The sequence below is a fragment of the Pelobates fuscus genome, chromosome 5, assembly GCF_036172605.1.
Source record: "Pelobates fuscus isolate aPelFus1 chromosome 5, aPelFus1.pri, whole genome shotgun sequence".
NCBI classification, from domain to species: Eukaryota; Metazoa; Chordata; class Amphibia; order Anura; family Pelobatidae; genus Pelobates; species Pelobates fuscus.
The window spans coordinates 87,093,358-87,237,536 of NC_086321.1; the positions used below are offsets into that span (position 1 = coordinate 87,093,358).

At 42.7% G+C, this 144,179-nt stretch overlaps 1 protein-coding gene across 3 annotated transcripts; it reads left to right on the forward strand.

The window, feature by feature from the left end:
* Window positions 1-38,165: 38,165 nt before the first annotated feature.
* Window positions 38,166-94,329, forward strand: DDX4 (DEAD-box helicase 4). 3 transcript variants are annotated; one of them, XM_063456899.1, is made up of 25 exons: window positions 38,166-38,208; window positions 42,360-42,440; window positions 47,752-47,788; window positions 49,341-49,400; window positions 53,117-53,161; window positions 55,686-55,736; window positions 56,106-56,159; window positions 57,557-57,607; window positions 63,007-63,057; window positions 63,173-63,217; window positions 63,594-63,632; window positions 64,842-64,904; window positions 65,551-65,583; window positions 67,343-67,390; window positions 67,473-67,505; window positions 67,607-67,749; window positions 69,088-69,240; window positions 73,860-74,014; window positions 82,528-82,657; window positions 87,257-87,423; window positions 87,511-87,656; window positions 89,267-89,366; window positions 90,288-90,564; window positions 92,182-92,289; window positions 94,211-94,329. In XM_063456899.1, the coding sequence occupies exons 2-25, from the start codon at window positions 42,366-42,368 to the stop codon at window positions 94,274-94,276; spliced, it is 2,130 nt and encodes a 709-aa protein (XP_063312969.1). In that variant the 5' UTR covers window positions 38,166-38,208; window positions 42,360-42,365; the 3' UTR covers window positions 94,277-94,329. The 3 variants fall into 3 exon arrangements, with proteins under 3 accessions (XP_063312969.1, XP_063312971.1, XP_063312970.1); XM_063456900.1 differs by lacking the exon at window positions 38,166-38,208 and adding an exon at window positions 38,352-38,403; XM_063456901.1 differs by lacking the exon at window positions 57,557-57,607.
* The last annotated feature ends 49,850 nt before the right edge of the window (window positions 94,330-144,179 follow it).

The window sequence follows — 144,179 nt, forward strand, 5'->3', positions numbered from 1 at the left end:
ATAGATATATAATTTTTTTAAAATTTTTATTATTATTATTTTAAATTTTTTTAATTTAATTTAAATTACTTATTATTTGTAGTTTATAATAATATATATATATACAATATATATAGTTATTATATATATTATATATATATATATATATATATATATACACGTGTGTAATTTAATTATAAGTGTATTTTTATATTAATATATGTACATATTAATATAAAAATACACTTAGTATGACATTATATATATATGATATTTAGACGTATATTATATATATATATAATATACGTCTATATATCATATATATATATATATATACACATATATAATTATTATTTTCATTTATTAACTTTAAACTTTATTTTTTTTTTATGATTTTACACTAAGCAGGGAGACTGCCTGTCAGCACAGACAGTCCCCCTGCAGGCAGAGACTAGGACACCTATTGTGACCATGTGGTCGCCCTGTTGAGCGATCACATAGCCACAGGGGTCCTAATTCGCCATGGGGAGACTGTCTGGGCTGCAGGCAGTCTCCCCACAACGGGAGCACCGCCGATCGCCGCCGGGGGAATGACGGCGATCGGGTAAGTACATTGGACCGTTAGGACGGTTCAGGACCGTCCTCGGTCGGCAATGCAAAAATGCCGATGACGGTCCTGAACCGTCCTCGGTCCTTAAGGGGTTAATTAATTTATTTTTATTACTATGATACATTTTTTTTGTCCCCCCTCCCTGCTTGCTAGCGTGCCAGGGAGGGGGGCTCCTTCCCTGGTGGTCCAGTGGAATTGGTAGTTCAGTGGGGGGGAGAGGGGGGCTGGCAGAGAGTTTACTTACCTCTCCTGCAGCTCCTGTCTGCTCTCTCCTCCTCCGCGCCGTCAGTTCAGCTCTTCTGTCAGCTCATACTGTAAGTCTCGCGAGAGCCGCGGCTCTCGCGAGATTTACACTGGGAGCTGACCGAGGTGCTGAACGGACGGCGCGGAGGAGGAGAGAGCTGACAGGAGCTGCAGGAGAGGTAAGTAAGATCTCTGCAGCCCCCACAGCCCCAGTCTGTATTATGGCAATGCAAATTGCCATAATACAGACTATTGACTCGAGTATAAGCCGAGTTGGGGTTTTTCAGCACAAAAAATGTGCTGAAAAACTCGGCTTATACTCGAGTATATACGGTAAATAAATTGTTGGATACTACCCATATTTGGACCCCAGACAACTTGCTTCTACATTTAAACTTTCCGCAATTAACTAAAGACAAGAAAGATCTGTTGATTCAGGCTTTGATGGCCTTTAAGATGTCTATTGCAAAAAATTGGAAGAAGACAACAATTGACTCATGGCCCCAAATTAAGGCATCTATTATCATTCAGTGTAAAATGGAAAGGGGAATAGGGTTCAAAGTCCTTGCCTGGAAATTATAGACCTGTGAGCTTAACTTCTGTGACTGGAAAAATATTTGAAGGCCAATTAAGGGATAATATTCAGGAATTCATTGGGAAGAACTTTGTTACCCAGCTTTGGCACCCAGACAAACAGTTACGCCCAGGAGTATCTGGTACCCCACCAATAATGCCTATTACCACTACACTTAGTACAAACTAGCGAAAAAAAATGGTCCCCCGATAAGGGTGTCTTTTTTTCAGAAACAGTAGGCCTTTGTGGGGTTGTTTGAATTACCAACCTGCTAAAAATTCAAAAATTGGTTGTGTACATGCAAGACAAGCTTCTGAACCTGTGTACTTATCAGTGTTAATTTTGTCGACTAACACTTTTAGTCGACTAAAATTTTTGAGATTTAGTCGACTAAAATTTTTGAGATTTAGTCGACTAAAACTATTTAGATGATATAACTAAAACGGCTTTTTAGTCAAAAGACTGACTAAAACTAAATTGACATTTTCTGCCAAAATTAACACTGCACAGTGGGGCAGTGGAAGGGCAAAAGAGACAGACCAGGGCTTGGGAGAAAGACACCTAGAGAGGCTGGGAGGACACAAAGAGACGCAAAAGGGTCTGGGGAAGGGGCAAAAGAGACAGACATAGGCTTTAACTAAATCCATTAGATTTTAGTCGTGTCGACTACAATCTCCAGTAGATTTAGTCGACTAGAATCTACATGAGAATGAGTGTGAGTATGTGAGTGTGTGTCAGTAAATGAGTGTGTGTTAGTGTGTGTGAGTGAGTGTGTGTGTGTGTGTGTGTGTGTGTGTGTCAGTTAGTGAGTGGTCCCCTTCCAATCACATGGATAAGGGGTTTTTACTCACTTTTTCCTCCCCACGCAGTGCTGGTCTCACCGCAGCTGGCCCTGCATCCATGACTGCAATCATCAATCTTGACGCAGACATAAATACCAGAAAGTTGGAGTGCGCTAGCAACTGCACTGGAGTCAGGGTCTTCTCTGAGTACTCTGAAAAAATATATACAGTATATAGTGCAGACTATCTGGATATACAGGGTATGCAAGATTAAAAGTATATCTGGGGATCAACTCACATGGACCAAAACCCTATCACCCCTGGCTCTTGCATACCCTGTATATACAGATAGTCTGCACTATATACTGTATATATTTTTTCAGAGTACTCAGAGAAGACCCTGACTCCAGTGCAGTTGCTAGCGCACTCCAACTTTCTGGTATTTATTGCTAATTTGTGTCATTGTGTGTCACTTGGGGGTAGTGCAGCTGCACTGCAGATATTCTTAAGCGTTTTGACTCCATCTGGTTTTTCACTTGACGCAGACATAGCCTATTTCACACTAGATTTTAGAACAAAATAGCAAACCTGAAAGCATAGCTCAATTTTTCCAATTCAGCTATTTTGGCCTTAACCCCTTCCCGACTGCGGACGTATCAGGTACGTCTGGCAGAAAACAGTCCATAATGACCTTGGACGTACCTGGTACGTCTGCACCTATTTTGAGCTCTGGAAGCTCTGATAGTATAGCAGTGATGTACTGCATGTGATGAGTGCCTTGAGGGGTCCTGGCACTCCGTGCATATAAAATAATATATATAAAAAAAAAATATATAAAATAAATAAAATGCTCAATATTAACTCCCCCCCCCCCCTTTTTTTTTCTAAAGGCAGTGAATCATGGGGCTTCTGGGGGCGTCCCTAGCATGCCGCATCATAAGGGGCAGGCTGGAGTCATACAATCACAGCTTGCCCCATTAGCAATTTCATCCCAAGCCTCCCTCTCTTCACTTGTGTTTTAGTGTGAGAGAGAGAGAGAGAGATCTGTGGTTTAGCTAGAGAGATTTTGGTATTTATAGGTAGGGATTTGTAAAATCTTGAGACCCAAAGGCTCTTTTCAGAGCCATTAACCCCTGTCTTGCCAGTGATCAATATAATCACTGGCTCTTGCACAGCAGATCTTTTCTGCTGTTTGTGCCTTTTTTTTTTTAGGGGTTCATTTTTTTGTGATCTTTTTTGAGACCCAAAAGCTCTTTTCAGAACGATTAACCCCTGTCCTGCCAGTGATCACTATACAGATCACAGGCTCTTGCACAGCATCACTTATTTTGCTGTCTGTTCATTTTTTCAGGGGTTATTTTTTTATTTTTTATTTTTTTGTGACAGGTCACTAAGTAAAGCAATTGTGATCATGGCACACGGGTCACGGAAGACAACCCGTGCTGAGCAGTCATATGCCACCCTTGCGCTAGAGTCTGACGTGTCTATGTCAGACTCTGACCCTGATTTTGACCCTGCCAGGTGCTCAGATACATCATCACTCGATACAGTGTCTACTGCTAGTGATGTATCTGGTGATGTTGTATCTGTGCCTGCTAGTCCCCCTGCCAGAAGGAGACGTGCTGCTCCAGCTGCCAGAACTGCTGAGGAGTGGGTAGTGCCTCATAACCAGAGGCCAGACATCCCATCCTTTACTGCAAATCCTGGCATTAATTTGGATGTCACAGGATTTAGCCCTCAGCAGTTTATGGAGGTGTTTCTGGGCGATGATGTATTGGGGAACATTGTCGCCCAAACTAATTTATATGCCCATCAATTCCGAGCTACAAAACCGGACTCTTTTTTGGCAAAGCAGCAATGGGCCCCCATCGATGTGCCAGAATTTAAAAGATTCTGGGCATTGACTATGCTGATGGGCATCATAAAGAAGCCCTCCATCCGCTCCTACTGGAGCAGTAGCCCCATCTGCTCTACCCCCATTTACTCCCAATGTATGTCGAGGAAGAGGTATGAAATGATTCTGCATTTCATGCACTTCAGCGACAACAGCCTGTGTCCCCCTAGGGAGCATCCCCAGTTTGACAGGCTGTATAAAATCCGCCCCCTGATTACCCACTTTGCTGCCAGGTTTGCAGAGGCTTATACACCTGGAAGGAATATATGCGTGGATGAATCCCTGATGAAGTATCAGGGAAGGCTGGGATTCAAGCAGTATGTTCCTTCCAAGCGCTCTAGGTATGGTGTAAAGATGTATAAGCTCTGTGATAGCGAGACTGGGTATACTCAGGCCTTCCGGGTGTACGAGGGAAAGGATAGCCACCTTGACCCTCCAGGTTGCCCAGAACATATGGGAACCAGTGGCAAGATTGTCTGGGACCTGATATTCCCCCTGATGAACAAAGGGTACCACTTGTATACTGACAATTTTTATACAAGTGTCCCTTTGTTCAAGCTACTGTACTGTTTTGATACAGTAGCTTGCGGCACAATTAAAAAGAACAGCACAGGTTTCCCAGGACAACTTGCACGCACCCGGCTACGGAGGGGGGAGACCTCAGCTCTGCGCCAAGAGGAGCTGTTGGCAGTTAAGTACAGAGACAAGAAGGATGTGTACCTTCTTACCACCATCCACACTGAGGGAACTGTGGAGGTCCCTGTACGTGGCAGAGCTGAGAGAACGAGGAAGCCAGTGTGCATCAAGGCCTATAACCGTCATATGGGTGGGGTTGATCTGGCAGATCAGCTGCTGCAGCCCTACCTAGTTATACGAAAGACAAGGGCCTGGTACAAAAAGGTTGCAATCTACCTAATGCAGATTGCAACCCACAACGCTTTCTTGTTGTTCAAAAAAGCAAACCCCGGGACGCAACTGAGATTTTTACAGTTTCAGCTCCAGATCATTTCGGGGATTTTGTACCGTGATGCACCTGCTCCCCGGGCGGTGATGGGAGAGAGCAGAGTTGGGGCTACACATTTTATTTTTAAAATTCCCCCTACTGCGGCAAAACAGAATCCCCAAAAAAGATGCTGGGTCTGTTCTAAGAGCGGGCAGAGAAAAGACAGTGTATATTACTGTCCTGATTGCCCTGGGCAGCCTGGACTCTGCATTGGAGACTGTTTCAAACGATACCACACGCTGGCCCATTTTTTATTTATTTTTTGCCGTTCAGTTTTTTTTTGGTGTCTTTTTCTTTTGGGGGGGTTGTTACATTTACCCCGAGCATGGGGGGCATGTGTGTCCTTAGGAGGCCTCGCAGAAAACAACCCTGTCAGGGGTCCGCGGGCGGCTAGTAGGTGAGGCTGCTCGCAACTCGCAGCACTCACCCTCAGTCCATCGCCGCCCGCGGTCTCCCCTCCTCCTACCTGTCGGCGAGCGGCGTCTCCTCTCCGCCGCTCGCATCCGTCACGCCTCCCAGCGGCAGCATGTATAACGCTGCACGCTGGAAGGTCGTTGATTTATGCAAACGCCGGGGTCACGTGAGTGACCCGGCGTTAAAGCAACAGTACCACAATCACAGTGGGAGGCTTAGATATCTCCCACGTGTGATTGTTAATTCTGATTGGAAGTTATCCAATCAGAATTTAACCTAGGGTATTTATACTCACCTTTCCTGTTCCTCCCTGCCCTGTTGTGGTCTTTGCTGTATAGTATTGATTCTGAACTTGTGATTTCTGGTTACGTACTCTCTGGCTTGTTAAACTGACTTTGTGACTTTCTCCTACCCTTTGACCTCGGCTTGTTTCTCGTTATTCTGTTTTCTGGTTCCCCTGACTCGGCTTGTCTCCTGACTATTCTGTGTGTGCTTAGCCCGGCCACTCTACGGTCCGGTACGGCGCCTTTTCTGTGTGTGTGTGTTTGTCTGTTAGCGTGTTAGGTTCCCGGAATCGTGACAAACCTGGGGTGTGTTCCACAGTCAAAAAGCGGTGTGCGTGTCTACGTTTCAAGTATGTACCCTTTTGTGGCGATATATAAAACTGGGGTATGTGATAAGCCCCAAGCTAAAGATAGGCCTATCAGAAGACATACTCTCAATTTCAACTCAAATGGCAAGTCATACAATTGTAACCGTACCTTCCCCAAATCCTGGCAGACCTATGCATGGGGGGGGGGCATGGGTGTCCTTAGGAGGCCTCGCAGAAAACAACCCGGGGTGTGTTCTTGCAATAACCAACAGCAGGCTCTCCTAAATCACAGTCAAAAAGCGGTGTGCGTGTGTAAAATTGAGGATTGAACAGTTACCTCCACACATGTTCTTCAACTTGTTTTATCTTTTGTCTGGCTAAAAAAAAAGTTGCATCAAAGCACTCCACATACATGCAATACCTCGGGGTGTCTAAGTTTCAAGTATGTACCCTTTTGTGGCGATATATAAAACTGGGGTATGTGATAAGCCCCACGCTAAAGATAGGCCTATCAGAAGACATACTCTCAATTTCAACTCAAATGGCAAGTCATACAATTGTAACCGTACCTTCCCCAAATCCTGGCAGACCTATGCATGGGGGGGGCATGGGTGTCCTTAGGAGGCCTCGCAGAAAACAACCCGGGGTGTGTTCTTGCAATAACCAACAGCGGGCTCTCCTAAATCACAGTCAAAAAGCGGTGTGCGTGTGTAAAATTGAGGATTGAACAGTTACCTCCACACACGTTCTTCAACTTGTTTTATCTTTTGTCTGGCTAAAAAAAAAGTTGCGTCAAAGCACTCCACATACATGCAATACCTCGGGGTGTCTACGTTTCAAGTATGTACCCTTTTGTGGAGATATATAAAACTGGGGTATGTGATAAGCCCCAAGCTAAAGATAGGCCTATCAGAAGACATACTCTCAATTTCAACTCAAATGGCAAGTCATACAATTGTAACCGTACCTTCCCCAAATCCTGGCAGACCTATGCATGGGGGGGGGCATGGGTGTCCTTAGGAGGCCTCGCAGAAAACAACCCGGGGTGTATTCTTGCAATAACCAACAGCGGGCTCTCCTAAATCACAGTCAAAAAGCGGTGTGCGTGTGTAAAATTGAGGATTGAACAGTTACCTCCACACACGTTCTTCAACTACTGTGGGGTGTAAACTTTTCAAATATATGCACGCTCATGGCAAGAAAATACATTGGGATATCTGATAAGGCCCTCAAAAGCAAGATAGGCAAACAAGATATATAAAATTTGAAAAACGCATATCATACATTTCCCAGTGAACCCGACAAACGTATGCATGAGTGTTATCGCTGTACTCGGGAGATGATGCCAAGTACATATTGTGGTGTCCTTTGGCAGTAACACCTAACAGGAGCTTATAATCTATGCACAAAGTAGAATGTGTGAGTGAAAAATAACACCACAAAAACGTTTGACAGAGACTGGTGGTAGAATTAGTGCATGTAAAGTGTTCAAATGCCACCATGTGAAATGCCCTAGGGTGTGTACTTTTCAAAAACATACAGTTTGACGGAGGTGAATTACATTGGTCGGCTTCAGACATGTTCCATGTTTTTTTATTCTAGTAAATTATAGGATATGATGAAAATGATGGTATCTTTAGAATGAACATTTAATAGCGAGAAAAATGGTATATAATATGTATGGGTACAGTAAATGTGTAAGAGGCAAATTACATCTAAACACAACCACTGCAGAAATGTAAAAAGAGCCCTGGTCCTTAACGGTAATACAATTGGAAAATGGCCTGGTCACTAAGGGGTTAAAGGGACACTTTATAGGCACCAAAACAACTTTAGGGACCAAAACAATGTTTAAACTTCCTTTATTGCTTATTCTGTTCAAAGGAATACTTTAGCGTTAGTAATACAAAGATGTAATGGGATGGAGGAAAGAAAAAAAATAGAAAGGGCAGGTTTGTCAAATAACGTTGTTTTTTTTTTTGTTTTTTTAATTCTTTATTTTATATTGCATAAGCGTATAACAGTTGCTTGAGAGGTACCCCAAAGGCAATCCTCTAGCACATTACGAACAGTATAACAATGAGGTACAAGGTAGAACAAGCACATTTTTTTTATGTAAGGATATAAACAGTAGTGCTGTACTTTGTTTAGGTATTGGTATAACAGAGCATAGAATGACATCGCTTAACTTCCTAAACAAGAGATTATTTTTCTGCGTCAAGAGCTAATCAGGCTATAAGTAGCCTGCTGGGGTCTGACTCGAGCAAAAATGACTCCACCTGAAAGTCCCGGTGTGTGGCAACTTAAGCTTCGTGGGATATGCCAATGGGACCGTCATCTGGGTGTTTGGTGCGTGTGGTGGCTAGGTGTGTGTCAGGCTAAGGTAAGGCAAAGGATAGAGTCAGCATTAACCCCTTCAGACCTGTGCGAGTGTGAGTGCTGTATAGGCTGGTCAAATAGAGCTTCACCCATAGTGGTAAGGTATGGCTCTAGTGAGGCTATGCTGTGGATATGTCAGCCTATGCCCCTCATTGGGAAGTCCCGGTCATTGCCTTGGTGAGTCTCTCTTTCGGAGCCCCTGGACGTGGTGTCTCTATGACGGGTTTCAGCTCCGGTGGTACCTTGGGGGATGTGCAGCCGCACGTACCCTAGTGTTGTAGTGATGGCAGTCGGGAGCTGGTTCGTGTTGCGCTGGCCATCAATAGTCCAATCCGGTGAGTACCCTGTTTGAGTAGTTTGTGTGGTAGTCCCGGGGTTTGTGTATCAGTAAGTGGGAGCGTGCGTGCGAGAGACCTGGCGCTTTGTCCCTCTTTAAGGCTTGCTGGAACCTGTGTAGCCGGACAGCCGCTCTGGAGGCTCGAGGTACGCGCCTGTAGTGGCTGCGCCGTGCAGCCGGTCCAATCCAAGATGCTACTATTGTTTCTGCCTTGTGGTAGGTTATTACTCTGCTTTGTAGCACGTCCCAGAGCCTTGGGCAGAGCCAGTCAAGGTTTTCTCGTTGAGGAGTAGATGGCTTGGATTGGGCGCTCCGCTGATGGGGCCCGTGCTGGACGTCCATTTTGACAGGGCCTTGGTAGTCTGTTGCCCCTGCGTACCGTGGGGCTAGCTTGTCAGCTTTCCGCTTAGGTCGAGTCTTCCAGCTGGGACCGGGATATCCCCCACCGGTCTATGGGGGGGGGTAGGTTGCAGTAGTGTCGCTTGTGGGCTCCGTCGCCGAGGAGAGCGGCCGTCTCCCCCCGGCTCCAGCCCCAGTAGGCCGCGGCCGCATCTCTATGCTCCCGGCTCCGGCAGGCCCCGGGGTGGTGTCAATCGGTTTGACGGTGCACCCCGGCATGGGTGGTGCACCCTTGAGGGTCGTTGTGCCATATAGCTGATGCTTTTCCCCGTTTTTATGGCCCGTCCTGCAAGAGCTCGTGGCAGACGCGTCCGCACGGCTCGGCATCCAGGCTCTGCCCCGTCAAATAACTTTTTATACACACTCGGGGTCTACACATTATAAAAATTATACTGTAGTCACCAGTACCACTACAGCTAAATATAGCCTGCAACTACAAGGCCAGCAGTGTAAACGCTGCCTTTCCTTAGAGGAATAGCTACAGGAACACTAGCATCAGGAATACATATATGTATTCCTAATGCTACAGTCCGGATGTTCCTTATCATTTCTTCCCCATCTGCAAAAAAAAAAAAACTGGAAAAAAAAAATAGAAAAAGAATACCTCCTATTCTCCCTCGACGCTGCCGCAAACTCCTCACCGGAGACCTGCCAGGCTCCTCATAAAGGAGTATTGAGGAACACAGGCACATTCATGCTGCTTGCCGTGATGCGTCTATAATTCCTTTATAGACAATCATTGTATTTGATTATTCTCTATGGCTGACTGTGACGACACTGCGAATGTGGGCCTGACGTCACACTATGTTACAGTATAATAGTCGGGAAGTAAAATTCCTGGCTCTCATACCAAGAAGGCTTGAAGCGTGATCAGGGGCGTATTAGCCGCGAGGCAAACAAGGCATTTGCCTTGGGCGGCATTTTCCAGGGGGCGGCAAAAAAAGCCGCCCCCAAATGCCCAAGGCAAATGTCTTGTTAGCCTTGCGGCTAACAGACATGCCGGCGGGCTGCTGGGCGATCGGGCGGCGCTGCCTGGCGGGCGGCCGGCGAGGGAGCACTTCCCCTGAGCTGTCTGCTCAGCTCCCTCGCCAGCCGCAGAGTGAGGCTGGGAGCCGGAGCCGGAATATGACGTCATATTCCGGCTCCCAGCCTCACTCTGCGGCTGGCGAGGGAGCTGAGCAGACAGATCAGGGGAAGTGCTCCCTCGCCGGCCGGCCGCCCGCCCGCCAGGCAGTGCTGCCCGATCGCCCAGCAGCCACTGGACCACCAGGGAGGAAGAGACCACCCCTCCCCAGCATTCCCAAAGGAAAAAATTCCCAAAGGAAAAAATTTTGTTAAAAATAAATAAAAAAAATGTCTTAAAAATAAATGTAAAAAAAATGTCTTAAAAAAAATTTAAAAAAATGTCAAAAATAAATTTAAAAAAAATGTCTTAAAAATAAATTTAAAAAAAAATGTGTTAATGTGGGTGGGCGAGTGTGTGCGTGTGTCAGTGTGTGTGTCTGTTAGTGTTTCTGTCTGTGTCTGTTAGTGTGTGTGTCTGTGTCTGTTAGTGTGTGTGTCTATGTCTGTTAGTGTGTGTGTGTGTCTGCTAGTTTGTGTCTGCTAGTTTGTGTCTGTTAGTGTGTGTCTCTTAGTGAGTGTGTTTGTCTGTTACTGAGTGTGAGTGTGTCTGTTAGTGTGTGTGTTTCTGTTAGCGAGTGTGTATTTCTGTTAGCTAGTGTATGCGTATCTGTCAGTGCGTGTGTCTGTTAGTGTTTCTGTCTGTGTCTGTTAGTGTGTCTGTGTCTGTGTGTGTGTCTGTGTCTGTTAGTGTGTGTGTCTATGTCTGTTAGTGTGTGTCTGTTAGTGTGTGTGTCTGTTAGTGTGTGTGTCTGTGTCTGTTAGTGTGTGTGTCTGTGTCTGTTAGTGTGTGTGTGTGTGTGTGTGTGTTAGTGTGTGTTTGCCTGTGTGTGTGTATGTTAGTGAGTGTGTGTGTCTGCTAGTTTGTGTCTGTTAGTGTGTGTCTGTTAGTGAGTGTGTTTGTCTGTTACTGAGTGTGAGTGTGTCTGTTAGTGTGTGTGTGTTTCTGTTAGCGAGTGTGTATTTCTGTTACCTAGTGTATGCGTATCTGTCAGTGAATGTGTGTGTGTGTATTTAGAATGCGGGGCGGGGGGAAAGGTTGGGTGGGGGTGGCGCGGGGGGCCGCCTGAGTTTTGTCCTGCCTAGGGCAGCACAAAACCAGGATTCACCACTGCTTCTAATTAGTTTAATATTGGGCTTTTGGGGATAGGATGGGGGGTAGGCAGTACTGCAGCGACTATAACAACTTCAATAACATATAGTTGTTAAAGGGATACTGTAGTGCCAAGAATACAATGCTGTATTTCTGGCACTGTAGCTCCCTCTGCCTCCCCACTCCCTCCCAAGTAAATAAAGGGTTAAAAATACTTTATTTACTTACCTGATCCCAGTGCCATCAGGCAACGAGTGGGGTCTAATGCGCATGCGTGGCAAATGCCGCAAACACATTAGACCTCCCCATAAGAAAGCATTCAATGCTTTCCTATGAGTAAAAATCTTACGCTGGAGGTCCTCATGCAGAGCGTGAGGACATCCAGCGTCAGATACCGGACCAAAGGTACGTTTCAATACAGGAGGCCATCTAGTGGCTGTCTGGTAGACAGCCACTGTGGGCAGACTTAGTGCTGCAATGTAAACATTGCAGTTCTCAGGAACTGCAATTTTTTACGTTGCAGCACTAGGTGCAAAAGGGACATTGCACCCAGACCACTTCAATTAGCTGAATTGGTCTGGGTGCATACAGTGTACCTTTAACAGCAAACTGATTCCCCTTTGGGGAGTCTAAGAGTCCCCAAGTCCCTAGTTTCCCTGATTAAATTTCCCTTCCTACCCCCTCATTTTATATCAAGAATAGACACACCAACATCCAAACAGTGAGGTGAGTAGAACCCGGATCTTACAGTGGCCATGCTTTACGTAAGAAAAGTATAGGACATAGAATTATCAAATACAGCCCTAGGTCAGGATTAGAGAATGACGAATAAATGAGTAAAACAGAGCCAAGGGTCAGGGATACCAGAATACAGAATAAGCGATTATTGTACAAAGCCTAGTCAAATACCAGAAATGCAGGAACTAAAGGAATGCACTCTCGGCTACTAAAAACCACGACATGGCAAGGAAGAGACGTTACAAGAGCTACTTATAGGTCTCCAATGAATAGCTTGTGCAACATGTGACGGCAAAAAGAATGTGACCCTAGTGTGGGTAAAGAGTACTTGCAAGGTGCCCACACAGGACTTGGGCCACAATAGGAATAAAGGGGAACTATGGTGGAGCATTCCGCATCATTTCCAACTTAGAAACAACTTCCAAAGTCATTGCGGCTGGCGTGGAGAGCAGGAGAATGTTCCCAGAAGCTTCGGTGGATGCCAGGAACAAAGAGCAGGTATGACACCCTAATAGTGAGGAGGACCTTTAATCTATTATCTGCAGCTGTGGATGTGTCCTGCATGTGCTGAAGTCCAGAATATAACTATTTTGGAGGAGAAGGGTGATGAATGGTGCTCACAGGTAATGCACGAGGTCTGCTTAGGCATACCCTAATGCTGCTGGAATGCAGTCTCTTAGAGCTATTTCGTGGAAGACAGGAGGAAGTCTTTGGGGATACCATTGGAAGCTTCACCTTGTACAGGGAAGTTTCTTTCTGCTTGCATCTAATTAGGCACTAATTGCACTTTGGTTTGTGTACACATATACTGTTTTCTTTGCACTCCAAAGATCTCCATGACCTTCCTTGCACAACCTCACTTCTACAGGGAGCTCATGGCAGACTTGCCACTGTGGGGGGCTCGAGTGGTATAGTCAAATGTTTGTAGGTAAGCAGAGCACCAAAGGTTAGTGCCGTAGCTGCTGCTGTATGTTACTGTAAGCAGTGTGGCTGTTTGCTCTGCCTTCTGTGATGAGATGTACAATAATAAAGCACTGCAGTGACATGCTTTAGAGCAGGGGTGCCCAAAATAAAGTTCCCCAAATGTCGTAGTACTACAACTCCCATGATAATTTGCATGCCTTTAGTATGACAAAGCATTACAGGAATTGTAGTTTTAAAACATCTAGGGATCTACCTTTTTGGGCACCCCTGCTTTAGTGTTCCTCTTTTCATGTCTAAAGAACAGCTGCAGTTCAGAGGTTAATGCAGCAACAAAAAACTAATCCAAGGTTTTTGTAAATCTGCCCTGGGATGGGAGAATTAGGAAAAGAAAACAAGAGTTAGATGAGGAGATAGCAAGTAAAGGGGGGGGGGGGGGACTAATACACAAGCCTGCGTTAGGGCATGTTTGTAGTGTAAAAGGTATACACCGACTTTAAGAGAAGGAGCAAAGTACTCATATAAAGCTTATCTGGTGTGCCAAGAAGTCACAAACCATATTTAGTCCATTATCTTTAATGTACAAGAAAATTATCAACCTTGGGATCAAATACTTTTCTCTCCTTTGTATTTCTGAAGTTTCATTTAAAGGGAAACTCCAGTGCCTGATTCCGCCGGCCGGCCGGCCGGGGAGACCTAATGCGCATGCTTTCAATGCTTTCCTATGGGGAATTGAGCGACTCTGGAGGTCCTCACACAGCGTGAGGACATCCAGCGACGCTCTAGCACAGAAAAGCTGTGCTAGAGACACGGAAGTGCCCTCTAGTGGCGGTCTAGTAGACAGCCACTAGAGGTGGAGTTAACCCTGCAAGGTAATTATTGCAGTTTATAAAAAAAACTGCAATAATTACACTTGCAGGGTTAAGGGTATTGGGAGTTGGCACCCAGACCACTCCAATGAGCAGAAGTGGTCTGGGTGCCTGGAGTGTCCCTTTAAGTATTTTGATTTTAAGGTCCTGAATGGAATGGTCTGTGTGAATTGGTGTGCTATTGACGTACAATACATCACCTGCGACGTCACGCTAATGTAGGACCTAATGCACAGCAATTACATCAGAACGTCCCCACAGTAAAGCCTTGAAGCAAAGACACTAGACGTGAGGCAGTCTTAACCCTGCAATGTAAACATTGCAGTTTCTCTCTGACTCAGTTTTCTCTGAAACAGGGTTAAAGGGGCACTATAGTCACCAGAACAATTACAGCTTATTGTATTTGTTCTGGTGAGTATAGTCAGTCCCTGGAGGCTTTTTGTTGTAAACACTGTCTTTTCAGAGAAAAGGATGTCCCTCTAAAGCAGGGGTACATAAAGGTAGATTCCCAGATGTTTTAAAACCACAGTTTCCATGATGCTTTTTCATGTGAAAGGCATGCAAAGCATCATGGGAGTTGTACTTCTTCTACATCTCGGGATCTACCTTTTGGGTAACCCTGCTTTAGAGGTGGTGTTAGACAGTACAATAAACATCTTTTTATTTTTTAGCATGTCCGTACCATCAACACTTGAAATCCAAGAAGCATGACATATTAAAAAAACATTCAATTATATAGTACACGAGCATACACATGCACAGCATACTTAGGGTGTGCAACCAAGGTAATTATGCATTAAACATACTTTTATCGCCCTCTCCAAACCTTCCTCTTATGTCCATACTCCTATATCCCAATCTATCCTTCCTATACCCATTCTCGTTTCCAATTACCTCCATGCCCCTTCTTTTCTCTCCCCATCCCTCCCGTGTGTTTATTCTGTTTAGTTATTTATAGGGGGGTACCTGTTTTCAGCACTTATAATGTACCTTTTTTTAGCTTAGATAGGCTGATGGGGAAAGATAAGTACAAGGAGCCTTAGCCAGTGTCCTCTGTAGTCCAGTCAGCCTTAATATCCACTTAATATCAGACCTGCAGGTACAGTTAGAGAGGGTGTAAAATTCAGTGCTGTTGTCATGCCTTAACTATAATATCCCCTTACTTCCTGGTTCCACGGAGCTTAGCCACACCTCTTCATGACTCGGTCTCCCTATTTAATCTGACTGCACCAGCTGATCAGGGCTGGATTATTGAACTACGTTCCTTACTCACAACCCGGCTACAACTTCGTTGTGAAAGCCTCTGCTACCAGACCGGACTGAAAGACTCTGCAAAGTTCCCTTCACCTTTCCTCATCCACGGCTAAAGCTGAACTCTATCCATGCAGGATAATCTGCCTCTGAGGAATCTCGGGAACCAGTGTTCTATAAGCCGGAAGCTAAGTAAAACTTCTCTGATAAACGTTGCATCTAAAGCTGTTATTTCCTGTCTCCAAAGTCCTTCGTTAAAGCCAACCGTTACAGCTAACTTCAACACATACTTGTCTCAGTTAGCTGCATCTATCTTTCTTCAGTTAAAGTCTATGGAACAGCTATTGTAACTTCTTATCATCTAATTAACTAATACTACTAAAGGACTCTTGCTGCTTCAGTTCCGTTTACTCCTTAAAGCTACAGTGCATGTAACTGTGGACTTCATTTATCGTTTATTACTTAATGCTACAGTACCTGTAAAGTGGAATTAAAGTCTTTACCTTTTACTTTCTTTAATAAATATTCAAACTATACGAAATCTGCAGTTGTGTTCCTTCATAACAAATGTTTAAACGTGACAGCTGTCCCAGCTTCTCCAGTGTCTGAGTGTGGGGCTGGACAGGAAGTGGAAGAGGTCATTTCCCCATCTGCCCAGTAGTAACCTCTCACACAGGAAATGCATTGCAGGAGGAGCAGGGAAGCTCTAACACTAAGTGATGCACACATAGACATAGAATACATAGACGCCGCACGTCTATGGCATTCTGTGCTGAGCGGCGAGAAATGCGGCAGCCATCTTGGACCGGTTGCCGCTCTACTGAAGCTATTGAAGAACATTTGGAAAGCCCATCTCACTAAAGGTAAATGAAGGACTTGGGGCACTTATAGCCCTTAATGCCCCTACCCATTAATACCCCTACCCCATGTCATTAATGCCCCTACCACTAATCCTTAATACCCCTACACACAGTGTTAATACCCCTTTCCCTAGTCCTTAATACCCCTACCCCTACAGTGTTAATACCCATGTGCTGGGGTAGGGGTATTAAGGACTGTGTGCTGGGATAGGGGTATTAACACTGTAGGGGTAGGGGTATTAAGGACTAGGGATAGGGGTATTAACACTGTGTATGTACAGGTTTTATGGTGTTTTGGGAAGCTACAGGGTCAAATATAGCATGTTAAATTTTTCATTTTTTTCACATTGAAATTCGCCAGATTGGTTATTTTGTCTTTAAGACCGTACGGTAGCCCAGGAATGAGAATTACCCCCATGATGGCATACCATTTGCAAAAGAAGACAACCCAAGGTATTGCAAATGGGGTATGTCCAGTCTTTTTTAGTAATCACTTGGTCACAAACACTGGCCAAAGTTAGTGTTACTATTTGAAAATGCAAAAAACTAATTTGAACGCCAATTTTGGCCAGTGTTCGTGACTAATTGGCTACTAAAAAAGACTGAACATACCCAATTTGCAATACTTTGGGTTGTCTACTATTGCAAATGGTATGCCAACATGGGGTTAATTTCTATTCCTGGACTACCATACGGTCTCAAAGGCAACATAACCAACCTGGCGAATTACAATGTGAAAAAACTGAAACTCAAGCCTTATATTTGACTCTGTAACTTTTGAAAACACCATAAAACCTGTACATGAGGGGTACTGTAATACTCTGAAGACTTCGCTGAACACAAATATTAGTGTTTCAAAACAGTAAAAGGTATCACAACAATTATATAGTCAGTGTAAGTGCCATTTGTGTGTGAAAAATGCAAAAAATGTCACTTCCACTGACGATATCGTCATTGTAATACATTTTACTGTTTTGAAACACTAATACACGGCGATCTGTGTGCATATACTTCTGTTTACTGTGTCAACATTTGACACAGTAAACAGAAGTATATGCACACAGATCGCCGTTTTCCGCGACCTGTTTACTAGATCACCATGGTGATGGATAGTCAGCACTTTCACACCGGAAGGGGTAGAGCTATCTGACACGCATGCGCAATGGGGAGCAGACCACGCCGGCACACAGGTGAAGGAAGTTTGGTAAGTTAGCTTTTCTCTTATTTAAGCTGAATATTGTATCATGTATTTTATGTCCTGATGAAAGTCCACAGTGGTGGACTGAAACGTCAATCTCTGGAATAAAAGGTTTTTTTTACTTTTTTCAATATTTAAAGTCCCTGAGTGCTGGCTTTCTTTGAACTGTATATATATATATATATATATATATATATATATATATATATATATATATATATATATATATAATTTTTTTTTATTATTTGTATTTATATAGTGATATATACGTATATAGATATATATATTATTTTGTTCTACATGGATTTTGATATCAAAATATATATATATATATATATATTAATTTTAAAATACAGTTAGAACGAAATTACACATGTATATAATATTTTTTAATTTTTAATTGTTTTAATTTTATTTTATTACGTATTTACATATTTGTTTATTTTAAATTATACATATATATATCAATATCATTGTACGTGTACTTTGATATGAATATATATTTAAAATTATATATATTAATATTAAAATACACTTAGACATTGTATGTGTATTTATGTGTGTGTGTGTATATATATATATATATATATATATATATACTTAGATCACATATATATTTATTATATATATGATCTAAGTATATATTGTTTGATTTTACACTGTTTTAACATTACAGGCACTCCCCCTGCTTGCAATGCCTTGGACGGCTATGCCGCCCATGTGATCGTTTTATATGTGGAGTGTGTCCACTTTTTTTCCTTATTTTGGAAAAAGTGCAGATTTCAGTAGAAATTGACACTTTTTTTTATAAATTATACTGGTTACACCCACCCTGACTTTTCAAGCAAACAACAGGTCCTGTTATTCCCTACTTTGGTTATCTTATTTGTACTGAACTCAAGAGGCAGCAATTGCCCAGAGCACCTGTCTTGCAAAGACTTCCCATTGAGCTGCATTGGGAAGCCTGTGATTGAACAGTCACAGAAAGTCAGGGCACGGTTAGAAGAAAATGACTTGCAAAGGCAGCAGACATGAGATCTGCAGTTTTTGCAAGCTGTTTTTAGATATAACTCCAATGAAAAATGCATAATTAAATGCATGCAAGGTTTCATTTGGAGTATATACAGTATGCAACAGTAATTTTTATTTATTCTGTGTTTAGGCAGTGGAGTGTCCATTTAACTTACTTTAGAAGTTTTTTTTGTATCTGCTACTCTGTAAATTGATCTTTAATTACACACAGGAGCCTCCTTCAAGGTCTAGCAAACAGAGCAGGAGATACAAAATTCTAAATTAAACAGACTGTGCAATAAAGGAAGTATAAATATTAGATCTCACTTTACAGGAAGTGTTTAGGAAGGCTGTGCATGTTACATGGAGGGGAGGTGTGACTAGGCTGCATAAACAACTGATTTAACGCCTAAATGGCAGAGAACTGAGCAGTGAGAAAGCAGGGACATGATCTATTCTATACACAGAAAAAATGCTTTATTAAGCTAAAGTATATTTTGGTGAAACTACAAGCTGGGCTGAAATAAAACATTCATACAAATGCAGTTGTTAAATGTGAATATGATTTTTTTTAAATTCCCAGTTAATAAATTCATTATACATGCTTTTTCTGCCTTATTTTTGGGTTGGGGAACATGATGACCCTCAGAATTATGTGCTTAAAGGCACCTGACTTGTAAACCTTGCTCTGTTGGTCAGGGGAGACAATGTGGTGCACTTATGGCTAGCATGCCAACAGAGAGGCCTCTGCATGCCAGCCGTGACACTCATGCCATTGATACGCCATTGCAGGGTTAAAGGAAGACTCTAATTCACTAAAGTACTTTATGTTGCTGTAGTGCTTTAGGAGTTAACAGACTGTGCTCTCTACACACTTTATAAAAGTGCAGATTTAAAAGGAAATTAGCACTTTTATAAAGATGCTATGTTGCACTCTCCCAGCTGTCAGCCAGATAGCTTGGAGGGTGCTGATCCTGTTTAGATTCAATGCTTCTTTGTGAGATGCAATGTAGCAATTACTGTGTATGCGCCCCACCTCCCAATTCTTCTCTGTGGAAGCATTCTCTTGGCTGAGAGCTTAAAGGGACACTCCAGGCACCCAGACCACTTCTGCCCAATGGAGTGGTCTGGGTGCCAACTCCCACTACTCCTAACCCTGCAACTGTAATTATTGCAGTTTTTTAAAAACTGCAATAATTACCTTGCAGGGTTAGCTCCACCTCTAGTGGCTGTCTACTAGACAGCAACTAGAGGTCACTTCCTGATTTCTAGCAAGGATTTTCCTTGCTAGAGCGTCGCTGGACGTCCTCACGCTGTGTGAGGACCTCCAGCGTCGCTCATTTCCCCATAGGAAAGCATTGAAAATCTTTTTCAATGCTTTCCTATGGGGAGCGCTAATGCGCATGCGCGGCATTGCCGCGCATGCGCGGCATTGCCGCGCATGCGCATTAGGTCTCCTCGGCCGGTGGGCGGGATCAGTCTCGCCCACCAGCCGACGGAATCAGAAGGAGCAGCAGCGCGGAGGAGGAGACAGCGACGAGGGACATCGCAGCTGCCTCAGGTAAGTGACTGAAGGGGTCTTCACCCCTTCAGTAACCGGGGATTGGTGGGTGGGAGGGAGAGGGAACCTGCAGTGCCAGGAAAACAATACTGGAGTTTCCCTTTAACAGTAGTGATGATCTCCTGGTCGGCAGACAGGAGTGCACCAAGGGACCCTCTCACCGCTGTATTATAGGAATGTTAAAGGAACACTCCAAGCACCATTAGTTCTACAGTGTGCTACGTCGTCTTTGCACAGAAATGCTTTAGACTTGAGAAAGGAAGGTTCTCACAAAAGCTTGTCATTAAAAAATTATATTAGTCCAATAAAAAAGGAATTACAAGATATGAATTTTACATATATATATTACACAAGATCCAGCGCACTCACCTATTCACTAAACAGCAACTTCAATGTTGACAGATTTTTATTTTTTTTTATGATTATTTTTTTTAACACCTAATCTAGGCAAAAATAATGGGGGTTTAGTTACCTTATATGATCATACATGAAAAAAACTTTAAAAAAAAACTAATAAAATCTGTCAACATTGAAGTTGCTGTTTAGTGAATAGTTGAGTGTGCTGGCTCTTATGTATTGTATAATTTGGCCTCCAGCAGCATCCCATTTATGCATGTTTAGGTGAGTGCAGCCTACTGTGTGTGTGTGTGTGTGTGTGTGTGTGTGTGTGTGTGTGTGTGTGTGTGTGTGTGTGTGTGTGTGTATATATATATATACACGCTATATATAATATATCCTATATATTGTTTATACTATATATAGTATTGGAGTTGAAATCTTAGCTGTATTAGTCCAGTAATTCAGATGTAAAATAACAGATAACATTTGTATCTTGTAACTTATAATACATTTTTTCTGGACTAACAAAATTTTGGAAAGGCATGCTTTAGACTTGATAAACGGAGTATCTCATGAAAGCTTGTTGTTCCAAAATATGCTAGTACTACAGGAAAAGACTTAGTGCACTAGTGTTAACATCTGGAAGAAATTAAGCTCACTATCCTTGACTTCACCCTAGAACTGTGAAGTTACAATCTCCTTAAACAAACACCAATTAGTTTGTCACGTCTGATAAATCAGTACGGTGGGTAAGATCAAACAGTCATAGACATCACAACAAAAAAGGTGGAGGATTTAACATCTTACATTTGATTGTCTTTATCTCTTTATTTCAGGCTTTATCTTGTAAATACCACAGCAATAAAGAAGCATGCCTGTCTAATGTCTGCCCCATATAAAAACACTTTTACAATTTGTCTGACAACTTGATAAGATAAGAATAGCATTTGGGATATGGTATTTTAAAGCATACTAGCCCACTTTCAACTTTGAAATGCTTTGTTTTCTTTCTTTTTTTTAGTTGTGTACAACTTTTGCATTAAATAAATCCCATGAAAATTTGCCCATTCATCTAGAGATATTATTATTATTATTATTATTGTTTTTATAATGTTATTATTTATATAGTGCCAACAAATTCCATAGTGCTGTACAATGGGCTCTAAGACTCTGCATGTAGTTTATTATACAATTTAATTTGACAATTTTATACTTGACACTGGCAGGATATACATAATGTCATTAGTGGGTTAAGGGTGTACATCAAACACTATCAGACACCCCAACATGCAATAACTTATTTCAGGGAGGTGGCTTCACCAGAAACTGCACTCCCCACCCCCATGTGCGCACCCACCCCACATACACACAGTCATCAGACATGTATTAACAAGGACATGATATTTTATTATGACAGAACACAACGATTTAACATATTACAATTATTTACACACACTACTGATACATGGACACATGCACTACCTTGACACACTGACACAGAGATATACACACTGGCATATACGCAACTTGACACACAAATACACACACTGGCATATAAACACACCTTGACACACAGATACATGCATTGGCACATACATACACAGATACCCACAATGGCATGTACACACACCGATACATGCACTGGCACATACACAGATAAACACACTTGCACATACATACTCATACATACACACACACTCAGTTACACACACTGGCAAATAAATGCACAGATACATACACACACTCAGCTACACACACTGGCACATTTATACACACAGATACACACTGGCACATACAAACAGATACACACACTGGCACATATACAGACACACTCAGATACACACTGACACATACACACAGATACACACACTGGAACATACAGACAGATACATACACTGACATAGACTCAGATACACACACACACACACACAGCAATGCACACTGGTGCATACAAACACTAAGATACACACACTGGCACATATACAAAGATGCACTGGCACACACACAGATACACACACTGGCACATACACACACTTTCAGATACACACTTTAACATACACACTCAGATATACATACTGGCACATACACACACTTATATATACACAAACACACACACACTGGCACATACACACACTCAGATATAGAAACTGGCACATACACACAGATACACACACTGGCACATACACACACTTCCAGATACACACTTTCACATACACACTCAGATATACATACTGGCACATAAACACACTTAGATATACACAAACACACACAATCTGACATACACACCCATGTTATAATATACACACCCATAAAATAATATAATAATTTGATTTGCAGCCATCCTCCTGTTAGCTTACTTTTTGTGTCCTGGAGGGTGGCTTGCTTGTGGTCCTGGCTGAGGCTCATGGGAGTGAAAATGTAGGAGCTCACTCCAGCCTCTCATCTGCCTCCATGTTGCCTGTGGTGATGCTTCTAACAGCCTCATCCCTGGCGGCTGTCTTTTTAGCTGGGAAAAAGTGAAACTTCCTCCCAACCAGATACTACAAGGTCCCGATCAGGCTCTTAAAGGGGCGCGTTACACGACCGGGCCCCTGTTCCGGAACAATCCTCATCAGGTGGATAATCTGTAGGGGACATTTATTGAGGGCATTTATCACATGTAATATCCTGGAAATCACACACACAATCTGACATACGTTGTATGTCAGATTGTGTGTGTGATTTCACAGATAATATACGATTTGCAGGTGTCCGGGAGCCACATAAAAAATGCGGGAGTCTCCCGGAACTTTGGATGTCTGCAATATAAAACAGAAATATGGAAGTATTTTGTTTAACATTTAGTATGAATTTGAGAAAAAGCAATATTATCATTACAGTTTGTTTATAAAGTGCCTTCATATTCAGCAGCACTGTCCATGGGTACAACTGGTACAAGTAAAAAGACACAGTACACTATAACTAAGAAACAATACAAAATTTTACAAACAAATAAGGAGGAGATGAGAATATAAAAGGAACTAAGATAAAACATAGTTGTTATGGTGCTTGGACTGCCTTAGGTCAGTGATCTCAGAGCCAGTGTTTCCATAATTTGTTGAATGTAGGTATAGTGCATAGAACCTTAGCAGATAGTTTGTCCATAAGCTTGATAAATTAAATTATCGAGTTTATAAACGTAAGTGAAAGGACAGTATATAGTAGCCAATTAACTGCAATCGATCTACTTGTTGCCAAAGTGATATTAGCAAAGTGTTCATTTTCTAATTTTGTGGGAATATCCAAGGGGTAGAAAAGCAAGGAAAATCAAGGGTCAAATGGTATAGATTTGTGGAAATGATTTGATAATAAAGTAACACTTTAGGACCACGTTGGAAAATGTAGAGCATTGCAGACATCCAACATGTAAAAATGCATTTCAGGGAGATGGTTTCAGCAGCTACTACACCACCTTCTGCTTCCCCTCATCCCCCTACACACAGACGCACACGTGAACACCTTGACACACAGATACACTGGCACATACACACACACAGATGCACACACTGGCATATACACACACAAATACACACTGACATACAGATACAAACATTGAAACACACACTGACACACTCAGAAACACACACTGACACACAGATACACACACTCAGGTACACACACTGGCACATACACTCAGATACACAAACTGACACACAGATACACATACTGAAACACAGATACGCACACTGGCACATACACTCAGATATACACTGACATACACAAATAGACATGCACACAATCTCACACCAGACATGTCATACTTTATATATTTGCAGCCAGCCCCCTGTTAGCTAACCTTTGTGCCCGGAGGGTGGCTTGCTTGGGATTTGTAGCGGTACTTACCTTATCCGGGGGCCGGCAGAGGTCCTCTATTCCCGCGCGCGGTCCTGCACGAGCCGCGCGCTGCTCATTCAGTGTTCTGACGAAGGCTCGGGCGCGCTCTTAAAGGGACAGTGGGAGCCGGAATTGAAAACGGTCTCCCATTGGCCCCTGTCATCCCACATTCCCCATACACTCACCTTTTGGGGGCGTGGATATGACAGGGGCCAATCAAATTAAATACTAGGGTATTTATACTTACCTCTCCCTTAACTCCCTGCCCTATCGTGGTTTCTGTTTCAGTTCCCTTTAGCGCTTGTCGTGTTCAGTTGGGTATTTTCGTACTTGACCTTGGCTTTGTTTATCTCTTTATCCCTGTTTGTACTGTTTGCCGGCTTACTGATTACTGTGTACCAGACCTTGGCTCGTTCTTGTTTTCGCTGTCTCTTTGTACCCTTGACCTCGGATCGTTCCTGACTCTGTATTTCTCTCCTCTACGTCTAGTCCGGCCATTCTAAGGTCCGGTAAGACGTATCTCTGCTCTATCTTGTCAATTGTTGGATTAAATCTTGCGAGTTGGGGTAAACTACTGTGACAGGATTCTGATCCTGGCTGATGCTGATAGGATTGAGCATGCAGCAGCAGCTCACTTCAGCCTCTCTTCTGCCTCCATGCTGCGCTGTTCTCCTATGCTGCCTCTAACCTCCATGCTACCTCCTCCCTCCATTCCTCCCTGGCGACTCTGTGTGAAGCTGGGAGGAAGTGACATCCTCCCTGCTGGCTGTTAGCACAGTCAGCTCTTAAAAGGCCAGTATCCGACTGGGCCCCTGTTTAGCAAGTATTATGGGTGGGTTATGGGGCTTAAATTATATACAATGTAATGGAAATCATGTAATTTCCAGGATATTATTCATGATTTGTGGGTGTCAGGGAGCTGCATTCAAAATGCGGGAGTGGAGACTTGGGATTTCCTGCATTGTCACCATGGATGATAACGAAGGGCATCAAAAATATAGGAATAATATACCACCTAATAACAGCACTTCTGAAATAGAAGCTTTTCAAGGAAGCTTCCCACATTTCCTCACAGTCCACTCCCTTTCTTTAAAGTAACACTAAAGCATTAGGAATACAAACATACACCTAAAGTGAAGTCCTGTAGGCCTTCGAGACGCGCTTCGTCCGTTTCTTGGCTTTTTCAATTGAAAAGGCCTGGAAACTGGAGAAACGCTTCTTAAAGGCCAACAGAACTGCACTTTAATTTTAATTATACTTGCACTTTTGTTTTATTTTATTTTATTGGATTCTAACTTATTCTAAATAAATGTTTACTTAAACAACAATACTACTAATAATTCCTGGAATAACATTCTACACCTTGGGCTGGAATCAAAGGGGGCTTTGCCACTCAATATTTGGCAATCTACCTACAAACTTGCAGCCAGTCTTTTATGGGCTCCAGGTAAAGGTGAGCATATTAATGGGTACTACAGCTGTTTCATTATAATATTTATCACTTTTGTACACAAAGCGCCACTTTCTTCACAAAGATTGTTTTATTGGTTAAAACATTTAATACTACCAAAACATGTGTGACATATGAGAACAATGATGAAAAGGGCCCTAGCCAAAAGACCTTGTAAAAAAATATGTATTTTTTTTCCATTATAATTTTTATTTCACATTTTTTTACAAGTATAAATACAAAGTCAATGAGTTGGAGACAAGCTTATTGACTTAAACAATATCTTATCCTGCTATTGTATCAAGTTCCATTATGTTGAGCGTAAACTTTACTTTGAGCATTATAAATTAAGCGGATTCATAGCATTGGACATATCAGCAAATCCCTTCTAATATACCTGATATTGACTTGTCCAATCTTTACAAGTACTAATACAAACCACAAAACAACACAAAACAAAACTATAAAAAAAAGAAAAAATAGAAAAAAAGAATCTCTTTATCGAAGGGGTTTGAGAGGAGAGGGGGGATGTATTCTATATAGACTTCCCTTTAAATTATATATTGTTACCTTATACCATATTAATTAATCTTATTAATTCATCCCAAAAACCATTATACCTGAGTCTTTTATTGTTGGAGGTTAGAATATATTTTTCCATGTTTATTTGATTGCATAGTTGATTTTTGATCAGGCACCTGTCCGGTATAAACTGACTTTTCCAGTTCCTCGCTATACTTAACGTGACAGCTATCAACACATGGAATAACAAAATCAGATATTTATTTTTTTAATATTGGGTATGTTAATATGTAAAAGCATCAGGTCTGGTCTTAGGCATGTTGTACATTTCAAAATTGTATTTATTTTTCTTCCAACATCCTGCCATAGTTCTTTAACCCCTTAAGGACCAAACTTCTGGAATAAAAGGGAATCATGACATGTCACACATGTCATGTGTCCTTAAGGGGTTAATAGTCAAACATTCCCACCATATATGTAAAACCTTAAAGGATCACTATAGTGTCAGGAAAACAAACTTGTTTTCCTGACACTACATAACCCTTAGGTCGACCCCACCCTCAGAGCCCCCTTCCCGCTTGGCTGAAGGGGTTACAACCCCTTCAGCTACTTACTTTAATCCAGTGCTGGGCTCCCTCGGCGATGGTGACCTCTCCTCCCACTCTGACGTCAGCTTCTGAGTGGGGTGGAATGCGCATGCGCGGCCGTGCATAAAAACGCCCATAGGAAAGCATTTCTCAATGCTTTCCTATGGACGTTCGCATCCAGCGTTGCAGAAGCGCCTCTAGCCTCCTTATTCTCATACACCTATTGCAGGCCGGTTAACCCTCTTTTCCCAACAGTGGTCTCAACTTACCCGGGATCCTTGGGTCCTTCCAAAGGTGTCTGGTTTCCATCTGGACTTTACAGACAATCCGATTCAAACCTTTCCTCCTATCCCAATTAAATTGTCGCTGTCCGACGAGTCGATTTTACAGATCGAACTAGAAAAATTATTCACCAAGGCTGCTATCGAAATAGTTTTTGGCCCACATGTCTTCATAAGCAACATGTTTCTTCTAGTCAGGAAAAAGTCGGGAGACTTTAGACCTGTTATCAATCTGAGAGATCTGAACAGGTTCATCACGTACAGACATTTCAAAATGGAGGGAATCCATTTGTTACAAGACCTACTCTGCGAGGGAGATTGGTTTGTTGGTTTGGTTGGTTTCGATTTAAAGGGCGCATACCTCATGGTACCGGTAACACCAGCCCATCTTCAGTTTCGTTGGGAGGATGAACTATGGCAATTCACCTGCCTTCCCTTCTGCCATCACTCTGGCATGTACAGCATATCTGATCCTGCTTCTAGATTTGATTACCTGGGGGTGGCACTTTTGGGTTATGTAAGCACTATTTTTTGTATATATTGTTGTTATCTTGCATATACTGTAGGACATTAGCATTGAGAAAGGGCTGCTGCCGAAACGTTTGCTGCTTTAACTTTGTCCTCAAAGAAATTGTGGTAGCACCTGGGTGTGTACACCTATACTGGATGCGCAGGACTCGTGTTTGTTTTTCTGGTTGTATATACACTGTTGGGACTTCAGTGTGGAGTATATGCAGCACAGGTCTAATTTTTTTCTTTGTTTATATTTTGAGTTTTGTAGGCATTTGTTGCCTCTACCTCACCCTTTCTATAGTGAATATCTACCAGGCTCAGACAACCTCATTGCAGACTGGTTTTCCCGACACTGGAGAGATTCCAGCAATTGGCAACTGGACCCGCAAATCTTTCACCATCTGAAGATCTGGTGGGGACCATTCAGCCTGCATCTGTTTGCATCTCGCCTCAACCGTCAGGCGGACGCATATTTCAGCTGGCTGCCAGGTCCAGCGTACCTTGCAGTCGATGCCTTCTTACAGACGTGTCTGACGTCCGGAGCATATGCGTTCCCTCCATTCTCCATGATCCCATGCACACTACAATATCTCAAAACTCAAGGCGTGAAGATAACTCTAGTGACCCCCCTATGGCGAGCCCAACCATGGTACCTTCTGGAAATGTCAGTGGAATTTCCCCTGCTTCTACCCACCTTCTGCGATCTCCTCAGGGACCCGGCAGGCAACTCTCACACTTCAGGATCATCTCCGACTAGTGGCTTGGACCGTTTTAGGGGATCCTGGAATGTCTCAGGTCTTTCGGCTACTGTTCAAGACTCCTTTAGTACTCATGAGCCCCAGGAACTAGATGCTCCTACCTCTCTGCATGGCGTCGCTGGAGTTGCTGGTGTTTGGAAAGGGACATTGATCCCTTTTCAACAATTCTAACTAATATTTTACTTTTCCTGTTGTTTCTTTTCCATCAGGGCAAATCCTACCGGTCTATTAATGTGTTTCACTCCGCTATTTCTGCAGCTCACGTTTCTATTGACAATTCTTCAGTAGGCAAACATCCTTCTGTGTGTAGACTCTTGCGTGGCATCCGCATCGCAAGGCCTCCAGCTCCTTAATATGGTGAATTCTGAGATGTGGCTAGCATTCTTGGCCAGATAACGAGGCGCTCTCTCTACGCCCGCTGTCAGTCAAATTAGCGCTTCTTCTCTGTTTGGTCTCTTTCCAGAGAGTCTCCAACATCAGGGCTTTTGACTTTCATACCCTCGATTTCACTGCGGAAGGAGTCACTAGACGCACCAAGACCAATTCATCTACAGTGAGTTACCCTTATTTTCCAGAGAAACCCCTACTCTGTGTAGCCCGTTGAGTAAGACACTACATTTCTTGCACTACCGCTCTTAGGGCACCTACTGGGCCCCTCATTGTGTCTTATGTACAACCACACAAGCCAGTGTCCTGCCCTACTATTGCTTGGTGGATTAAATGGCTTCTAGCTCTAGCTGGCATTGATGCATCTTTTGGGGCTCACTCTATTAGAGGCGCTGCCGCTTCCTCTGTATTTATGGCTGGAGGCTCCCAGGCCGAGATTTTATCCTCAGCTGATTGGTTCAGAGAGTCTACTTTCTGTACTTTTTATTTTAGGCAATCTCCACATGTTTCTCTATCCATGCTATCTACGCGTTTAAACAGCAAATATGAAGCCATAAAATTCGGGATTATTCTAACATTTAGTGACCGAATAATCTAAATTTTATTAAAGACAGGAGGCAAATATTTTCCCACCCTGAAATACTTTTACCCATCCTTCTAGGTAAGTATCTCATAGTGCCTCCATTTCTAAATTGGTGGCTAGTGTTCTCTTGGCTTGTCCTTATTTAACCTATACTTGTCATTTGATTGGTAACTTCGTATTTCTTGCATTCAATTTGAACATTAGCTTCATTGCATTTTCAGTTTTGATTTCTCTTGCCCAAGAGACCATACATTTACAATGTTTCTCTCTTTCCTTCTAGTGTGAAGATCTTTCGTCATCCGTGTTTAAAGTTTCCTCCGCGGGCGGAGCCGAACTGGCTAAGAGACTAGTCGCACGTTGCACGAGCTCCCGCAACGAGGGCCAAAAAACACAGCCTAACGCGAATCTGGAGGCAGGTAGCTACCCACTGCCAGTCTCGTTGAAGGGAGAAAGCAATCGTGAATATGCTGATGCCACCCATGGCACCTAACTCGAAAGGGAACCGCGGCAGCAACTTGAGGCCTAGCGGTGGCACTGGGGACGGACGGCCGCCTTCCCGCCAGATGCCGACCGCAGCAAGCGAAGGAAACAAACTCACCCCCCCCCCTTTGGACCGATGGGGGACATCTCGGTCCCCGCCAGACGAAGCACTCCTAACCCTGCGACAAGCTTCAGGCCCGATGACCTCCCAACACAAAGCGGAGAAGGGAGCTGCCAAGATGGCGGATCAACTCGACACGAGAGTGCCGGACAAGCAACACACGCACCATACCATGATAGAAGCTGATGTCCGCTCCAAAGACTCCATTGCAATCATCTTCGACAGCTTCTGGGCCAAACTAGAGGCTCTCATGCTGCCTGATGCACCATGTCCAAGAATCCCCGCCGGGGTCAGAGACGGATGCAGACGGAGGTCAGGGGATACCCGCAACTCCAAGCCCCAAGCCCCGAAGTGTCAAGTCCAGAGCCCTCCCGGACAAAGAGCAAATGGGGGCATTCCCCAGAGGCGCCGGCCACACTGGTGGAGAGCAGCTCACAAATATCGCAAGCGACCGACTAAAGCCCCACACACCACCCCGAAAGGGGCGACCCAGGGCCGCTCAAGATCCCGGGCTCGAGGCCTACGAGCACCAACCCTCTCATGGCGCCGGGGCAAGGGAGGATTCCCATCCCCAAGACGGCGAAACTCTACCCAGCGGAAACAAACCCTAGGCGTGAGGCCCAAACCCAGCAAGAGCCCGACACTCAAAGGACGCCGAACACGCAACAGCGGCACGGGAGAAGTCTCTGCAGCATCCATGTTCCGCGATGCCAAGGCCCCATGGGACTTTTCAGTATGTGCCTTGCCAGAGACGACTGAAGGGGTAGGCTGACCTATACGAACTCTCAATGCAGCACGGTGGCCTGGGCCGTTGTCACGCCACTTAAGCTATGCAGTCATAGAGGACAATGTCCCGCAATATTTCCGAGCCTGACCTCCCTGAGACTGATTAATGATGTTTATGATATGCTAGGTTTTACTGTGCAAATTTGCTTAAATATTAATTGCATGCCATATACGTTCATGTTACACTGTCGTTCACCTAATGCGTCCTTAAATGCTTAAATATGATGCCTAGATTATCAAAAATTGCAGACCTAATCTCCAGTTACTTCATGTTACTCCATGTGTCGGTTTAACACCATACTTACGAGCAACCGCGATGATACTCTCAGCCAGTTAGGAAAAGTTAAAATGCCTCTAATTGCTAATGTATAGGCTGGAATCATAGCTTGTAATATGAATAAAGCACTATGACCCGCCTCAATAGACAGGATTAGCTAGCCAGCACACAGAATGTTTATAAACCTAAATGTGTTAATAGCCTGTGTTTTTCTATCCTTAAAAACAAAAAATTGTGCGGTTAAGTTATGCCATGACTTTGTATGCCAATGAAACGCCTGTAAACGCTGTCGTGGCGCTACAGGTATCTCTGTTGTAAAATCTAATGCACAAGAAAAAATAAAGAATTAAAAAAAAAAAAAAAAAAAAAAAAAAAAATAAAGTTTCCTCCGCCTGTTGTTGAGCACTGTTTTTTTCCAACTTGATCTTACATCATTATCTACTCATCGTTCTCCTGTTCTTTGTTTACATGGTTGACTGTAAGGCTGGTCGGCTACATCAAGAAAAAGGAGTTGGGAGGAGACTGATAGCAGTTTATTTTACTGTAATGCGTGCTGATTGATTAAACTTTTTTACACTGATTGTTAACTATTTCTTTGCTGTTGGGAGTTTCAGTATTAAACTTTTTTTTTTTTTTTTTTTTTTAGTCAATCTTTATTTTATTTGTGCATATAGAGGACAAACACGTTTGCACTGCCACAACAGCTGGTGCAGACAATTATGCAGTCATAGTTTACCATTGGTTGGCATTTAGAAACTTTGCACATTTTTTTTTTTTTTTGAGTATCAGAGTATGGAACACGTTAAATATTAAACAATAAGTATAACCAGGCTGAACAACGTCTCGCTCATAAGTGTTAAAGAGACTTGCCAGGTTAACATGCAACATATAAATCTAGACCTGCTGATCGAATATAGTAGGTGCTAAATAATAGGCTAGGTCAACATGCTGGATATAAACATATATGTGAAACACGAAATCTTATATACCGTGCATTTCCACTGGGATTATCCATTAGGCAAAATATCATACCCGCAATATGAATGGGTCAAAAACAAGTGTTTAAGGGATGCGGTACTGCAATGGAATACAATAAACAAGCATGTAATCTTAAGGCTGGAACTGTTTATGCGTAGATATTGCGCAGATAAAAGTCAGCGGGCGCTGTAACCACTGGGACCCAGTTATCAAGGCCCTTGTACATTCGAGCATTTTGGCACGAGGCTGCAGGTAATTAGTTAGTTCATACGAGGCTCTCACTATTGTGGAAGTCCAGTGTGCGTGCCCAGGAGGTCCTAGGTCATTATTTTGCAGATTTGGGCTCACGTGCGGGTACTGGTCATCGGCTGAAGTAGTTAGCGGTCGGCACCTATGAATCAGGCTGTCCCTTGTGTAGCGGCTCTTCACCCAATTCCCTGTCTGGGCTCTGCTCGGGACTGGTTGCGGGATCTAACTGGGGAAGCGCTGCTGCAATTCGAGTGTGCTGCATATCTCCACCTCCAGCCCCTTTCCGAGTCGGTGATAGCTGCAGTGAGGTAGTGCGCAGAGGTAGCGGCCCGTTGGGAGCGAGGCAACCATGCCCTCCAGCCCCGGGCCGGTGATGAGGCCGACATCTTCTTGCCACGGACCCGACAGTCCGGATGGGCCGGGTCCCTCCCGGGTGGGGAGTAGCGGTGGGTTCCGATGGTGCGTCGACGCCAATGGCGGTGAACCCTCCGTCTATGTGGGCGATGTCTCAGGGTCGAGCCCTTGGTGGCCCTCAGCCCAGGTAGGCCAGTGGCCGAAGCGACTAGGCCCAAGGGGGTCTCCTGCGCTCCCTGGTTTGCACCCCTCCGCGCCTTCGCACGTGGTTGGGGCTGCAGCTGTTCTACCCGGTGCCCCAGAGCTCTCCAGAAGTGCCTAAAGTGCTCATCAATTCGTTGTAGGAGTCGCTCTATGGGGCAACAAGGGAACAGTTCTGATTGCACGCTGGTATCGTTTTGAGGGTAAGTCGCCACCGCCATCTTAATTCAGGTTGCTTTGCTCCGAGTGTGTTAGCGGTGAGGCCTGTAGATCATTTCTGGGCCTCAGTGTGGATTATAAGGTAAGTGCAGTGGTGGCCCCTTGTAATAGTCCAGTGGGGACCGGGATAACCCCCGCCGGTCCAAGGGGGGGGGGGGGGTAGGAGCAGTTCCAAACGTTTGTGTTGCTTGTGAGCAGGGAGATCGGCCGCCTCTCCTCCGCTCCGTTATAGCAGGTTGCAGTAGTGGATCGCCGGTTCCCGGTGGGTATTAGGCTTTGCTTAGGCTTTAGGTCGCTTTGCTGGATCCCCCTCAGTATTGTGGTTCTCGTTATTGTGTTAAAGTCACTTGTTTACCGGGGTTAAAGACTTAAATTCAGCCCAATTTGCAGGAGCTCAGGACATACACGTCTGCTCTGCTTGATGGCTAGGCTCCGCCCCCTCAGTATTAAACTTTTTTACACTGATTGCTAACTATTTCTTTGCTGCTGGGAGTTTCAGTAAAGAAAGATAAGCAAATATTCGCCTCCTGTCTTTAATAAAATTTAGATTATTCGGTCACTAATTGTTAGAATAATCCCGAATTCTTAGTGAATATGACACATAGGACACGTTACCTTTGGATACATATGAACTAAGCAGAATATACCCAATCTCCTTGATTTATACTACATTATATTGGTTGTGGACTGGGACTCTTACATATAAGGTTTTATATATATTTTTTGTTACCCCTGATTATTGACTCAGGGGGAATATTCACTAAGCGCTGGCACTTTTTGTGTATACTAACATGTAGAAATGCATCCATCATCTTTTGCAGGAGACAGGTATTGGCTGATGAGTCTCGGACACTTTTTTGACTTCGGATGAGGCATGTTATTTGAATGTAACATAATTTCAAAGAGCAAATATGATCAAAATGATCAAAATATCCATGTATCAATCAAGCAGTGCAAGCTAGCATGTTCTTTAAAGCGCTATTACAGTGACATATGTACAATGAATATATATATATAGGCATGTATCAAATGTTTGAACAGTAATTTACAAGATGATATACCCATTTTTTGTTATAAAGCCATACAAGTAGATAGTCTATGTTAAAAAAGATGGAGGACTCTAAACATCAATGAGCCTTCAGATACAGAGTCTGTGCCCAGAGATAAGAGGCCCAATAGGAATCAGCCAGATACTAACTATCTGTAACCCTGGAGTAGTGGGGAAGTAGGTATAAATCACAATGCCTGCTGGTCTGGGTAATAGTGAGGAGCTTCAAGCATATAAACAGTGCCAGATTAACATAAGGGCTGGTGGAGCTGCAGCTCCAGGCCCATGCCCATGGAATAGGCCCATTAAAAAAAAAAAAAATTTTTAAAATTAAACTTTTTTTTTTTTTTTTTTTTTTTTTACACACTACTCTTAGGTTTGCCACCTGACTGGTATTTAACTGGCATAACCGGTATTTGAGGCTGCCTGGTCATGCCATTATTTCAGTAATACCGGCAAATGCAGGTATTTTTCTCAGTATAAACTGAGATTACTCTGCAATACCAGCACCGGCCAGTAGGCGTCACTGTGTGTGGAAAGAAGCAGGGATATCCCTGCCTCTCTCTACTACTCACTGATCCATGGGGGAGCAGCTACACGGCACAGAGTTCAGACAGCAGCTGTACAGCTCAGGTAAGTGAGGATGTGGGGAAAGGCAGCAGGGAGACATGGGGACACTGAGACACTAGGGGACAATGGGAGAACTGGGGACACTGAGACACTTGGGGACACTGAGACACTTGGGGATGCTGAGAAACATGGGGACGCTGTGAGACATTGGGAGACACAGAGATACTAGGGACACAGTCTCCCCATGTCTCACAGTGTCCACAAGTCCCCCAGCCAGTGTTCCTAGTGTCTCAGTGTCCCCATGGCTCCTAGTGTCCCCAGTGACTTAGTGTCCCCATGTCTCCCAGCCAGTGTCTCAGTGTCCCCATGTCTCCCAGTGTCCCCATGTGTCTGTGTCCTCATGTCTCCCAGGCAGTGTCTCGGTGTCCCCATGTCTCCCCTAGTCTCCCAGTGTCTTTGTTCACATGTCTCTGTGTCTCTAGTGTCTCAGTGTTCCCATTTCTCACAGTGTCGACATGTCTGTATCCACAAGTGTCCCCATGTCTCTCAGTGTCCCCATGTCTCACTGTGTCCCCTAATATCCTAGTGACATGGGGACACTGGGAGAAATGGGTACACTGGGAGACTAGGGGACTAAGTGACACAGGGACACTGACACTGGGTGACTTGGGAGACTGAGACACTGGGAGCAATCCATCTATACAGCATAATCAAACTGTGAGTTTGTTGGTGGCTTTACAGAATTTTCTATTATGTCACTCCTTGTGATTTACATGATGTGATGACACGCATAACCAATTAATTATATAAATAATTAAGACTGGTAAGGTTTGCAACCCTAATTACTCTTCACATACTCTTGCTTAAAGGAACACTATAGGGTCAGGAACACAATCATGTATTTCTGACCCTATCATGTTTAAACCACCATCTAGCCCCCCGGCCCCCTCTTGCCTACCTAAATATAGTAAAATCTTACTTGTATTTAAGTCTGCAGCTGCTGGCACTGCCCCTGCCTGCCTCTGAACTGACTCTGTCTGCTGACATCATGAGAAGAGGTGGTCTGAGCAAATTACAATTCTTTCTCATAGGATTGGCTGAGACTGTCAACTAGGCAGATCAGGGGCAGAGCCAGTACAAGTCAAACTTAGCCCTGGCCAATCAGCATCTCCTCATAAAGATAAATTGAATCAATGCATCTCTATTAGGAAAGTTCAGTGTCTGCATGCAGAGGGTGGAGACACTGAATGGCAGTGCTGCACACTAGGCAGTACTGCCCCAGGAAGCACCTCTAGCAGCCATCTAAGGAGTGGCCAGTGGAGTTATTTTCTCTGAAAAGACAGTGTTTACTGCAAAACGCCTGAAGGGAATGATTCTACTTACCAGAACAAATGCAATAAGTTGTAGTTGTTCTGTTGACTATAGTGTCTCTTTAAGTTTGGAAGCTTAAGAGGGATGTATGGGAACAAAACTTGTGTGAACTGGCTGACAATAAAATTAGTTAAGGTAATGCAGACTTTGGTCTCTCTAACACTGTGGCATGTCCCCTTTCTTCTAAACTCACTACATACACCTTTTCTCGGTCCCAGACCATATACCAGGAACTTTTGTCTGCTAGTAAGAAGGTAAGGAGACAAGTGGACATGTAAGTGCTGGGGGACAGTCCTTAGCGTGGAGTAAGCGCATTATTTGATGCATTTATGTCAAGCTCAGGGTGCTGCCTGCATAGTATGCCCTTAGTTGGACAGCCTGCATAAGTGGCAGGCAGCCTGACATGCATTCATGCCAGGCTGGCCTTCCAATTCTTTGGACAGACATGCCCCCTTTTTGGGCATTTTCTCCCCTTTTGGCAGGTCTGGTCACGTGATTCGCACCAGTGGCACACCCTTTTACTCTGCCCATTGACTTCCTTCTTTACTGGACACTGCTTTTAGGGGGTATGGATTTACTTGAAAGATGAAAGCATAAATTAGAGAGAGATTAGCATAGAGTATGTGTTTTCGTATAGCTGCATCCTTTGAGTTTCCCTCCAACACCATCTCCATCAGATACATGACGCTTAGGAGGTATGATTGTTTTAGTATTTTTGGTCGATAAGATTCTGTAATTAGGCCCCATCATAACTGTCAGCAGCAGGCCCACTGGGCTCTTAATCTGGCCCTGCATTTAGACCAGTCTGGCTGAGGGTGATAGGAAATAAGTTAGAGCAAACCTATCAGGAGAAACAAAAGCAAACAAGAAACAAAAACAATTAATGTAAGTGGGACCACGTTATTAGAGAGACAAACTCTCTGTGAGGCGAGTCAGGTGGAGTCCACTGTTGAAAGGTTTGCTGCGGTCAATTGAGGGACAAAAGGTTGTGCTGTCGCCGGATTCCACTTGTCTATTGCCCGGGTTCCCGTGGGTGCTAGAGAGTCTGGTGAGAGATTGAGTTGGCAGCAGCGCTTTCGCTTCTTCCATGTCGTGTATGAAAAACATGTCTTCACTCTTAAGGACCATGAGGGTGTGTGCCATGCACCAACGATATTGGAGGTCTGCAGGTACGCCAGGAGTGATTTACGCACCTCGGTGGTGACTGGTGCTTTGTCTGGGCCTTGCGGCACCGGGTATGGAGGCTTCAGTAGTGGTGGGGCATCCATATCTTCTTCAGGGGAAAAATATAGTCAGAGAACTCGGAGTAGGCCTCGGGGCACGCGGCCATTCTGAGACAGCCCTGATTTTAAGGTCCTGTCCCGCCTTACTCCCTGGTGTTCCACCTTTGGGGACACCAGGTAACTGTCCCCAACAATAATGGCAAAAGTGCATCATTAGACATACTTGCACTATATACAGGGCACTTGGACCCTGCAGAGAGCACTGAAAGAGTGCTCCCTGCAGGGTCTGCCCTCAATTGGCTCAATGATTGTTAGGCAGCCTGGTGTGTATTCCTTTCTGGACAGGTCCCCCCCTTTGGGTGGAGCCAGTGATGTAAACGCATCACTGGCCTGCTACCTTTACCCACTCCCACCGCCATTCTGATTCTGCGACTGCTGATGTTGGGAGGTAAGCTGTCCCCAACAAGAGCAACATATGTGCAACACCCACTAGATGCTGGATTAACCCTCAATGTAAACATAACAGTTTCTCTAAAACTGTTATGTTTACAGCTGCAGGGTTAAAATTAGAGGGACCTGACATCCAGACCACTTCATTGTGCTGAAGTGGTCTGGGTGCCTTTAGTGGTCCTTTAACCTGTAGTTGTTCTGGTCACTGTAGTGTCCCTTTAAATGTGAAATTAATTTTGCATTCTCACTTTAGTGAATAACCCTGCTAGAGTAACAGTGCCTATAGATAATTTCTCCCCCAATACCGCTGTACATTTGGCAATTCGGCTAATAGATCTAATTATTTAATAAAATGTGCTGTGTGTAAGTTATACAAGGACTGGATAATAACTGCCGTGATAACAACAGTAGGAGATTTTATTTCAGGACCCCCTGACAGGTTCACAGTTGCCATATGCTGATAACACTGTGATATCAGAGACTCTCAGCCTGTCCTTTGAAGTAGGTCTGCCAGCATGGTGACACTCTCCACATGACACCGCGCCTGAGCCATTCCCTGACACCACGTGCCGCCTGACAGCCTGGCGGGAAAGAACTCGCCTCTGATTGGCTGAGCGGCTGTGACGTCTTCACCGCGATCTATTTTACCAGGGCAGCTCGTGCGTCCCCCGCCCAGTGTGTTTGGGAGTTGTGTGTGAGCAGCTGATACCACACACCATCCAGAGCAAGACGGGGCACCCGATACCGAGCAGTGACAGGTCAGTGAGATATACCGATATATAAACAACACACCCGGCTCCCCTCGGGACTCGTGCTGTCTAACGGTCTCCGTCACCGGTGACTAACTAGCTCTCCCATTACAGGAACGCTTTATATCGGTCTGCTGTCATACAGAAATACAATAACCTGGGAATACCCGGCTTGGTCTGTAGCGGTGTCTCATACACTGGAAGGTAAGTAGCGGGTGGCTTGTGTCCGGCCGAGCAAAGCCCTCCCGCACCGAGCATGGAAATACCAACCGGTAATATACTGAGTTAGCAGGGCCCTCCCGCGCCGAGCATGGAAATACCAACCGGTAATATACGGAGTTAGCAGGGGTCTCCCGCACCGAGCATGGGAATACTAATCGGTAATATACGGAGTTAGCAGGGCCCTCCCGCACCGAGCATGGAAATACTAACCGGTAATATACGGAGTTAGCAGGGCCCTCCCGCACCGAGCATGGGAATACTAACCGGTAATATACGGAGTTAGCAGGGGTCTCCCGCGCCGAGCATGGGAATACTAACCGGTAATATACGGAGTTAGCAGGGGTCTCCCGCGCCGAGCATGGGAATACTAACCGGTAATATACGGAGTTAGCAGGGGTCTCCCGCGCCGAGCATGGGAATACTAACCGGTAATATACGGAGTTAGCAGGGGTCTCCCGCGCCGAGCATGGGAATACTAACCGGTAATATACGGAGTTAGCAGGGCCCTCCCGCGCCGAGCATGGGAATACTAACCGGTAATATACGGAGTTAGCAGGGCCCTCCCGCACCGAGCATGGGAATACTAACCGGTAATATACGGAGTTAGCAGGGCCCTCCCGCACCGAGCATGGGAATACTAACCGGTAATATACGGAGTTAGCAGGGCCCTCCCGCACCGAGCATGGGAATACTAACCGGTAATATACGGAGTTAGCAGGGGTCTCCCGCGCCGAGCATGGGAATACTAACCGGTAATATACGGAGTTAGCAGGGGTCTCCCGCGCCGAGCATGGGAATACTAACCGGTAATATACGGAGTTAGCAGGGGTCTCCCGCGCCGAGCATGGGAATACTAACCGGTAATATACGGAGTTAGCAGGGGTCTCCCGCGCCGAGCATGGGAATACTAACCGGTAATATACGGAGTTAGCAGGGGTCTCCCGCGCCGAGCATGGGAATACTAACCGGTAATATACGGAGTTAGCAGGGCCCTCCCGCACCGAGCATGGGAATACTAACCGGTAATATACGGAGTTAGCAGGGCCCTCCCGCACCGAGCATGGGAATACTAACCGGTAATATACGGAGTTAGCAGGGCCCTCCCGCACCGAGCATGGGAATACTAACCGGTTAGACCCGGAGTTAGCAGGGCCCTCCCGCACCGAGCATGGGAATACTAACCGGTTAGACCCGGAGTTAGCAGGGCCCTCCCGCACCGAGCATGGGAATACTAACCGGTTAGACCCGGAGTTAGCAGGGCCCTCCCGCACCGAGCATGGCAATACCAACCGGTTAGACCTGGAGTTAGCAGGGCCCTCCCGCCCCGCAGACCGTGTACTGCGCTGCGTAGTATGTGGGCGCTATTCACCTGGGATGCAGATATTCCTGTATATTTCGCTCTACACACATGGTATAGCTGCCTGTCTACATTCTAACGCGTGTAGTTTCCTACGTCTGTTTCGTTTTTACTACATTTCATTTCTAGAAATGTTTGGCGTATATATCTATTGCATATTACCTTGCGTACATAATGTAAGTGTTATTTCAATGTGTTTATGTATATGGTGGTATAATAGAGGCTGATTTTTATTATTGCACATGAACATGGAGTTGTATATCACTAGCCAGGTTTATTTCAATAGTACTGTAAACTTTTTTTTTTTTTTTAAGTCTTGCTTCCTATCCCTAAATTGTCCTCTAAAATCCTAAAAAAAAACCTCAGTCTCTACTATAATCTTTTGCCTTGTAATTTGATTCCCATTACACTTGACATGTAAGCCCTCATCACATTATGCTCCTGTCAGTCCTTCATGTCTTGTTTCAAGTACTTGTTTGTTAGCAGCACAGCTATTGTACAGTGCTGTGTAATTTGTTGGAGCTGTTTAAATATGGTGCTTTACTGAATGTTAGTTGTTGCCCAAGAGAAAATAAGGATTTAAATAATCTGACATAAAAAAGATTTCATTAAAGCAGGTACTGAGTTTAAAGGGACACTATAGACACCCAGACCACTTCAGCTCAAGCGAGAACACTATGGGACGGAGGGGGGGGAGGAGAACGCTATGGGGGGGGGGGGGAGAACGCTATGGGATGGAGGGGGGGGGAGAACGCTATGGGATGGAGGGGGGGAGGAGAACGCTATGGGATGGAGGTGGGGAGGAGAACGCTATGGGATGGAGGTGGGGAGGAGAACGCTATGGGATGGAGGGGGGGGAGGAGAAAGCTATGGGATGGAGGGGGGGGGAGGAGAAAGCTATGGGATGGAGGGGGGGAGGAGAACGCTATGGGATGGAGGGGGGAGGAGAACGCTATGGGATGGAGGGGGGGGAGGAGAACGCTATGGGATGGAGGGGGGGGAGGAGAACGCTATGGGATGGAGGGGGGGGAGGAGAACGCTATGGGATGGAGGGGGGGGGAGGAGAGAACGCTATGGGATGGAGGGGGAGAGGAGAACGCTATGGGATGGAGGGGGGGAAGAACGCTATGGGACGGAGGGGGGGAAGAACGCTATGGGACGGAGGGGGGGGAAGAACGCTATGGGACGGAGGGGGGGGAAGAACGCTATGGGACGGAGGGGGGGAAGAACGCTATGGGACGGAGGGGGGGGAGAACGCTATGGGACGGAGGGGGGGGAGAACGCTATGGGACGGAGGGGGTAGAGAGAACGCTATGGGACGGAGGGGGTAGAGAGAACGCTATGGGACGGAGGGGGGGGTAGAGAGAACGCTATGGGACGGAGGGGGGGGGTACAGCGAACGCTATGGGACGGAGGCGGGAGAGGACAGAGGGGACACTTTTTTTTTCTTGTATTCCTACTCTAAAAACTAGGTGCGTCTTATAGAGTGCAAAATACAGTACATAACTCGTATGAACGGAGCCCTTTAAAGTGCATTTGGCAAGGTATATTGCAGGGCCCATAGTCCTGTGGCGAGGTTCTATTTGCCATAGTAGGTTTTATTTGCCTAAAGTGATCTATTGCAGTCATCACACTGTCTATTTAGGGGACTCTCTTAATCTTCATCTGCCAGGATCCTACATAATTGAGAGTGCAAGAGTCTATGGTTGAGACTGAAGCAGCCTCATAGACAAGGCATCATGCCTTGCAATGGGGGAATTGACATGACTATGGTTGTTGCTCTGCCTTTTGTAAACTCCCCCCTCCACCCTTTCCTGTGCGCAGAATCAAAATGCACGAGGGGGGTGGCAGACACATTTCAAAGGGACACTATAGTCACCAGAACCACTACCGCTTAATGTTTTGGTTCTGCCGTCTGTTGGCTGTTTCAGTGACTTACCTGACTCCTGCGCCGATGTTCCTCAGAGCTGGGTCAGGCTCCGACTGCGCTCCTCACCAGCAGGCGTGAGGCCTAATTCATGCGCATTATTTTTCAATGCTTTCCTATGGAGGAAAAAATTGACGCTGGAGGTCCTCATGCAGAGTGTGAGGATGTTCAGCGTCAGATAACAGACCAAAGGTCCGTTTCAATTTCAAAAGTCCTTCTAGTGGCGGTCTGTTAGACTTCCACTAGAGGAAGAGTTAACCCTCCATTTCACAGAAACCACTGTAAGGTTAATGGGCAATTGCACCCAGACCATGTCAATGAGCTGAAGTGGTCTGGTGCCTAGTGTCCTTTTAAGGCGAGCATCAGTGGTAGGTCTTCGGCCTCTGTGGGACATTTAAAGTATTAGTGAGGATAGGTAGGTTTGTGTAGATTTGTAAGCAAGTACCAGGATTTTAAATTGAGTCCTATAGCTTATGGGTAGCCAAAGTAGGGACTGGCAGAGGGGGTAGGCATGGGAGTTGCAAGCTGACCGAAAGATGAGCCATGCCATTATAGGCTGTAAAGGGATGATTGTCAATCATTGACATTTGCACATATTGTCTATGTAACTTGTTTGGTTTATTTTTTTCCATTCTCTGACCCATTGTATTGTAGCTAACCATGCCTGGATCTGATTGGGACAGTGATGGCGAAGAAAACCATAGTTCTACCAGTGCCGTGAATTTCAGCAACTCGGTATGTCTCTTTTGGTTAGGGTTTTATAATCTCTATTAACCCCTTAATGACTAAGAATCTTCTGAGATGCAATGTGTTTCTGACTAATGCCTTTTTGGCACTTAAGCAGTGCGTTTATGGTACCACATTTCCACCCTTCATGTTTAAGTGCACATGTACATATTATATATCCTCCTATAAAGGGGAAATATGGCTTTCCTTTGCTACCCTGTTTATATACAAAACAAACATTAACATCTTAACGACCGCTGACCGTTCTGGAAAGTAATTGGAAAAATCCCTTTGAGGACCGGTGATGGTCCTGAACCTTCATAACCGTATTATGTACTTACCTGATCGACGTTCCTCCCAGTGTGGGGAGACTGCCTGACAGCCCAGGCAGTCTCTCCTCGGCGAATTAGGAACCTGCGGCCGTGTGATCACTCTAACAGTCACATGGCTGCAATAGGTGTCCCAAGTATCTGTGCTGACAGGCAGTCTCCCTGCATGTGTGTAAAAAAAAAAAAAAAAAACCCAAAGAAAAGTTAATAAAAATTATATATATTACACACATCTAATTATGTCTGTCTATATCATTCTAAGTGTATTTATATTAATATAAAATGCACTTATAATTAAATTACACGTGTATATTCTAATTTACAAATAAGTAAATTTAAAATAAATTAAACGTAAAAATAGAAAAGTTGTATGAAATTTTATTCTAATTATTTTGATATTTAGATGAGTACACTTCAAATGCAATTATATACACATGTGTGTATATATATATCTATATCTCAAAATATGAATGATATATTTACATAAATAACTTGAATAAATTACATATAGACTTCAAATATATAAATATGCATATATATTGAAATTCTACATGCGTATGTATGTAATATTTTTTATGCAAGTCGTTTTTATTGATTGCAATTTTTTTTTTTTTTTTTTTTAAATTCTTTATTTTGTCAGTGTTGTAGTTTAACATACAAGTTTGCCCTGTCACAACGGCAGGTGTAGATCAACATCAATACAGATCATACTATCTCATAAGCAAGTGAAGCGTTACATATTATGCGTATTCAAGGTGAGACAGGTATTCTGTGTTACATGCGGTTCATGGCTGTAGTCCGCTTTGCTGTGGTTGTCGTCAACACTATTTTTTTGTTTAAGATGTCAGGTTGGCATACAGTTTAGTTAGGTCCACAGGTACCCTTGGTGTCAAGGGTTTAGCCCGTCGGTGGTGCCACCTGGTGATGGTCATAAATTGGTTACGCTGTGGTGTGCTGGGGGTCTTGGGTCAGTTGGGGGTGTATCCGTATAGTTGGATTCAGGCTGGTTATCAGTGACCCAAGTATATGTGGCGTGTCAGGCTCGGTTACAGCTGTCGCCCGTGTCTCGTTGAGTCTCGGTCAGTGTTTCGTGTAGGTCGCTGGGTTCGTGTTAGTCCGGTCGTGTGTTAGCTTGTTTGGTGTCGGTGCGGGCGGGTGTTGGGCCCCTGACCTGGAGGAGGACATGGGGGGGGGGGGTAGTAAGACGTCATGTGATTCGTGGGAACCTACCATGGGTCAAGTGGATCTGCTTGGTTGAACCTCATGTATTGAGGTGCATGTCAGGGAGCCTCACCTGTCAATCCCCGTACTAGTGGTGCGGTTAAGTATTACATGGGGTCGTTAGGTGAATGGTGGGGTAGCGGGTGCCGGATAAGCATATATACAAATAAACATAAATGTAGGTAAATAACAACATTTTAAACGAAAAGTGATAAAGGTTAAGTTATCTTAATCGAAAGTCCCTTCTTCGTCACTAATGTCCGCATCAGCTCTTGATCAGTACCATTACTCATCGTAGCGCCCTATGTAACAGGTGGTGGTACAGCTTGTGAGCGCGGGATGAAGGGTATAACTGTGTTCAGGTCCCAGGATCTTGCTGGTTGTTCTGGTGTCACCGGTACGGCTGATATGCCCAATTTTCGTAGAAATGGTGCTGCTTCTTCCATGGTGTGCAAGGCATGTACGGCACCGGCTTGTGTGACTACTATGGAATTGTCCGCTCCCCATCTATACGGCAGGCCTGCCGAGCGTAGCTGGGTAGTAACGGGTCCGCATGACTTCCTCCACAATAAGGTAGCTCTTGACAAGTCTTGAAAGAATAGCAGGGTGGAGTCCTCAAAGGTAATTGGTGTCTTGCCTTTAACAGCTTGCAGAATATGTATTTTGTCCTGGACGGTGTGGCATCTTAAAATAACGTCTCTGGCGAGGTTGGATTTCGTGTTGTTTGTCGAGGGGAGACGATATATACTTTCAGCATTCATTTTGCGGGCCATTGCTGGGGGCAGTATAGTCGTGAGGAGGCGCCTTATATAGTGGGGTAGTTCCTCTGCCGATATCGCGGCCGGGATCCCCCTGATTTTTATGTGGGTTCGGCGGTGTCGGTCCTCCATAACTGCAAGTTTCCCCATTAGGAGTGTTTGGTTCCGTTGGAGTTGGAGTATTGTGTCCTGTACTGCAGCGATCTTAGTGTGTGCGTCTTGCACGTTGTCGGTGACTGATCCCACTGTCTCCCTGATCTCTCGCATCTCAGATTTGAGCTTTGCGGAATCTGCGTCCAGTAGTTTGTGGATACTGGCAAGGAGTAATTTTAGGTCCCCCTTTGTGGTCGGGGCAGAGTCATCTTCGGCGGCTATATTTAGGGACGCTGTTGTCACTATGTTTGGTAGTACCTCTGGTTGCCTTCGCTCCGGCCTCTCCGGTTCAGATTCGGCCTCACTTTGGGATTCTTCCGGTGGCGGAGGAGGTTCGGGTCGCGCCGGTCTTTGGAGCATGGCCCCGATGTCTCTGTTGGCGGGCCCGGTAGCCGACTTCTGCGATCTGCGGCCCATGGTCGGGTCGTGTGACAGCGGCTCTGCTCCTGGCTGGTCTGAGAAGTTTCTCCACAGGAGTGACTCGAGGTCTGTGGTCGTCAGCGGTCGGTAGGCCTCAACTCGGCGGCGCCGCTTAGGTAGCCTCTGTGGCTGAAAAAAAGGCATCAGCCGGCTCAGCACAACTTGCTGGATCAGGGTGAGTAGGATTGCAAGGTGGATTGTTAGTATTTTTGGCTGGATTTAACGGATTGAGGGTGACTCCTATTGATTGCAATTTGAGGGACCGGTCTGACAACCCAGGCTGCAAGTCCAGAGAGTTTAATTTGCTGGCACTGTATTTAACCCTGTAACTTTCTATGACACCCGAAAACCTGTACATGGAGGGGTACGGTTTTACTCTGGAGACTTTGCGCAACACAAATAGTGTTCAAAACAGTAAAACATATGACAGCGATGATATTGTCAGAGAAAGTGAAGTTTTTTGCATTTTTCACGCACAAATGACACTTTCACTGATGTATATCATTGTTGTGATACGTTTTTACTGTTTTGAAACACTAAAATGTGTTCAGAAAAGTCTCCCGAGTAGAGCAGTACTCCCCCATGCACAGGTTTTATAGTGTTGAAAGTTACAGGGTCAAATATAAGGGTCACATTTTTTTACATTGAAAATTGCCAGGTTGGTTATGTTGCATTTGAGACCGTATGGTAGCCCAGCAATGGGAATTACCCCAATGATGGCATACCATTTGCAAAAGACAACCCAAGGTATGGCAAATGTTCAGTGTCTTTTTGTAGCCACTTGGTCAAAAACACTGGCCAAAGTTGGCGTTTGTAATAGTTTTTTGCATTTTTAACGCTCAAACAAATATAAATGCAAACGTGGGCCAGTGTTTGTAACTAAGTGGCTACTAAAAGACTGAACATACCCCATATTGAATACCCTTGGTTGTCTACTTAAAAAAAAAAAAAAAAAAATAGTACATGTAGGGTGTGATTCAGAGATTTGACAGATAAGTGTTACAATGTCATTATTGCTAGATTTTAAATACCGGTGTGTGTGTGTGTGTGTATATATTTTGAAACGGCAATTTCCTATTTGTGCTTATAGCCCTATAACTTGCAAAAAAGCATGTAAACATTGGGGGGTTTTAAACTCAGGACAAAAGTTTGAATCTATTTAGCAGTTTGTTTTCATTAGCTTTTGTAGATAAGTCACATGTATCTTCCTCCTTTTTTTTTTTTTTTTTTTTTTTTTATAAGTAAATTATGACATGATGCAAATAATGGTATGTGAAGAAAGTCCTTTTGGTACTGGAAAAAAAATGTATAACCTGTATGGGAATAATACATGAGAGGAAAATTACAGTTAAACACAAACGCAACAAAAATGTTAAAACAGCCCTGGTCCTTAACGTACACCATGGCCAAAACAGTAAGATCCTGAAGGGTTGAAGTGGTCTGGGTTCACGGTCACCTTCAACAAACCCTATATATAGGGTCAAGAACACAAACATGTATTCCTGACCCTATAGTGTTAAAACCACCATCTTGACTTCTTACCTGATGTCCACGGTACGCTTAAAGGGACACTCCAGGCACCCAGACCACTTCTGCCCATTGGAGTGGTCTGGGTGCCAACTCAAACTACCCTTAACTCTGCAAGTGTAATTATTGTAGTTTTCATAAACTGCAATATTTACCTTGAAGGGTTAAGACCTCCTCCAGTGGCTGTCTACAAGATAGCCACTAGAGGACACTTCCGTGTTCAATGATGTTGGACATCCTCACGTTATGTGAGGACCTCCAGCGTTGCCAAAATCCCCATAGGAAAGCATTATTCAATGCTTTCCTATCGGGAGGTCGCATTAGGTCTCCGCTGCAGTCGGCCGTGCATGCTCAATAGGTCGGTGGGGGAGGAGCGTAGGCGGAACCTGACCCAGCGCCGAGGGACATCGGAGCTGGATACAGGTAAGTCACTGAAGGGGTCAGCAACATGGGATGGGGGCCAGGAGGGTGAGGCACTGGAGAGTCCCTTTAAAGCTCTCTCCCTGAGCTAATCAGTTACTGGGCTTGGCTAATTTGGAGGGAGTGACCTGCTGATTGACTGCAGGACTTGGCTTAGCAAGCTAATAGAAGCTCCTAGAAGGTGCTTTTTGGCTCTTGGAGTTGAAGGTAAGGAGCAGGGAGCAGCATCCAGTAGGCTCCAAGTAAGAAGTCAAACTGCTAGTAAATAGTTTAACTACTTGGCTGTGTGGAGGATCGGGTACTCTAGTCAACATCACTAAAGCATGCCTTAGTGGGTATGGTGTTTGGAGTGGGAGTGTTTCTTTAATAACAAAGTACCTTTCCAGTTCTTGGTCTATCTACTCCCAAGTGTTTGGGTTTTGTATTTTGGGGGGAGAAGGGATTGTTTTGAATTTGATCAGTTTCTAATTCTGACGTCTTACTTTTCTTAAGCAATCCGATTCTGTATACGATGACAGGTGTAAAAATGGTAAGTTTTTCTTGTATAAGCAATAGATTTTATTTATGTGATGAGTGTATTTGCTTCTCTTTTCTGTCTTTGACTTGTTGATTATATTGAAGTACATCAGATTTACTGGTATCTGAAAGTATATATGCAGAGACTGATAATCAAATTATTCATGGCTATGGACAATAGTTTATGCAAGATTTAAGAGTGCGTAGTACCATTGGAAAATGAAGTATAACCGCTGAGAGGTTCAACACATTATAGGGACACTATAGGCACACAGACCACTTACTCATATTGAAGTGGTCTGTAAGCAGTGTCATGTCACACTTAGTCCTGCAATATAACGTCAGAATTAAGACTGCTTATAGTGGCGCTTCCAGGATTTTACTGGACTTTGTAGCATGACAACAGATCAGATATTTGATACAAACCTCATTAATCATTAAGAACTCATTGATAACACAAGAGATACACATGGTAGTTATGACATGATAATACAGCTTTTTGAGATAAATAGAACAATGATGGTACCCTGGGTTGAGTACTGAGTATGCTTTAGGGCAGGCATGTCCAACCAGCGGCCCCCCCAGATGTTGTTGAACTACAACTCCCATGATTCTTTCAATGAAACAGATAGCCGGGGAATCATGGGAGTTGTAGTTCAGAAACATCTGGAGGGGCTGGCAGGTTGCTCAGTTGGGTGACTAGGTTGTGCAACGTTTTTTATTTTTATAAACCGGAATAACCGGTCTGTAACTCTTGAGGCCATTTCATTGTATAGGCTGAAGGATTCCCTATTCGTGTATGTTGGAGAATGTTGTACATAGTAGAGCTGAGCTGTTTCTTCCTCAAAATTTGTGAGGCATACATTTTTGGAATTTAGATGGAGCTCACCACCCTCCAGAAATAAGATGGCAAATGGTCAGAAAGTGAGTTTGTCATAATTAACTTTTATAGCATGGAGTGGGTCGTGTTATGCCAGAGTTGAGTGTGTCGAGGACCAAGTAAAGTGATGTGTGGTAATTTCTATAGGTTTTACCAAATTCTCCCAGTTTAAAGAGATGGTTAGGAGTAATTGGATATAGTGGAGATGCATAGAGTGAGATCTCCTGATTATGTCTGTGACCACATCTGCAGCGTTGGGATGGTGGGAATGCCATGAACATATTTGTTACATTATGCCAGTTGAGATCTCCCTCTGCAGTGGTGGAATGGAATAATTCTGTCTGGGGCATGGACTAGTAAAAGATCTGCAAGAGGTAAAAATTATAAGGTAATCGTAATAAAACATATTTATGCCAACCTAATTTGATAAAATTGATTTGCTCTGACACACAGCGAGGACACGTTTTTCCATGGCTCCCAAAAAAGTTAATCAGTCAAGTGAGAGAATTATGAGGCCATGGATAATAGCCAGGAAAATAAAACTAATGTTGAAATAAACATTCTGTCAAAAGCAAATGAGTGGGGCTACCAGAAAGGAAGAGACAACCTCCCAGAAAATGTCTGCTATATTTCTGTCATGTCATGTGAATGCTTTTTCATAGAATGTTCATTTCATTTATCCTAGCAAGCAATGCGTTCACCAGTCAAGGTTTTGGATCTGAGAGAGGTTTTGGCAACCGAAGAGGTATGTGTGTGATTTTAACAATGTAAAATAACCTTTCACAAAAAAAGCAGAAGCTTTTGGGACAGAAAAAAATTAATGGCACTTTTTTTTTTTGCGAACACTATTTTTGGAAACTGCAAAACGTAGAGCTACACTTGGGGCACAAATTTCATCTTAATTTAGTTATGGCATGAGTGCCTTCTCGCTTAAAGGATTTAAGTCTTCCAAACGGCATCCAATCACATTGCCCTGTTGATTTAATCAGGATGCCTAGGTCTAGGTGTCTGAGAGAATCACCTGACAATTGCAGCCTATCTGTAGTGCCACATTCTAAAAAGTGATTGGGGAAAAAAAAATTTGCATATTTTCTGCTGCATTTCACAGTGGAAAGCTGCTGAAAGCAAACTCTCAGCCTAGAAGCATTTTGCAGTCCCAGGAATCGAGATTGAAGCCATATATCTATATCGGGAGTTTTGTAGTAGAACATTTAAGCTTGCTTTTGCAGACTGTTAAAACATGCATGTTTTTGCACCATAGTTATGGTGCAAGGAGTGATCCTTTAAATTAGAAACTGGAAAGACATTTGCCTTTCTGTGTTTCTTTTGACTAGTGTATTATGGGTTAATTAAGCAAACTGCAGATATCATGTCAGAATAAAATTGCGGCACTTGGATAATGAAGTTTAACACTAGGAAGAAAAGTAAATGATTGTACTCCCCCAGTCTTTGGTATGTATTGGGATACAAGCGGCCTTAAGGAAAGAAACTGCAATGGAGAAAAAAAAAGACAATGTTGCTTTAAGCATGTGCTTGTAAACTTTGGATATATACAACCCATGTAAACTTTAAAAGATGCAACACTAAAAAAACTTGAATTTAATTTTTGGAGGTGTGTATCCAAAGACTGCTTGCAAAAGCTGCAGTTCTTCAGTCTGCAGCCTTTACAAGCCCCTCCCGTTCTTTCCAGCCAAGACTTTGGTTGTCTCTAGATGAATTGAAAGTTCTGTCTAAATTCAGCATTCAGCAGGAGTAGAGGAAGAGAGAGCATGATGGACATGGAGATTATAGGCAACAATCTACAATAAGATCAGCTGTCTTCATGAAAAACGTGTATTTTCAAACAAGTGATGGTTGGATGATTAGTTACCACTACCACATCCATCACATTGACCAATATTTCTCATAGATTGAAAGTTATTGTGATGGGTGAAAACGATGTAAAGCCAAACAATATGAAACAAACTAAAGAATACAATCTGCAGTTGTGTAGCCACATTAAAACAGGTTATTGTGTTGGCAAGCTACATGAATGCAGACTAGGACTCTGCGTGGAAGGTGTCTGCTTCCAGCTAGTCCCCTGTTTGGCCGCAAGGTAAGCAGGTTGGAGCACAGCCACAGCAGACATAAGGACGCTTCACTATAGTGCCCAGTGACACCCGGACACCTCCAGGTATCCGTTTAGTTAGTTGTCAATCTGGGTATCTCGATTGGCGATAATTAGGTCAATTAATTGTGGAGCTTGTGCCTGATGCGCCCGCTCGACATGGTAAAGCCCTGACCCGGTTAGCCAATTATAGGCTTCCCTGTGCAGAAGTCTTTGCAAGACAGGTGGTCTGTGCAACTGAGCTGAACAACCAGGAAGTAACTGGACATCTTTTCTGCTTGAAATGTTTGCTTTGTCATGGAATGCAACATTCAAATGAAAGCGGTAGAATTTTCTTTTTTTGCATAGATTTAGTTGTATGAAATAGTGTGGCAAACTTTATTTCTGCATGTTAAAACATGCATTCAGAATGGTGGTGGGAGTGATAGAAAGCTGGATGTGTTTCACTGATGCCATTAGTATTTGATGTACCACACATCTCCAAGACTAGAAGACTTTGAAGTCTCCTTTTGTTTAAAGGAACACTAGTGAATCTCAAAGTTGTCTGGTTGTAGTATACCGGTCCTCTTAACCCTGCAATGTAAACATTGCGATTCCTCAAGCTACAATGTTTTACATTGCTAGGTTAAGTCCACCTCTAGTGATGAGGTGTTTCTTTGGCATTGACAGTGAAATTCTGTCCCATGATGTGGAAGCCCCACAAGGAAGCATTGATTTAGTGCTCTCTTATGGGGACGTCGTGCACAAGGTCTTCAGCACTTGTGAAAAAGGTAAGTAAAACTTTCTCACTTCTAATCTGCAAGGTTGAGGCCTGAAAGAGTTGGGACAGGGAATATGGATAGAATGACACACACAATTGGGAATTCAGATTTATATTGCTAACGCTATATTGTTCCTTTAAGGTGTAACACCTTTGGATAGTAGCACATTTTATTGTTGCATTTGCTACTTTTTGGCAACCAATGGCTTGACTCCCAGACACACATTAGCCAGTTTTTTTAAGCAGTTGTGATGCAGTGAATCTTGGGGTGGAGTCTGTAGACTAACTGTTATTGAACGGTTTCACAAAAAGTGGCTTTCTCTGCACTCAAAGAAAGCTTGGCCCCTCTGCTGCAAAGACTTTTCACTTTTGCTTTATCCATAAGAATATGATCATTAGAATGGTAGGCTGTGAGATTAGGGGATATCTAGACCAAAATAGGTGATTTCTTCTTTTTTTTTATCCGTAGTTTAATACATTTAGAGACATTTAAAAAAAATTACCTATCCAAGCCTGTTTTTTTAGGTTGAAACACACTTTAATTTTATTAAACATAAAATTTCATCACAATTCTATTAAAGGACCACTATAGTGCCCTGAGGCTGCCCCCACCCTCAGGGTCCTACTCCCGCTGGGCTGAAAGGGGAGGAAGGAGGTTAAATCGCCTTTCTCCAGCACCGGGCTTCCTCGGCGCTGGAGACTCTCCTCCTCCTTCGGTCGTCATAGGCTGAATGCGCATTCAGCCAGTCCATAGGAAAGCATTCTCAATGCTTTCCTATGGACGCTGGCGTCTTCTCAATGTGAAAATCAGTGAGAAGCGCCTCTAGCGGCTGTCAATGAGAGCCACTAGAGGCTGGATTAACCCACTTGTAAAAAGGAGAAACTAGGGATATTTACAAAATAAACTCTAATTCATACTATTGGGTATCCCTTCAACACCTGTAGTTAAACCCCTTAAAAGGAAGTATCTGCAAATGTAGCAATACCCTGAGAATCAGATAAAGTGAAGTAATTGTATGAATTTATCAGCTGAGGTTTGTGACTAGTGGGACTAAACCCAAAGGGAAGATATTAGGCTTCCTACTAAAGTCTCTTATGTACCCAATAATACACTGTGATATGGTTGAGAATTAGAGGTAAAGAAATGCCAATATAATGGCTTTTTAATCATGGAGCATAAGTAACACTAATCTATACTGTACATCGAAGATTAGGTGCCTACTAAGGCAAACCAGCTCAATTTTATTATGCTCCATGAAAACTGCTCGGGGCTCCCATTCAGCAAACAGTCAGTCTAAATATCTGTTGGGTATCTGAATATAGGTATTACTTGGCTATTGTTTCCAGAGGTATAACCTTTTGCACACCCATAAAGCTTTGTAAGTTGTTGTAAGAGTACCATAAGCAGTGGTCCGACACGTGTTTTGCCAGGGAGGCTCCATTGGATGCTGAGAGAGACCTGTTTTTGTGAAATGACTTAAATGGAGACTGCATCAAGATTTAATTGCATTACATCCTCTACAGTAAGCAGTTGAAGATGGTTTTTCTTTAGAATGTAAATGTAATTATATAAAAATTTCCGTCCACATAACAGGCTATAGATCTGGACGAGGTGGCGGATCCAACCAGTTCGGTCGCGGTAAGTAATTTTCTGTGTTGGACTTTGTTTTCATTGGAAGAGTATAAAGGTGCTAAAGGGATACTATAGGCACACAGACCATTTCAGCCCACTGAAGTTGCCTGAGTGCATAGTCCCAGGTCCCTTAATCCTGCAAAGGTAATTATTGCAGTTTATTTTAAAAAAAAAATAAAAAAACTGCAATAATTACTGTTGTGTCTGTATTTTATTTGTATTTTTTTACCTTAATACAGCATACTTTTTTATTCTTAAATTAAGATATACATTTTTTTTTCCCTGAAAAATTCTGTTAATTTCGATGACCAGGGCAGCAAAAACATAAAAGGTGATTTTTAAAAAAGGAATTGAAGATGGGAGGAAAATCTGTGGATTGGTCCAATGTTTGCAGCTGGAACAGGCGACTGAATCAGTAGTAATGGAGGGGAGACAGAAACTTAAAGGGACACTCCAGGCACTTCTGCCCATTGGAGTGGTCTGGGTGCCAACTCACACTACCCTTAACCCTGCAAGTGTAATTACTGCAATTTTCATAAACTGCAATATTTACCTTGCAGGGTTAACTTTTCCTCTAGTGGCTGTCTAGACAGCCACTAGAGGGCACTTACGGTATTATAGCACACATTTAGTGTACTATAGCGTCGCTGGACGTCCGCACATTCTGTGAGGACCTCCAGCGTCGCTAAATTCCCCATAGGAAAGCATTTTTCAATGCTTTCCTATGGGAGGTCTAATGCACATGCGCAATAGGTCTGCCCTGCTGGATGATGCCGGCGGGGGAGGAGCGTGGGCGGACCCTGAACCAGCGCCGAGGGACATCATTTTTAACCCCTTCAGCAACTTGGGAGGGAGAGGGGACCTGCAGTGCCAGGAAAACTGTTTTCCTGGCATTGTAGAGTCCCTTTGATGATTTTAGGTACTTGGCCATCTTGTGTGCTGTAGGATACAGGGCTCCACAGTGGACACCTTCTATCCCGACCAATATGACAACTTGTAAGGCTTTGGCAATAACTACAGCATATGAAGGTCCATCTGGGTTCTTTGTTTTTAAATCCATTACTCAAACATCTGGGTTGCTAAACTGGTCCTGGATGACAGAACACCGTATCCCACCAAGCGTCACAACGCTAACAGACCAGATCGGTCACCTGAAGTTATGTTCTTGATCTCTGCTGGCGTGATTTTGCTCAGGCTGTCCCCGGGTGAGATGCCCACACCCCGGGAGTCTCCTTGTAGCCACAATGGCAGTGTCCTTGCAGTTCTTGTCGCTAATGAGGTTGCTGATGTAGTCTTGCCAGGACATGGTGTTGGATGGCGGGATCGGGTGCTGTACAGACTCTTAAAGGGCTGTCGGTGGCTCGGAGTGGCCACGCGGTCTCTGCTCTAGGTGCCTCATGCTTGGGGTGCGCGCGCAGGATCCCGTTATGGTTTAACTACACCACTAGTTACTGTCTGCCAGGCAGCCACTAGAGGGACTTCTGGGTCTTTATGCGACACTTGGTCACCTAACTGATACTGGACGTCCTTGCACTATGCGTGATGACATCCAGCATCATTCAAAACCATTAGGAAAGCATTATACAATTATTTCCTATGAGGGAAGTCCATTGCATAGTTCAAGGATGCAACATTGTTGCTGGTTTAATTTGTTCCACCTCTCAATTTGTTTTTATTCTTTTAAACAGACACTCTAGGTTTCAATGAACACATTCTAAAGGCATGGCATAGATAATATATCCATATGCAAAATATTATATATTTTTTTCATTATATACATACTCTGATTTCACTACACACACGTTCTGAATTAACTATACACACACTACATTGTGTGTATATAATGAATGCGTGGTTTGTGTACATGTATAATGAATGTGTAGTGTTAAGTGTGTAAAATGCAGGGGAGCAGGCATACTCTTACCTTCCCAGCAGCTTCCTTAAGCTCCTCTGTTTAACTCTTGCGGCTGGTGTGCTGCGCAGAACGTTGCCATGGTAACCCGTGGCAACTGGTGGCTGCGGGACTCGCGAGAGTTGGATAGGGCAGCTTCTTCGGAAGGTAAAGTGTGCTGGGCAGTCCTGGTCTGCAATATCGGTATCTGTATTGGCTGATGCCAATATTGATTAAAATACAGAATATCAGCCAGAACGATAATCGGTTGATCCCTATTGTGCAATAGGAGAAATTTCAGGTTTTTCTCCTAGTTTGTTTTGTGTGCCCCAGCTTTTCCTTGACAAATAGATTTTGGAATTTATTTTGAAATCGTAAATGTTTTAAAATAAGTCATGTTTTAGTGGTATTTTTTTGTAACACTTCTTTTTAAGTTATTTTGGCAACTAGAGTGTTTAAAGAATTATGGAACTACTTACCATTACAAAATATGGGGGGGGAGGGAGGGAGGGAGGTACCACTAGTTGAGAAAAGAGGGTGTACATGATCTTCTGGTTAATTAAAAACAAAAGAAATCGCAAAAAACATGATTGAGATGTTGTTAAAATAATGATGTAAGAATGATTTTATTATATTTAGGTTTAAATGCAAATGAAGATGGACAGATGCGTAGTGGGCCTCGAAGAGGAGGTAAGAAATTAGACATTTGTACTGCATCGTGCACAGTGAAATGCTACTAATATAGCTTGCAAGGGCAGTAGTAAACAACCATTTCCAAAAGCATAGTGGTGAAGGCTTATTTGGAAAATGAATAATAAATCTTTGTATTTATTCAGTTTGCCTTATAGGTATTACATAAGAAAATATTTTTTTTTTTGAATGACTGATTTGTATACTTGTGCAAAATTCATGTTATTTAATAAGTTTTATTACTACTATTGCCATTTATATAGTGCAAACCGATTCCGTAGCGCCTTACAATATTATGAGGGGAGATTTACTTAACATCAAACTGATTACTTTACTAAAAAGCCAAGGAACCATCTTCTTAAATTCTAGGTTTTGGAAGCAGGGATGATGGACGGCAGCGCTCAGGATTTTCAGATAGACAAGGTATAAATTATTGCATCATTAGGGGGGGGGGGGGGGGAGAAATATCCTATTTAAAATGGCAATGTCTCTACACCCCATGTTTTATAGTAAATAACAGTTGAACCAAAAAAGTTGCCTTACATGTTAAGATATGTTCTCACAAGTAGTATATTTTTGTGTAAAATGACTGGTACCGAATAGTGCCCTTTAGTGGGAGTAGATATCTTGGCAGTAGAGAATTCAGTATTCAGTTTATTCTACTGATTTATCAATTTGAAGAGAAAAGAACAAATTGAATTATGTAAATGTAAATATTCCTTCTTAGACTTTTTTAACATGTTGCTGATGTTAGTACATGCCATGTCATCCAACTCAATGTGGGCATGTGACATTTAACAGGGTGACAGACATTGAGGTGTTACAACAGAACGGTCTAAATACATTGTGGGACATACCTGACAGCCAAGTCCCAGTAACCAGTCGGCACAGTCTCCGCCACATGATCTTGGTGAAAGTCAGTGACTGATCAAATTAAAGTGACAGCTGATGCTGATTAATGGCTTTAGTCATGAACTAAATGAGCTTTATACTGCATAAGTTTTCTTTTTTGGGTTTAGTGAAAGTGCAATTGGGAGTGTGGATTGAGGTGTTGGTGTTAACCAGGCAGGAGAAACAAATGTAGTCTTTTCCACAAAAGCAACATGCCATGATGCAGACTTTCTATCGGCAATATCAAATCTGTCACTGATTCTTAATGACGTGACAAAGCCTTAGTCCCCAAGTGAGACCTCACTCAATCTACAGAGCGGTGCAGAATCTGCCTGATGCACACTGGCTACCCCATCTAATTGCTCGTGAAATATCCCCATTTATGGCTCCTGGCATAATGACAACCCTTGAGGGTGAGCAAATAATTTCAAGCTTTTCATAACAGAATATTTGACTACTCCAACAGATTGGATATTCTCTGATCCAGCATGTTTCCCTAAAATCTGTTTATTTGAAATTCCTATCCTGTGGCAGTGTGCTCTGTGTTGGGGAAACCTTTGTTTTGTTTTTGCGCAAAGAGGCAACACAGCAAGCAGTTGTGATCAAGTACACAAATAATTGTAAACTTTTTTTGTAACTGGTGTTGTCTACTTTTGAAAGTGGTATGTCATTACCTTTTTTTCCCCCCTGCCCTTTTTACAGTCTCAAAGGTGACATAGGTCCAGACATTTCTTCCCCTCCCCCCACATTTGAGATATAGATATTTTAAAAGCCATTTGCACAGGCATGGATGCTTAATCTGAAAAGAGGTAAATAATGGTTAAACTTGCAGAGCTCACATTTTAGGATTTAATTCATAACTTGGGCAATTGCCTCTGGGGGAAAAAAGGCTATTTTAAAACGTTTTTAATTCTGTATTATTTGGTCAGGGACCAATGGAAATGAAGGCCAGATGTCTAATTGGGAGCCAGGGAATAACCGTAAGAATTAGTTTGACTTTTTGTAACAAAGCTGCTTAACTTTTTTTTTTTTTTTGTAATTTCTTTATTTTATTGTGCACGAAAAATACATTAAGGCAGGCAAAGCCACAACAACTATTGCCAGCGTGTCGGTCAACATATAACAATAAACGCACATTTTATATTATAGAGTAATGTTTCAACGAGAGTTAAACCATCATGTAAGTTACAAGTTATGTCAGATGAGGCACTGATTCTGAGTTACATATTAATGCAGGGGCTTGCGCATAAGCTCATTGTTGGGGTACAAGGGTTTTCACAGTTAAACCTAAAGTAAAGATTGTGTTGATAGGTAATAGTATCCCTGTGTGGGTTGATGCATCCCTGCTTCCGTCGGTCAGGTTTTTCTCCCTTTTTATTGGACGTGTTATATTTGTAACCTTTTCATGCAATAAGCGAACAAGACACATTTCGGGGTTAATTGTGCATTTGAACAAAATAGTAACTATATGGTAGTAGCAAGGGGTTATGTATCCGTGGTATTTATAGCGGGTATTTCTAGGGGTCTGTAGGGAGGAGGGACAAGGATCAGAGGTTATCTGTGTTGTATGACCCCCTAGATGTCATAGCCTGATCTGTGTTCTCCGTGTGTCCCGGTGTCCGTTGGTTTTTATGGTTGGGAGTCGTCCTCTGTGATAGCGGTCAGTCCTGCGATGTGTGTTTATTTTTGTCGTTTTGGTAGGTGGGATTGGGTGGGTTAACGCGTGTATGTGGAGTTGTTGGGGCGGGGGCCAGGGATTGTGGTCCCCATTCCAGGTGAGTTGTGTGTTTCATTCCTTTGAGTGTGTATCTTTCCGTATGTGTGGTCGCTGTTCTGTTGTGAGGGGAGGGGGAGGTTGTGTGGGGGACTGTTGTGTTTCTGCTGTGGTGGTGTGGGCATAGATTTGGTTGGGGAGTGGTTTGTTGCTATGGCTTCGGTGTGGTGTTTTTAAGGGTGCGTTGGTGGTTGGGTTCTGGGCTGTGTTTTTCTTCCCGTTACCTGTCTTGTCTTTCGCTCTGGTGATTGTGTCGTGGGTTGATGTTGTAGGAGTTAAAGGGTATCCCTGTCGTTCTCGCCTCCTGTGGCTCGCCATTAGTAGTTTCTTTTCTGTGTCGCTTAATGTGTAGGTTGGGGGGCTGGGTGGTGGAGTGCCCACTGTCCAGATAAGGGTGGTTTGGGGGGGGGGGCGGGTTCGTGATTCGTTGGGGTGAGGTAGGGGTGTCAGGACGATATGTTAATGTTGTGGTTCCATTGATTACGCTGCTGTGGTGGGTTCCATGAGCCAGAGGTCCCATATTTTGTTGTGGTGTCATGACAAGCTGTCCATTGTTCTGGCCTCATTCATTTTCTTTTATATCAGTAATGTCAGGGACTGTTTACTCCCCATGGCTCTGGCTCTCCTAGTGGCTAGGGCTAGTTTGGCCAGTAGTTTGTTGTGGTGTCTGGGTGTGTCTTCTGCTGGTTTGGATAAGAGCCATATCCAAGGGAATTCCTCAAGGTCCCGGGTCATGGGCGCAAGGTACATCACAGATTTGCGTTTCAGTTTGGGCAGTTTGAGCCTGAAAGAATGACATCTATCAATGCGCCTTGCTGTGCTTGTTCAGGCTGTGTGCTTTGCAAGGCTGGATGTGTGTCCGTTTCGCTGATCTCACCAGGATTCTAAGTTTGACAGGAGCTATTAGAATTGCGTCTGGTTCAGGGTGATAGTGATGTAGAATTATTAAAAATCTTTATTGAACTTGTATTGAATTATTGCACTAACTCCATTTTAACTTCATACGGTGACAAATCCTCCATTTTGTCCTCCTAACCTGACTTCTTCATTTTAAAACTACATTACATGACAGAATTTCCCAGCACATCTAACACAATGGACAAAGACTGTATTTTCTATAAAGACATGACTAACTCAGGAACTGCTGAATTTCCCCTAACTCGCAACATAGTATAAATTGAAGGCCATGAGAACACTGTAGTAATGAAATGTTCTATTCATAAGAGACTTTGGACCTGACCACAGACCTGACATCATGACAGTGTAAATTGACGCTCAAGCCCCCCTTTCCATCGAGTAAACCTCATGCTAAGGGAAATGGCGCTTGAGCCCCTTGTCCCCACCCGTGTCCAAACAATACCACCTCTCGGTGGGTGGACACATAGCCAACCACTTAGTTTTTGAGCCAATTAATTATATTGATAGGTGGACACTAATCCAGACACTTAACAATTAATCCAATTAATGATGTGTATTTACTGATATTCTGATAATCAATGATGACGCAAAATGCCTCTTAAAAGGGCCTGCGCGCCCGCTTTTCTTCACTTGCCAATAAATTTTCTCGAAGTTATTTTAACCTGAACTCTGTGTGTCAGACTGAATTACTTCAGCGTATATACGCAATTCAATTTTCTTAATTTGGACAGGAACAGATAGACATTTTAAACATTTTGGTTTACTGCTAAAAAGTACCATAACAGTAGCAAGCTCCGCCCCCACTTTATTTCGGTCTTAAGATGCATTCTTTTGTGAGGTCACCTTATAGGCTGGAATTGGTTATATCTGAAATATTTCAGAGAAAAGGCAATGTTTACATTACTGCCTTGGAACACCTCTATTGGCAGTCACTCGGCCGCAGGAGGTGCTTCCTGAGTCAGTGCTGCACACTGACCTTCAGCGTCTACATGCTCTTCATGGATGCATTGAACATTCCCCATCGATATGCATTGATTCAGTGCATCTATATGGGGAAATTCTGATTGGCACTGCAACAGCTAAGCAGCCAAGATGGTAAATGGTGGCAGAGCCCATTTTTTTTTTTAGAATTGATCAAATGTTGTAAAAGTAGAACTAAACATAGTGCAGTCCATAGTGCTTACTGTAGGTTTAAACACTATAATTGGATAAAAAGACTTTCACAGTGGATTAAAAGCCAAATCAAGAACAAAACCGGTCTCTGGGATGGTAATGGGCTTGGACGACTGCAGCCCCCAAGTTGGCTTAAGTTCCCCTGAAAAAGTGGATAAGTGGCTATTTGCGAAAATATCCAAATATCTCTGTTAAAGATACTATATAAAAATGAACGCTTTACAGTAAAGCAAATCATCCTATTTAAATTTTATTTAACAAAGCCATTTGCCAAAGTGACTTTGATTAATAGTTGGAATAAATAGCATCTAATATTTTGAGGCATCATTTGCTCCTAGACAACCAGACCCCTTCTTCTTAGACAACCCACTACCCAAAATCAAATGTTAAAATGTACTGTTTAGTAGATATATCCCCAATTAAAGCATGCCTTTAATAATTTCCCCCATGCCACTTTTGAGTGTAGGTAAAAAGCTTCTTTTTTTTTTTTTCTCTTAAAAAAACAGCTAAAGTGCTTCAGGGGTCTTGAGTGTCCCAATTACTAAAGTGGTCTGGGTGCAGTAGCTCTGCTGTTTAAGTTCCGCACCTCAGAAGAGGCAGACCAGTGCTGTAAAATATGTTGGAAGCTTACGAATTGCATTTTCTCCAGGACGTTTCTTATTGCGAAAAATGTGTAAAACGAAACATGGTTTCCCATAGGAATGCATTGAAAACAAATTGATCTGTTCTGGAGGTCAGAATGTCAAAATATGTTTAGGTACCACTCTTTGAAAATTAAGTCTAGGTGAAGCCCTGCTCATATGAGCTTCCGTCTAAGTTTGATTACAAAGTGCACATAACCCTACACAAAGTCCAATGCAACATTTGTCTTCACATCAGATAAGTCATTTGTTTTCTTCCAATTCCATTTTTGACTTGTTTCTCTGTTCATTAAGATGTGGTAGGAGGGACCGCTTTTAAAAATGAAGGCATTTCCATTGAAGTGGTCTATTTATTTTCATATCTTGTATCTCTGCTTGGTAATTCTATTACTTATTTCAACTTTAAGAATATGGGTGTTTTTATACTTGGAGTTTGAAATAAGTGGAGTAGTTTAATGAATTTGTGCTAAATCTCCATGAAAAATACATGACCACATTTCAAGTAATCTAAAATATATTTTAGTTAAAAGGAAAAAAACACACTTGGTCACATCTGTTTCTGTATATTAGATTTTTGTATGTTTTTGTTTTTTGTTTTTTAAACCAAATGAACCAGTAAACATGTAATCCTTGGTCAAAACAATCTCTCTGCAGCCTTATCTGCCTACTGGGAGATGATCTGTTTGAGAGCTTATGATGTACTACAGATACATTACACATTCTCAAGTCCAGTGCTTTTTCCAGAGAAGCATTGAATCAGTATTTCTGAGAAGCATTGGCTGCCTTCCACGTAATGAATGTAAAGACCTTTACATTTTTATTTTATTTTTATTAAATGGAAGGGTACCTGGCAGTCACTAGAGGGTCATTCATTCCCATCTACCCCTAGAAATGGCAATAGTTTACTTTGTCAATGAAAATGCACCATCTATGCACTAAAATGTCACGTTTTGTTGCCGAGAAGAGATTATTGTAATATCTCAATATAATGGATTAAACAATCTCATTCGCTTTTAATTCATGTATATTGCAACTTTTTAAGAAAAACCTTGTCTAGCTTTGTTACTGCCACCTGGCTTGTCAGGTAATTATCAGTGCTCTATATTTTGAAACTGTCAGGTATTAAATCTCCATACTAAGACCTCCTGGCTGTCAAGCAGACAACCAGTAGCTTCCATTTTCACTCACTTTCAAAATTGAAGTGTTATGCAGTAGTCTTGTTGGTGGATTGGTGCAAATGTCAAGCATGTATTGTGCCCCAATGCTGCTTTGAGAAGCAAATGATAGAAACGTTGTCAATGAGGACTTCTCAAAAGGCAGATTGGAGCTGAAGCGATCTATCCCAGTGCTTTTAAAATGGCAGAGAAAAAGTAATAAACTGGAAGCAAGGGAATAAACTCGTATAGGGGTTAACCCTAGAGGAACTACAGTAGTAGTGAAAATAAAAAACGAGTGCCCTTATATATTAAAATATAACTTTTAATAGTATAGTTTAAAAAAACGGTCAGTGGGTACCCACAAATGAGTTGATAAGCAAGGCTATAAAAATAATAAAGTGTGTACTATATACAAGGATCAGCCTAATATGTGGATATTCCTAATAGGTAAGAGTACTGTGTGAACAGATACCTCTTAAAATGACACAGTATAAAACAACTTGTTACAAATATCCATGATAAGAAAATGTCAATAAAGGAAACAAAGACTCACACTAAATCTGTTATTACAATCTCTATCAATAAGGGTCACTATCTGCTATTTAATTCAATAACTAAATATTCTGCCTAGAGGTATACTAAATTGTGATAGTAGATAAGGAGGTCCTGTTCAAAATGGCAAGTTTACTTTATATTTTTCTTTCCCCACTCCCAAGATGCTAATGGGAAAGATGTTCAAACAACAAGTTGGATCCCAAAACAGGGGGGTAAGTGTTGCGTTTTGTTTTTCTTTACGGGAATTATGGCTCTATTACATTTTACTCTAGGGCTTGTGATAACATGATTTATTAAATTCTCTGACCGGTTTGTATTTCTTTCAAGGCAATGATGAAGATATTCAGAATAGTAATTGGGCTCCTAGAGGAGGTATGTAGAAATTAATGTACCGTTCTTCTATTTATATCAATTTCTCATGTTTGTGTATCTCGCTCATATACACACCTATGCACTCACAATTTTATTCAGGGATGTATCAAACAAACGTCTGATACCTCTCTAGATTGTAAGCTTGTTTGAGTAGGGATGTATCAACTTTGGTTTTTAACAATACTTTCTATGTCATACATATTTTAAATCCCCTCTGCATAGTTTTTAAAGGTCTGTAGAAAGTTGGTGCTATATAATTAACATGCAAACCTCCACTTTGACCTTCTTCTTTACAGTATTGTGATGTATGGCTGTACAGATTTTTGAAGTACTTTAGCATTATAAATTTTGTAACCTTAAATTGCTTCTATTTTAGCATTTGGTAGACGTGAAGAGGGACAGAGACAAAGAGGTGGTAAGTAGACTTAATGATTTTAGAAATTTTCTGTTAGAGAGTTGACAACCAGTGACAGGCATGTTGCAAAGGCTTCCAAGTCCAATTGTGGTGGAATCTCGGTAAAAATAAATTTAGTAGGCCGAGATTACCACGTGGCATGTGTACGTGCATATGCTGACGTATCGATCAGTTGGTTGCACAAGGCAAGATACGATCAGTAGTGTACGGAGCATGTGCAAGAATACAGGATATAGTATTCCCCTCCTCCATTATGCTGGACAAGCCATGCGGTCAAGCAGGAAGTTAATTCTTATTTGTATTGATTGGTCAAGAGAATGTGCGGGTGGAGCTTAATATGGGAGGAGTTATGTGCCTATATAAGGAGCCTGCACTATTGTCCGGGGCTCAGAACTTGCTGTATTTTGGTGACATTAGTCCCTCTGAGTCCCGATCAGTGATCCAATAAATAATCTCTTCCTTCCTGAAGAAACCTGTGTCCATCTCTCTGTGCTTTGCTTCCGTCAGTTTCTCCGGTATCACAATGAGGATAGCTAGAGAAATCAGAGTATGTCTCCTGGAGCCAGCCTGACAGAGGTCCATGCCTCCTCCTCAGCTTGCTGATTTTGCTCAAGATCTTACTGTATAAATTGTACATATGTGATGTTTTCCATTTGGGGAAGGGTTTAGGTTTGAACCGGTCATGACAGGTGCGCTTAAAATGTAGAACAACCCCAAAGTTCTTGGCTGTCTAAATCATGTGTGCTGGGGTGCAACTAGTCTAGTTAAAAATAACTCCAGATGTGCAGTCTCAAGCTGAAGCACTGTACATCCAAACTCCTACCACCATGATCACTTGAAAAAGCAGTCATGGTGGTTGGAGTAACCATTTAACTCTGGTACTTTTTAATGCATGATGGTCTATGCCATCAGCAGATGTTAAAGCCCTGCACTGAATGATATCATAGACTGTCATGTGGTCATTAAGCAGTTCAGAATATGCTAAAGCTCACACATGCTGCTTTCCTTGAAGGTTGACAAACTTTTTTTTTCTTCTTGTGACGTTTTGGTTATATGAATGTTTGGACATCTTGGTGAATTCAAATCTGCACTTTTCTGTTGTGCTTCATCTTGTAGGAACATTTCTGACAGTTGCTGTTGTCTTTGATTCAACTTTGTATGGGATACATTGATTATTTGATGTGCAAACATTTGTTTACTTTCTTGCAGGCTTTAACAATGAGAACTCTGATTTTAGCACACGTGGACGAAGAGGTAGAGGTTTTCCTTCTGGTAAGGGTATCACGTTTGTCTTGACATGTCACTATAAAAAAAATCATACTAATTATTTTTCTATTCAGTGATGCAGAATCTTTCTAAAAAAATCATTGGTTTCCACTGTTCTGAAAGTTTATTTTTTTTGTGGGTTTTGGTTTCTTTTATATTGTATATAATTCGTGAAAGTCCTTTGGCATAAATATTTAAAGGATGGATAGGTTATATTGCTGAAATTGGAAATAAGTAAAGTGTTAAATTGGCATGTGCTTGATAGGATTTGTTTGGGTTTTGAGACTTGTTCGAGCAGTGCTGTCTTCTTGAACGGCCCTGCTCAACAGATTTCTCATTTGAAATTCAAAATTGATGGGAGGCTAGTTGTGGATAATGTGGGTCATTTGGTAAAAGGATAATGCAAAACAATTTAAAACTAGTGTTTCACATGATTTGTTCCTATTTAAAGTCTCTAGGGCTGTATTAAATATGGCGGGGAGTGATCCTGCTGGAGGCCGCACCTAAAGTCGAAAGTGCAAAACTGAAATGTGTACAAAACTCTTCACTCAAATGCAGAGCAATCTGTTATTGCCACTAATAAACAAATGTACTGTAAGGTCCCTAAAGTTTCTCTGGCAATGTTATCAAAGCCCATCTTTGCTTCCAATAGGTGACTTTGCAAGGAGTGGATTTGAAGGAAAAGGTAAGATTATATCAGACTGGTAGTGTTGCAGATCAAAGGAACTCTCCAAATATTATTAAAGTTGCTATTGAGCCACTGCTGAGAAATTAGAAATTGAAATCTGAAATGTAATGTTTCTAAGGGATCCCCTGTTCCTAGTCAGAAATGGGGGTGCTCTACCCCATTGCAATGTAAAACCAACATTTTTAACTACCATTTTCATCCTCAAGGCTGCCTCAGCGCTGCTTACCCTCTCCGCTTCCAGCACCAATGTAGAAGGTGCATGGCCACCTTCAACATACAATGCTCATCAAAGGAACATTGGGGCCCGAATGCATGCTGAGTGCTTCTAGTACATTTACGCTTCCCTATAATACCACTTTGAGTAAGAAATGCGTTGCTATGGGGGCTTTTGGTGTCAGATTTTTACGGTCCGGGAAGTGGAAGCTCCTCTAGTTGAAATTTGTAATTTACTGGAAATGCTATAGAGTAGTGTTACAAGCAATCCACCCCAGTAGGGTTTCCTTATGTTGTCTTGGAACCTTATTTCCCTTTTTAGCTGTCTAATAGCATGATCTTCCCTCAAAACAATGAAATTGGCACTTCTAAAAACTGATTTTAAAGGGATACTTCATCAGCAAGCTGAAGTGCTCTATGGGTGTTGAGTGCTCAAATGTCTCAATGAGATCTAGGTCCAGCAAATTAATCTGAACACAAGTTTGATCCTGCAACACATCAAAAGTCCCATTAACCTCAGTGTTATGGTGTCCTATTGTAATGTGCAAAAGAGTTAAAGGGACACTATAGTCACCTGAACAACTTTAGCTTAATGAAGCATTTTTGGTGTATCGAACATGTCCCTGCAGCCTCACTGCTCATTCCTCTGCCATTTAGGAGTTAAATCCCTTTGTTTATGAACCCTAGTCACACCTCCCTGCATGTGACTTGCACAGCCTTCCATAAACACTTCCTGTAAAGAGAGCCCTATTTAGGCTTTCTTTATTGCAAGTTCTGTTTAATTAAAATGTTCTTATCCCCTGCTATGTTAATAGCTTGCTAGACCCTACAAGAGCCTCCCGTATGTGATTAAAGTTCAATTTAGAGATTGAGATACAATTATTTAAGGTAAATTACATCTGTTTGAAAGTGAAACCAGTTTTTTTTCATGCAGGCTCTGTCAATCATAGCCAGGGACGGTGTGGCTAGGGCTGCATAAACAGAAACAAAGTGATTTAACTCCTAAATGACAGTGAATTGAGCAGTGAAATTGCAGGGGAATGATCTATACACTAAAACTGCTTTATTTAGCTAAAGTAATTTAGGTGACTATAGTGTTCCCTTAACCCCTTAAGGACCAAACTTCTGGAATAAAAGGGAATCACGACATGTCACACATGTCATGTGTCCTTAAGGGGTTAAAGAAAAGCTTGAAGAAAGAGCAAATACTTATGCCTTTACTCATTTTCTCAGACACAAGCCAGTGTTTAAATTATATATTTAAATGCTTTTCCTTAGTTTGGGGCAGTTCAAATAGGGAGGGTTTAATTTACATGGTTGAAAATCTGCTTTTGTTTAAAATTATACATATAAAGTTGGATAGGTGGGTAGTAAAATAATTTTGCCTACTCACCATATGTGGTTTTAGTTTACAAAACTACTGATGGAGTATATATGAATTTGACTGTTAATCCTTTACAAAAATTCCAGATAAATTGAAACTTGCATGTTATGCCTTTTTGTCAAGTTGATTTGAAATTTACGTAAGGTTTTCATTATACAGGTGGATATAGAGCAAGCAATGAAGAAGTTGGTATTGAATCGAGTGAAGGTAATTATTCTTGTAACTGTTTCTTAATACATTTTTTGTTTTTCCATACACAAACTAGAAGTGACTTTTTTTGTTTGTTTAGGACACGAGTTGAGAAATGCGAATGGAGACCAAGGTATGTCAGTAAAACCTGAACTGTTCACAACTGTGAACTGTTTGGTCTTTTAACATTCAGATTTTTGCTGCAACACTGATTATAATGTAATTTTTATATAGGTCCAAAGGTTACCTATATTCCTCCTCCTCCACCTGAAACTGAAGAGGCTATATTCAAGCATTATCAAACTGGAATAAACTTTGACAAATATGATGATATAATTGTTGATGTATCTGGAGTTGATGCTCCTCCAGCTATAATGGTCAGTAGGCTTTTAAAAATGTTTATTTTTTTTATTTAAATCTGCTTCAAAGTAATATGTAAATGAAAGACGAGGCCGATTTGTCCATCTTGGGTAAAATGTCTTAACATGTCACTTTTCTACATTTAATTATTTCTTTGAAAATTGTGAAGTCTACATTGTGATACTTGACTGCGTCCAGAATCCGTGCCTACATGTTGCCTTCCTGTTTTAAAGAGATTCTATAGTGTAAGACAGGGGTTCCAATATATTTTTCGCGTGGAACCCTTTGACATAGTGTGTCAACATCATGACACTCGGATACACACTGGGACATACACACTGACACACACACACTGGCGTGCAGTCGGCGAGGGAGCAGTGATCTCCATGCTCAGCTCCCTCATGCGCCTTGGTGATACCGGAGTGACGTCATATTCCGACTCCAGCATCATTACTGTGAGCGCAAGGGAGCTGAGCACGGTGATCACTGCTCCCTCCCTTTATTTTAAAAAAAATGCTTGGCGGAATCCCAATTAGTGTTCCGCGGAACACCAATTGGGAAACGCTGGTGTGAGGAATATAAATTCGCTTTCCTTGCACCCTCTGGCTTCCCCACAGTGTTATACTGGATTCCAGCGGTGATCACCCTTCGCCCTCTGCCTCCTCCGTCACCTGACAGTAGGGCTAATGCACGGCGAACACCACAAGTGCATTAGGCCTCCCCTATCGGTAAGCATCGCTGCAATGTTTTCCTATCCGTATTTAACTGACTGGTTGTCCTCATGCAGAGCTCGAGGACGTCCATCGTCTGGCAACCAAGTCGCCTACCTAGGATACAGTAATTGTAGTGATGGACACTAGAGGCAGTTTGAGAAACTGCAATTACATTGCAAGACTTAAAACTGCGATGACTTGCATTGCAGTACTAATGGCAATAGGGACAAAGTATCCAGACTTTTTCAATAAGCTGAAGTAGTGTCCGGGGAGCTAAAGTGCTTTGCCTACAGAAGTAATGCTTGCCTTGGTTGTGCCATATTTGAAAAATGTATAAAGGGATACTCTGGCTGCATATACCTCCTAAATTAAGCTAAAATTAGTTTTTGGCATTAGACACCCTCCTTTAAACACTTGTTTTTTATTATTTAATTTTTTTTATATATTAAATATATTTTTAATATAGCTGTAAATGAGGTGTGTGTTTATAGATACACATTCATTGGATACAAATTTGTATTCCTTGTGCTGTAGTGTTCCTTTAAAATTTGTGATGTGTTTAATATCAAAGTAAAATACAACTTGCTATCATTTTTGTATGGATACTTGTCTTGTTATATTTATTTTGTCATCCTCTTGTAGACATTTGAAGAAGCTAATCTTTGTGACACTCTAAACAAGAATATTTCTAGAGCTGGATATGTGAAACTAACTCCAATTCAGAAATACAGTATTCCCATCATAATGGCTGGGCGTGATTTAATGGCATGTGCACAAACTGGTTCTGGAAAAACTGTAAGTTTCTGGAGTTTATTTTCCTTTTCATCTAACCAATTTCTTAGAGATACACTATGTAAAACATTAGTCAGTTACATGGAACTGCAGGAGTCGCATGGTTAAGCCAGGGCTGGTGCAAGGATATTTGCCGCCCTAGGCAAAAGTAAAGTTTATTTATTTATTTATTAAAAATTCTTAAGAAAACTCAGTCTTATTACCCATAGGGTCTCGATGCGCATACCAGCAATAAAAACAGACAAAACAATATCCAGCAAAACCACAGCATTATAATCACATGCATTTGAACCAAGTTAAAAATTTCATGTCATCCCATACGCCTGAGCAAATAAAACTGTTTTTAAGCTCCGGCGGAATTTCAGTAGATCATTCTCAAGTCTTAATGTCAGAGGCAGGGAGTTCCAAAATTGCGCTCCCTGAACATCACTCGTTCTCCCTCCGCACTTTTTCTTTTTAAAATTTGGAATCTTCAATAAGGCTAAATCAGCCGATCTCAAGGATCGACTGGGAGCATAGCGTGTGAATTTATCCTTCAGGTAGTCTGGTCCCATACCATGGATTGCCTTATATACCAAACAACCATTTTTAAACAGAACCCGTTCACGAACGGGCAGCCAGTGCAAGGCTCTTAATGATGGAGTGATATGGTCATTGCGGGCCAAACCTGTAAGTAGCCTTGCAGCTGCGTTCTGTATCAACTGTAGCTTGTGTATGATGTTCTGAGGCAGTCCAAATCGGCTACCGATGATGGCGTTGACCACCGAGATTTGATCGGAGGGGTAATGAATCTAAAAATAGACCTCAGAAGCTTCAGGTGGTAGTGGCAAGAGCTTACCACCTGATTAATCTGGGGCTTCAGTGTCAACCTGGAGTCGAAAATGACTCCCAGATCTCTGACCTTGGTGGCAGGACTCGGAGATGGAGAAAACGAGTCCGGCCATGAGGGAAAGATACTACTCACCTCCTGGTTACTGAAGATGATGCATTCAGTTTTGGAGCCATTAAGTTTTAGATAATTGGCTCCCATCCACGACTGGATATCCTGTAGGCAGGAAGAAAGATTGATTTGATCCTCCTTTTTCTTGGCCAGGCGAAAGTACAACTGGGTATCGTCGGCATAGATATGATAGGGAAGCATGTGGCGGCGGATGATATGGGTCAGTGGCCTCATATAGATGTTAAACAGGATTGGAGATAAAGCCGAACCCTGGGGGACTCCACACGTCAGGGAGATGTTAGAGGAGTAAAATGTCCCCAATTTTACCCTTTGAACCCTGTCGTGGAGAAACGAGGTCACCCAAGCCAGCGCCCTGTCATCCACACCAGCCACAGTAAGTAGCCTCTCTGTCAATCTATCATGATCGATGGTATCGAAGGCCGCCGATAAATCCAGGAGTACCAGGGCAATTTCCTCCCCTCTGTCCAAGGCCCACAGGAGATCGTCGTGGACTTTAACCAGGGCAGTCTCTGTCCCTCTACCAGGTCGAAATCCCGATTGGATACCGCCGCTCTCTCGATGATCTTGGCCAAAAAAGGCAAGGTGGAAATAGGTCGATTGTTGCTCAACTCGGAGCGTGGCACAGTTGGTGTCTTCAGCAGAGGAATAACCACAGCCTGCTTCAGAATGCCAGGAACAAATCCGGTGGCAAATGACATACTAACAATGTCTGCAATATAGGGGGCCAAAGCATCAGCGGCATCCTTCACCAGCTGAGCAGTGCAGGGATCCAGCGATGAGGACGATGCCCTGAGAGACTTGAGGATGATCAAGATCTCAGATGTACTGACGGGTTTAAAATTCGAGAACATCGAGCCATCATAGGGTGTAAGAATTTCTGCATCAGGTTCCACCACTATGTTGCTCCCCCCCCCCCGTGACATCACAATGCCCCACCCATATGACCTGCCATGTTAACGAACGCTAGTGCTGCAGTGCCGCCATGTTTACATTAAAAGGTCTGCAGGGACAGGCTATAGACACCAGAACCACTACATTAAGCTGAAGTGGTTCTGGGGACTATAGTGTTTCTTTAATGTGAGGTAAATTAAAGATTAGGGCCCAAATAATATACTAGATTGCCTACTTACAACCAGATGAGGATGATGGGCTCTAGCTGCAGTCTGGCTCCACTGGTCTGGTATAGAACAGGCTCTCTGGAGGCTGTTTGTAACTGTGGTCACAAAAATCAATGTTCTGGGAGAACTGAAGCAGCTCCATTTTTTTTGGGGGGGGGGCCTTTACACAGCTCAAGGTCTGGGTCCCAGGGTCCACCAATGAGTTTGTTCACAGGGGGTGGAGTGTGTAGGGGATGTCCTGATTTGTATGTAAGGAATGCATTGTGTGAATTTGTGTTTGTATGTGTAAGGGCTGCAAGGTGTGTTTCTGTGTATGTAAAGGATGGAGTGTGTGTGTGTGTGTGTGTGTGTGTAAGGGGTGCTTTGAGTGTGTGTGTGTGTGTGTGTGTGTAAGGGGTGCTTTGAGTGTGTGTGTGTGTGTGTGTGTGTAAGGGGTGCTTTGAGTGTGTGTGTGTGTGTGTGTAAGGGGTGCTTTGAGTGTGTGTGTGTGTGTGTGTGTGTGTGTAAGGGGTGCTTTGAGTGTGTGTGTGTGTGTAAGGGGTGCTTTGAGTGTGTGTGTGTGTGTGTAAGGGGTGCTTTGAGTGTGTGTGTGTGTGTGTAAGGGGTGCTTTGAGTGTGTGTGTGTGTGTGTAAGGGGTGCTTTGAGTGTGTGTGTGTGTGTAAGGGGTGCTTTGTGTGTGTGTGTAAGGGGTGCTTTGTGTGTGTGTAAGGGGTGCTTTGAGTGTGTGTGTGTGTAAGGGGTGCTGTGTGTGTGGGGGGGGGTGCTTTGAGTGTGTGTGGGGGGGGGGGTGCTTTGAGTGTGTGGGGGGGGGGTGCTTTGAGTGTGTGGGGGGGGGTGCTTTGAGTGTGTGGGGTGCTGTGTGTGTGTGTGGGGTGGTGTGTGTGTGTGTGTGTGTGTGGGGTGGTGTGTGTGTGTGGGGTGGGGTGGTGTGTGGGGTGGGGTGGTGTGTGTGTGTGGGGTGGGGTGGTGTGTGTGGGGTGGTGTGTGTGTGTGTGTGGGGTGGTGTGTGTGTGTGTGTGGGGTGGTGTGTGTGTGGGGTGGTGTGTGTGGGGTGGTGTGTGTGGGGTGGTGTGTGTGTGTGTGGGGTGGTGTGTGTGTGTGTGTGGGGTGGTTGTGTGTGTGTGTGTGTGGGGTGGTGTGTGTGTGTGTGGGGTGGTGTGTGTGGGGTGGTGTGTGTGGGGTGGTGTGTGTGTGGGGTGGTGTGTGTGTGGGGTGGTGTGTGTGTGGGGTGGTGTGTGTGTGGGGTGGTGTGTGTGTGTGGGGTGGTGTGTGTGGGGTGGTGTGTGTGTGTGTGTGGGGTGTGTGTGTGTGTGGGGTGGTGTGTGTGTGGGGTGGTGTGTGTGTGTGTGTGGGGTGTGTGTGTGTGTGGGGTGCTGTGTGTGTGGGGTGCTGTGTGTGTGTGTGGGTGCTGTGTGTGTGGGTGTGGGGTGCTGTGTGTGTGTGTGTGTGGGGTGCTGTGTGTGTGTGTGGGGTGCTGTGTGGGGTGCTGTGTGTGGGGTGCTGTGTGTGGGGGGTGCTGTGTGTGTGGGGGGTGCTGTGTGTGTGTGTGTGTGTGTGGGGTGCTGTGTGTGTGGGGTGCTGTGTGTGTGTGTGTGTGTGTGTGTGGGGTGCTGTGTGTGTGTGGGGTGCTGTGTGTGTGTGTGTGGGGTGCTGTGTGTGTGTGTGTGGGGTGCTGTGTGTGTGTGTGTGGGGTGCTGTGTGTGTGTGGGGTGCTGTGTGTGTGTGTGGGGTGCTGTGTGTGTGTGTGTGTGTGGGGTGCTGTGTGTGTGTGTGTGTGGGGTGCTGTGTGTGTGTGTGTGTGGGGTGCTGTGTGTGTGTGTGTGTGGGGTGCTGTGTGTGTGTGTGTGTGGGGTGCTGTGTGTGTGTGTGTGTGGGGTGCTGTGTGTGTGTGTGTGGGGTGCTGTGTGTGTGTGTGTGTGTGGGGTGCTGTGTGTGTGTGTGTGTGGGGTGCTGTGTGTGTGTGTGTGTGTGGGGTGCTGTGTGTGTGTGTGTGTGTGGGGTGCTTTGTGTGTGTGGGGGGCGGGTGCTTTGTGTGTGTGGGGGGCGGGTGCTTTGTGTGTGTGGGGGGCGGGTGCTGAGTGTGTGTGTGGGGGGGTGCTTTGAGTGTGTGTGTGTGTGTGGGGGGGTGCTTTGAGTGTGTGTGTGTGTGTGGGGGGGTGCTTTGAGTGTGTGTGTGTGTGGGGGGTGCTTTGAGTGTGTGTGTGTTGAATGTCAATATCTCTCCCCTCTCTGGTCACTCTCTTCTTCTGGCTGCACCCGAGCGGTGCGCCCTCATGGACGCACCAGCCTGAGGCTCTTTACAGAGTGCTCGGGCGGCTGCAGGATTAGGGTGGCCGGCCCTGGGTTAAGCAAGTATCTGAAGGGAAATCCTGTTATAAATGCCTTTTTCCTTTTCTCCCCCCTATTATCCATTTGACAGGTCTAGTCATTGAACAAGGTTATCAAATCTGGAAATGTCATTTTTCTCATTGTTTTCAGTGGTTTACTTGTTGGACTTGTGTTTCTGCTTTGCTGCATAATTTGTATTTTATTTATTTTTAAGGCGGCATTTCTCTTGCCAATCTTGGCTTATATGATGAATGAGGGGATTACATCTAGCTCATTTAAGGAACTTCAGGAACCTGAGGCAATCATTGTTGCTCCAACAAGGGAATTGATTAATCAGATCTATCTAGATGCCCGAAAATTTGCTTATGGGTGAGTAACAAGCAGCTAAACTGTTTTTTTCTTTTTTCTTTTTTTTTGCCAGTATACAAATGTCTGGTGAATGGAATAGTCCCCTTGAACAGATATTTGCCATCCTGTGATTTTTTGCTATAGTGTAAATTTAAAGTGTTAACCATTTTACAATATTCAACTATATTGGTTTAACTGTCAACTTATCATTGTGGCTTATTTTGGCCTTTAATATTAAACCGGATTTAGTTTCCCTCTGGGTTGGACAACGTGCGCAACTGAAATATTCACTCTGTCTAGACTGGAAAAGGCAGTCAACTAAATATATAAAAAAAATCAGCTCCTCCTCAAACTTCTCCTTAACCCCTTAAGACCGCAGGACGTACTATGCCGTCCTTATTTGGGCGGCTCTAAACGCCGCAGGACGGCATAGTACGTCCTGTGCGGTCTTACCCCCCACGTGGCCGGCGGCACATGGCCGCTGCAGATCGCGGTCGGGGGACATGCCTGGCCCCCCAGGCAGCCCCCCTGTGCCTGGGGACCGCGGTCTGCAGCTTCTGATCGCAGTGACAGGCTGTCACTGCGATCGGTATTTACCATGTGTCAGCCGATTTGAAATCGGCTGACACATGGAGCCGGCCGCATTCTCCTGCAGCAGATCGCGGTCGGGGGACATGCCTGGCCCCCCAGGCAGCCCCCCTGGGGTCAGTGACCGCGATCTGCACTGTCAGGCTGCAATCAGATCACACGGACAGGCTGCCATAGCCTGTCAGTGCGATCAGTATTACTATGTGTCAGCCTATTGGCTGACACATGTAACTGCAGCCATTAGCCCCCTACAGATCGCGGTGGGGGGCATGCCTGTACCTCCCAGGCACTCCCCCTGTGGCCAATTACCGCGATCTGTAGGAGGTGATCACAGTGACAGCCAGTCACTGTGATCACTGTTAGTATGTGTCAGCCAATGATCTCAGATCACTGGCTGACACATTGTCTCTGCCCCTCTCCTCACCTCACTTCGATCTGAGAGAGAGAGGCAGAGAGATCGTGGTTTTTGCAGCTCCTGTGGAAAAAGAAAGTTTAAAAATTTTTTTTAAAGTTTTAAAATTTATATTTTATTTAACCCTTTCAGTGCTGATCACAGCATATTACTGTGATCAACCTGATTAGGGTATTTTTTTTTTTTGGATCAAAAAAACATTTCTAATTTTTTTTTGATCCTTTGTGTCAGTCGCAGCAACCCAAATCTCCATTACCCTTTCCCCGCTGCCGTGATCACTATACTGTACAGTATATCTGCTGTACAGTACTGTATCAGTGATCACTGTGATCAGAGGGCTCTCTGATCAGACTGACCTTTTTTAGGGTTATTTTTACAGATCAAAAAATAACCCTTTCAGGGGGCAAAAAACCTTGGTAGCGGGGGCGGAGCTTGACCGCTGAGCCGTGCAGACGCATCTGCCACGAGCTCCGATCCGACGGGCAGAAACCGGGGTACCAGCGACAAATATTGAGCCCAAAAGCGTCGGAGGGAGCACTACCCGTGTTGGGGGTGCCCCACTGCGCATTCTGACACCACCCCGGTGCCTGTCAATGCCGGGGAAGCGGAGTTACACGTGCGGCCTAATGGGGCTGAAGCAGGGAGGAGGCGGCCGCTCCTCTCAGCGAAAGACCCCACAAGCTGTTACACCTCTACCTACCCCCCCCCCCCCCAGGGACCGGTGGGGGACATCCCGGTCTACAAGGCACAGACGGACCAGCACGGAACAAGACCACCCCAACCGCCAGAAATGGCAGGGCAACAGACCCCAGAGGTACAGCCAAAATGGCCGACCAGCCCAAACAGCGCAGGCGGAATACCCGCACAGAGACATACACATCTCCTATGACAATACTAGACCGGACCTGCGCTGGTCTCAGGGCAGCTCTGCGAAATCGAGGAGTAACTTACCGTCAAGCTGAGCAGCTGGTAGCCTCATGGCTGCGACCGACAACGCGACGCAGGCACTACACACAGGTGCCCCACGCATCCAAGATGGCCGTCCGACAAAACGGATACCGAAAGGCATCAAGGGCCCGACTTGGCCCACAAGCTCACCTTAAATCCCGCATGCGGCGGACACTTAACCCGCAACCAGCAAGCTACAACCCCAGCCTCGATCCTGCTCGGAGCTATGGAGAGCCCCAGAGCACCAAACGAAGAACACACTAATACGCATTATCCACACCGGTTCCCGCGGTGACAAGCAGATGCAACAGCGACTGGAACCCACGACGCAGCACACTGCAGAGCCTCAGCAGGACCTCCAAACGCTCCCAACACCCTTCAAGGCGCTGGGTATCGGCTGACCGAGCACTACCAGACCGGGACGCACAGCGGTATAAGTCCAAGGCCTTTACTACCATGGACGCTATTTATACCACAGTGGCACTTCCTAAGCAGAGTTTTTGTACTCCTTAAAATGTCTCCTAGCCACATCACACATTTGCCTCTCAAACCTAACGATTATTTACAATAGCCTTAATAGACAGCACAGGGATTACTCAGCTTGTCTCTCATGTTTTAATGTATATACTTTTCTTAATTGTTTAGCTCTTATCCTAGGCTAGCCAACGTTATATGCTCATTCACTTTAGACATGATTACACAGCATGTTATATTTAACATTTCCTTGATAAGCAAGCTAATGTACCTACAGTTTAAACTTTTATCTTGTGACTCAAGCCTCAGTCCATAAACTGTGTGCAAAGCTTGTCATCCTTACTTATTACTATTAAGTTTAACACAAGCTCGGCAACTCACATTGTAAGCATTAATGTACTTTTTTGCGTAGTGTTGTGTTAAGCACTATAAGTTCCCTGTCTTACTACGTATTCTAATTACGATATCTGAGCCTGTCGCTCTGCTGCCCCCTGGTGGATAAACTTATGCATACAGAAATCTATAATTAACTGAGACCTTAAATCGCGTCTTCACGACAAAACGCAGTTCTCTATTATGTTACTCACAACAAATGCACAGTGAGACCGCCAACCCGGTTAAGCGATAGTTACCCTGACTCATATCTAATAGTCTACTCGACTAATTATACATCTGCCCAGCTTAGCATGTTCAATTTATTACTGTTATAAAGCCTGATATCTCTATGTTTTACATAAAATGTATATTGATGTTTTAACGTTGCATTAACTAAGCTGGATAACCAAGACATATATTATCACTCACCTGTTTGAATAATTCCATGTTTTAAGCAATATAAAATGAGGCGGATATCTTCAGGAGATTTTGTATACTGTTATGACGATATTAGCCTGTATAACCCCTGCAAGTCTCCATTTCTTTATTCTGTACCACCATAACCATATGCCTCAATAAAAGAAAGATTGACAAAAAAAAATAACCCTTTCAGTTTTAAAAACTTTTTTGGGTCAAAAAAATTATTTCTAATTTTTTTTGACCCTTTGTGTCAGTCGCAGCAACCCAAATCTCCCTTAACCCTTTCCCCGCTGCCGTGATCACTATACTGTACAGTATATCTGCTGTACAGTACTGTATCAGTGATCACTGTGATCAGAGGGCTCTCTGATCAGACTGACTTTTTTTTAGGGTTATTTTTATAGATCTGAAAATAACCCTTTCAGTGTACTGATTGCAGCTGCCTATACTGTGATCAGTACATTTATATTATTTTTTGAGGGCGGGTAGTAGGTGTTAGGCAGGTAGATAATTAATTACCCACTTTAGTATATAAATTAATTAATTTGTCCCCCTAGAATGGCACGTCGCTACTCAGCCGAGGAGGCGTATGCCATTCTGGCAGGCAGTGATAGTGACACTCTGCAAGACAGTGACACTATCACTGCCTCTGACATTGAGCCTCTGAGTGAGACCTCAAGTGATGGTGCCCCACCACCACTCACAAGAGGACGCTCAGCAAGCCCAATGCCAGGCAGAGACTGGGTGCCTCCAAATATGATGGCCCCAGAAATACCGCCGTTCACCGTTACACCTGGCATCACTGTAACAGTGGACGACTGCGAGCCAATTCGTTTTTTTGAGCGCTTTATGTCCGACGATATATTTGAGCTCATGGCTCAGCAAACGAATTTGTTTGCTATGCAGTATCTCTCTGCACATCCGGGGTCCCATCATGGTCGCAGGAATATGTGGAGACCCACGGATGTCGCAGAGATGAAGCGGTTTTGGGCTTTAACCCTAATGATGGGTATTGTAAAAAAGCCCAGTATCAGGTCCTACTGGAGCAAGCAACGTATCCTGGCTACACCTCTTTTCCCTGAGGTTATGTTGAGGGATCGCTACCTGCAACTGCTGCGATTCCTTCATTCCTTCATCTCGCTGTGTCCCCCTAGAAACGACCCACTGTTTGACAGGCTATATAAAATTCGTCCCTTTATTCAACTCCTGTCAGACAAATTTTCTGAAAATTATGTCCCCGATAAAGATATTTCAATTGACGAGTCCCTTATGAAATTTAAAGGTCGACTGCTATTTAAGCAATATATTCGCATTTACCAGGGGAAGGATAGCCATCTTGACCCACCAGGATGCCCTGATTCTGTGGGTACAAGTGGCAAGATTGTTTGGGATCTAATCCTTCCCTTGTTGAATAAGGGATATAGGCTATGGGTTGACAATTATTATACCAGTATAGAATTATTTAAAAATTTATATTGTTTTGAAACCCTAGCCTGTGGCACAGTGAGGAAGAATCGCAGGGGTTTCCCCCAAGCCCTGGCAAGTGGCAGAAGCAGTAGAGGTTCCTCTTCAGCTCTCCGCCAGGATGAGTTGCTTGCTCTTCGCTTCAGAGATAGGAAAGATGTATACATGCTGTCTACGATGCACGACGAAAGTACAGTGCCAGTGTCTGTGAGAGGTAGCACTGAGCATCTGGAAAAGCCGAAGTGCATTGTAGACTACAGCAAGTTTATGGGGGGAGTAGACTTGGCTGACCAATGCATACAGCCCTATCTGGTGAACCGAAAAACTAGGACCTGGTACAAGAAAATTGCAATCTTCGTGAGCCAGATTGCAATTTTCAATGCCTATGTCCTCTATACAAGAGGTCATAGGTAGGCCCTGCCCTTTCCTCGAATTCACATTAAGCATTTTGTCCCGTATGTTATTTACCCAGCCCCCCAATCCCACTTTGGAATCAGGAGATCTCCAAAGACTTTGTGGCAAACACTTCCCTTCCCGAATCCCATCCACCCCTAGTAAAAAAGCTCCCCAAAAAAAGTGCCGTGTTTGCTACAAGAAAGGAGTCCGAAAGGACTCCAGTTTTTATTGTCCAACCTGCCCATCTCTACCCGCCCTCTGCATAACAGACTGTTTCAAAGTCTACCATACAGAGCTGAATTTCTGAATCACTCTGTATGGGACTTTGGCAGTTTGTTTGCTTGATTTACCTGGATTTCTGACCTCGGCTTGTCCTGACTACGCTTTGTTAGCTGCCTGTACCGACCCATTGGCTTGTTTTACCGACTACTCTGAATTCTGGATTCCCCTGACCTTGGCCTGTCCCTGTTTACGCTAGCCATTCTAAAGTGGCTACACCAAACAACTCAAAATACTACATTTGTAGTACTTGAAATGTGACTTCCCAATAAAAAACTGATCACAGGGTTAATGCTGTGATTAGCACTGAAAGGGTTACTGTTGTGGTTTAAATTCAGCAGACAGCAATGTTTTCCCTCAGGTATGAAGACAAGGAATGGACACAGCAGAAATACAAGCTTGGAGGGCAGTACTCCATCACACAAGTGTATGACAAAATACTGCTCCTAATTTTAATGGAGAAAACACAGATCTTATAACAATTCTGTACACATCCAAAAGGGGTTGTCTTTACATAATACAGTCATCTCCTGTCAATTGCATATTCAAAGAACTTAAATCACATTTGGCATTAGCTGGTCAAAAGGTGTTACTTGATTACACAAACACTTCCCAATAGTCATAAAGGCAAGGTGTTAACAGGATATCCAGTGCAGGGGGGGGGGGGACAAGAAATCAGGATCAAAGGCCAGCTGTTATAATAGAGCATCCTGACATTACTTAATCAATTGTGTCATTAATCCATTTCAGTTACAAAAAATAGTTTTGTTTTTTTTTCGTTTTTTTTACTTCTCAAACTTTTCACACAGTGACTCTCTATGTGATATCAAAGATCTATCTGCCTCTCTCTGCCTTCAGATCAAAGTGTATGTGGGGTACTGTTCTATTCATGTGATATAATAAAAACCTGGAAACATGGTACATGTAGGTACTGTTATATTCAAAAGACAGTGTTAAATCAAAATACTAAGTCTATAGTGCACTAACCAATATCAGGATTATGACATTTCCAGTGAAAATGCTATTTATCTGATTAAAAAGACAAAAATCAAAGTAGAAATCGCTACATGGGCCCAGCATTTCTGTTAAAATGGCTAGACCTAACATCTCAAATTATGCCATTTGTTATACTCTGGGGTGCCTACTTTTGAAAATGGTTTGCCATAACGGTGGGAATGTTATTACCCAGGCTGCCATACTCTCTGAAAAGCTACATAGGCCCAGAAAATAATATTGGCAAACTTACAAGCTGAAAGGGCATCTAATATATTTCGCCCTGTGACTTATCAGTAAAATCTGAAATAATAGTACGTGGGGGTACCGTTATATTCAGAAGACAGTGTTAAATCAAAATACCAAGTCTCTAGTGCACTAACTAATATCTGTATTATGACATTTCCAGTGAAAATGCTATTTATCTGATTAAAAAGACAAAAATCAAAGTAGAAATCGCTACATGGGCCCAGCATTTCTGTTAAAATGGCTAGACCAAACATCTCAAATTATGCCATTTGTTATACTCTGGGTTGCCTTCTTTTGAAAATGGTATGCCATAATAGTGGAAATGTTATTACCCAGGCTGCCATGCTCTCTCAAAGGCGAGATAGACCCAGAAAATCACTTTGTTAAATTGCCAACTTTGAAAAGGACATCTAATATTTTTGTCCCCATGACTTCCCCCCCCCCCCCCCCCCCAAAACAGAGAATCTAGTACATGGGGGTACTGTTACATTCAGGAGACAATGTTAAATACAAATGGTGAGGCTTTGTTGCAATAACTCATATCAGGAATATGAAATGTCCTGTGAAAATGGAGTTCATGTGCGTGAAAAAGCACAAATAAAGCTATAACCCCTATGTGGGCCCTTCATTTCTGATAAAGTGGTTAGACCAAACATCTTGCAATGCACCATTTCTTATACTCTGGGTTGCCTACTTTTGAAAATGGTATGCCATAACAGTGGAAATGTTATTACCCAGGCTGCCATGCTCTCTCAAATGCGATATAGGCCCAGAAAATCACGTTGCCAAATTTCAATGTACTAAAGCCTAAATGGATAAGCCGTATATATGACCGTGTAACTTTCCAAAACCCCATAAAACCTATACATGGGGGGTACCATGGCGCTCGTGAGACCTCACTGAGCAGAACTAGGAGTGTTTCAGGGCAGTAAACTATATACTAATATTATCAGTGAAAGTACAGATTTTATGTGAAAAATGCAAAAAAAACAAACACTAAATTTGGCTAGGGTTTGTGCCCAAGTGGCTACTACAAAAGACGGGGCATACCCCATTTTGAATACCCTGGGATGTCTACTTTTTCAAATGGTATGCCATGATGGGGGTAATTTTCATTTCTGGGCTGCCATACGGTCTAAAAGGCAACCTAGGTCACTCAAACCAATCTGTCAAATTTCTATGCAGAAAATAAAATGGACAGGTCGTATATTTGACCCTGTAACTTTCCAAAACCCCATAAAACCTATACATGGGGGGTACTGTTTTACTCGTGAGACATTTCTGAATACAAATATGTATGTTTTATTGCAGGAAAACCGAATAGTATTCTGACATTAACAGTTAAATTGCCATGCTGAAATTGAAAAATAACAAGATTTCATAATTTTTTCAAGTTTTTTAAGATTTTATTCATATAAAATGGAGTTCCATACATGAATGTTTGATATTAAATGAAAGCCCTGTTTCCCCTGAACAAAATGATGTATAATAAGTGTGGGTGCACTTAGTATGAAAGAGGTAAATTATTGTTGAACAGACATATAGTAAAATTCTGTGGTTTGTTTACATTTTTTTTGGATCACAACTTGTACATTTGGCTGCGGTCTTAAGGGGTTAAAGTATAAAAACTACAAAAGCCCAAATAACCCCAGTTATTTATCTTTGGCAGGATAGGCAGTGCACTTATTTCCCTCCTTATTTAAGATTTTCTGGGGTAGTGTGGGCTTTTGCCATTTTTTTAAATACCTTTTTAATAGAAGGTGCTTAACTTTAAAATGTCAAGGTTTTCTGCCTTTTCTGATCTAGACAAAATGAATATCCCAGTGCACTGCCTCTAGTACTCAAGGAAAACATTAGTAAGTAAAATTTGATGTTTGTGACTAATGCAGGTGTCTCTTCTTGGTTTTTCATGAATGTCTTCAAAATTATTTGGCAGAACCTGCGTAAGGCCTGTTGTAATATATGGAGGAACGCAAACTGGTCATTCAATAAGGCAAATATTTCAAGGTTGCAACATTCTCTGTGCCACACCTGGACGGCTAATGGATATAATTGGCAAAGAGAAGGTAAAGATGTGGGGTTTTTTTGTTTTGTTTTTTTACAAAATGTATAAAGCACACATTCAAGAACGAAGTAATAAAGATATCCTAAATCACATTTTTGATTAAAAACTCAGATCAGAATAACCCAGAAGTGAAATATTGGTTGCAGGAGGCAAAGTTACAAGAGTGTTTTACAGTACCCACTTAAATCTCCTTTAAGATGGCTTGTTGCAAACTGACTTTGAGAACTGATCTGGAAGTAGGACTCGTGTTAGTGTAGCTCCTCAGCTCTAGTTTATTGCATATATTTTCATGATATATCCCCACAATGCTTACACTTTTTTCTTTTTCCCTTTTGTGTTCTAAAATCTGCTTTGGATTCTTATATAGTCTGTCATCCACGCATGAACCAGATCAATATGGCCCCTTGACAATTTGACATCCTCAGCAGATGGCTAGTATGTGGAGATGGAGAACATCTCTCCCGGCCAACTTTATCATTTCCTAGAGTTGGATGATTATAAAGTGCCAACAAACTCTGCTGCACTGTACAATAGGTGAACTAACAAGTATTTGCAACAAGACAAGTGAAACACCTAAAAGCTGAGGAGGTTGAAAGCCCAGCTCAAATTTGCTTACATTCTAGAGGGGTTGATTCCATCCTTGTACAACGATTAAGAGACCGTTTCAAGACTTAGTAATGTTTCAAAAAGATCTGTGGGAGCGAGAACTGAAATGAGGCACCACAAAGTAGTAGTGCCTACTTTGTCTTGTGTCTTTATTTGTAAACGCGGATAAGATACAGGCCGTAGAATTGTTTTGCAGTATTAGATTATAGATTTACAAAATATATTCTGAAAGTTTTTTTTTTTGTTTGTTTTTTTAAAAGACAACCACTAGTAGGTGATGAAAAGGCAATATAAAACTCCTGCTTTTCAGAAACTTGAACGGGGGCAATTGTCAAAGTTCTGAACCCAAAAAACTAGAATTTGAGCGATATGTTAAACCATAATTTAAATCTTTCACATTAAAGGGCTACTATAGTGCCAGGCGAAGTGCTGCAAAGTAAATGTTTATTTCAGGATATTACCGAGACAAATGAGGCGTGTGCTGCATTTAAGACCGGATAGCAGCCTAGAAAATCTCCCAATACTGTTTTTTCTTTTTTTTTCCAATTTACTTTTCAGCTTCTTGGGGGGAATTTTGTATGTTTTTTGGCACACTGCCACAGGCTAGTGTGATTTATTTTTTTGGTCAAGCTTTATTTTATTGTGCAGAATGTTGGCAACAATCACACTCTTAATGCCACGACCGCACTATCGAGTAGCTCAATGTCATACATGGTAATATACAGTCGCAGCGGAAATACAATATGCAAGTTTTTTGTTTAGGAAAAGTAAGAAATACATAAGTAACATCCTTGTCTAGCAGGTAGGCTGAATGTACATATAACAGTATGCTATACAGTGCTAAACCTTTGTGATAAGCTTTTGGATATATATGCCTATTGCAGTCAGCTTAAAGGAGCACTATAGGGTCAGGAACACAAACCTGCATTCCTGACCCTATAGGGTTAAAACCACCATCTAGCTACCCTGTCCCCCTCATGCCTCCCTAAATCTAGAAAAACCTTACTTGTATTCAAGCCTGAAGATGTAACTCTGCATGCTGTTTGCCTCAGAAAACAAAGCTCCGCTGATATCAGAAGTGGTGGGCTGATCCAATCACAATGCTTTCCCATAGGATTAGCTGAGACTGACCAGGAGGCAGATCAGTGAGAGAGCCAGCACAATTCAAACACAGCCCTGGCCAATGAGCATCTCCTCATAGAGATGAATTGAATCAATTAATCTCTGAGGAAAGTTCAGTGTCTGCATGCAGAGGGAGGAGATACTGAATGTTTGAAAGCATTTTAGGTATCCATGACCCAGGAAGGATCTCTAACAGCCATCTGAGGAGTGGCCAGGAAAGTTATCACTAGTCTTTAATGTAAGCACTGCATTTTCTTTGAAATTAGTGTTTACAGCAAAGGGCCTGAAGGGTATGATTCTACTCACAGAACAAATTCAATAAGCTGTAGTTGTTCTGGTGACTATAGTGTCCCTTTAATAAGTAGTGTAGTCTAGTGTAAAGTAGGCTAAGGCCTTGTCATAGGCTAGACTAAAAGCAATTTGCGTAGAACAGGTAGGTAAATGCTAGCAGGAGACCAGTCTAGCTGTTGGTTATAGACCGGTTTCGCTCATCTATGTAGGAAGAGCCTGTGCAGTTCTGCATTTAGTGAATACTGCTGAAGAGTGCATAACTGTGTGGTCCAGGCTAGACCTGTTAGGAGGCATAAGAGAAGAGTGATAAATCAGGGTGAGAGTCATGCTAAATAAGCCACCGATCTGGCACATCATATCAAGATTGGAGCAGGCTAGAAAAACAAACCGAGGCGTATTGGAGGCATGAACTTATACAGTTCTGATAGCGTCTCAGATCATTAAGGGAGCTCTCTTTTAGGAGCGTTAACAGGCAAGTTCTGCGGACCAGTTAGTCTGTTCAACCAATACCCATACTAGGTAGACAGGCACCTTGGTCCCAGAGGTGTAGGTGTAGGTAGGCCGCCCTCCAGCCCAGGCCGTTTGGAAGGCCAGCACCTGTGTGCCACTCGGGTGCTTGTTGAGGCCGGATCTTCCCCTTGTAGGGCGCAACGGGAGGCCCAGATGTTCTGCTGCGGTTGGCCTTCCAGCAAGGTGTTAAGTGCTGTGGAGGTTTCCTCCACTTGGCCGTCGGCCCAGGTTGGCATTTGGCATGAGTGGCGGTAGTTGCGATGCAGGATGTGCCCAATGAAGGCCCGTTCCGTCACAACTCTCCCATCTCCCTCTCAGGGTTAGGAGGTGCCTGTGTGCTACTTTGCTTCAGACGTTCCCAAAAAAAGTTGTAATATCTCGTCCAGTTGCACAAGTGTGCTTTACTGGCTTGTGGCAATAGCCCCCAGGTTGTGGTAGAGTAGGCTGACAGTAGTCTGTCGCTTGGGCTAAAGATTCCTGCCGGGGCCGGTTTTGCTGTGCTCCTCGGGTAGGGGGGGGGCAACGGGAGCCCAGTTTGAAGTATGCTGCTGATTGTGACTGCGTGTGAGCGGCCACCTCTCCTGCACCGGCCATGTGTGTAGGCCGCAAGATCCGTTGTGGCGGAGCTGACCCGGTGGGCCACATATGTATCTTCGGGTAGGTCTGATTTCTGGTGGTCCAGTATGCTGGGAATCTGGTCGGTGCCTCCACCGGGTGCAAGACCATAAGTAACTGTCTTCTGAGCTCAGGCACTTAGTGTCAGCTTTCCTGTAGTAATCCGTGCCAACATTCTGATTAGCCAGAGCTCGGAGGACAGCTACATATTGCATTTTGTATGAGAGCTCTGCTGTAATCTCATATGATTTAGTGTGTGGTGTCTGTGTGATAGGAGTGACGACTGTGTGTGATATGTATGCTATGTGTGTAATATTTGTAATTGTTGTATTGACTGTGATATGTGTGTGTGATGTGTGCTGATATAAAGAGCAGAGGTCGTGTACTGGTAGGTGGGGGAGCAGGGGGCACTGTAGTAGCTGGGGGCACAGTGTGGTGTATTGGTTTTGGAGCAGGGGAACAGTAGTGGTAGCTGGGGGCACAGTGGTGGAAGCTGGTGTAACAGGGGCAGTCTAGTGGTAGCTGAGGGAGCAGGTGGCACAGTGGGGGGAGCAGGGGTAGTGTAGTTGTAGGTTGGGGAGCAGGGCACAGTGGGTGGGGGAGCAGGAATGGCTTCCTCTAACTTACCAGGCAGAGGTTTCGTCTGCCTATATCTCCGCCCCTGCTTGCAGTGTAGCTCCGCCCCAAGTGTTGTCTATAAGTGAGGACAGAGTTAAGAGGTGGGGGTGGAGCGCGGTCACCCTACACAGCGCAGCCTGTACTAGAAGAGAGCTCTGAGCACTCCCTCACAGGTTGTCACTAGGGGAGAGCTCTGAGCACTCCCTCACAGGCTGTCACTAGGGGAGTGTGCGAGCTGTGTTGGCCACATGGCGCTCTGTGCGGCCACACAGCTCGCACACCTTTAAGGCCGGCCCTGGTAGTTCTGCATTAGATGGTATCCTTTGTTAATCAAGGAAGGAGATCACACACAAACTTGCCATTTATGCCTACTGAATCAGGGAAACGGTCTGCATAGAGGGCAGTGAACCAATGCGATAACATGTAATGGAAGCAATGAAAAGGGCCAACTAAACTATGAATATTGTTTCTGGGTAAATGAAGTAATTTGTAATACCATTTGTGTCCAGAAATAAATCTTGTAGTATTGAAGCTGATGGAATAGGCTGCCTTTTTGCTGATTATGATTCTGGCTTAGTTCGGTATAAGAGGCAGAAGATAAGGCAGGCACAAATTTGTGCATATGTAAGAAGCACATGCATGTATCAAAGATCACAATGACTACACGTGCATGTATTTTGTTTTCTTTTTCTTAAGATTTTCAAAGTTGCCCTCTGGAGGACTTCCTCCTTGCATGTCTGGCTGGGTTCTGGACACCGGTCTGAAGTATGCTGTGGCAGAGAGGGTGAAGTCTATCTCAACTGTGTATTACCTTTTTTTTTTTTTTTTTTTTTTTTAGATTGGCTTGAGTAAAGTGAAATTCCTAGTTTTGGATGAAGCAGATCGAATGCTTGACATGGGATTTGGCCCAGAGATTACAAAGCTGGTAACCAGTCCAAATATGCCAAGCAAAGAGGAGCGACAGACCTTGATGTTTAGTGCCACATTCCCAAAAGAAATACAGAAGTAAGAAATGCATTTGGTTGTCCTATTATCAGACTATAAATGCTTGACTGTTTTCCATGTTTAAAATGTGCTATTTTTATTTTACAGCCTGGCTTCAGCTCACTTGAAACCAAATTATTTATTTGTTGTGGTTGGCCAAGTTGGTGGTGCCTGCAGTGATGTTGAACAATCGATCATGGAAGTTACACAGTTCCAAAAAAGAGAGAAGTTGCTTGAGATCTTAAACAATATAGGTGAGTGTATATTGCGTTATATATATATATATATATTTTTATTCAGAAGCTGTTGCTACCATATGCCTCTTATTGCACACATCTGACCCTAACGCCAGTTGCGGCTAAGGTGCTGATACATACCACTGTCCTCTCTCCTTGACTACTGTAAGCCGCTTCTCAGTGTCTCTGCGCATTCCCAACTTGCCCCGTTAATGTATAATAAATGCGGTCCTGTCCTCCCATGCCTCCCTCATTTTCAGTCCCTACATTTGTTTCCAGTAAGATATTGGTCTCAACTTAAGATCCTGATACTTTCTTACAAATCTGTACACAATGCTTCTCCCACCTACTTATCCTCACTATTACAAATATGTCTAGGCCCGTCTAGGCCCCTACGCTCTGCCGGAGACTTATGTGTAACCTCTGTTCGTATTTCTACCTTTGCTCACCTTAAGACTTCTCTAGGGCTGCACCGTTCTTATGGAACACCCTTTCCCTCTTAGACTTTCACCCAAGCTCCACTCTTTCAAAAACCGCTTTGAAAACATGCTTCTTTAGGAAAGCTGTGAACGATTCCTCCCCGGCACCCGGGATTCCTCCAAACAAAACGGCCCTCAATGAACACTATCCTAGCAACCTACTTTTCTACCCCACCCTTGCCTTTTGTCACTATACCCCACTCCCTCTAGTATGTAAGCTCATTGAGCAGGGCCCTCAATCCCTCTGTTCCTGTGTCCAACTCGTCTGGTTATACAAATACTTGTCGATTAGTCCACCCATTGTACAGTGCTATGTAACTTGTTTTTGCTTTATAAAATTTTTAAAGGGACAAAAAATACTGTTTAGATATACCACCAATGAAAACATGCATGCATCTTTTCATTGGGTGTAAATGTAAAAATGGCTTGAAAAAGCTGCAGATTTCTTTTCTGAAGCCTTTGCAAACACTCCACTTCCACCAGCTCAGACTTGCAGTGCCTGCCTCTTAAATTCAGTTCAGCTGAGCTAAGCAACCAGGAAGTAACTTATCACACAAAGATCTTCAGCAAGTAAAAGTGCTCTGTGGATGTAGCGTCCCTTTAACGGACTCCTTGAGTGCCGTTGTTGCTTCCATTTTGCATTTCCAGGATTCGCTCAAATTTAAGAAGCACTGGGTAGGCACCATAACTACAACTGATTTGTTGTTTTGGTGCCTGGTCTACGTTGGGTGCCACATCACTGGTCAATAACTTTAATCAACATTTAGTGAAGATGTTTGGTCCTATGCAGCCTAGCCTTTAATTACAATGTGCCGGAGGAGGAACACTTCTATTACGATTAACACTAGGGGTTGAGGCAGTGAACAATGATCGGGTCTTCAGGCACCATTTCCACTTTATTTTGCTTTGTTTATGGTGCATGCATGGTTCCTTAAGCTCTATTTTCCCACTATATTTACTTTCTCCCGATCACTCCCTGTTTTCCTTTTTTTATTTTGTAAAGAACTACGTGTTCTATATGTTACCACTTTTTTATGCTAAACCGCATTCTTTATTTCTGTACTCGCCTCTGTGTACAATTTGAAATATGAAAGCTTGTTTTTTCAATTTGAATTTCAAATATGTAATGTTTAATTCCTGTCTTTCCAGGTAATGAACGGACAATGTTGTTCGTTAAAACCAAGAAGAGTGCAGATTTTATAGCTTCATTTTTATGTCAACAAAATATAACCACAACGAGCATCCATGGGTTGGTATTATAAACTTTTATAGTAATTTTGTACTTCAAAAATTGTCAGTATATACATTTTTAAGCTATTTTACATTTAGCTTATGCTTGCTAAGAATCGAATTGAATAGTTACGAAAGTTTCATATTGAAACTTGACATTGATTATGAAACATACAGAAATTTATACTGGCTGTTACCTCAAACTTGCCTTTGTTTTATTTTTATTTTCCATTTTTCAGAGTGTTACTTTCTGATATAAGACGGGCTATTTTGCTTTGTTTTGTTTGGCATAGGGAGGAGCTTACAGCAGGCTCCCACTATCTTGACAAGAGGTGTAGCCTGCCTTAAGCTTTACGCTTCATCAAGAGTAAGAAAAATACATAAGTCAAAGGGACTACTTTGTCTTTATTTTGGATCCATTTATTTAGGGGGAAAAAAGAATAGTTTCTAAAAGAGGAAGAGAAAATACAGCAAGAGTGACACTTTTTAGGTGACTGTCGCTTTAATATTAAACTAGGGGATATATCTTTAGTTGTTAAAGTGTTAAGTTGTGCAGAAAGTCTTTAATTTAGTTGAGTCATTGTCTGTGTATTGACGTTTCCTAGAACAAGTGTTTAAAATGTTTGTCAATGCCTCCATTATGGAAACACCCTATTATTGTTTGCAGTCTGCCTGTAAAGGAACATTCTCACCACTTCAGAAATAGTGTTAGCTGTTAAAGCTCTCGCAGGTACAGCTGACATATAAGAACTGACTTGTGCCTCACTGCATCAAATGCCACCAGATTGCATGTATTCAGAGCACAGTAAAGCAATTCCGTTTGATATAACACCATACTTTAGCTAATGCAGAAAGGCTTAATAACATTGTTTGGTGGCACCTGTCTCAGATTCCATGTTATCGATAAAAATACTTAACGTTTTTTTCCCCCCACCTCTAGTGATAGAGAACAAAGGGAGAGAGAGATTGCACTCTTTGATTTTCGAAGTGGGAAGTGTTCAGTACTTGCTGCCACTTCAGTTGCTGCCAGAGGCTTAGATATTGAAAATGTTCAACATGTGATCAACTTTGATCTTCCAAAGGATATTGATGAGTATGTTCATAGAATTGGACGTACAGGTCGCTGTGGTAACACTGGAAAAGCAATTTCATTTTTTGATCCAGCAAACCAAGAAGATGTGGCCGTTGCTCGTTCATTAGTGAAAGTGTTAACTGATGTGAGTGTACAAATTTGTTTTGATGTCAAATGTAATTGAAGAAAATGTATATCAGAATTAACTTGACGGACTATGTAACCGTGGAGGACCACTTCAGTATTGCATGTGTTGAAGTTTATCAAACACTGGCTGTCATTAGATTATCACCTTGCACCCAGGGATCAAAATGTGGATTTTACTATGTATTCATCATTAAAGGCAGGCTGGGGGGGAACCTTTTGCTCTCCAGATGTTTTGAACTAAATCTGCCACAATGCTGGCAAAGCATCAAAGGATGTAGTCCAAAATATCTGGAGGGCTGAAGGTTCCCCACCCCTGCTAGAAGGCATCAAAACATCTTGTTTGGTGTATAGATCCTGCAGTTGCACTGCCCAAATAAAACTAAACAATGTTTTATATGCATTTACCTTTTTCTAACTCATACCAGACTTTGTGACTGTCCAATCGGTCCAGTGCAGATCAGTGAGAAGGCAGGTGTAAATGCCTGACTCATGAGTTTAGCTTCACAAAGCTACACCAACCATGAGTTGTATGCTGGAATGCCAGGGGGTGTAACAATGTTAACTTAGAATGGTTCCAATTTCTATTAATAATGGCACTTTTAATCTTTCTTGAAAAATGAGGCCTTCATACATAAAACATCTGTGTATGATGGCCTAGAACACCTTACCTGCATGTGTCTACATAATCCCCATAAGCATTGTGGTGATTATGACGACAATCCTGATCCTTTTATTGTACATTCTGTTTAAAGTCCAATTAACAGAGCAGGATATTTTTTTTTAATGTTGTGTATGCCAGTGAGTTAGGGGAGGTGTGGCTAGGACAGCATGAACTGATTAAACACCAAATGGCAGAGAATTGAGCTCGAAGACTGCACAGGTAAAACTGCTCCATTAAACTAGTAGTTTTGGTGCCTATAACCAGTTGTACTTTTTTTTTAATTTTTTTTTTTTAACATAACTGATGTGTATATGTGTATCTGACATACATGCACAATGTATTTTGTCCTAGCCCATTCTTTACAAATCTCCTAATGGGGATTGAGAAACAAAACTGATGAAAATCTAGGATAAACAAGCTTTAATTGGTGGCATGTGCCGCTTAGATGAGATTCCTCTCCCTAAGCAATTATAAAACTTTATTTTACTCGACTTTTCTTGATAGTGCTCCAAAATTAGAACACCCATTCATAGGTGCCAGAAGTGCAAGTTCTTTGATCTGCAACCCTACTAAAGGCGATCGTGGTGTTTACCATACCTCCACTGTTACTCACTCCAGTAAACAAACAAAATAATTTACCACTGCTTGTGGTGACATGCAAAACACAAATTAAAGTAAGAATATAAATTTTTTTTTTTTTTTTTTTTTTTTTTTTTTAAATATAGCTCACTATTGTAAAACATTTAGGTTAACAAACCTTAAAGACTATGAAATGCTCAATTTAGTGGAAACACTGTTAGATGTAAAGCCACAGTAGATGAACTGGAAGCATAACTGACTTAGAGAATGTTTCCAGTTTGATTGCTAAACTCGAAAATCACTTTGAATTCTCACTTTAGTGAACAATCTTGTATAGGACTGTAATCTGAAAGATTTTAACAAATATTTCCGTAGGCCCATCAGGAGGTCCCACCATTTTTGGAAGAAATTGCCTACAATGCACATGGAACATCTGGCTACAATCCACATGGAAATGTATTTGCATCAGTTGATAACAGAAAGGTGAGACAACAAATACTTGTACTAGTGTTGTGAATTTGTGATTTGTTTTTACATTAAGTCCCACAACAGCAGATACTTGCATATTAACAAAGAGGAACTAGTGCCAGGAAAACAAAGTTGTTTTCAAGGTGCTACATCATTCAAAGCTAATGCAAAAACGAAGGCTTTTTAGATGAGTCACAAGCGTTTGCCACCGAATTTCGAATTTGTTGCACTGGGTGTTACAGCAGTAAGAGAGTAAACATTACGATAAATATACAGCATTTTCTCTATTTAAATTTATCTGCCAGTGCTAACTAAGCAAGATTTGCCAACATAAATTTGTTGCTCAGGATTTGAGTTCAGATTCCTTTAATGGCAAGAACCGCTGGTGGCAATTGATATTCGGCCTGTGTGGCCGATGCAGAGGCATAGCCTTGGGAGGCTTTTGGCCCAGGAAGGTGCTTGCAAAGTTGAGGTGTCCTGAATGGTACCACTGTTCTATGGTGCACTGGTTACGGGATGGCTGTCTCACGATTTAGGTCACTGATGCAGCTAGGCATTCAAATAGCCTAAGCCAGTAGCTCTAGAATATATCCAAGCGTTGCAAATTATTTTTCTTAGAACTGCTGTGGGGACTCTGGAATAGAGGGATAAAGGCTAAATTAGGCACATCCACAAATTTGGTTAGGCCTAAGTAGTGTTTCAGTTAAAATGCAACTCTGAATCAGAGGTGAGTGCAGCATGGATGGCCAGGCCAACTACACTGGTTACTGGGATACCCCACCCTCCCCCCAGGAGTATGTAGCAGGTCTGTTCTGAGGTCTGCCATCTCTCCACATCTTTGTATACAGCAGGTCGCAGCAAAGGTGATTGGGTTACCGGCGGTACCAAGTCTCGAGTGAAGGCTTAATGTGTACTGGGAAACCCTTACATCTGTGGTACACCGGAATGATAGCTTGTAGACTAGGGATAGCCCCTCTGAACCCAGCCCAATTCTTTTCCTCCTATTTTCTTGGAGTCATAATTTGAGATTTGTCATTTTATAGAAGTATAAATTAAACCTTTTTCCTTTAAATTTTACCCTGGCACTCCTCCTTGACTAATTTCCTTATTTCCAACACTCTAAAACCTGTTTCCATTGCTCGGTTTCGAAGCCTTACTTGAAAATGAAGAATCAATTATGTTAAAAGTTCACCAATTTATTTTCTTTCCCCTGAAAGGTCTTTTGGTCATACTTGTGTAATCTGCGGTCTTGACAGAAATTTCCTAAAAAGGTCAAACGTCTTGGCCAAATTCTCCTGACACCAATTCAAGCATGAATGCATCTTTGAATTTCTCTAAAGCCTCCAATGTGTAGTCATTACATTTTTATTTTTTTATTTTTTTTTGGGGGGGGGGGGGGAGAGGAGGAGGAGGAGGAGGAGGAGTCTGGCAATGGACTGGCACATTCAGTGCAGAACAGGAGCTTAGACTTGCACAGAATTTTATCAATTTTGTCCTTTTTTGGAGAGATGGAGCTAGACATCTAAACCTTCAAAAGCATGGGTATGCAGAAGACAATTTTTTTTTTTTTTTTTTTTTTTTTTTACGCTTTAGAAAGATTCAACTTGAAAGTTTGTGGGTGTGGCTTGGGACACAAACCTTAAATGACAAGCACCCTGATTGTATGTGCACTCTATCCTTTAACCTATTACATTAGCATCGCACCAGGTTAAGCTTTTGAGTCCATAAAATACCATAATTTTGACTTTGAATTGACCTAAAAGGTTGACGCTGCCCTTTCTGGGTGGCTAATGTACTTTTAGCATTAGCAAAATCCACTTAATACATATTTGCATCACACAAATGGCTGATCATGATTAAAGCTGATATTGCATATTTTTAGTCAAGCTGGTTAAAATTTTATAACGGTATGTATATGGAAACTTTTCTTTTGCAGAAGACTGTGCAAGAGTCCATTCAGAGTACTGCATTTGTGGCAGATGAGGAGGAAAATTGGGGATAAAGATGCATCCAACAAAACACTTAAGATTTATTTTCAGAAAATTACTACAAATATCACAGAAGCTATTGGTTATTTTATTTTGCTTGTTTGCCTAAAATGCATAGTTATATTGTAAAGTGAATCTTTTTCTTTTCTATTTCTTTTTTTTTGTTGTTTTTTGTTACTGTTGAAATATTGTATTCTTCAGTTTTATGACTGAATAAATGTTTCTTGTTTTGACTACTTGTATTGTGGGCTTTTATTTTTTTTTCTGGTGACCATTTGCTTGGACAGGGGTATGCAACCTATGGCTCTAGTTGCCTTTGTATTGTACTAAAGGCTGCCAGAGCCAAACAGGCTCTGACCTATCACTGGAACTTCAGCTGTATGCTAGTGCAACATTAGCGGTGATTGCAGGTGGTGAGGGACAGTCCTCAATTTACACATTGCTGCAGCACTTACAAGAAATTCTTAGAAAACGTATCCCAAGGATTGGCGCAACCTGGAATTATCAAAAGTATCCTATGCTGTGTGGAATGTAGCAAGTACGCTTATATAAATCAGACTGGAGAGGATCTCTATCAGAAAAAACAAATTTCTAAATATTTACTGAGACTTGCCTTATCAGGCTACTAATTAACCTAACCCCCAATTTAACCAATTTAGCTCAGACAAAATTCGGGCTGGGCATTTTTTAATCGCAGCTGCCCACTGAGAAGAAGGCAGGACCAAATAAGGGTGTGTTTTGTTGTCACAAATGACAAGCACGCACCCTGTCAAAGTGAGCATGTTGGTTCTATGCTCTTCCAGGGCAGACCATGTGCAGAGCTCTGCTGAAGAGCTCTAGCATGAGAAAAAGGCCCTATATTTGTTCTGCACAGTGCAAGCAAATTTAATAACATGATTATGCTGTTTGCTTGCAACTTGTCTGTCTTCATAAAAGGAATACCAGGAGACAAAAGGGCTAGGAAAGAGTATTGTGCATGTGATTGCGTGTGTAGTGAGCTGATTGTGGTGTGGTATTGTGTAAATAAATCTTTGTCGTGTTATGTTTGGAGTGTAATGTATGTGTGGCTGTGTGTATAGGGGATATAGCTAGGGTGTGTAGGGGTTGTAGAGTGTTTGTCTACAAGGAATCTACAGGTGATATGTGATAAATTAGAATGCCGTGCAAAAGTTCATTTATTTCAGTAATGCTATGTAAAAGGGGAAACTAATGAGAGAAATCACGGCTTGAACCATCTGTCATAAGTGCAATGATTATGGCTTACAGCTCATGAAAACCCCAAATCCACAATCTCCGTAAATTACAATATTACATGCAATCAAACAAGTAGTGTACATAGAACAATATCGGACCTCTGAAAAGTATAAGCTTGCATATGGACTCAGCTTCCACGCCGCATTGTGGCAGCAATTGCTGCAAAAGGGGCCCAAACCAAGTACTATCAGCCCGTGGCACTGCTGAGGTGTTATGGAGGACCAGAATGCTTCAATAGCAGCCTTAAGCTCTTCTGCATTGTTCAGTCTCATGTCTCTCGTCTTTCTCTTGGCAATGCCCCATAGATTCTCTATGGGGTTCAGGTCAGGCGAGTTTGCTGGCCAATCAAGCACGGTCATTGAACCAGGCTTTTGGCAGTGTGGACAGATGCCAAGTCCTGCTGGAAAATGCAGTCAGCATCCCCATAAAGCTAATCTGCGGAAGGAAGCATGAGTGCTCCAAAATCTCCTGATAGACTGCTGCATTGACCCTGGACTTAATGAAGCACAGTGGACCAACACTAGCAGATGACATGGCTTTCCAAATCAACACAGACTGTGGGAACTTCACACTGGACTTCAAGCATCTTGCAGTGTGTTCCTCTCCATTCTTCCTCCATACTCTGGGTCCTTGGTTTCCAAATGAGATGCAAAAGTTGCTCTCATAAGAAAAGGACTTTGGACCACTGAGCAACAGACCAGTTTTTCTTTAGCCCAGGTAAGATGCTATTGACGTGGTTTGTTGTTAAGGAGCGGCTTGACAAGAGGAATACGACATCTGAAGCCAATGTCCAGGATCCGTCTGTGTGTGGTGGCTCTTGATGCATTGACTCCAGCCTCAGTCCACAACACTTTTGAATGGCCTTTTCTTGACCATTCTCTCTAGGCTGCGGTCATCCCTGCTGCTTGTGCACTTTTTTTTTTCTTCCACACTTTTCCCTTCCACATAACTTTCTATTAATGTGCTTTGATACAGCACTTTGGGAACATCCAACTTCCTTCACAATTACCTTTTTTGAGGCTTTCCCTCCTTATGGAGGGTGTCAATGATGGTTTTCTGCACAACTGTCAGGTCAGCAGTCTTCCCCATGATTGTGATTCCTACTGAACCAGACTGAGAGACCATTTAAAGGCACAGAAACCCTTTTGCAGATGGTATGGCTTACTTAGCTGATTAGAGTGGGACACTCTACTGAAGAGATTTAAATTTTATTTTTTTAATTCTTTATTTTTTTTGCGCAGGTGAGCACAAACATATCTATTAAACGCCACAACAGTGTACACGTAGTTAGTAACAAGTTATACAGTGGCAGAAACATTTGCGCATTTTCTATTTTATGGATAGGAACATAACAGAATTACATAAACGGTTGATGACAAACATGGTACATATTAGCTGAGTGATGAGTAGATGTGTCTTACTAATTGTGTGATGGGTAGTCATTAAATGTTAAAATCAGTAAAGATGGGGCCCGATGTCTTGGTGGAGCAGACCCCGGTAGCTAGGGTTGTCGTATTGCTATTGAATATTGCCTACAATAAGCATCTCTAGTAGATTGGCCTTGTGTGTCTAAAGACTTAACCCAAAGAGGCAGGTAGTGGCAATTTGTGTTTGTGTGCTGGCATACCAGTATTGTGTCTGCTACGACCGGCATGGGGCGGCTAGAGGTCGCTTAATGTTCTGGTCGTTCTCTGGGCATCTTATTTCAATATTTACATCTAAGATAAGTGGGGCCGACATTCCTCTTTTACGTTTAGCGGTCTCCCCGGGCAAGAGGTGTCATAGCGTTTAGCCCAGTAATACAACAGAAACATCCGCGGGGGGTCAGAGGCGGTATAATCAATATTATGACAATCGTTGTCAGTGCGTGTGCAATATAGGAGAAGTCAGGCTAGGCAGGACAAACAATATATGAGGACACCTCCAAACAGGAGAACTCTAACTTGTCGGACATGCGGCACGTTTCATGACGTGGAGTCGCGTGGTAAAACACAGTATTACATGCATTTGTTGTACTTTGTATTATTTAAGTAGATAACATGCAGGAGCAACCTGTAATGGTCATACAATTGACTGCCAGATTAGAGCGTCATACGGTGGAGGAAATTATAGTTATGGAAACCATTAACATAAGATAAGGGAAATTGTTTATCGGGGTACTAACTTGTAAACAGTGTCCTGGAGACATTGTTGGATGGTTAATGCCTATACAATGAGTGAAACTGAACTCCGCTGCTCCTACAGCCTTGTGTAGTGTTGGGCAGTGGTACCTTATATGGGGGTAATCTAGGGTACACTCAGCTTGGTATATAATACTATGGAGCCGATGGACTCCGAGTTGCCCCCCCAATTTGACAACAGAGACAGTCCCTCAATGTGGTAAGCAAGGTACTGATAATGTGTGTGGGGAGTCCGGTCCTCAAATCCGGTTTCTGCGGCAAAATTGCATGAAAGAAGTAACTAAAATGCTCCATTCCTTTTATCAATTTTGTAGCTCGTCTCTGCACTTTTTCTAGTGCCATGATATCCTTCTTTAGAACAGGTGCCCAAAATTTCACAGCATATTCAAGGTGTGGTCTTACCAGCGATTTATAAAGAGGCAAAATTATATTTTCATCTCAAATTTATGCCCCTATTTATACATGACAACCTTACTGGCCTTAGCAACAGCAGATTGACATTGCATATTGCTACCTAATTTGTTGTCTATAACAATTCCCAAATCCTTCTTGTGTGTGGTTATCCCTAGTTCACTACCATTTAGGGTGTAAATTGCTTGTGCATTCTTAACCCCGAAGTGCATAACTTTGCATTTTTATACGTTAAATTTCATCTGCCATTTTAGTGCCCAGTCCCCCAATCTATCCAAATCCCTCTGCAGCAAGGCAATATCCTGCTCACATTTTATTACTTTACAAAGTTTTGTGTCATCTGCAAACACTGATACATGGCTTTCAATGCCCATTTCAAGATCATTTATAAATATGTTAAATAGAAGCGGTCCCAAAACAGAACCCTGAGGGACACCACTTACCACTTTTGTCCAGCTTGAAAATGTACCATTTATGACAACTCACTGTACTCTATCCTTAAGCCAATGTTCTACCCAAGAACAAGAATATTCATCTAGACCAATTTCTTTTAGTTTGAAGACTAACCTATTGTGAGCAACCGTATCAAATGCCTTGGCAAAATCCAAGTAGATCACATCCACTGCAACACCCTGATCTATATTTCTACTTACTTCTTCGTAGATGCAATTAGGTTAGTTTGACATGACCTATGTTTCATAAAACCATGCTGATTATTGCTAATAAAACAGTTCTTCCCAATGAATTCCTGAATATTATCCCTTAATAGCCGTTCAAATAATTTCCCAGTCACAGAAGTTAAGCTCACAGGTCTATAATTTCCAGGCAAGGATTTTGAACCCTTTTTAAATATAGGAACAACATCTGCCTTCCTCCAATCCTCCGGTACAATACCTGAAACAAAAGAATCTTGAAAAATTAAATACAGAGGTTCACTTATTTCCCCACTTAGCTCCTTAAGTACTCGTGGGTGGATACCATCAGGCCCCGGAGCTTTATTTACATTAATTTTCTTTAATAGCTGTAGCACCTTGTCTCGAGTTATCCAATCACAAGTTATCTGCAAGTTTGTTGCAGCAATCATATGCATATCTCTTGCCATAGGATCCTCATTAATATATACTGAAGAAAAATAGTTATTTAAAATTTCTGCCTTTTCCTGGTCTTCATTGACTAACAGACCCATCTCTGTTTTCAGTTTACCTACACTTTCATTTTTTGTTTTTTTAGAATTAATGTACTTGAAAAAATGTTTGGTGTCTAGTGTGCAATCTTTTTGTATTATATTTACTGGGCATTTTAGGGAGTGTTATGGAGTATTGGCACCTAATTATTGAGTAATTGATTTCTTTCATATTAATAACTGTTCCCCTAGAAACAACCTACTGTTTGACGGGCTCTATAAACTTTCAGCCCTTTATCCAACTCCTTTCAGACAAACTTTCTGAAAATGGGGAGGGAATATGTGGGATGTAAATGTGATTGGTTGTTTTATACCTCCCTGTGGGCGGTCCTGTATTTGAAAAGACTGTAATAAAAACCAGGCTGGGTGTGCCAGGACCTCAGATTCTGCTTGACCCTCAAACCGAAGTGTCGTCTCGTTTTTGGGGGAATTGGATTGTATGCTGATTGCCAGGAGTGTAAGCGGATTGTATGTTTTTCCTGTTCAGCTATTCCAGGGTTCGTGTGTTTCCAGTTCGGGAGATTGGGGAATTCAAGTGTGTGCAGTTCGGGAGTTGGAAGATTCATACAGTTTGCAGTTCGGGAGATTGGTGCTTGCAGTAGCTGCTTGTCTCTGTAAGGGGATTATCGCCTTTTTATCCCCTTGTGAGCGAAACGGTCCGTTACAAAGTCTGTGGAGTATTTACATATATTTGGGTCTAATAAATAAGCAAGAGTATATTTCTTTAAAGGAACAGTATAGGGTCAGGAAAAGATGTGTATTTATGACTCTATAGTGTTGTACACTATTAAGGTGGCCAGACCCCTTAAAAGTAAATACACTTATTTTTATTCCAGTGCCACATGTTCCGCTGGTGCTGACTCTGCCTCATTGTCTGAGATTATCCCATAGGAAAGCTTTGATTTTGCGGAGATCGTCAATTTTGTTTATTTCAGCTGCGGCAGCAGAGCCAAACACCACCCTGGCCAATCGACATCTCATAGAGATGCATTGTATCAATGCATCTCTGTAGGGAAAGTTCAGCATCTCCCCAATATGCAGTACTCACCCAGGATACACCTCTAGTGGCAGTCTTGAGTGACTGCCACTGCTGGCATTCCTAGGGAGCAATGTAAAGACTGCGTGAAAATACCTGCAGGGAGAGGCCAGAACAACTACATTTTTGTTCCTGTAAAAATAGGTTTTGTTTTTTTGTTTGTGTAATGTAAATATAGGGTTGCAATAGCTATGCCCTATTAAGCTATGAGCTCAATATGTCATAATACAAATAAAAAAAAAAAAAAGGAACAAGTAGGGAGGTTTGGTATAAAAACCTTGTAATTTAAGAGTAACTTGTGAGTGTTAACAACTGTGAAGATAATAAGAGCTTCTCTAGAGTTCAATTTAAGATCAGATAGTTCATTTTCATTACTTCTAATGTTTACTTATCTTAGGTAATCAAACCTCTTTTCCTTTTCGCAATTGGTATACTATTGCAAATTAAGTAGTTAAAATGTAATTGGAAATGTGTCGATTGGTGTTAGTGTATAGCATTGTATTGAGGGACATAACAGTGGAAGCTTTTATTGTTTTTTTAAATTTATTTTTTGTGTTGTAAAATCCCAAATAACTCAATATAGGTTTTCATAAGTAGTATGTGGTATTAAATATGATCAAATTGAAGAGGCGGAGCCAAGCAACGGAGCTGAATGGCCGCATGTTCACTGAGCTCCAGGCCAGCAAACACAATATACAGCAATTAAAAGGGTCTTTCACACCCCAAACCAAGGCTAACTGAGCCCACGACGCTCCCTCACGATATGGGGAGAAAGACCAAGAAGCCTAGGGCCGAAAAACCGAACATGGGCATGAACATTGGCGACTTATGGCGCCAGGCCCGGAGAGAAACGGAGCCCAACATGGCCGACCTTTCAGACGACTCGGAGTTCTCCGAGGACTTCCTATTAGGAACACCTGGAGGTCAGATGCCTGAACAGAAAACCACCAAGCCCACGCCCTCTCATCTGGACTCGGCCCCGGTGACGACCGCAATCATGAAGGGCCTATTAGCGGAGCTCCAACACACAATCCAGGCCGACATGGCCCAGCTCCGAGGGGACATACAAGGCCTCACGACCCGCATGGGCGCCATAGAGAACAACGCCCAGACTCGGGCCCAACTTACCACCCGTCTCCACACAGCTATACAAGAACTACAAATTCAACAAAGCAAAACGGACAAAAAGCTTGCAGAGTTGGAGGACCGGAGGCGCACACTGAACCTCAAATTAAGGGGCATCTCGGAGGAGATCCCGGAGAGGGAGCTTCCGCACCTCCTACGTCGACTTCTCACTGGACTACTACCCCATAAGCAGGCCAAACAGGTGGGAGTGGAAGAGCCTTTCCGACTCCGAAAACCAGCGACGGCACCACAGTCAGCCCCAAGGGATGTCTTGGTAAAGTTCCACAGCAACCAAGACAAAACGGCCCTCCTGAACGCAGTCCGCAACAACTCACCATACCCTTTCGAAGGCATGCAACTGACGTTCTATGCAGACCTGTCTGGAAGCACCATGGCGTGGAGAAGGTCACTTAAGCCCTTCACAGCGTTGCTCCGAACCAACGGCTTCAGATATCGATGGCGACTGCAACGCACGCTGGAAGTACTGCACGGCACAGACACACTCTCCGTCAGCGATCTCAAGGAGGCAGCCGACCTGCTACCCACACTGGGACTACCCACGAATGCCCTGGACACAGTGCGACCGAACACAGCGGCAACCCTGCCCCACGCTTGGAACCCGGCAACAACACGACCCTTTATACCGCGGGGTGCGAGACAAGACGAACGGGCAGCTGTCACTACCTGAATGGCCCCAGACAGCCTGCAGAGACAGGCCTGAACTTGCCTCACCACCGGAGCAGTGATCCCAGTTGCCGCTCTAGCGTCTCTCTGGACTTTACGTAAATAGACTCTGTTACCGTTTTTCGTTTTTTTTCTCTTTTTTCTTTATACTGCTGATGTAACCTACCAAGTTCAGATCCCCCTCCAATGAGACCACCCGCATCCTATCACTCCCCACACCACACATAACGGGGCACTGTAAGGTGCGCCACCAAGTCTCACCCTCACAGCATCCGCAGTACTAGCGTCCTTTCCAGACAGCACCGCGGAAACTAGCCATGTGGAGCCAACCACTGCCTACAAAACCCTCCTGCAGATAGGGTCAGTCAATCCCGTTTGCTAAAGTCAATGTAGCTCACACTACAGGGCACCATATCATATCATATAAGCCACACAGCTTATCAACACATAACACACACGAGAGCTCTACCCATGGCTTACAAACAAGGCTCATGCCCCCCACATCCTATCTGGTTGACACCAACCTTATGCTTAAACCTACACCCCTCGACACATTATAGAAAGGAACACTGCAGGTATAGTGCAATGTCCTATGAAATCCATGCCTCTAACCGTACCCAAATGCAAATGTGGTGGACCATTACAAAACCGTATGTTCCTGTTTGCGTTCTCTACTTGTCACCAAATTGTACTAACCTGTCCATATAATCGTTATTGCATGCTTACATTAATGTTGGAACTGTACTAGACTTAACTGCTACCTCCCACTCGATTTGTCTCAGATCCAGGCTACCAACACACAAGACACAACATGCTCATATATTGTAGATATAACATCCTGCCCTACCGAGCATCATAGTTTTTATTGTTTACTTAACTTGCTTCGACGTAAGCCTGTTTAATTATTTTATTATTTTATTTTAATATCCCTCTCACTAGAATATTTCTCAAAGGGCATTATACGAAACAAGGTTTCTCGCACTAACTAGACTACCTCACCCGTAGTAAGCACTCATTTTTTCTTAGACCGCAATCTTCCACTCAGCAGCTATAGATAGGCCTATACCACCAAACAAAGTAATTTGCAAATCGCTTAGATAGAAATGCTACTGCTGTTTATGATAAAAAAAAAATTGTGCTGCTCTTTCCTCATGCTGACCAATTGTTACCATATGTCTGATTATATGCTTGTCAATGCTGTTGGGGCATGACGAGCCCGCTTGTTATACTTTCATGCACTCCCAAAATAAAGAATTAAAAAAAAAAAAAATAATATGATCAAATTTTAACATTTTACAAGTGATTCAGAAATAATTGTTGCAAAATAGATCTAAAGTTATGGGAGGAAAAAAATATAGTACTGCCTACAGATCTTTTCCATGATCTCAATAGGTACAGCGATAGGAGAAAAAAGTGGAATCTCCATTTGCACCACATAAAATGTTGTTTCAATCTTCAGGAAAAGGCCACCTCAATGAAAATTACGCGAGACGTTTAATCAATTGCAGATAAAGGACTGGGTTATCATCACATGATGATCCATGCTTCATATATATATGTAATCCAGATGTGATTCATGGACACAAACTATCATCTGTATATTAACGTGATTTTACGTCGTAGTAGCTTTTTTGAATATGTAACAGGTAACATTTGAGAGAGATTGATATGCAAAACAACGGAGTGTTAGAACATCAGATTTATTCTAATATCCTTTATAAGATAATAAAGTGTGTGTTCTCCATAGATGTTATAAGTACCTAGTACATTTTTAAGCTAGTTATTTAAAAGGACACTCCACTGCAAAAATAAAATGTAAAAAAATAATCACTATTGGATATACTGTCATTGAAAACATGCATTTAATTGTGCATTTTTTTTCATTGTAAAAACAGCTTCCAGAAGCTTCGGATCTCTTGTCTGCTGCCTTTGCAAATCTTCCCCTTCTAACCGAGCTCAGACTTTCTCTGGTTATCCATCAGACTTCCCAACCCAGCTCAATGAGAAGTCTTTATAAGGCAGGTGCAGCCTCTGGAGTTTAGTTCCACTTAGCTAAACTACAAAGATTTAACAGGACCGGTTGTCTGGGGTGTGTAAAAAGGTCACTTTCTATCGAAATCTGTACCTATTGTAAAATGGAAGAAAAAATATTTTACTCACCTTTTTCCAGTGCTGCGCTAGTCTGTTTGCACTGGCTCTGCCTCCTTGGCTAAGATCATAAATTTTGATAACTTCAGCCAATCCAATGAGTTCCCATAGGAAAGCATTGGGAGACTAATGCACTGCACCAATCAGCATCTCCTTACAGAGATACATTGAATCAATGCATCTCTCTCGGAAACATTCAGAGCTGCACATTGTGCAACACTGACCCAGGAAGCTCCTCTAGTGGCCGTCTGAGTGCCTGCCACTAGAGGTTTTCTTAGGCAGCAGTGTTTACATTAAAAAGCCTGCAGGGACATACCATACACACCAGAACACCTACATTAAGGTGTAGATAATGTCCAGTTAAAGGTCTCTTTGTTATCAGTTTACACTGCCCTTGCAGGGTGTTCAAGTAACATTAATTATAACAGGTTGAGGTGGAAAGGGTATTCCCTTCCTGACAACCTTTTTAAGATTGGTGTTTGTCTTGGGTAAAATTACTCTGCTGAGGAAGCTTTGATGGTAGACGAACAACATGTCAAGTTCTGAGGCTCCCCTATATCGGTGACACATAAGTTTTTAAATCACAGCGGCTGAACAATCATATTTAGCTTTTGTAAAAACAGGGAGAAGAGTCAGCGCTAAGCTGCCACAGAGAAATATATACAACTCAGTAAACGGCTGCACACCTTAACATGAAAGGGGAATTCCCTCTAATCCCCTTATAGTAAATAGAATACAAAAGTCACACAAAACAGATAAAGCGTGCGCCTAAATTCAATAAAAATATAATTATAAGTCCAGAAAACTTTACGTAAGTCCAGAATGGTACAATCCTCGTGAATATGGAAGGCACTTGAGAATGGAGTAGGTCTTTACGTAAATGTGCTTGTAGTTCAGAAGAACATATAGAAAAAAAGAAAATAACAAGACTCCAATGGTACAGTATGTAAAAGATACACAATAATAAAATAGTGGTAATAAATATTACTCACACTTTTCAGAGCTAAAATCCAGCTCTGATATTGAATGCGTGAAGTGGAATAATCCCCACTCAAGGATGTGTGAAGTAGCACTGGTAGGCAGGTATGTCGGGTAAGTCAGGAGTCCAACGTTGGTGCAATCCAGCCGAAAATTATAAAGGAAAAATATATAGTGCGCTCTGTTTTATAGATAAAACAATAATAAGAGATGAAAATATACTAACGATATATAGAGCAGACTATACTGCTCGATGTAAGCGTCTGGGTGGTATAATCCCCTCCTAAGGATTCTTTATGCTTCTTTCTGAAGTATTAAGTATCAGTGTAGCCAGGTGAAAATAAAAATGGAATTAAAATAATAAAATATAATAAAAAGGAATATGGAAGTCAGAATATATGGTGCCAAAATAGTTCCTTTATTACAATATATGTATATATAAAAATAGTATCTAAACGCGTTTCGCCTAAAAAGGCTTCTTCAAGTAGATAATAAAAAGAGAGACATGACCTGACAAACAAGAATTTATATAGGGTACAATAATACTGATAACATTTGAATTTCCTGCCATAATGACGTCATGATCTCATTAACAAAGTGCATATAATAAAAGATATTTACAGACAAAGAAATAGAAAATAGTATAAGATAATAAGTGGATGCGGCTATTTTCGTCTCAAAACGAAGCTTTTAAGTATGTTTAAAACAGAATAGAAGAAAGTCACGTGACGCGCGACTAGAATACTTACAATAAAGATAGTGGAATACACAATCACAACTTATACATTAAAAAAACAGAATGTGGGGGGCGGGGCTTAACCGCGGAACGGAGCGGACGCCATTTTCACGAGCTCCGACAGGGCTCTGCTCAATCCGACGGATATCCTCGGATAAACTGCCCATCCACCATAGCAAACATCAGCATATACATCCCAGTACCTCCTAGTATCGGCACATGCCGTTCTTTGCTGGTTCCAGACAGAACAGGCGACAGAAGAAGCCTGCGGCCTACCATCACGCTACACGCCTGGAGGATTTCCTGGGGCACATCTCCCTCCAGCACAACTGGAGCACAGACATCCCCTTGCCTGCAGATCAGCCCTCTACCATGGGAAGACGCTCACAGAAACCTCTCTCAGGTACCTCAAGCGAATCCCAAGACATAGGGGCCCTATTACAGCGCCAAACCCTGCCCAAAATGGCGGCCCCAGCCAACCAGCAGGCCCTAGCAGACCCCCAGACCCAAACACCTGACTACCCTCAAGCACAAATCCTGCCACAAACACCAGCACACACAGCTGCAGCCTTACCTGATATATCAGCTCTGGCCACCAAGCATGATATTAAAAATCTCTTCACCGAATTCCGCCAGAAGCTAGCAACTGACATAGCAGTCATCCAGGCTGACTTACAGGTGGTTACAGACAGGGTGAGAGCCACAGAAGAGGACATTATAGACATGAGGCGGGAAATGAGAACAGTACAAGACTCCCTGCAAAACGTCCACAAAACCCAGCAAGCATTTTCCACGCAACTTGCTACGCTGGAGGACCGTTCCAGGCGTAATAACCTGAAGATAAGAGGGGTACCCGAGTCCGTCACCATGGACGAAATGCCCCACTACTTGCGACGACTAACAGCCTCCCTTTACCGCCAACACATGCCAAAAAGCTCGCTTTTGATGGCATGTTCCGCCTGCCAAAATCACCTAGAGACCCAGCAAGTGCCGTGAGTGATATCATAGTTCGCTGTGCCCTGGCTCAAAACAAAAAAGCACTCCTCTCAGCTATACGAAACCAAACACCATACACATTTGAGGGTGCTGACCTGTCCTTCTACCAAGACCTGTCGAGGTCCACCCTGCAATGGCGCAAAACGCTCCACCCAACCACGAGCCAACTGAGAACCGCAGGAGTTACATACCACTGGACCACTCCACGAGCCCTCACAGTGACCCACAATGGATCTAGCCACGTGATCACTGCGGCCGAAGATGCACCTATACTGCTGCAGGCACTGGGACTGTCTGCCCTTGGCGAGGCGTCAAAAGATCAGAGAGGAACATCCACTTGGGACCCGACCACAGTAGTCCCCTTCATCCCACGAAACTGCCCGACCACGAGCACCGGGACATGACTGAGCTCGGACCCCAACGAGCAGCAGGCAACAAGGGACTGTACTCATAACACACAGTTTTACCTAAGTTTAAACAGATTTCTTTGGTTTCTGTTCTGCAGCTGGCTGGATAAGGCTACCACAACCTACATACCCCCCATGTGCAGAGCTAGGGATATACTGACCCTCCCTACGAGGCTCTGAACGGAGGGGCAACGCTCCGTGAGATAGGGATGCAGGGGTAGGGCTCTACACCTGCCGCAACTCCCCCCCCCCCCCCCCGCAGCCCCCTTGATTAGGGACACTAACAGCCGCAACCGGCCCAAGCTTCCCTCGAAGCAACAACACTATCATCTTTAGCCCAGGCCCGATAAGCGAGGCTGATTAAAAGACGGAGGCACACACTACCACGCACACCCATATACTTAAACCCACATCCAGCTACATGACCACACTTAGCAGCCACCAAACTGCCTACACCCAATCAGATTCAGCTCAGACAACCTCAGCTACAGTTCACTTCCACCCGGCTACATTGCAGGCTCGGCAACAAGAGAAGCACAGATCGAAGGGTGCCGTCCCTAACATGCACAAGGGTACCCGAAGAGCACTCCCTAGACACACGTAACTCCGTCAATAATAATAATAATAATAATAACAACATTAGCCTCAGCACAAACAGTATTTATGCCTGATTTTGCGCATGCTAGCACACTATATCATCACAACAAGCACCCCGCCAGACATGCAAACCAAACGTTTAATATTGTTGTTTTTATGCAAGGTCTGACTCAGGTCAGAACCTTTTATCTACTGCCTGTACCACAAAAAATGGTGCATCTTTATCCACATGCTTTGTACACGCAAACTGCTTTCTCGCATTGCCTATAAATGTCATGTTATATCCTGCAAACGTTATTTCACATGCACTGAAAAAATAAAGAATTATAAAAAATAAAAAAAACAGAATGTGTTGTATAAAATGAAATAACAGGTGATGTTAAGCATATAAGCACTATAATAAAAGTATTAAAAAATCTTAATGAATATGCTAAAAGTACATAAAAATTTGTATTAATAAAAAGTACATATATAATTATGCTAAAAGATTATTTAATACTTAGTTTATTATAAAAAAATTAAAAAGATCGAATTCTATATTAAGACCTCTTGGGCTAAGGTTTATAAATTGTAAGCCCATTCCATTTCTTTTTTGCCCAAGACTTTTTTAATGTCTCCTTACAGATATCTATGCCGATGCATTTGAGATATTTTGGATTCTTTCCATGCTTATGGAAATTTTTAGACCCTGAGTGATTCTCATAGCCTTTTAAAATATTACGACAATGTTCAGCCAGTCTGGTTTTTAACTCTCTGGTGGTCATACCAACATATTGTAACCCACATGGACATTCCAATAAATAAATTACATTTTTTGTGTTGCAATGAATAAAATGTTTAATCTGATATGTTTTTTGTGTAGATGATGATTTAAAAGAGGTGGTTTTAGATTTAATAGTATCACTCGTACATTTGCATACTATACACCTATTCCTATAAAGGAATTTTGGCCCTAAATATTTTAGTTGCCATTTTCCTTTTTTAGTTACCGGTATCTATTCTATTTTTAACCAGACTTCTTTGATTTTACCATCTTAAAAGAACATGCCAAAAGAATCCTTAGGTGGGGATTATACTACTCAAACGCTATACACCGAGCAGTATAAGCCTGCTCAACATATTGTGAGTACATTTTATACCTTCTTTTAACTTATACTCCAGTTAAACAGAGAGCACTATATATTTTATCTTTTTATTTTCGGCTGAAACCATCGTTGGACCACTGAACTTTAAGCTGTTACTCCATATATCCTTGAGTGGGGATCATTCCACTTCACGCATTTCATACCAGAGCTGGATTTTAGCTCTGGAAATTGTGAGTAATACTTATATACTCTAATACATCCATTTATATCTACGTACTGTACCATTGGATCTCTTTTCTTTTTGTTCTTATATCCGTATGGAACACTGAAAAATTCAACCCATTCCTAAGACGAAAATACCGTTGTCCTACAAGAACTTCTCTTACTGTGGACTATTATTCTGGACTTTATTTGTAATTATTTTATGCTTATATATTTTTTATACATATACTTCTGTATTAAAGGCGCACCCTTTCTTTTGTTTTTCTGTTCTATTTCAACTATTTATAAGGGATTGGATGGTATTCCCTTGTTTATAGGTGTGCTGACTATTTATATTTTATATATCTTCATATTTGTGGCACTTTAGCGCTGACCCAACTTTGACTCTTTTTCTATACACTTATTGCGTTTAAAAAACCCGCTAGGTTTAGATAAAAAAAGTGGGAAGATTAGGAGAAGGGTTATTATATTTTTGTTTAGTATAATTACTTGTGAGGATAGACTTAAAGCTTGGTGCCCCTCTAAATATTTATTTATTTATTATTTATTTATAAAATATTTTACCAGGTAAGATACATTGAGATTTCTCTTGTTTTCAAGTATGTCCTGGGTCCACATATCATTGCATTGTTACAGTTAGTGCACAATAAAATACAAAAACAATATTAATACACAATATATACAAAATTTAACAAAGAACAGGTAGGAAATATGTAATCAACCATGACAGGTGCATTCTGTTTTGAGGTATGTAGAGAGGGATCTCTTAAAGGACTTTAGGCTTAGGGAAGATTTTAAATTGTGCGGGATGTCGTTCCACAATTGCGGTGCTCTGTAGGAGAAGGAGGATCGGGCTGCTTTCTTTTTGTATTGAGGTAGACTAAGTAAAGTGTTGGTACTGGATCGGAGGTTATAGGAAGTGGGAACGGCCAGGGAAAGCATTGTGTTCAGGTAGGGTGGGAGTTTCCCAGAAAAGCTCTTAAACACAAGGCTGGAAAGATGAAGGGTGCGTCTGGATTCCAACGTCAGCCAGTTAAGTTCTTTTAGCATGTCACAATGGTGGGTCCTGTAATTACATTGTTACACGAGTTATACAATGTGTTGAGCTTATTAATGTGGGATTGCGATGCAGATGCATATACTACATCTCCATAATCAATGATTGGCATCAGCATTTGCTGTTCAATCTTTTCCTTTACTGTAGGGCTTAGGCAGGATTTGTTTCTGTACAGGGCACCTAGTTTTGGATAAAGTTTAGATGCAAGCTTTTCTATGTGCAGGCCAAAAGATAGATTGGGGTCTAACATCATACTCCAGTATTTGAAAGAGTGGACTGCGGTCAGTGTGCCATTTGAATTTGTTTTGATGGATAGGTGGGAATTGTGTAATTTGTGTAATTTAGGTACTGTTCCAAAGATCATTGTGACAGTTTTGTCAGTGTTCAGGAAGAGTTTGTTTTTCGCGTTCCACTTTTCTACCTCTGTAAACTGGTCTTGGAGCACAGCCTCAAGCTGCGGTAGATCGGAATTGCTCGCATAGATTACCGTGTCATCTGCGTACATGTGTACATTTGAGGATTTGCAGACATTAGGCAGATCATTTATAAATAATGTAAATAGTAGGGGGCCGAGAATGGAACCTTGGGGAACACCACATGTGACTGGGAGAGGGAGAGAGTAGCTGTCAGAAATGGACACATATTGCGAGCGATCTGATACATACGATCGAAACCAGTTTAGCGAATGATCACCAATACCTGAGTTTTTGAGTTTGTGCAGTAGAATGTCGTGGTCTACTGTGTCAAAGGCCTTAGCAAAATCAAGGAAAATAGCTCCAGTTAGGTCTCCTTGTTCCATGCCAGTTTGGATGTCATTGCAAACTTTTAAGAGGGCAGTTGTAGTGGAGTGATTCTGGCGAAAGCCCGATTGATCAGGGGTCAGATAGTTTGATTGTTGGTAATACTCACATAGTTGCATATGGACACATTTTTCTAAGATTTTTGACAATACCGGGAGCAATGATGTAGGGCGATAGTTAGAAACCAAAGTAGTGTCACCACTTTTATGGATAGGCACTACTCTCGCAGTCTTCCAAAGTTTGGGTATGTATCCAGACACCAAGGATTCATTAATTAGAGTTGCGATGGGTTTAGCAATTGCCGGCGCATTGAGCTTCAACAGCATTGCTGGGATTTGGTCAGGTCCGGACTGTTTTTTCATTTTTAGATTATTAAGATGTTTTTCAATGACACTAACAGGTACAGGTCTAAAAATGAACTTGTCTATATTGGGACTTTGCAAATTTAGTGAGACCTGATCCACATTAGTAGTTTCAGGATGCGTGCCATTTATTAGCTTGGCAATCAGGGCAGTAGAGCATCCGACAAAATAATTGTTAAAGGCATTTGCTACATCTAAGGGAAGTTGCAGGGTTTGGTTATCCACTTTGACAGTGGAGGGTTGGGAGTGGATTGGGGGAGTTTGCAGTTTATTTATGACTTTCCAAAAGTTTCTAGGGTTTGAGATGTTATTTTTCAGATTTTCATAGAAATATTGGGCCTTGGCCAATTTTGTTTGTTTTGTGCATATATTTCGCCATTGTCTATACACACAGTGATCATTCATAGAGCCAGTACACTTAAACTTTGACCACAAAGAATCCCGAAACTGGTACATTTGGATGAGGTCAGCTGTGATCCAGTTCATATGTGCTCCTTTTACCCTCACCTTATGCAACGGGGCATGCAAATTCCAAATTTGTAGGAGTTCAGACTGAAAGAATTCAACAGCACAGTCTAGATCTGGGATAATGTTTAATCTGTGCCATGGGAGGTTCTTGATGTCCTTTAGAAAGGATTCAAGATTACATTTTTTGAAGGACCTAGTTATTTTAACCTTGGGAGAGGATTTAATAGCCTTTTTGCGCACACAGTACACTAAACAGTGATCACTGAAAGTGTTTGGGAGAACACCAGCCTCCTGGATTCTATCAGGAGAAGTGGAGAGAATCCAATCTAGCAGGGTATGGTTATGGCTTTTAATGTTTATGCGAGTTGGGGGGGAGATTACCGTATTTATCGGCGTATAACACGCACTTCTTCTCCCTGAAAATAGGGGGGAAATGATGGGTGCATGTTATACGCCGATATACCATAATTACTTACCTGTCTTGAAGCGTGGGCCGGTGTTCAGCGCGCACCGCGGTACTGGAACTTCAATTTCAGGTTCCGGTTTCCGGCGGGACTGAAAGGAAGTGTGCACACTTCCTTTCAGTCCCGCCGGAAACCGGAACCTGAAATTGAAGTTCCAGTACCGCGGTGCGTGCTGTGAAGCCGGCCCACGCTTCAAGACAGGTAAGTAATTATGGGACAAGGGGAGGGAAAGTGCACTAGGGGATGGGAGGGGGGGGAGAATACTATGGAAAGGGGGGGAACACTATGGGATGAGGGGGGGAACACTATGGGAGGGGTGGAGAATACTATGGGGGGGGAATACTATGGAAAGGGGGGGGGCACTATGGGATGAGGGGGGAACACTATGGGAGGGGGTGGAGAATACTATGGGGGGGGAGAATACTATGGAATGGGGGGAACACCATGGGATGAGGGGGGGGAACACTATGGGAGGGGGTGGAGAATACTATGGAAAGGGGGGGCGAACACTATGGGATGAGGGGGTGGAATACTATGGGATGAGGGGGGGAACACTATGGGAGGGGGTGGAGAATACTGTGGGAGGGGGTGGAGAATACTATGGAAAGGGGTGGGGATCACTATGGGATGAGGGGGGGGAAATACAATGGGAGGGGAGGAAATTTCCAGGAATTTCCTTCTTAAAATGAGGTGCGTGTTATACGCCGATAAATACGGTAACTGCGTTAGCTGCAAAGTCTTAAACAGCGTGCAAGAACTATTATTTTTAGGATTCAGCCAATCAATATTAAAATCTCCAAAGACCAACAGTTCACTTTTAGGGTTTTGAGCTATGGTTTCACTAAGGAGATGGGCTATGTCAGAAAGGGAATGCACAGGGGAGCTAGGTGGGCGGTAGATTCCTGCAACAATGATTGATTTACTGCACGGGATCTCAATTGTGCCAGGAAGGAAATCAAAGGTGGCAGGAGGACTAAGGTTTTGTAAAGGGGTAAACTTTATGGAATTGTCAACATAAATAACAATGCCTCCTCCTCTCTTTAATATTTGGTTTATCAGGGATTATTCCAGCTAGAGTCTCATCCTGTTTCAATATATGCCAATGTTTCTTTATAATCTTCTTCATAACATTACTTTTGTTGTTGAAGTCGAAAATAATTGGCAATAGAGGAGCACTTTTGGTGTCTTTTTTTCTTTTATATTTTAATAATTCTGATCTATTTTTTTCACTATCTAGATCACTCTTAGGGTAGTTTTTTTGGGAGAATTTTCTAAACAGCAGCTGAGATTGTTCTTCAAAGTCTTGGGTGAGAGAGCAGTTTCTCCGGAGACGTAGAAACTGGCTTTTTGGTATGCCATGAAGCCAAGGCTTATGATGACAGCTAGAAACATCAATAACATTATTGGTACAAACTTTTTTTTTAAATGTTTTTGTGTTGATTATGTCGTTTTTGATAAAAATATCTAAATCTAAAAAATGGATAAAAGAATTACTGTACTCCCAAGTTAAAAAAAAATACCTCTTTAATTTAGATTAAGATGCTGCAGGAACTGGTTCAGGGAATCTTCAGAACCTTCCCAAATAAAAAACATATCATCTATGTATCTAAAATATGTGACCAGGTTTGCCTGCCAGTCATGCCCCCCCAGAATGGCAGTGGATTCCCAATCTGCCATAAATAGGTTGGCATAACTGGGGGCAAACCTGGTCCCCATAGCATCACCTTGTTTCTGCAGAGAAAACGAATCAAAAAATGTCATTTATTTATTGGAATGTCCATGTGGGTTACAATATGTTGGTACGACCACCAGAGAGTTAAAAACCAGACTGGCTGAACATTGTCGTAATATTTTAAAAGGCTATGAGAATCACTCAGTGTCTAAACATTTCCTTAAGCATGGAAAGAATCCAAAATATCTCAAATGAATCGGCATAAATATCTGTAATGTTCCATGGAGAGGAGGAGACATTAAAAAAGTCTTGGGCAAAAAAGAAATGGAATGGGCTTACAATTTAAAAACCCTTAGCCCAAGAGGTCTTAATATAGACTTCGATCTTTTTAATTTTTTATAATAAAGTATTAAAAAATCTTTTAGCATAATTATATATGTACTTTTTATTAATACTAATTTTTATGTATTTTTATCATATTCATTAAGATTTTTTAATACTTTTTATTATAGTGCTTATATGCTTAAAGGAACACTATAGTCACCTAAATTACTTTAGCTAAATAAAGCAGTTTTAGTGTATAGATCATCCCCCTGCAATTTCACTGCTCAATTCACTGTCATTTAGGAGTTAAATCACGTTGTTTCTGTTTATGCAGCTCTAGCCACACCTCCCCTGGCTATGATTGACAGAGCCTGCATGAAAAAAAAACTGGTTTCACTTTCAAACAGATGTAATTTACCTTAAATAATTGTATCTCAATCTCTAAATTGAACTTTAATCACATACAGGAGGCTCTTGCAGGGTCTAGCAAGCTATTAACATAACAGGGGATAAGAAAATCTTAATTAAACAGAACTTGCAATAAAGAAAGCCTAAATAGGGCACTCTTTACGGGAAATGTTTATGGAAGGCTGTGCAAGTCACATGCAGGGAGGTGTGACTAAGGTTCATAAACAAAGGGATTTAACTCCTAAATGGCAGCGGATTGAGCAGTGAGGCTGCAGGGGCATGTTCTATACACCAAAACTGATTCATTAAGCTAAAGTTGTTCAGGTGACTATAGTGTCCCTTTAACATCACCTGTTATTTCATTATATACAACACATTCTGTTTTTTTTAATTTATAAGTTGTGATTGTGTATTCCACTATCTTTATTGTAAATATTTCTGGTTTTAGATAACATTACTTGTTATTTTATTATATATTACATATACTGCTTTTTAATTTAAAGAAAAGGAAGGAACCAGAGAGAGTCCCTGAGGTGGAGAGTTATAATGAGAAAATGGGGAATCCCTACCTTTAATAATCCTAAGGGAAAAAACAAACAATGGGGAAGGTACAGGACAGGTTAACAGGAGTAAGAGGTAATGCCAACAGTCAAAGGACAATTAGTGTGACAGGTCCCCCTTGGGGTCAGGAGGTGCCTAACTAAATCCTCAGTGGACTGGGCTCCCCTTAGCTCTTGTAGAGGGATCTAAGGTAGTAGGTGAAACTTGCTGCAAACGGAGGAGCAAAATAAGGGGAAAGTCCTCTATCAGGGGACACAAACAGGGTCCCAACGTGGACCTGAACAGGACTACTAAATACAGAGGACTAACCTTGAATACCTCGGCACCATATAAAGAGTACTAGTGCCTACTGTTACAAGAATACCCTAAGGCTCCCCCAGGCAGAACCCTTGTGATACAGAGCAACGAGAGACCCCTAAAAAGGGACACACAAGATCCCAAATTAATCTAAGCAGGAACGCTGAGAAAAGAGGTCTGACCTTAAGTACCTCGGCACTGTATGGGAGCAGCTAGTGCCTACTATAACCAAAAACCCCTGCCTGTCCTAATAAATGAAAACAAAATTAAATTAAATAATCGAATCCATAAGTGCTACCAAAACAGTGTGAACAAATTAAATAAAGTCTAGCTCGACGCGCGTTTCGGCTTGCTCCTGACGACGGCGTGCTGACACGCCGAAACGCGCGTCGAGCTAGACTTTATTTAATTTGTTCACACTGTTTTGGTAGCACTTATGGATTCGATTATTTAATTTAATTTTGTTTTCATTTATTAGGACAGGCAGGGGTTTTTGGTTATAGTAGGCACTAGCTGCTCCCATACAGTGCCGAGGTACTTAAGGTCAGACCTCTTTTCTCAGCGTTCCTGCTTAGATTAATTTGGGATCTTGTGTGTCCCTTTTTAGGGGTCTCTCGTTGCTCTGTATCACAAGGGTTCTGCCTGGGGGAGCCTTAGGGTATTCTTGTAACAGTAGGCACTAGTACTCTTTATATGGTGCCGAGGTATTCAAGGTTAGTCCTCTGTATTTAGTAGTCCTGTTCAGGTCCACGTTGGGACCCTGTTTGTGTCCCCTGATAGAGGACTTTCCCCTTATTTTGCTCCTCCGTTTGCAGCAAGTTTCACCTACTACCTTAGATCCCTCTACAAGAGCTAAGGGGAGCCCAGTCCACTGAGGATTTAGTTAGGCACCTCCTGACCCCAAGGGGGACCTGTCACACTAATTGTCCTTTGACTGTTGGCATTACCTCTTACTCCTGTTAACCTGTCCTGTACCTTCCCCATTGTTTGTTTTTTCCCTTAGGATTATTAAAGGTAGGGATTCCCCATTTTCTCATTATAACTCTCCACCTCAGGGACTCTCTCTGGTTCCTTCCTTTTCTTTCTATTTACTTACAACAAGGGTTATTCCCTTCCGGGAGAGTTATTGCAGGGCATTGTGACACTGATCCACCGGTCCTTATCTAGACCTCTGTATAAGTGCCACCACCTATCTAGTTTGCTTTTTAATTTATAAGTCATGATTATGTATTCTACTAATTTCATTGTGAATATCTTTGTCTTCTATTCCATAGCTTATATATTGTTATTTTTCTATATATGCCCCTTCTGGGCTTTGAACTTATGCTCTTTGTACTATTTCAGTATCTGCCTGCCTTTAGCAGGCAGACAACCTAATGATTTTCATTTCGTCACTCCTCTTTAAGAGTTGACGATTTGTTCAATCCTGCCCTCACTTCGGGCGTCAGTGAGGAGAATCTGACATGCGTGTTCCATTGATACGTTTCACCGAATGTCACATGACGCGGAAGTATTCTAGTCGCGCATCACGTGACTTTCTTCTATTCTGTTTTAAACATACTTAAAAGCTTCATTTTGCGGCGAAAATGGCCGCATCCACTTATTATCTTATACTATTTTCTATTTCTCTGTAAATATCTTTTATTATATGCACTTTGTTAATGAGATCATAATGACGTCATTATGGCGGGAAATTCAAATGTTATCAGTATTATTGTACCCTATATAAATAATTTTTTGTCAGGTCATGTCTTTCTTTTTATTATCTACTTGAAGAAGCCTTTTTAGGCGAAACGCGTTTAGATACTATTTTTATATATACATATATTGTAATAAAGGAACTATTTTGGCACCATATATTCTCTTTTAAGCTCGCCTGCTAGCATTTTTATCTGCCCCGCAATGGTGCCCTGTATCTGCAGGGTGAAGTCCGCCATGAAGGATTTCATCGTTGTAATTGTGAGGGGGCTATCCTCTAGTAGTGAGGTGGGTGAGGAGGGAGGGGATGGAGAGTCCTCCCTGGATCCGTGGCCGACGCCATCTTGGATTTCCTCACGGCCGTCGCGGTGTTTGCTGTTTACGGCTTTAGCCATAAAGAAGGATGCCTTATCCGCTTTCGCTGTTTTTTGGTGGATCGGTGAGACATTGTGTCGGTCCCTGCAGGTTTTGTACCGAAGTAAGGTATGTAGCCCGGTTATTTTTCCTCCTTTAGCGTGTGTCTCCTCGGAGCTCTAGAGGAACACGTCCATGCGGCTCGGGTGTTAGGCCACCTGCACCATATATTCTGACTGCCATATTCCTTTTTATTATATTTTATTATTTTAATTCCATTTGTATTTTCACCTGGCTACACTGATACTTAATACTTAAGAAAGAAGCAGAAAGAATCCTTAGGTGGGGATTATACCACCCAGACGCTTACATCGAGCAGTATAGTCTGCTCTATATATCGTGAGTATATTTTCATCTCTTATTATTGTTTTATCTATGAAACAGAGCGCACTATATATTTTTCCTTTACAATTTTAGGCTGGATTGCACCAACGTTGGACTCCTGACTCACCCGACATACCTGCCAACCAGCGCTACTACACACATCCTTGAGTGGGGATTATTCCACTTCACGCATTCAATATCAGAGCTGGATTTTAGCTCTGAAAAGTGTGAGTAATACTTATTACCACTATTTTATTATTGTGTATCTTTTACATACTGTACCATTGGAGTCTTGTTATTTTCTTTTTTTTCTATGTGTTCTTCTGAACTACAAGCACATATCCGTAAAGACCTACTCCATTCTCAAGTGCCTTCCATATTGACGAGGATTGTACCATTCTGGACTTATATTTATATTTTTATTGAATTTAGGCGGACCCTTTCTGTGTTTTGTGTGACTTTTGTATTATATTTAGCTTTTGTGATTATCTCTGAATCCTGGACAATTCTCCCTTTACTCCACACAAAGGGAGACCCACAGATCTGTAAAGACCCCAATCTGGGTTCGCTATATATCCCCTTTCTTACAGTGATCTTGCTGGGCTATGGCAGCATGCATAAGCTGCAGTATGCATCATCTCTCTCATGCTGCAATCTAGCAGTGCCTTCTGTACAGTGTAAGCTGGTGAATCACTCTTCTGCTAGCAGCAGAGGGCAGGGCTGGATTGGACTGGTAATACAAAACAGCACTAGAAAAAAACAATGTATGCCAACCCTAAAGGTGATTGTGCCACGTAATATCCTCATTGCTGCCTTGTTACACATGGTTCTTGCCACCACCATTTAAAATTTCTAGAACATTGCACCAACTGGAAACCGGAACAGCAAGTGTGGAACCAAAAGAAAGGAAGTTCATCATCCACAGCCAACAACCGCCCAACTGCCTATACATCACAATACGCAAACTCATACACTCACATATATGCAGATCAACAGTCCATACATCATATGTATAGTATATCTATCTATCTATCTCTATCTATCTATCTATCTATATCTATATATATATATATATATATATATATATATATATATATATATATATATATATATATCCATGGCCAGACTGGGAAAGTAATTTGGCTCAGGCATTTTTGCATCACAGTGGCCCACTGGTAAGAGGGAGTGTCCAGAGAGAGGGTGTTCTGTCATCACCGATGACAAACATGCCCCCTCTCAAGGTGAGCATGTTGGTTCAATGTGCAGAGCCCTGCTGAAGAGCTCTCACATGAGAAAAAGGCACTGTATTTGTTCTTCACAGCACAAGCAAATTTATTAACATGCTTGTTCTGTGTTTGCTTGTGTCTTGTTTCTGGTGTCTCCATAAGTGGGTTACCAGAGGACAAAAGGGCCAGGAAAGCGTATTGTGCATGTGTTTGGAGCCTGTCTGTGGGATTGCGTGTGTGAGTGAGCTGAGTGTAATGTGGTGTTTTGTGTATATAGGCCAGTTTCAGTTGTGTTGTGTTTGTGTTATAACATGTGTGGCTAGGTGCTGTAGAGAGTGAGTGAGAGAGTGTGTGAGGGGGCAGTGTGTGTTGGATGTGGGAGTTGAAAAAGTTTGGTATTTAGGAAATGTAGTGTGTTTGCTTACAGGGGATCTAGCGTGTGCCTATGTGTGTGCCAATGGGAATTCAGAGTGTGCATGTCAGAAACATAGTGTGTGTTTAGGCGGTACAGTGTGTGAAGACCCCAGAGTGTGTAAACACACCCCTACATTCACAAAAACATCCTCAATACAAAAACATGCTTACATTCCAACACACAAACACTACTTAGTGCTAAATACAACCCTGCAAGCATGGGGAAATGGTTGAGTCCGAGCTGTCAAATGGACGGGGGTGGGTGCTCTGATAAGCATGGCTAGGTAAATATAGCAAATGACTCTTGCTAGATGAACAAGAGAAGACAAGACAAAACAATATTAAAACTTATCTACATTCCCAGTAGCCTGGACAGCTGAGAAGCCACAACGGCCTGCAATTGAAGAATGGAAGTTCGTCTATTGCGTCTAACCAATGCCAGCTTTAAGAATCAGACTCCTTTACAGTGTAGACAGGTTTCTGGAAACCCCTTGTCAAACATTGGGGTATTTGAAAGCAGTTTAGAGAGGATGGGTCCTGCCACCCTGCCTCCAGGCTTGTGAATTGTCAATTGCATTAGTCCGCCCTGGCAATTAATTTCAACCACCAGACCCGAACCTAGGCCAGTTCCATGTATGCTGTAGTCTCCTACGCCCTACCGCCCTGTCTAGGACAATGATGGAATACTGGAGTAGGTAGGTGGTGTGTGACAGAAATTGCTCGGCCACTCCATCCCTCTTCTCTGTCTGTGTTATCCAAAATTTGACATATAGGAGATAGAAGGCCGATAGCATGCCACAGTAGTTAGAATCCAGTCTGCTTTGTTCTCCGCGGATGTCGTATGATGCTCGTCCGGCATCTTAGGTTGTGCCACTCAGCATGAGAGAATATACTGCGTCTAGGGATCAAGTCCTTGCTGCAGTTAGCCAGGTCAAGATTAAGGCTGTATGGGACCGAGATAAACCCCCAAAAGGCAGAGGAAATAGGACCAGTAGACACTATGTACGCCTATAGGATGGGAGATTGTCTGCTTCGCTTGCCTGCCTGCCAATTAGGTCATGGACCATTCCACGCATAGAGGCCAAACTACAAAGGAGGAGCATTCCATTCCCGGCTACAGCCAGAAAGGCGGAATTGTTCAGATTAATGTATATGAACACCGACAACACCGGAGCTGGGGAAGGGTCTAGTGGCACCAGCAACATGCCCGACTTACAAACCATGATGGACACTCTCCTATCCTCCATGGGCCAGATCAGAGATAGGATCGATAGATTAAAGTCAGCCCATACAACAACTGACCCACCGTTGTCCAGTGCTACGTCCCTAGCGGCCGCTACTGTAATTCTACAGGGTAATGTTGTGGCCCCGGTATCACAGTTAGATACACTAATGATCACACCTGCCCACATGGTGCCTCTTCAGATACGTAAAGATATCCTGGAGGGTAAGGACGTGAATCTGATATCACTCCTTATTGCTGCCCAGGATAAAGTGGAGAACAAGACCTATGCTTATGGGGACCTATCAGTAGTCATCCAGGCCAGGCATCCCAGACTCAGTAAAAAACTGACCATTCCAGAGTTTGTATTGGCGTTTGGGATTTACAGAGATGTAGTATGTACTAATTCGCCTCAGAGAAGAGAAGAATTTGATACATAAATGCACAAGCTGGTCGACAGGCGGCAGCAACTCTGGCCCAGTTCAATACAGTGATTAATTGGAGTAAGCTGGATACAGAGTTGTTTTGCAGGCATTTCGCTGGCCTCAGGACGCCAGCTTGTGCATTGTGTTCATTAACCTCCCACAGTACCAACTTCTGTCCCACTGACACCTCGGTTGCAGTTCAGCAGAACCCTGGATTGCCTGTAAGATCAGAGAGAGTCATAAAGGATAAGCTTGGCAGGCCTACTGTATTTCTCGGGAAATCCCAGATTTGTAACAATTTCAATGCTGGAGCCTGCGGGTTTAGTGCTTGTAGGTTGTTACATGTGTGTACTCAATGTTTCCGTGCTCACTCCAAAACCATGTGCCCTAATAAACTGAATTCTAAACAGTATTTCACATCTGTTGATATTATCCAGTTGTCTCAACTTTTAGCATCTCACCCTTCACCACAGTTCACTAACTTCTTGGTTTTGGGGTTTTCAGAGGGCTTTCACAAGGGGATTGTAGCATTACCATCCGGTATTACCGAAAGTAAAAATTTACTATCCGCTGTCAACGACCCAAGTGCAGTTGATTCACAGTTAACACAGGAACTGAATCAAGGGTTTGTCATAGGCCCCTTTTTCACATCCCAATTCTCTAGTTGGTGTACAAATCCGATTGGTATTGTTACTGGGAAACACTCTTTGAAGAAAAGACTGATTATTGACCTTTCTGCACCTCACTCCTCCACCATTTGCAATTTGAATTCATTAATCCCTTCAGAAGAGTTCTCATTGCAGTACACCACAATAGATGACACAGTACAAACCATCATAGCGGTGGGGGTAGGAGCATGGTTAAGCAAAACAGATATTGTTAACGCCTTTAAACTGCTTCCTATTCACCCGTCGCTGTGGCATCTGCATGGTATTAAATGGAGAAACCAGTATTATTTTTTTCAACAGGCTAACGTTTGGGTCTAAAAGTAGCCCGAGGATATTCGACACCTTTGCCGAGGCCTTATGCTGGTTACTCTTAAATTCATGTAGATGTCCATCAGTGCTACACTATCTGGATGACTTCCTCTTTATAGAGAGTAATCATAACCCACCTTCAAGTCTTCAGGTCGCCAAACAGCTGTTTGTGAGGTTGGATGTCCCTATTTCCCTCTCCAAAACTATAGGTCCGGATACCATGGTCAACTTTCTGGGTATTGAACTGGACTTGGTACCCATGGAGGCCAGCTTGTTGCATGACAAGATGCAACGTATCCTAGCAGACATTAGTGACTACTTGCGACGGGGTTGCTGTAGTCGGAAGGAGTTACAGTCATTGTTGGGGTCATTGAATTTTGCCATGAGAATCATCCCGCAGGGCCGGTCTTTTATTTCTAGACTTTTATGTCTATTGCCTAACCTGCCCTCCGAGGACAGCATGGTCTCCCTGGATACCCAGGCCACAGCTGATTTACGCATGTGGCAGGATTTCTTATTCCAGTGGAATGGGAAGTCCATGTTCATACCTCCACTGTCCCCCAATTCCCCAAAACTGTGGTCGGATGCAGCAGCTTCTTCTGGTTTTGCGGCCATCTGGGGTGACCAATGGTTATGGGGCAGTTTGCTGCCTGAGACCAGAACATTGGAGGCCTTTTGTCATACTTCAGCATTACTAGAAATATACCCTATCATGGCTGCAGCAGCAACTTGGGGACACTCCTGGTCGGGGGACACAGTCCATTGTTACTCAGATAAGCAAGCGACATGCCACATTATTAACAAAGGCCGATCCCCCTCTCTAGTCATTATGCGTTTCATGAGGCGATTAACTTGGCTCGCGGCAACTCATCAGTTCTTTTTGTATTGCACACATGTACTGGGTGTTCAGAACGTAGCAGCTGACCATTTGTCCCGCTTCCGTTTTCAGGAATTTCACCTACTTCATCCCAATGCCTCCTTGGTAGCAACTCCGGACCCCCAGTTTCAAGACATCATATTGGATTGAGGCAACTCCTAGAGCATGGCAGAATACTGTCACAGAGAGCTCTGTCCGAAAACTACAGGTGTACATACAAAAGAGCAATGTTTTTGTAAAATTTATTAGGGACTTCCAGGTGGCAGACGTATTCGATATGGCAACTTTGGTAGCATTTGCCTCTTTTTGCCACCTCAATTTACATTTGTCTTACAATACAATTAAACTCTACCTCACAGGCTTACAACACCACATGTTAACTTTATTTACAAACAGACATACCTTCTTATCCTCCTACCAAATTAAGGAATTCAGAGGAGCAGTACAACACTAGCACCACAAAGATTGCCTATTGTGGGGAATGTGTTCAGATCACTATCAGACCTTTTGAACTAGACATGTGCAATTCGTAGGAATTCGGACGAATTTCGGACATTCGGGTACTTCCGAATGTCCGAATTGCCGATGTCCCGAAGTTCCGAAATTACCGAAGTTCCGAAGCACAGTATTGCCTAAGTACTAATATACTTACCCAGTGAAAGAAGAATGTTACATTGTATACAATTTTAAATAAAAAGTATACAAACATAGCCAGGATTCACCTGTAAGCATTTGCAACACTTACAACAATCAAGTAACATACATTCATATAAAATGTAAGTTACTTGGCCAGTCAGTTTAATGACAGGAATGAATAAGTAGATAGCTCCTTAATACCGTGGGAATTAGGGAGTTATCTACTAAAAGGCTGAAAGACCTAAATTGGTCTTTCAGCCAAATTTACTAATACTAAGTCTATTAAACATGTTATTATGGTTTTTTATTTGGCCTTTTTTGGGGCTGAAAAAAGAAGATTTTAGAAGAAAAGAAAACATCGAATGGTAAGTTTTATTTATTTTTTTTACAGGTACTTAGTTAAAGGTCCCCCCCTCATTCGTTTTTAGGGTGAGGGAGGTAGGTAGGGGGATATGTTTTATTGGGGGGGGGAGGGGTGACTAGGGTTTTGGGGACCCGTAGTCACCTGGGGGGGATATTTTTTTTAGGGCCCCCACCGGCCGCTCAGAGGTGGGGGCCAGGGGGGAGGACCTTAGGTCCCCCCCTTATTAGTATTTAGGGCCACCACCCGCCGCTGAGGGGTGGGGGCCAGGGGGGAGGATACTAGGTTCCCCCCCTTATTACAATTTAGGGCCCCCACCCGCAGCTCAGGGGTGGGGGCCAGGGGGGAGGACATTAGGTCCCCCTCTAATTAGTATTTAGGGCCCCCACCCCCCACTAGGTCCCCCCCCTTATTCTTGTTTAGGGCCCCCACCCACCGCTCAGGGGTGCGGGCCAGGGAGAGGACACTAGGTTCCCCCCCTTATTCTAGTTTAGGGCCCCCACCCATCGCTCAGGGGTGGGGGCCAGGGGGGAGGACATTAGGTCCCCCCCTTATTAGTTTTTAGGGCCCCCACCCGCCGCTCAGGGGTGGGGGCCAGGGGGAGGACATTAGGTTCCCCCCTTATTAGTATTTAGGGCCCCCACCCGCCGCTCAGGGGTGGGGCTGCCCACTGTTTACTAGACATGCCCCTACTCGCAGTATAGCGAGTAGGAGCAACATTTACTAATACTAAATAATTTTTACTTAGTATTAGTAAATTTGGCTGAAAGACCAATTTAGGTCTTTCAGCCTTTTGATAGATAACTCCCTGATACCGTGGGAATTAGGGAGTTATCTACCAAGCGGCTGCAAGAGAAGTCCCGAGGTGCCGAAGTTCTGAAATGTCGAAGTGCCGAAGTTGCCGAAGTTCCGAAGTGCTAAAGTTCCAAAGTTCTGAAGTTGCTGAATTTCCGAAGTGTCGAAGTGCCGAAGTTCCGAAGTCTTGAAGTGCCAAATTGCCGAAGTCCCGAATTGTGAAAATCCCGAATTTCGGAATGCCGAACCGAATTTTTTTCCCATGCACATGCCTATTTTGAACCTAAAACCAATCAACCTTAAAAGTCGCTATATATTTAGCTTTTTACGGGTTCCTTAGGCCCAGAGAATTTACTACAATCCATACTACCGACGCTAGGTCCTGTCTTAACGTTGGCCAGCTAATTAAACACGAAGACCATTATCTCCTCTCACTGTTACATACCAATACAACCAGTGGTGTATCTTGGTTTTGTGCTGCCCTAGGCAGGACAAAACTCAGACACCCCCCCCGCGCGCGCGCCACCCCCACCCAACCCTTCCCCCCTGCCCTGCCTTCTAAATACACACATATTCACTGACAGATACGCATACACTAGCTAACAGACAAACACAGTCAGACACACACAGTCTGACACACACACACTAACAAACACACACAGTCGGACACACACACTAACAAACACACACAGTCGGACACACACACGCTAACAAACACACACAGTCGGACACACACTAACAAACACACACAGTCGGACACACACACACTAACAGACACACACAGTGAGACACACACACTAACAAACACACACAGTCGGACACACACACACTAACAGACACACACTGTCGGACACACAGTCGGACACACACACACTAACAGACACACACTGTCGGACACACAGTCAGACACACACACACACACAGTCACAGACACACACTAACAGACACACACACACACACTAACACACACACACACACACACACACACACACACTAACACACACACACACACTCACATTAACACTTTTTTTTTTTATTTACTCCCCCCCCCAGCCTCCTTACCTTTGGGAATGCTGGGGGTGGGGGGGTTCTCCCATTCCCTGGTGGTCCAGTGGCTGCAGGGCGGCACTGGCGGGCAGGCTGGGCGGCCGGCGAGGGAGCACTTTCCCCTGAGCTCTCTGCTCAGCTCCCTCGCGCGCCGCCCGCAGAGTGAGGCTGGGAGGCGGAGCCGGAATATGACGTCATATTCCGGCTCCCAGTCTCACTCTGCGGGCGGCGCGCGAGGGAGCTGAGCAGAGAGCTCAGGGGAAAGTGCTCCCTCGCCGGCCGCCCAGCAACCAGCCCAGCATGTCTGTTAGCCGCAAGGCTAACAAGACATTTGCCTTGGGCATTTGGGGGCGGCGTTTTTTGCCGCCCCCTGGAAAATGCCGCCCAAGGCAAATGCCTTGTTTGCCTCGCGGCTAATACACCCCTGAATACAACGCAACCAGGGCAAACTGTCACAATACCTTATTAACCCACCTTTAATAAATGTTGTCCTGTAAAAACTTTCGATACCTATCTGACTAATTTACAAGCACCTAAAAATCACCCGTTACTCACCTTACAAGGCTCCATCCTCACGACAAGCAAATTAATGCTTTATATTAGAATCTTGTTGATGAGGTTAGGTCTTAACCCCTCACGCTACTCGGGGCATTCTTTCCGTATTGGAGCAGCTTCAGCAGCCTCACACAGGAACATACCTACTGATATTATCAAGTCACTGGGGCGCTGGAAATCTACAGCGTACTGTAGGTACATACCACAACCTGAGAGAGAAATCAGACAAGCATTCCTACATTTGGCATCATGATGTTATGTTGTTTTTTTTTCCCATATCAATATTTTATTAAAGTTTCATACATTACAATAAACATAATAATTAATAACTTAACAAACAAACAAAAAATAAATAAATAAAAAAATAATAAAAAAAAAATTTTTTTATGGGTGTACAGCAGTTTTTTCTTATATCTCACGCTAGTACTAATTTACAATAAGAAGCACTTCACAGTAATTACATTAACACATTTACAGCCTTAAGTTTACCCCCTTTCCAACCTACATAACAAATGACTTGTATTTATGCTTACTTGCCTTTCCTAATCTTTCCTTTCCCTTTTTCTTGTCTCATTTTTTCCTCTCTCTTTTGTTTTTCTCACAACCCTTTATCTATCGAGTTCTCGTTAATAACATCATCTAATTTAACATTTTAGCTTCTATTTCATAAATTCATATATTAGAAAGGGCTGCTTTAATCAGTTATAGTCCCTCTTATCCTTTGAATAGAATGGAGAGTTAGCCTTATATAAATCACTGATAAGTAAAATAGGGGACAGATAAGGGGGTAAACCTAAGGTAATGGGTAAATAGAAAAAGGAAAAAAGAAGAAATCTGTCCCAATGTTATACTAAAAGGGATAAATAACCCGCCAAAAGTCCTCATTGGACCAACCGCAGATGTGACGTCATGAACTAGCATCACGGACTACGGTGGCTCAGCGCACTCAAATAAGTGAAAGATGCAATTTAATACGAGTCCACATAGTCATTAGGTTTGTAGCATAATGTATTGCGTTGTAAAGTGGTAATTGAAAATTACCCATAAAGATGAGGCTAGTTAATATGTACTCCTAATGTTATAAAGATACAAAGGAAGAAAAGATAAGGGTACTCCAGGTTATAAGGAAACATAATTAATTAAGATGTTCCCAAAGATTAATAAAGGTGTCCACATTAACGGTTTAGATGGTAGTAACCAAAAACTACTAAATACATCAATTTCGATCGGAAAAGACACCCATATTGCTTAATGTATGCTGAATGTATTTGATAAATGGTCCATGTAGTAACATATTAAGGTGGTTAGAGAATATCTCCTAAATGAACATAGAGTTGTAAGAGTGGGTTAATAGAAGTGTTTTATTAACTAAAAAGGATCAAAAACATTGTCCTAACTGCAACAAAAGTGCCAATGAAATGAAAATAAACTAAAATAACATAAAGCGCTTGTAATCAATGAATAAATGCAGTATAATTAAATTCTTCACTTGTTCATCTATTTTTGTTCCTATACTCTATCCACGCCTGCCACTTTTTCTCATGCCATCTTTCTTTATCTTCTATTCGATTTGCTATTTTCTCATATTGATACGTCATGTCTACTTTTGTTTGTACATCTAAGATGTTCGGTGGTATCGTTTTCTTCCAATTTTGAGCTATACATGTTTTAGCAGCTAATAGTAAATGTAATATTAATAAATTATTTTGTAATTGAGCCCAATCTTGATAAATATGTAAAAGGTAAAACGCAGGGCAATTAATATTCATTGTACCCGCTAGAGCTTGAATTATAAATTTAACATTGTCCCAGAATTGTACAAGATTTGGACATTCCCAAAAGCTTTGTAGTAAGGTTCCCTTATTTTTTTGGCAACGCCAACAGATATCAGATTTACCATTATACATACGCGCTATTTTTTCGGGAACTAAATACCAACGCATTAGTATTTTACTATATGCTTCCCAATGAGTTATACTATGTGAAATTTGTTTAGTATGTTTTATTGCTTGTTACCAAATTGCTGAATCGAAACTTTTTAACCAATCACTTTCCCATAATAACATATATGATACATGATGTTATGTTGTACTAAGTAATTGTTGATTGAATAAAATCTTTTGGCATTCATCTTTTGCCCACTTTTTTTTACAGGTCTACCAATACGTCGGTTTCGGCAAGCATCAACCGAATTAGTCATACTCCTACTGGTCTGAGAAGGTATCAATTATACTTACGGCTTTTTATTGTCCTGAGCACAAATGTAAAGGAGGAGCCTGGAGTTGTGGGAGGGGCTAGTGCTGATATAAATACTCACCCTCGGCACTAGACTCCTTCTAGGCATTCGTTCCGTTTTGAGTCCCTTCCACCACCTTTTTAAAATTATTATTTCACTTAAAACTACCTTCCTTGGTAGGCCCACTTTATTTACAGGTCTACCAATACGTCGGTTTCGGCACACCTCAACCGAATTAGTCAGACTCCTACTGGTATGAGAAGGTATCAATTAAACTTACGGATTTTTATTGTCCTGACCACAAATAGTATGTATGGATGCACTTAAATAGTGCTTAGTGCACCCCTTTAGGCATATTTATTGCAAAAGCCATTTACCTTAGAGAGAGTTCAGAGATGGGCTACTAAACTGGTTCATGGATTGCAGGATAAAACTTACCAGGAAAGGTTAAAGGAACTTAACATGTATAGCTTGGAGGAAAGACGGGACAGGGGGGATATGATAGAAACATTTAAATACATGAAGGGAATCAACACAGTAAAGGAGGAGACTATATTTAAAAGAAGGAGAACTACCACAACAAGAGGACAGTGTCTTAAATTAGAGGGACAAAGGTTTAAAAATAATATCAGGAAGTATTACTTTACTGAGAGGGTAGTGGATGCATGGAATAGCCTTCCAGCTGAAGTGGTAGAGGTTAACACAGTAAAGGAGTTTAAGCAGGCGTGGGATAGGCATAAGGCTATCCTAACTATAAGATAATGCCAGGGACTAATGAAAGTATTTAGAAAATTGGGCAGACTAGATGGGCCGAATGGTTCTTATCTGCCGTCACATTCTATGTTTCTAAATATGTTCTGTAAATATTTTGTTCAAGCTGAAAACAGATTATGCAATGAAAATGAGTAGTTTAAAGTACTCTGATCTCTATTTTGTAAAGAAGTTCAGACAAGATGGAGTTATTTATTATTGATAGGAATGGTAGAGAATCAACCAGTGGAATGCAATTGTAGGCCTAAATATCCATGCTGGAGTTGATGATTTGGTGATAAATGTGGATTAAGACTTGCAATACCCTTGTCATTTCTGACAATTGTTTACTGCTTTTAAACAAAGTTTCACTGATTGATTTTGAACATAGGCATGACTGGGTGGAGGGAACCCTACAGGCTGTAGTCTCGGATTTGGGACACTTTGGTCCTGGTTCTCTATAGGTAATTGAGGGGACAGGAAGGTATCTGTGTTTTTTTTTTATTTATTATTATTTCTAATTTTACACAAAGCAGCCGCCTAATATAAAAAAGAAAAAGAGATATAGAAAGTGCCTATGGGAAGGCAACGTGGTTACAAACGGTGTGGTCCGGGTCGCCCGTATTCCCCGCCGCACGCTACAGGGGCCCCTCTTTTCCTTTTTTCCTTTTATATGTCTATAATTTCCTTTCTTTTCCTTCCTTTCTCTTCTTTTTCTATCCCCATGCTTTACATGGGAGCGAGCGTGTGTCGAACGCAACATGATAAGCGACAGGGTGGCAAAAGCTCTGTAGACGTAGAAAATGATTGGAGGCACGATGACGGAAAGGCAAACAGACAGTCAGTCGGTCATCTTGTGTATCTCCACTGGCTGACGGTAGAAAAGAGATGAGTAAACGGAGATTGGGTACTGACCTACCCACCGTATACTGATGTTCGATTGACCGACTTGTATCACAGGCTTTTGCATACGCCGGAATGTTATAACGTTTCTCTTATAGTTTACGCCGACTATATTGCATTGCAAAATACAAAATTCATATAATTTTAAAAATTCTTGGCGAGTAGCTAAATAGGCCTAATGTCAGATGCGCTTGTTGTTACATGTATAGTATAGGCAACTGTATATATACATTCATCTATGATGTAACATACTGGGCTTTTGCATAAGCCGTAAATGCACACTTTTTGCATGCTACCTTTGTCAAGTTGGAAAAATTAAGATTTAAAAAAAAAGAAAAGCAAAAAATGTATGCATACCTAACGCGCCACATTATTGTATTAATATAAATATGCGAAACGAGCCTGCCAACGCTGTTGTGGCGACACAGGCACTGTTGTACTCACCTGCATACCTAAAAATAAAGAATAAAAAAAAAAAAAAAAAAAAGATACTAAAAAGAAGTGAGGATAGGTCATGACATTACTGCTTTGGGCCCAAGCTCCAGGTGTTTCTGGAACCTATCAATACCCCTGATTTGCATATGTGATTATCAAATTTAATCAGAATTTTGAGTGATACAGAAAGGACAATATTTGGTTTTTTTTTGCATTCATTTCATTGCATTTTCTCTAAATTGCATAAAAATGGGTCAACTCCAGCTACTAATAGCTCCCTTTCAGTAGAGTTTAGAGAAAAAAAAACAGCCTTAGTTGCAACTTTATATATGTTCCTGAGCGGAAATTACCCATAGGTAAAGCTCTTTAGTGTTTATTCTTGGCCGTATCCCTTCTTTTTGTGATCAGTCATAAATGTCCACTAAGCTGAGTATAGGTGATAAATTACACTGTATAAGTCAGCATATGGTCTCACAATGCAAACACCCCTTAATTATATATATGGCACAGTTAACTCGGTTAATAGTCTGTTAATCACTTTGCCCTGACTTCATTTTGACTTGCAGGTCTGTGGTAGTGACCGTGTTAAAATCTAATTTGTTGTCACAGATACATGCTAGTTCCTGGCTAGGTTTTGAAAGCCCTTGCATTAGGTTTCATTCATTTCTCGTTATGGTTAGATATGTGCTGGACATATTTTGAATTTAAGCTACAATTTAAATTGCTTGAGATAAACAACATAGGTTTGGATACCTTTGCATTTAATAGCATTATACGGAGAGAAACAAGAAAAAGGTAAGCTGTTCACTTACATTTACCTGTATGCTGTGGTTGTGGTCATATGTTAACTTTGAGGGTGTTCGTCTGTTCATTACCGCCCTGATTATCAAGTAGTTTTTTTATTTAAAAACATTAGCATATCATATGATACTTTAGGTGTACGGCTAGGACTTAAATTAGTGCACAATACCAGATTTCTCACTATTTAGGAATACAATGAAATAAAATAGTAACTTTACACAAATGATTCGCTTTATTAGCAGTAGTCATTTGTTTCGGAGATTATTTGATATATCTTGTATTGCAATACTTAAGAGTGATTGTAAAATATTTGTGTATTAGTAGAACTGATACAATAAGGATATAATCAGAAATATACCAGGCAGTAACATGATTATAGATGTTTGGAATGATGTTTAGAATCTTTTTTTTGTGAATTTACATAAATGCAACCCAAATATAAAATTGTCTGCCGATTGCAGGAAATTTGGAGGAAAGTACCTCTAATTGAACTGAAAATTAGGTTTAACCCCTTAAGGACCAAACTTCTGGAATAAAAGGGAATCATGACATGTCAGGCACGTCATGTGTCCTTAAGGGGTTAAGTTCTAAAATGAATTATAGGCATAATAAGTTGATCCAATTTCTTCATGAGCTTCCAGTATGAGTATAAACATAACCAAAAACTAAATAGAAGTTCCCCTGGACCCTCGTATAACCAGGAGGTAAGCACTATCTGCTCCCACTTTTCCCCTCATTTTACTATATCAGTGGAGCAAGGGTTAACTAGGAAAATTGAAAGTTCACGCTTACAAAATATCTTTATTGACCAAAGATATAAGGGGGAGGAGGAATATATACTCAAATTATGTGCAAAAGAGATTTAATTTAGCCCTGAAAAAGTGTCAAAGGTGATTCAGCATAGGACATAGAGGTTTGCCTTGAAATTGGGCAGTAATCAGAAATTTTGGGGCCAATTCCACAGGCGAAGGTTTGTGCCCGCGAGTCTGTCCACAGGGCCTACTGTGAGTCCACCCACAAAGATGCAGTGTGTTTATAGTAGATCCAGAGTGTTTAACCCCTTAAGGACCAAACTTCTGGAATAAAAGGGAATCATGGCATGTCACACATGTCATGTGTCCTTAAGGGGTTAAAGTGGTTTAGAGTGGGTGTAGTAAATTCAGTGTTAGGGGCTGCTTTCTGTGGGGGGGAAAGGCTTTTTCTTAAAAAATCTTAACTTCACTTGTTGCCAAGAAGGGGGTACTTTAGACCCCCTGGTGGTCAGGTGGCTTGTGCAGGCTGCTAGCTGCATTTATAGTAAAGAGGGTGTCCAGAAAACGCCATCTTCAATTTCTGGCAGCTCCGCTCTGCATCTCTTGAGAGCTTAAAAACCACCTATCTCAGCAAACAAAGAGGTAATTTTAAATAGCCTTGTAAAATGTAAAGCTGTATTATTGTTTTTGTCTGTGTGCTGTTCTTTTAATTGTATTTTGTTTTATATATTTTGGTCTGTACAGCATCACCACAACTTAGAAATGCATGTTCCGGGTGTGCCCCCAATTACCATTTCAACCTTACCACTATTTCCATATCTTACAAAAATTGTGGATTTCCCAGCTTGTGTTTAATAAACATGTCTGTGAAATAATCGTAATTGGAAATAACATCCTCTACAAGTCATTGAGAATTTGTCATGATTTATGGTAATGTTGGTGTTATAACTGGCATTGACGAGAGGATTCAATAAGTTGTAGTAAATGAAAAGACTTGACTTTGCTTATGGCCCTAAATGGCACAATTTATGGCAAGTATTACAATGTAGTAAGCCTGGTTCACAGTCAAAAGTTAAAAGGCACTTCATAGTTAAAAACCCTAAGTGCAGGGGTGCCCAAAAGGATGATCCTCAGATGTTTTTTTTTTTTTTAATTCTTTATTTTAGGCGTGCAGTGTTAAGTACAAACTTTTGCTATGACTTATAACAGGGGGTACATCAGCAATGACAATGTGTTAGCATATAAGTTCAAGATGGGCTGCACATTTTGTTTTTTTTTATAAATGAAAGAAAAACAAGCTTATTCACAGTGAGACAATACACGTGTTGTGAGGCAATGAGGACCCGTAGTATCTGTAGTTACGCTTAATTATAGTTAGGTTTAGTTACTGTATAGTTTAGTCTATCGATGACACAAGTAATGCACATATATACAGGTACGTAAATTTAGCTAGTTAAGTCGGTAGAGCGGCAACTGTAACTGTGGGTCCACTTAGTAGGTAGGTTTGGTTAGCCATGTCAGTCCTGCCGCTGCAGCGTTTAAAGTGGTTTCACCTCGTATATAGACCAGGTCGGTTCTGTCTTACAAGCAGCTCTAACTTCAATAGTGAAACTATCGTATAAAGCAGGTTTGGTCTGATATGTCGTTAGAGCATCCTTAAAGCCTTACTATTACTCAGAGACTGTACAGTGCATTGTAGTAATGATTTCTATCTGTCGGGCTATTTAATCTACCAGTAGCTACAATTACATGAATATGCAAAATAATAAACTAAAAACAGGATGGGCAACATCCCTGCAGTTAAATCTTTAGGTTCTATTTTGTGTTGAGTGCCGGCATCCTTTACCTTGCAACGTATTCCTGCATAGCTAGATTTGGCTACGTAACATTATATACTATACATCGTAAGTCATGAACCTTATAGAACAGCATACGTTGAGAGAGCAAATATGTTAACTTTCTGTTTAAGTTGAACAGGCTTAAATTGAGTACATTTACACTATACACATGTAGGCCATAACGTGGAAAGCTGAAAGCAGGGTAGCGTAGAGCCTGGCAGTAGTGCTCATTAGAATCAAAAATTAATACGATCTATGACTTGCTTAAAATATAGAATATGCCTTAACATCGCTATTCACCCTAGGTGCTTGTCCTGTTAAAACATCACTATGTCCAGCCGGCCAGTCAAAATAGTCGTCCCACGCACTCCAGGCATGGTTATTGGCTAAACTTTTTAGTAAAGGCCGAGCAGGGAGGCCAGCGGTACCAGGGCATTAAAACATTGTATGAGGTAACAATTAAACACCAAACTTATTATTGGCCTGTCAACATTAACCTCCTAGGAGGCCCCTTTGGAGTGGTAAGGAAAAGCATTAGTAATCGAGGGCCGAATATTGGTAGATCGGCTCTCAGGGCTGGTAGCATCATATGTAGGGAAAAGAAAATAGTAACGTGAACGGAAAAAATAGTAAACAATTATAAGGAAAACACTCTTTGGTCGTCAGTCCCAGAGAGTCCCACCTGCCGGTTCAGTTCATCTGATGCCCTCGAGGGGCAGAAAAATGCACTCGCCGTTCTTTGTGTCCGTTAGGGGGTAATCCACTGTATGAACAGTGCAGTTCTTACAATCCAGGGAACTTTTGCGGCGGAAAAGCGAGGATCCTCTTTGCTCGGGAAGTGTCACGGCTGGCTCAGTGATGGTACCGTTGGGGAGGTTCTTCTCAGGACAAATGTCTCGGAGGTGGCTGGATTCCATGTATGAGTGGCGTTGTGTCTAGTCGGTTGTTGCAGTGCATCATGAGAGAAGCCCCAGACCGTTAGGTGTCTTCTTGCTTCTGTTAGGTCGGCTATCAGGTAAGAATCTTCCCCCTTAAGCACCTGTAGTTTGTGGGGTTTGCGCCATTGGTACTTTATGCCGTGTGTGCGGAGTAAGGTGGTGAGCGGCCTGAGGGATGCGCGCCATGCCATCGTACCTCTAGACAGGTCCGCATAAAAGGTGAGGGACATATCTTCAAAGATGTAAGGAGAGTGATCCCTGAGGGCGGCCAGTAGTGCCGATTTGTCTTGGCGCTTCTGAAATTTAATTATCGTGTCCCGGGGCGCCGCCGCCGGGGCCGTCGAGGGTTTGGGTATGCGAAATATGTTTTCAATGCACATACCTTTGGCCTGTTTTGCGGGGAGGATTGTGCTCACCAGGCGTCGTATGAGGTGGGGGATTTCGGCATCGGAAATTGAGTCTGCAATTCCCCTTACTTTGAGGTTTTGAGCCCGCCTCGTGTCTTCTATCGCCGCCATTTTCTGGTCTACTTGCAGGTGCTGGCGTTGTAAGGAGGCCACTTCTCGTTGTAGCGTGGTGAGTTGTTGGGTATAGCTCTTGGAGTCTCGTTCGACTGTGCTCAGTCGGTCTGACAGGCCCTGAATATCCTTTTTCATACCCGCCATGTCAGCCTGGAGGCCTAGTCGGAGCTCCTTCAGCAGTTCCCTCATTTCGGCCTTCGTGACCGGGGACGTATCCGACGAGATCTTAGGCTGCATCTTTGGTCGGGTAGTGGGTATGGTCACCTCTTCTTGGTCCGAGGTTAAAGCATCAGAGTTGGTGAGGTCGTCTGCATAGTCCGCCATGTGGGACTCCTGGGCTTCACATGCTCTCCGCCATAAGTCTCCAATGGTTGCGCCTGGCCGAGTCCCGTCCGATTTAAGTTTCTTGTTTCTCTTCCCCATTGCTCCCTATATCGTCGTGGTAGGCAGTGAGGGTTTTTGTCGATTTTGGGGGTGATATTCGTAGGTTTAGGCAATATATTGGTTTGTGCAGCACGGAGCTCGCTGAAGTTGCGACCGCTCGCCTCGGCTGTTGGCTCCGCCCCCCCGATCCTCAGATGTTTTTAAACTACAGCTTCCATAATGCTTTGCCATTCTAAAGCCATGCAAAGCATCATGGGAGTCATAGTTCTACAACATCTGGGGATCTATCTTTTGGGCACCTCTGCCCTAGAATAGTTGGTATCAATAGTGAACATGATTATCAGAAACACTGTTTAGTTGTACTTAGAAAGTGACCAGCAAAGACCAAATTAACAGAGGAAATAGGGGTTTATGTTTCTTGCAGAGCAGTAGACAATGTCCGTTACATGAGAAGGCAGAATAATGTGTGCATTGGAGTTTGCCAAACTCCTATTATAATGTTTACTGGTATTCTGAACCTTAAAGCTAAATTCATGGTAAAGACAAAGTCCGGGAATCAGACAGGGAATCTGTCCGAATACAAGTTACAGCACAGAGGGTTGATCCATAAGCATGATCAGGACAATAAAGCCAAAATCAGAAACCAGCAAAGTAGAAGCACAAAGGGATGATCTGTAATCAGCAAATAGTACGGCACATTGGCTTGTAGCTTTCTATTTCATCACCATAATAGTCGTAGTTTCATGACAACTGACCATCAGCTGTTACCATCAAATGAGAGTTTATCATTGAGCAATGAGAAGCCATTATGTTGATATTGGTATCAAGGAATTAGTTCCCCCCTTATCAATTCCATATAACAAAAACACTAAAATGGTGGTTTTAACACAATAGGGTAAGGAATACACATTTATGTTCCTGACCCTATTGTGTTTCTTTAATTTCTTTCTGAGATGGCTGTATGGTCATCTAAGCTTTAGCAGACAGTTGTGTATTGTGAAATAATAATTGCTGGAAGGCAACCTTTGGCTCTCCAATTGTGGACTACAGCTCCCCTGATGATTTGCAAGCATTATGGCTGCAAGAGACTTATGGGAGATGTGGTCCACAATATCTCTAGTGCTGAAGGTTGCCTACCCCTGGATTAGGGGATCTCAAGGTAAGAAGTTTTGTAAAAGTATACATTTTTTATATCATGTCAATTTACAAATATGTCTTGTGCACAATGTTTTCTATGTGAAATTTCACATTCACCTAACATTACATGCCACATCATTTTGCATAATCTGTATCTTTTGTTGTTATTGGATTATATTTTATATTAGTGCAATACTAATGTTTGTTTTATCTGATTTTTTTTTTTCTTAACTGAAAGATGAGGATTTACATACTATGGCTTGTTTCTATACTATCAAAACTCCATTTAGCAGGTACAGTACCTTCTAATATTTCCCTTCTTAGATAAAAATTATCTTTTTTTTAAATTCTTATTTATTTTTTACTATTTCCCCCCAAAAATCTAAATGAACATGATAGGGTCATTAACGCAAACATGTATGCCTGACCCTATAGTGTTAAAATCACTATCTACCCCCTTTTTCACCTTAAATATAATAAAATCTTACCTTTATTCCAGTCTGCTCGGGTGCTCTTTGCTCCTGATCTGCCTCCTTGGCTGACCTCATCAGAAGTGATGGTCTCGGCCAATAACAATGCTTATCCATAGGAAAGCATTGGATTGGCTGAGATTGCCAAGGAGGAGGGCAGGGCCAAAAAAAACCTGGCTAACCAGCATCTCCTCTTAAAGATGCATTGAACCAATGCATCTCTATGAGGAAACTTCAGTGTCTCCATGCAGAGCATCTCTAATAGCCATCTAAGGATTGGCCACTGAAGGTGTCCCAAGGCTTTAATGTAAACACTGCCTTTTCTCTGAAAAGACAGTGTTTACTGCAAAAAGCCTGAAGGGAATCATTATACTCACCAGAACAACTATGGTGTCCCTTTCAATTTATTAATATTGGAGTACAAAAATGTAGATTTCTTAAGTGTAAATAAAATATATAAGTTTGGATTTCATCTGCAGGTATATATGTTACATTGAAAAAGACAGCTGAAGGAGAAAAAATGTGTATATGGGTTAAACCCTGTTGTCCCCCCGCCCCCACACACACATTATTTCCATGCCAGTTCTATATTCTCTCATTCTTTTTATGTCTGCTTCCTCTCCTTAGTTCCATAAAAACTCAATCTCTTCTTTTCTATATCAGATACATTTCCCTTTTCTTCCTTCCATTTTTTTGCCTCGTAGTGTTTCTATGCACTTTGGTGCCATCTCTTGTAAATATGTGTTCCATCATCTTACATCACCTGCTTTCCAACTGGACTCTCCTTCAGTCTTGTTCTTTTGACGGCTGTGCCATGTCTTCCATTTGGGTTCTTCACATTTCCACACCATCTTCATCAAAAAACAAACTAGACCTAATTCATGCTCATTTAGAGAATGCCTGGCAAAATCCAGTGAGTGTTACATTATGTGTGCAATGTCCAGATTTTGCAGTTCAGACTTAAGCAAATAATGTTTTTTGTTTTGTTTAGGCATTGTGTGAATGTCAGTGATAGGAATGGTTGTATTCAGTATTCTCACTAGGGTGTACCTAGAATCTATATTGGATCCTGTAATGTGCTTTTAAACTTAAATGCTTAAACTCATTCCTGACAAACAAATTTCTGACAAAAAAATAACATGAGCTGTGTCCACAGCAGGTCAAACATTATCTGTTAAGTGAACTTAGAAATCAAAAGAGAGTGAACCTTTAAAATGAATGTGTTCTTTTTTAATATCGCCTTTGTAACAGTTAACTTATCATAACTTCCATGAAATAAAGTGATTTTAAATATCATATCAAAACGTATATTAACTACGGTATATGTTAGTGGAGCTTATTACATTTGAGTAGAAAAACAAATAGCTACTTTTGTCCCAAATTGTGAGAATGCAAAGAGTTCATAAACCCTGTTTTATATTTTTAGGAGGACAATTTACCCTTAATGGACAAATAACTCCCAATATACATTTTGTTCAGAGAGGATCAACTATCACATTGTTCTGCATTTTAAACAAAAGCAATTTAACAAATCTTGTGCTTTGGAAGACACATGGTATTGTGGTTCCTAAAGTACAGTGCTATGTTGTAAATGAGACTACAAGCAGTGTTACAATACAGAATTTGACTGAAGCAAGTGTACTCGTGGGCTGCTACATTCGTACAAAATCAGATCCTCAAATCCTGCAACAGATACACATTCAGACTGGATGTAAGTGGTTGGAAGAATTTTTTACATTTGCAATTTCTACAAAGTTTTAAAGTACAGTAACATTTGAGTTTGATGAATAAAACATATGTCCCCTATCATGACTGATTATTATAAATTGTTGCCTCTGAAAAATTAAAATTAATTTCCAGGATATATCCGTTCGTGCAATGTTCTGCACAAGCCTATGCATTTATAAAGTAGCAACTGATTCAATACTTTCAACCTGATGGTCCCATTATAAAAATTCATCCCATGGAGGACTTGGAAGATGATTCAGCAACAATTGGGTCCTCCTGGACAATCATAGGCGTGCGCAGCCTATTGCATTAGGGTGTGCACCCTCAAGCACAAGCGGCGTGTATATATATATATGTATGTATATACACACACACACAAAGCTGTGTGTGTGCTGTGTGAGGGTGCTGTTAGTGTGATGTGTGTGTGCTGGTAGTGTACTATGTGGGTGAGGGTGTTTGTGTGTGCGTGCTTGTGAGGGTGCTGTGAATGTACTGTGTGTCAGGGTGCTGTTTGTGTGTGTGTGTGTGTGTGTGCGCACTTGTGAGGGTGCTGTAAATGTACTGTGTGTCAGGGTGCTGTTTGTGTGTGAGGGTACTGGTAGTGTTTTGTGTGTGTGTGTTTGTTAGGGTCCTGTTTGTGTTTGTGAGGGTGCTGTGTGTGTGGGTGCTGTATGTGTGTGTGGGTGCTGTATGTGTGTGGGTGCTGTATGTGTGTAGGTGCTGTATGTGTGTGGGTGCTGTGTGTCTGTGGGTGCTGTATGTGTGTGGGTGCTGTGTGTCTGTGGGTGCTGTATGTGTGTAGGTGATGTGTATGTCTGTGGGTGCTGTGTAGGTCTGTGGGTGCTGTGTATGTCTGTGGGTGCTGTGTATGTCTGCGGGTGCATGTCTGTGGGTGCTGTGTATGTCTGTGGGTGCTGTGTATATGTGTGTGGGTGATTGTGGGGGGTGGAGGTGGGGGTACATTACTAAATATCCCCCCTCCCTTCTTACTTTATGTGGGGAGGGGGGATTCTTGTTCCTTGTCCCTGGTGGTCCAGTGGAGGTGGAGGCAGATCAGTTATCCCCCCTCCCTTCTTACCTTATGCCTGGGAGGGGGGATCCTGCTGCTGCTGCCATCCCTGGTAGTCCAGAGGAGAGTGAACTCTAGCCCCGCAGGGCTAGAGTTCACTCACGCGAGATCTGAGCGTTGCCGCGGCAACGCTCAGATCTCGCGAGAGGAACCCGGCGGAGCTGCTGGCAATAGCTCCCCGGGTCCTCTCCTGCCTCCCTCACTGCCTGTGAGCCGGTGAGGGGAGGCTGAGAGCAGAGCCGGCGCTCGGATAGCGCCGGCTCTGCATGAGCCGACAGGGGAGATCCTGAGATCTCCCCTGCCGGTCTCAATACATAGGCGTGCCGCGGGGATTAGGGTGTGCCCAGGCACACCCCGTGCGCACGCCTATGTGGACAATGTAGCCATGTCCCTCTTTATAACAAAACTCTGTACAGAATTCACTGGCTAACTCCACCGCATTCTAAAGAGTTAAAACCTACTGATCTCCTTTAAAGATGCAATCATGTGGAAGGGGTGCGTCAAAACTGTTAATTTAGTATAATGAAAAAGATGTTTTCTAAATTTTCAGACACCAATTAATAATTATCTTAATGGTTTATTGAGCTTTGACTCATTACAGTGTACAGAGACACTAACATAATTACAGGGTTTCATGGGGGGGAGGAGGAAATTAAATTAAACAAAATTAAAAACCACGCCACCTAGATATACTTATTATCATGATCTGTCTGCATATTTTATGCTTTCATGAAAACAGCCGATTTTTTTTTTAAATTGATATTGTAATAATTGATCAATAATATGCAAAGTATACATAAAGAGATCTTGTATACAACTCAGCAATAGTGATGTACCGAACTGTTCGCTGGCGAATAGTTCCCGGCGAACATAGCGTGTTCGCGTTCGCCACGGCGGGCGAACATATGCGCGGTTCGATCCGCCCCCTATTCGTCATCATTGAGTAAACTTTGACCCTGTGCCTCACAGTCAGCAGACACATTCCAGCCAATCAGCAGCAGACCCTCCCTTCCAGACCCTCCCACCTCCTGTACAGCATCCATTTTAGATTCATTCTGAAGCTGCATTCTTAGATAGAGGAGGGAAAGTGTAGCTGGTGCTCATTTGATAGGGAAATGGATAGCTAGGCTAGTGTATTCAGTGTCCACTACAGTCCTGAAGGACTCATCTGATCTCTGTGTAAGGACAGCACCCCAAAAAGCCCTTTTTAGGGCTAGAACATCAGTCTGCTTTTTTTCCTGTGTAATCTAATTGCAGTTGCCTGCCTGCCAGCATCTGTGTCAGATTCACAGTGGATACTTTGCCCACTTGCCCAGTGCCACCACTCATATCTGGTGTCACAATAGCTTGCATTTAAAAACAAAAAGCAAAACTAGCAATTAGTTGTCTGCAAGCGTCTGTGTGTCAGGCCTACAGCGTGTACTCTGCCAACCTCTGCCAGTGCACAGTGCCACTCATATCTGGTGTCACAATAGCGTGCATTTAAAAACAATTTTTTTTGTCACTGTTATAGATTGAATAGCAGTTTGTTGTCTTCAAGCTGGTGTGTCAGACCTACAGCGTGTACTCTGCCAACCTCTGCCAGTGCACATTGCCACTCATATCTGGTGTCACAATAGCGTGCATTTAAAACCAAAAAACTTTTTTCACTGTTATAGATTGAATAGCAGTTATTTGTCTTCAAGCGGGTGTCAGGCCTACAGCGTGTACTCTGCCAACCTCTGCCAGTGCACAGTGCCACTCAAATCTGGTCTCACAGTAACTTGCACGCATAGTACCACTAATCCAAAAAAAATGACAGGCAAAGGCAGGCCACCCCGCAGGGGCCATCGTGGTCGTGGTGCTATGATTCCCTTTTGCCCTAGAATAATGCCCAGTTTTCAGATGTTACGTACCCTGAACTTGAAAAGTTCTGAGGACATAGTTGACTGGCTAACACAGAACACCCAATCTTCTACAGCTTCCGCTCGGAACCTTGACGCACCATCCTCCTCCAGCTTAGCTTCGGGCACCTCTTGTCAGGGCTTACCTGGGTGTGGGAGTCCGGCAGGCAGAGAAGTATGCTCACCCTTGCAAGAAAACACAGGCCAAGGTGATCAGGCAAGAATTCACCTGACCTGTGAGTCGGTGCACGGGGGCTGTGCAGGGTAAATCCAAAACGCGGTACAGGAACAATAAACCAGGAGAATAGTCGTGGGAAGCCAAGGGTCAAAGGAAGCCAGAAGTCAGGATAATCGGTGTACCAAGCCAGAGGTCAATAACAAACTGGAGAACAGGAAACAGCAGGATGATCACCAGAGTCAAGGAACTGACACTGCCTTCTGGGAGAGGCAGTGTTATATACCTGGCTAACGAGACATCAGGCTCAGGTGTAACTTGAGTGACAGGAGAAGTTCCAACAAATGTCCAGCTTCAGTACTAAATACTAGACAGGGCTAGATACAGGAAACAGAAGCGGAGAGATGGCTCAGAGGTAAGTCAAAGCACCAGAGCTGCCAAGGACCCAGGTTCTAATCCTGACATTACCCCCTCCTCAAAGACGCCTCCAGGCGAGAAAAAAAAACAAGAAAGGCAAAAACAAGTACGGCCCAGGAGGTCACTTCTTTGACTTCTTGTTTTTGGTTTTGCCAGCAGGATCGGAGGACATAGCTATAAGGGCCTTCTCAAATGTTTGCAAGTGCTCCTTCCGGACTAGAGTCCCATTAGAGGCATAGGTACAGCCAGGAGGAGGATCGTTCTTCCCCGAACAATTAGCATTTTCAGGTACTACTGGAGAGAGGTTAGGGTTGGCAATGGATACAATGCAAGTGGCAGGTAACTTGATCCCAGGAGTCTTCTTCTCTGAACCTTTTTCCCTCTGTACGTCACCATTACAGACGGTAAGTAACTCCTCTTTAGGTTGACAAGAAGGGATGATAGTACCAGCTTTAACAAAAGTCTCTACCGGCGGAGGTTCAGATTTCTCAGGAGCACTGGGTAAGTCATACAGCATAGTTTGCGTACCCTTCTGTGTCACATAACGGGGACATGACTGGAAAAAACCTTGGCAGCGTCTAGACGAAGTTTCTGAGACGACTGGATGGGTACGTAGGGCACTCAATAGAAGGGGTCTTTGCTTGGATGGACGAATTGGGCAGAAAGAAATGAAATGCCCTCTTTCTCCACAATATAGGCACAAGCCATGAGCTCTCCTATGATCTCTTTCCGTTAGGGTCAACCTAGTCCCGATATATCCAATCTCCATAGGTTCGTCTGGGTCGAGAGGAAGGCAGGATTGCTCTGGGGCCTTCATAGGATCAGGAGCATAATGAGGCAACACGGGGTTGTCGTATAGGTACAGGTTCCCTCTGTTTCTGCGAATCTGGGATCCTCTGGGACGTGGTGGTGGCTTAGGCACAGCGGTCTTGCTAGGAGTCTTGCAGTGTGCTTCCATGGCAGACATGAAAGCATCCCATCCCGCAAGGACAGGATTCTGAGACAGCAACATATCGTGTGCCCATTGTTTCATCTTTCCAGACAGCAGGTTTAT

Coding starts and splice junctions, on each gene's coding strand:
- DDX4 (XM_063456899.1), top strand. CDS start 42,366: ATGCCTGGATCTGATTGGGACAGTGATGGCGAAGAAAACCATAGTTCT. Junction 67,391..67,472: donor TGGTATTGAATCGAGTGAAG/GTAATTATTCTT, acceptor TTGTTTGTTTAG/GACACGAGTTGAGAAATGCG. Junction 92,290..94,210: donor CATCAGTTGATAACAGAAAG/GTGAGACAACAA, acceptor TTTCTTTTGCAG/AAGACTGTGCAAGAGTCCAT.